The sequence below is a fragment of the Haliotis cracherodii genome, unplaced genomic scaffold, assembly GCF_022045235.1.
Source record: "Haliotis cracherodii isolate W230 unplaced genomic scaffold, xgHalCrac1.p SCAF_8, whole genome shotgun sequence".
In the NCBI taxonomy this organism is placed as follows: domain Eukaryota; kingdom Metazoa; phylum Mollusca; class Gastropoda; order Lepetellida; family Haliotidae; genus Haliotis; species Haliotis cracherodii.
In genome coordinates, this window is record NW_027266341.1 from 45,820,378 (window position 1) to 45,964,556 (window position 144,179).

At 41.1% G+C, this 144,179-nt stretch overlaps 10 protein-coding genes and 2 pseudogenes across 11 annotated transcripts; 5 read left to right on the forward strand and 7 right to left on the reverse strand.

Annotated features, from left to right (window-relative positions):
* Positions 1-2,382, forward strand: part of LOC139449855 (uncharacterized) — a 10,328-nt pseudogene extending 7,946 nt beyond the window's left edge.
* LOC139449853 (polyunsaturated fatty acid 5-lipoxygenase-like) lies at positions 286-14,468 on the reverse strand. Its single transcript, XM_071231417.1, has 16 exons — positions 14,424-14,468; positions 13,286-13,999; positions 12,288-12,332; positions 11,842-11,970; positions 11,617-11,714; positions 11,118-11,253; positions 10,731-10,826; positions 10,151-10,247; positions 8,901-9,018; positions 8,256-8,342; positions 7,789-7,849; positions 6,781-6,886; positions 6,266-6,357; positions 4,940-5,113; positions 3,509-3,672; positions 286-3,160 (listed from the first exon to the last, which is right to left on the reverse strand). The coding sequence occupies exons 2-16, from the start codon at positions 13,766-13,768 to the stop codon at positions 3,046-3,048; spliced, it is 2,001 nt and encodes a 666-aa protein (XP_071087518.1). The 5' UTR covers positions 13,769-13,999; positions 14,424-14,468; the 3' UTR covers positions 286-3,045.
* A 6,799-nt stretch (positions 14,469-21,267) lies between these two features.
* LOC139449852 (polyunsaturated fatty acid 5-lipoxygenase-like) lies at positions 21,268-37,726 on the reverse strand. The gene is made up of 16 exons (XM_071231415.1): positions 37,641-37,726; positions 35,285-35,768; positions 34,653-34,697; positions 34,091-34,219; positions 33,807-33,904; positions 33,360-33,495; positions 32,279-32,374; positions 30,969-31,065; positions 30,300-30,417; positions 30,045-30,137; positions 29,358-29,418; positions 28,290-28,395; positions 27,735-27,826; positions 26,275-26,448; positions 24,133-24,296; positions 21,268-23,251 (listed from the first exon to the last, which is right to left on the reverse strand). The coding sequence occupies exons 1-16, from the start codon at positions 37,643-37,645 to the stop codon at positions 23,137-23,139; spliced, it is 2,013 nt and encodes a 670-aa protein (XP_071087516.1). The 5' UTR covers positions 37,646-37,726; the 3' UTR covers positions 21,268-23,136.
* A 4,815-nt stretch (positions 37,727-42,541) lies between these two features.
* Positions 42,542-45,882, forward strand: LOC139449864 (uncharacterized; annotated as a pseudogene).
* A 4,001-nt stretch (positions 45,883-49,883) lies between these two features.
* LOC139449859 (multiple epidermal growth factor-like domains protein 10) lies at positions 49,884-53,177 on the reverse strand. Its single transcript, XM_071231425.1, has 3 exons — positions 52,948-53,177; positions 50,591-51,847; positions 49,884-50,340 (listed from the first exon to the last, which is right to left on the reverse strand). Exons 1-3 carry the CDS (start codon positions 52,988-52,990, stop codon positions 50,270-50,272), a joined length of 1,371 nt encoding a protein of 456 aa, XP_071087526.1. The 5' UTR covers positions 52,991-53,177; the 3' UTR covers positions 49,884-50,269.
* Positions 53,178-56,220: 3,043 nt separating this feature from the next.
* LOC139449860 (multiple epidermal growth factor-like domains protein 11) lies at positions 56,221-59,225 on the reverse strand. The gene is made up of 3 exons (XM_071231426.1): positions 59,161-59,225; positions 58,172-58,254; positions 56,221-57,847 (listed from the first exon to the last, which is right to left on the reverse strand). Exons 2-3 carry the CDS (start codon positions 58,239-58,241, stop codon positions 56,547-56,549), a joined length of 1,371 nt encoding a protein of 456 aa, XP_071087527.1. The 5' UTR covers positions 58,242-58,254; positions 59,161-59,225; the 3' UTR covers positions 56,221-56,546.
* Positions 59,226-64,110: 4,885 nt separating this feature from the next.
* LOC139449865 (carbonyl reductase [NADPH] 1-like) lies at positions 64,111-79,072 on the forward strand. The gene is made up of 7 exons (XM_071231431.1): positions 64,111-64,137; positions 66,816-66,897; positions 72,241-72,419; positions 73,060-73,172; positions 74,281-74,409; positions 77,090-77,235; positions 78,864-79,072. Exons 1-7 carry the CDS (start codon positions 64,111-64,113, stop codon positions 79,070-79,072), a joined length of 885 nt encoding a protein of 294 aa, XP_071087532.1.
* A 5,487-nt stretch (positions 79,073-84,559) lies between these two features.
* LOC139451009 (multiple epidermal growth factor-like domains protein 11) lies at positions 84,560-94,343 on the reverse strand. Its single transcript, XM_071232828.1, has 9 exons — positions 94,263-94,343; positions 93,946-94,019; positions 92,692-93,821; positions 88,777-88,943; positions 88,173-88,198; positions 87,085-87,216; positions 86,278-86,867; positions 85,730-85,795; positions 84,560-85,287 (listed from the first exon to the last, which is right to left on the reverse strand). The coding sequence occupies exons 2-9, from the start codon at positions 93,995-93,997 to the stop codon at positions 85,243-85,245; spliced, it is 2,208 nt and encodes a 735-aa protein (XP_071088929.1). The 5' UTR covers positions 93,998-94,019; positions 94,263-94,343; the 3' UTR covers positions 84,560-85,242.
* A 15,443-nt stretch (positions 94,344-109,786) lies between these two features.
* On the reverse strand, positions 109,787-112,601 carry LOC139449856 (multiple epidermal growth factor-like domains protein 11). Its single transcript, XM_071231420.1, has 3 exons — positions 112,457-112,601; positions 110,836-112,224; positions 109,787-110,270 (listed from the first exon to the last, which is right to left on the reverse strand). The coding sequence occupies exons 1-3, from the start codon at positions 112,515-112,517 to the stop codon at positions 110,197-110,199; spliced, it is 1,524 nt and encodes a 507-aa protein (XP_071087521.1). The 5' UTR covers positions 112,518-112,601; the 3' UTR covers positions 109,787-110,196.
* A 3,958-nt stretch (positions 112,602-116,559) lies between these two features.
* LOC139449858 (scavenger receptor class F member 1-like) lies at positions 116,560-119,455 on the reverse strand. Its single transcript, XM_071231422.1, has 3 exons — positions 119,252-119,455; positions 117,488-118,690; positions 116,560-117,218 (listed from the first exon to the last, which is right to left on the reverse strand). Exons 1-3 carry the CDS (start codon positions 119,289-119,291, stop codon positions 117,058-117,060), a joined length of 1,404 nt encoding a protein of 467 aa, XP_071087523.1. The 5' UTR covers positions 119,292-119,455; the 3' UTR covers positions 116,560-117,057.
* A 10,837-nt stretch (positions 119,456-130,292) lies between these two features.
* Positions 130,293-134,979, forward strand: LOC139449857 (protein draper-like). Its single transcript, XM_071231421.1, has 6 exons — positions 130,293-130,325; positions 131,008-131,066; positions 131,877-132,770; positions 133,053-133,100; positions 133,486-133,642; positions 133,874-134,979. The coding sequence occupies exons 2-6, from the start codon at positions 131,015-131,017 to the stop codon at positions 134,187-134,189; spliced, it is 1,467 nt and encodes a 488-aa protein (XP_071087522.1). The 5' UTR covers positions 130,293-130,325; positions 131,008-131,014; the 3' UTR covers positions 134,190-134,979.
* A 4,167-nt stretch (positions 134,980-139,146) lies between these two features.
* On the forward strand, positions 139,147-143,517 carry LOC139449854 (multiple epidermal growth factor-like domains protein 10). Of its 2 annotated transcripts, XM_071231419.1 has the most exons (5): positions 139,147-139,164; positions 140,160-140,218; positions 140,869-141,768; positions 142,043-142,274; positions 142,538-143,517. In XM_071231419.1, exons 2-5 carry the CDS (start codon positions 140,167-140,169, stop codon positions 142,872-142,874), a joined length of 1,521 nt encoding a protein of 506 aa, XP_071087520.1. In that variant the 5' UTR covers positions 139,147-139,164; positions 140,160-140,166; the 3' UTR covers positions 142,875-143,517. The 2 variants fall into 2 exon arrangements, with proteins under 2 accessions (XP_071087520.1, XP_071087519.1); XM_071231418.1 differs by lacking the exon at positions 139,147-139,164 and having other exon boundaries at positions 139,917-140,218.
* The last annotated feature ends 662 nt before the right edge of the window (positions 143,518-144,179 follow it).

A 144,179-nucleotide genomic window follows, 5' to 3' on the forward strand; every position in this document is an offset into this window, starting at 1 on the left:
AGCATTACGTCGGTACATCGCAACCTCGTAGCCTAACAGCAGAGCAACGCGTGACGTAATCAATGGAATGTGAGTGCTCGCTACACATGCAGGGGAATGTATACACATACGCAGGTGATCATGGAGTCGCTAAAACATAAGCGCTCACATTGAAAGTATGAGGTTTCTTTTAAATGAACGTTTTATCATGCGTTATGCGGTTAAAATAACTGATGCGTAACGATTGTTTTATGCTGTTATCAATTTTATTATTATTGCTTAACAAATGAGCAATAAAATGAACAGCGACCACTTTTTTCATTTTGACGGACGAATTCAATCATTTAAATTTTCAAATAGTACAATAATGTATCTTGGAGTGAAAAACCATAACTACAGACAAATGGAGATCGATTGTTGTTTGTTGGGCCAGATTGCACAATACCCCATGTCATATGGCGCTTCATTCCTTTCACAGGGCGTCGAAACATGTGGCACGCTGGAGGTCTCCACAGCTACAATTCTCTCCTGTGGCTCTTCCCTGACAGTGATATGGGACTGCACATAAGCATGAATGGACCAACATCTTCAAGTTCTAAATCTCCCCAAAACATGCTGGTGTCAGCATTGTATTACGTCACAGATATCCTGCTCGGGGAAACACCATGGCTGGACAGAGAAACAGTCTGCACTTTCCCTAAACCCTGGTTGGACATGACAATGTTTATGCCTCCGCCTGACAAAGATGACACACCTATCAAGCCTGAGTACCCCCTGTCTGAGTATGCTGGTAGTTATTTCAACCCCTTGGTTGGCGAGTTCTCTGTAACCTTTGACAAGTCAACAGATCAACTGCAAGTAAAATTGAATAAATTAGATGGTGTACTGGTGCCGAAAAGGGATGGATCTTTTGGATTAGAGTGTAAAGGCGTGTATGAGTTCTTAACATGGCCCGAGAAAGATAATCCTATGTATATGTACAACGCTGTGTTCATTAGAGGAGCGGATTCCTTTGATGGTGTTGATTTGGTAATGGCTATACCCATAGATTCACCCATTAGGTTTCAGGTTTAGCGTGTTGATGACGTGAAAACTGAACTTTGAATTTGTTTTTTTACTCACTGTTCGGGATAAACATAAATTGCTTATTACATACACTGGATTTTTGTTTGTTTGTTGTTTAACGCCGTACTCATCAATATTCCTGCTATATGACGGCGGTCTGTAAATAATCGAATCTTGACCAGACAATCCAGTGATTGACAACATGAGCATCGATCCACGCAACAGGGATACGATGACCGGCATCAACCAAGTCGGAGAGCCTGACCACCCGATCCCGTTAGTCGCATCTTACGACAAGCATAGTCACAAGCATAGTCGCCTTTTACAGCAAGCATGGGTTGCTGAAGACCTATTCTACCACGGATCTTTAGAGGTCTACACTTGAATGATAAATGTTTGTCCTTTGACAACATATATTTGCGCTACGACAGCATCTAACGGTGATCATTTCATGCGTTTGCCAATTGTAGATATACCTGCGATAGTTTTGGGCTTTTACAAATCGATAACGACGTAATTCAGTTAAATTACTGTGAAGATATAAATATTAATGAGTGTTAGGATTTGCTTTTTATCATTGTGCAACGTTGACATGATAGTTACACACTATCGTGTTACAGTAGACATTTTTGTACTTTTTGTACTTAAACGGCAGATCATAATTATATTAATATTTTACACAGAAATTGAATTATATAATAGCTATAAAACACTTTCAATTTCGTTATATTTATTTCATGTTCTAATAATGAAATCATGATCAATAACAGTGACAAAGCATACATGACCAAGTTAAATCATGGTTCAACGACTTGATTTCAATTCCCCCCTCATTAAATTCCACCTGATATCGATTGCTGTACTTGATACCCACGGCACTGAAAGGCAGTTTCCCGTTCACACGGTTACAATGGAACCTGGTCATCAACTATTAATTTTACAAGATAAACGATGGTATATTTGTGTTGAGGGAACGGCACCAGACGCCAAGTTGTTGTAGTTGCTACCATCAGTCGAGACTGAATCCGCTGATCGTGAGTTCAATCCCAGATTAAACTTAATAATATATGTTCCCTGGTTTTCACTGTATCCTGCATTTTGAATTTCCAAATGATAAATCGATGTAGCGTTTGACAATTGCTTAACCCCCAGCTTACCCCAAAAGGACTATCATTGACTTAATATGTGTATTTTGAGTTGACAACAAACACTGCCTTGTATGGAAAATAATAACAGAAATATTGTCGATAAAGTATATTTGGTCAAAGGAGATTCAAATTTCCTTATATTTAAGTGGCATTTAGAAGCTGTAGTAACAAGGAAGATGTGTTTGCCTTGCGTCGCATGATCAGAATAATAAAAGGTTGGAATCCATTCGTTAATCCTGACTTCATTCAACTTTCCTAGATTGAAAACTGACCAAAATAAAGCATCTCAAAAGCAAATACTCCAATATCGTCACGTCGTAAGACATCAGGAATGGGCTTCAGGCTTTGCAAGTGTTCGGACATGAGCCCTGTGGTTGGCGTGGCTATAGCAAACACGCTCAGCAATAGGCTGGTCCACCAACTGTACACGGTAGGAAGCCACGACGATACTGAACAAACAGACCGCGTGAGGTATTATGTAGGAGCTCAAGGACACTGGCCCATGTAGCCATCTCTGTTATCGCCAGTACATGTTTAGTTTATTATTAAAACAAGCTATAAGGTTTACGAAAAGGTAAACAAAACAAGCAATAAAAGATAAGACCAAATAAATGTAAAGATATTAGAGGTACAAACAAAAAAAGGTAATTGTTTTTTTAAAAATCTTCTAGAACTATTTCACACAGACACAGCTACATCTCTAAATGGCAAAGTACTCGTATATATTTTCTCTATCCTCATACGTTATGAAATATACAAAATGCTTTGAAATAGCTGACAAGAAGATCTGCAAGTGTTGGTCCGTCTAGGTGCAGAATGCACAGGAATCGTCCCTCCTATCCTCATCCCTGTCCTACGCACTGATGGAGTTGGGTATGGAATCAGGATGTAGATAGTCATACGGAGTATCCAGCGATCTGTTTCGTTCACTGATGATCACTCCAATCTTCTTCAGGCCCTCCCGGAAGCTGCAAACGAATACATGTGTAAGCACTTTCATGGTTTCATAATAATAAAAATATATGTCCTACAGCTTTTGATAAGATGTAATATACACACCATACAGTACTGTTCGTTCAGTAAAGTTAGAACTGAGGAGGGTGAATAGTAAGGTTTTCTATTTGAATACTGAAACTATTTCGAAGCATGTTTGGATATTGGAGATGACTATTTGTTACCGACCCATTTGTCTCCCGACAATAGAATAATATTTAAACATCGGTAATATGAATGGTGTTTGTTTAGAAAGTGTTTGTATCACGCAACTATCACACATGACGGGCAATATATATCAATAAACAATTGTAAATACGCACTTTTCAACTATTTTCTCTGCGTCTGGATCACATATGTAGTTAACCTCAAAGTCTCCCAGACTTTTGACTCCCTTCTGGCTGAGTATTTTGGTGACGATCATTGCGTCCATGGTCTGTTTCTTGTCCGGCAGGGCATTGAGGATATCAGCTTCTGTTCTGGGAGACTGAAATGAGCTTCTTGATCAGAAATGTGATCAGAAAAGCTATGTGTCACACTTTGTGTCAACCTTCTACTTATATCAGTTCTCCTGTACACAACACTATTCTACAAATAATTCGTGAAATATATATTATGTCAGTGATGTTAGTGTATTGAAACAGTCTCTCAAACAAGCACCGCCACTGAAGTAGTAGTGATAGTTTCCAAAGAGTACACCCTATGTATAATTTTCCAAAGACGACGCTTCAAACGTTTGTCTAGCTGAGTAAATAGAATGTCCAGTCAAGTCACGGGTTACCTCCCTTTGTTCATTCATGTCAGCTAAAACTGAAAGAACCACCAGCTGGGTTAATAACGTTCACTTAGTACAACAACCAGAAAAATCAAGCGATGAAATAGCAGAAGGAAAAGCGCCTTGGTTATCACCATTCCTTTATAGCAGTATACAGTTGTGCCACCATACCAAGCTGATTAAATATAGTGTCAAATCAAATAGTCCATCACGAGTGTCCTCCCTTTGATCAAGCATAGTAAACTAAGCATGAAAGCAACACACATCTTTATTATTCATATTGGGCATTTCAGAGGATCTCTTTCAGGCAGCGAGTATAAATTGAAAAATGTTCACTGGAACTCTTGAAAAATTCGGAAACTGATATAATTACCTGTCCATAAAAATGTATTTAAAATACCTTGTACCACTCTCGACTCCGTCCCAATTACCTGGACACCAATGTGTGATCTAACTGATAGACGCTGGACTGGATTTGTAAGGCAACCAACAAAAACCCGAACAACTTGAAGAATCAGTCAGTGTAATAGCGGTAAAAAATGTGACTTGGGTATCACCATTCTTTTATATTATCACAACCACATGATGTACTTGTCGCAGGATACATTTACAGGCGAGAACAAAAGCGGCTGTTACCTTGCTCATGTCAAATACATACAAAACCAGAAGGGGCAGCTATCCCCAGCCAAATACTCGTGATCCGGGTTAGTTTGGGTCTCGAGCAACCCATGCTTGTCGTAAGATACAACTAACGGGATCGGGTGGTCAGGCTGTCTGACATGTTGCATTCCATCGTATCCCAATTTCGTAGATCGATGCTCATGATGTCAGCCAGTGGACTGTCTGGCCCAGACTCGATTATTATTACAGAACACTGTCACATTTCCGGAGTATATCTGAGTGCGGCTTTAAACAAAAACAAAACACAAAAAACAACAACAATAAAAGAAAAACAAACCACAAACAAACACCGGCTTACCTTGTCTGCTGGTGGTCTCCCAACAAGGCTGAGGGGGTAGACTGGCGGGAAGCCGTAGTAGTCGTACTGGGGGAAGTTGACGGCGGCGTGCTGGACGCTGCACGTGAAGATGAACGACGTCAGCGTCAGGATCAACTGCTCCAACTCACGAAATTCGCCATCGCCAGGAACCCCCTAGAGAAATGAATGTCCACAGTCAGACACAAACGTTGCATGTGCTACCATGTGACATCACTCGACTAGGGACTACAAGGGCACACGGATCCGGAAGGGACCTCTTTCTTTAAAAAAGATTTCATGTCAAATGTCAGTACATATGTCTTGTCTATGAGTGATTATGGTTGAAAGGAGCTATTAGACACATGCTGTTTACCAGCATGGAAGATCGAACCCGGGGCGTCCGCGAGACGTGTGGTCGCTCTAACCACTAATAAAGGGGCAGCGGTCTATTGTTGCAGAGGTATTCTAATTCAGTCTATCGTGAATGCGCTGTCTCCTTTCAACCACAAAATAACTGAATAAAACTAAGTATTTACTTCACGTCAGGGGAATGCATGTCGTGGCTTCACAATGAAGGGAAATGGTAAACGAAATTCCCAGAATATATGGTTGTCAACAAAACCGATAAAAGTTGAATGATGAAGTGATGAATGAGCCATAGCATCTTATGCAAAAGTGGTGTTATGGTCGGGGGTGCTTACTTCTGCATGCATGCATCCACGAACCAATGCAACATGGTGGAGTGTGCAGACCATGTACATGACAATGTTCCGTCCTTAGCTCTGAAAACATTTGATGCACACTGTAAGCAACTGAAAATCTCCAAGCGTCATGCAAGCAAATATCTGACACCCCACAAGATATGTAACATGAGACAGAATCTATGTCCTTACGGTTAAATATTAGTCAATAATTGATCCACCGGAATATTATTCTTATTCCCTGTCTGTAGACCTATTGTGCTATGTTCCCTGTCTGTAGACCTATTGTGCCATGTTCCCTCGTCTGTAGACCTATTGTGCTATGTTCCCTGTCTGTAGACCTATTGTGCTATGTTCCCTCGTCTGTAGACCTATTGTGCTATGTTCCCAGTCTGTAGACCTATTGTGCTATGTTCCCTGTCTGTAGACCTATTGTGCTATGTTCCCTGTCTGTAGACCTATTGTGCCGTGTTCCCTCGTCTGTAGACCTATTGTGCTATGTTCCCTGTCTGTAGACCTATTGTGCTATGTTCCCTGTCTGTAGACCTATTGTGCTATGTAACCTGTCTGTAGACATGTTGTGCTATGTTCCCTATCTGTAGACATATTGTGCTGTGTACCCTACCTCTAGACCTATCCCGCCGTTCTCCCGACTCTGCACCATCTCACCGGCCCAATCCTGCAGTTCTTTGTCGTCAAGGAGACGCTGGGGTGTATCTGAAGACAAACAGCAAACGTTACAATGAGCGGAACTGCTTGTTGGGCTCACCTTGTACCATATTAATGTGAATACGGAAACGCTTTTCAAATGAACCACTTGGAAACAACCAAATGAGGCGCACCGAGAAGAACGGAGTGAGGCTAATGCGGCGTACACAGTCACTGAGATGTACCAGAAGATCTCGTCAGTATTCGAGAACACGCTTCATCTGCGCATATTGGTAGCTCGGTGTCAATTAATACATATATACATGCAGAACTGTGTCAGAAACCACAGAGCAAGGTCTTACTGTGAGCCCAAATTTCCACGTATTACGCATGTTGTATAATGCTATAATTGCTGAATATACGACATAAATGATTCGATCTTGTAACCAAAGGATAAGAAATAGGAAATACATATATACAAACTGTACTTACCGTAATATAGGTCAACGTAACTTGTGATATACGTTTTTATTGCGTTGTACAGTAGTAAAGAGTCGTCACGGTAGTAGTACCCAGGAAGAACATTCTCTTCGGACACCTAGAAGACACATTACCCGGGAAGCTGAGGAATTACACAGGGAGTGGATGTCCTTCTATCGATCAGAAGCAAAAGAATTGAAGCATTGTGTGAAATCATTCACCTGACATACACACGCAACAGGTGCTGTAGTAAACATTACTTATTACTCCGTGGGTGCCAGGGGTTGAATGTGTCTCCATTACTACTGCAGATACCCGCGGGGATTCCGAGTTACATCTGGTTCCTGCAACCGACACTGGGACTTGGTTGACTGCGTGTCATCGTACTCCATTGGTGTGATCAATCACTGAGTTGTCTGGTCCAGATTCGATTACCGCGAATAGCTGCAAGTTTTCTAATGCGGTGTTAGGTACAATGTACCATTCACTCACACATGTTGCTGTAATTGTGCGAAGGGGAAGTTAAACAACAACAACAACAACAACAACAACAACAACAACAACAACAACAACACACACAAGTTTATATTCACTCCGGTTCCTGAGTCACCGCCTCCTTGGTGTAGTGGATAGTGTGTTTGCCTGGAGAATAGAAGATTCGGTGGTTCATCAGACGCTAAAACATGTAATTGTTGTTACCCTGTTTGGCGCTCGGTACTAACTGGATTAAAACTAGGACGTCCGGCTCGGTGTCAGTACAATGTGCCCGAGTGGGGTATCCATGTTAACCTTGTGCAGGTGCATGGACCACCAACATTAAATAAAACCCGGCATACCTCAGGAGTAGTACAATCAAACACACACATACGTGTACATACAAGTCACTATGTGAGTGAAATATTTCACATCACCTCACTTACGCCTGTAAGTGCACACAGCCATAACATTTTTCTGTTCAAATATTAATAATATAATACAATTCAACTAGTAACAGAGCTTCTACGCCCACCGAGTACGTACCCCTCGTGTCCTCAGGTCTTCTGGCAATATTCCTTGAACGTTCATCCGCCATCCTTTCCTCCTATAAAGAGGAAGATACTTTACATAACATCAACCAACATTTTACTGTCAGTGATAATAATTGATGGCTGTGTGCTCCTCGGTAATGAATTCATGTCCTTAATGTGATAAGGGTTTTAACGAAGATGAATTCATGTACTTTTTGTTTTCTGCAAAGTACAACATCCTTAAGGAGGTAAATATATATTAGGCAATTGAAATTTGAACTATTTTGAACCTTTCATTGTCAGAAATCTTTAACGCAAAATGATCGCGTTATCTTGCTCACGGATGTGTTTATCAAAATATATTTCGTACTCGAACACGAAACTAAAGCGAACAAAATGTATTCAAATGTTTGCATGTTTCACATAGATAAAATGTCGCTTGGGGCGACTACTCGGCCGATGGACAACGTTGCATGGTACCTATTTAAGTTGAGCACACCATTCCTCCCTGATGACATCGTCTTGTCGATCCATCCATCAACAGCCAGAAGTTTGTCCACTGCAAGTCTGGTCGAGGCAATTGTTTATATTTAATTACTTCGATTAATATTGGAATTTGTTCATGCGTAAATCAGCTCGTATATGCATCATACAAAATAAATGTAATGTTGAATATTCTAGATCAAAGTCAGCTTTTGAAACACATTTGAAAGGAGAACAAAAGTATCCGAAGAATGCAGTGTAATTTAACTACCGATTGAACCGTAAGGAAGAACATATTTATTGGTTTGTATCTATAGTTAATTACAAAGACAGTTATACAATATCACTTTTACAAATTGGTCCACTCATATAGTACCAGGGTCTACGCACGCGTACAGAAAGTCCTGCTCTAATAATGCGCCAGTTATCCTATAAGAGATATTGAAATTGCACTCTCAGGCACCCGAGGAGTAATCAGTACATAATGCCTGGTAGACATCCATGTACTTTTACCACAATCGGTGTTCACATATCAACTATGGTACAACAAACAACTGTGTGCACTGTGAAGTCTTAGTTTAAAGAAAATCATACAAATGAATAATGTTTCTACACAAATAACACCCAAAGTCATTGACGTACTTGTTTATCGAAAGCAGGAATAGGAGATGCGGTGCCAGGAGCTTGAAGACTGGGTGGGAGATGGACACTTGTCTGTGAAGTGCCACAATGACTCCTTCCATCAACAGATGGGTATATCCTGCAACAACCAGACCGAACAATGAGAAATCTTGAAATATACAGTAGTTATCATGAAAATACTCATACATGAATAAATTATACAGTTTGAGAAAATGTTGCTTAACGTGAAAAGCTGGTCCGATTGAAACGCTGCAGTTAAAGTTATTGTGAGTGAAACATAACAAACAGGGGAACAGTTCGAGGCTTACCAGTGGTAACCAATGCGTTACAATACTCTATAGATTTCAAATACTCTTATCTTGAAGGTAATTTGTATTTAAAGTTCAGCATTCCTTACTTGTTATGTTGTTAATTCCATACCGTAAAGATACTACGTACTTGGATGTACGAGTGAGTGAGTGAGTTGGGTTTAACGCCGCTTTTAACAGTATTCCAGTTATATTACGGCGTGTCAGCTTAATGTGGGAGGAAAGCCCGAAGTGATGCAGGTCTCAGACGTTTACCACTTCGGTGTAACCCACGAGCACGGGGATGGTGCTGACAAACCTAGAAACATAATCGAGGCGAACCGGGATTCGAACCCACAATCATGGGTTTCTGGCGTGCCCAAGGGACGCAACTCTGCACAGCGAATCGCGGCGCATAAGACGACTGGGCCACCCATGCCCCCTGGATGTACGAGATGTGGGGGAGAGTAAGCCTGAAAGGCTAGACATCGCGGTGTCATCTACGCGGGAAAGCTACCCATCAGTGAGTGATATTTGTTTTGCGTCGTTGAACAATATTTATCTGTTATATGAACGGCGTGTAGCTTGAAGTAATACAGGACGGTCACCACGAGGGAAACAAGATCTAAGTGAACCAGTGACCATAGGTTTCTGGGATGCAGTTCTGCACAGGCCGACTGCCCCAACCCCTTCAGCTACACAAACGTCAAATGCATGATGCCATCGTCACGTCGCGTTAGTTTTTAAGCCAACATATAAATAAATACATACGGGGTCAAACCAATTATCTCATTCATATTCCTAGCCTCGTTGTAGCTTAAGCGTTCGCTTGACATGCCGAACACCCAGGTTCCCCCACATAGACGTGATGTCTCACTCACTCACTCCCAGATGAAAGGACTTAAATATTGATCCTAGATTAGACATGCAAGTTCTAAACGATGACAGCAGAGGTACACTGACCAAGATGGGTGAGCGACTGGTGGTAGGTGGCCTCTGCCTGGTTGTACCACATCTTCACCAGAAGCCACGTGTTCGGGTCGTCGGATGGGAGAAACACCTGTGACAGATTTAGTTCAGAAGATTATTCAACGAACATATACAGCACATGCAATAATGAAAATGACGGACGAAAATGAAGTACTTAGGTTTATCAAAGCCTGAAGACAAACATAATTATGTCAAATATTAACTGATAATCTACTGAAAGACTGGGTGCAGTCAATATATATATCACAACACAGCTTGAGCGCGTAAGATTGCAGGGAGTTGACCGTATGTGTTAATATCACCTAATTAACCCATCAACAAGAAAATAGCTGCAATTTAGATGTCAAGAATTGTGTATGCGTCACATGTGACATTGCGGTATGCAACTGTTTCACCATCTTACTAGACTATGAATAAACCTTGGCAATAAATGCTGAGCTATTGCTAACTACAAACTGCCACCGCTCTCATTACCTGCAGCAGCAAATCATATTTCTTAATCAAAATCGTTTATTGCACAAGCGGACTGACAGTTAAACAAGATGATAGTTACGGGGTTGTCTGATCCGGGGTCCTGGAACAACTGGATGGCGACCGGAACAAGCTGGTCTTTATTGTTTCGATACAGTAGAGCAATAGGGGCACACACCTGTAGACAATGTAACGTTCCGTTGAACATCAGCCGGTCTGATACACAATGCTATCATTTACATTACCAATAAGTCGCTACAGGTCGTAAGTATTAGTGGGAGAGATCTTTGTAAACTATTTGCATTTGCATTTGTGTCATTTATCATAGAGTGGCACGCTAATACTAGTGTATAATATTAAGCTTTCGTTACCAAAGTAATCATCTAGCAAATAAGCTATCACAAGAGTGTGCCTTTACAATTATGTCAACGTTGTCTCCGCGTTATAAGGGTAAGAAACATTCACCAACCACGTAGTCTTCGCCTTTGCAGACTAAGTTGTGGAGAATGTTCAGGTCACATTCAAACAAACTCTTATTAGACAAGGCTTCCGCCACAGATTTCCCTTCCAAGATTGGTTCAAGATTGTCCGTTGTGACTGCGAGTCTAAAATTAAACATGTGCGAACACAGGGAATGCACGATGGCAAACTATTGTACGACTAGATAGCATCTATTATGTTATGAATCCTCCTTACTTATTATGAATGATATGGGTAACTCTATACAAATTACACTGACACTATTCATCAACGGGAAACTGAAGTGTTAACGAACATGAGATGAATATAAGGTTGCCTCAGGGTATGACATGACAAACGAGGGCAATACTGCTGACACTTCATGAAAGGAAGTACTAAGCGTCTGGGGCGGATATGAACTATTTGAATGTGAATTTGTTGACTTTACATATATGTGCAATATCATCATGCACTGCATTGGAAGTTCAAAAAGGAAAAAAACGACTCACTTATGAGGAATATGAGAACAAAGTCGAATGATACAGGGACAGGGTCCGTTGAGCCTCTGGTAACCGAAGAACGAGTCTTCCCTCCACAAGTGACTAGCCTGTCAACCACAGTGTAAAACTCGGAGTACATGCAGTCACACTTAAAATTAATTAATGCAATTTACAATTTTCACACATCGTGATGTTTTGTCTGATATTGATATTGTAGCAAACAATTGTTATTACCCAGGGTTCGTTGAAGATTTTTCTGACGTACACGTTTCTGATGTCATCCAGGCTTTTCCATCTTCCAGTTGTTAACATCGTGATGCTGCTCTGTGCTATCAGATTCAGTTTTAACTTCTGTAAGTCCCACTAAAAGATTTTATCAAGTTCAAAGAATTAATAAATTATGAACATCTTAAGATATCTTGGAACAGTTTGCGTTTTGAATATCAAACACAAAACGTGTACATTGGGTCATAGGTCTATTCTCGATAATATTTTGTTTGGGAACAAAATGTGAAATCAATATTTTCTTCTTAGTTATGTTCAAAGAACTTCAGTGTTCCTCATCATAATCCCAACATAATTGTGTAATCGATGACCGAATGCATGACTCCTGAACACGTATAATTCTGATACGTTTACCTTGTTAGGAGGTAAAATCCGCCAAAAAGAAAATCACTTACACGGTGTTGACTTGGAATCTGCTCTTCAAGAGGCAGTTCCTTGATCTGAATAAATATAATTAGGATGGGAAATGAAGGAAACTAATACATCATTCCAAACGTAGTAGAAAACACACGCATATCAATTATATGACAGTGAGTGAGTGAGTTTGGTTTTACGCCGCTTTTAGCAATATTCCAGCAATATAACGGCGGGGGACACCAGAAATTGGCTTCACACATTGTATCCTTGTCGGGAATAGAACCCGGGTCTTCGGCGTGACGAGCAAACGCTTTAACCACTAGGCTACCCGACCGCCCGTAATTACATTACAAAATACAAACGCGTTGTTGTTGTCCCATGCCCAAGTACATCTGCCATATGATTTGGGGAATAAAACAAATGTTGAAGTGTAAACTACCACACCATCTCACCATTTCAACACATGGACGTTATTTCATGATATCGACTCAAATTCTACCGACATGACATGGTGAGAACGTTAACAGTCACGCCCAGAGGCAAAGCAAAGGAGTCTCTTCTGAATAGGTCTTCGTAAACATGTGATTAATTTCGTGATTTGTAATTATTGATATTTTTATCGCAACGATCGTAGTATAACAAAACATTGAATGTTCACCCGGCCCCGTTAGTCGCCTCCTACGACAAGCACAGTCGCCTTTGTCGGCCAGCATGGGATGCTGAAGACCTATTCTACCCCAGATCTTCACGGGTCGGAAAAGCAAGGAGTTAAGAATGCCTATTATGGAGACAAACGTTTGGCACATGCAACATTTTAAGAACATGGATGACTTATATGAATTATCGATGAGTATGTCTCCCTGATAAATGTATAATGAATAGAAGATACCCATACTTTCTTATCAAACGCATGAACCGTGTTTATAACACTGAGTAGATGCGAGAAATCAACCGTGAAGGAAATGCTTCCGCCAATATTAAAGAGTGTTTAACGCGCAATGTTACCCTGGTCAGAGATTCAGTGACGGTGACTCACCGAGGCCGGGAGAGTGACATCGCTGGTGTCCACTACGTAAATTCTGCGCTTGTCCTCCAAGTCCAGCCTCCTCTGCTCCTGTTGGGCATCATCCTGTGGAAGGAAGGTGTCATTTTCCCGGAACACGTAGTGGTAGTGAGGTCGCAGCCACCTGAACACGGGGAAGATGTACACGTCTCCGTTAGATTTGTTCTCCACTGTGATCCTTTCAACGTACCAGGAACTTCCAAAGCCAGAGTCGTCACGGAATATTTCAAGCTTGCCTAGCTTATCTATAAATGCAGTCTTATCCTTTGGCAACTGAAACACATCCAGATTCCCTCTTTCAAAGTCATTCTTGAAGACATGGTTGAGTTGGAGTTGATCCGTGAATGATCCTTGCTCATCGTGAAGTATAACAGACACATTTGCATCTGTACCTGCACCTTGGACGTCCCCAGTTCGTACATGAATAACAAACTCATGATTGGCGCTGGATGACATGCTGAAACAGCGAGTATGGTGGCAGTCACACAGTTCTAATGACTCACTGTGTTGTGAGAGACACAAGTACGTGGTTTGGTAAAGGCTGTTAGTCTTCACTCAGTAAATAAGAAATGTCTTTAATGTCTCCATGTATATTCCCTATAGAGACCACTGCATGATCCTCGGCATCTGAACCGTTGGCTGCTCTTGAATGAGGTCTAGATATTGTGTTTCAGTTGAGCGTACATCCTGTAATATGACAGTGAATAGCACTTGAATGAATTAAACATGACACAACAGACGGCGTCTCAGATTGACGGAATAAATGCCAATCCACTATGACGATAAACGTTGCAAAATTAGTAGCCTTACGTATATATATTGTGAGTGAGAAATAGGCTTCACAAATTGCACCCATTTTGGGAACGAACCCAGATATACATGATTGTTTTCTTAATCACCTACCTGGTATGTTGCTCAAACTACAACATACATGATATATCATTATAAGTTAGTGTTTGAAGTTGAAACGGCATCCTCAGGGGATGAAATATGTTTATGCCAGAACATGGGTTACATGTAGGTATTTGTGTAATCATTTTGACTGGCACGTGTGTTCTGTCGATTGTCAGCGATATTTAATCACTTGTTAAATGAACTGACAGACATTTACAAGATGACAAGTTGTCCACCAAGCACACTTGCATTCCCTCTGTTGAATCGAGGCCACACTGGCTAAATAATATTTTGCTTACAAACCCCACTTACAAATTACGACTTTCCTTCGATTGTCACTATAAGAGGGAAGAGGAAGACCATTGTGAAATCACTTCACATAACAGGGAAGTATATATTTCAACAATCAGGGAAGTATATATTGCAACAAGCATCTACAATACTTAGCCTATCTGTTTCCTGGTTCGGTTACTCAAATCTCAGTCGTGAAATATTCCGCGTGTGTGTATGTTTCCTGTGCACTGATTCATTCCGACACTAGGGAACATGGAAGAGCGTAGCTAGAAATCCTTTATATGACCCCGTGGGTGTAGAAGAGGAAATTTGTTTCAACGTTGGGACTCGAGGTCAGAATAAGGCAAATAGCTATAGGTTCTCAGGGTGCCGTTGTGCAAAACAACCGTAGCGCTACGACTGTCGTAAGTCTATGTTAAGGTATGGGAGTTACGATCACCTTACCGCTAAGATCGCTTTGTACAACAGTACCCTGTACAACAGCATTGTCTCACCGTGGGGATTCGCTGACGTAATAGATCCCCAAACCTCACGTCTGTCACTCTGTGGAGCTTCCGAAGCAAAGGAGGCCTCAAGAACCTTATGACGTTTTCTCTTTGCGCAGAATGTGTCCCCTTGCCTGCCTGTCTATATCACTGAAGGGGCTTCGGATCATAATAGGACATCAGATGCCTCGTGTTTGTCACTCTGTTGCAAAGCAGAAGCCCCAAACCCCATGGCTGTTTCTCCCTCTTCTTTGGCTTCCCTTGGGGCACCGGGTGAAATAGGTACCCTCATGTCTGTTTTACACTATACCCGCTGTCGTGAATCGTCACTTGACGTGAAACTACTTGTTTGCCTGGTGCAGACTAGATTATTAGATTATTTACAGATCGCCGACAAAGCTGACAAAGCGCAAATGAACATGTTGATATCGCTAGTTTCGAACAGATGACAATTAAGCCTAATTTCGTCCACACATGTGTTGTAATTGAAGTTGTTATCACAAAGGAACCGGTGGTGTAGTACAACACGTACATGCACATTAGCGTGAGTCTGGTACCAACTTGACCATACAAAAGGAATCGACCTACATGAACAAACCTATATCATTGGAAAGTACTGGACGAGATGAATGTGCCAATTAACTTATGTCCTACAGATGGGCTACTTTTCCACAAATCTCACTTTACTTGTATACTATTTTTCAGAAAACCACACAGGCACTCATTTGTAAAAAAAGAAATCTGCATTTGTGTTGCAGCATTAGGCTCTGTGGTAAATACGTCCATTTAGCAGTGAGAGAACAACCCTTTGATTGACGGACGACAGGCAGGGGGTATGGATGAGGAGGGATTAGGGTATGATATTCAGATTGACAAAAAAATCATTTCACGCTCTCACATGGCTTGAAAGGCCTGATAAGCTACAAATGAAAACCAATTAGCTGAATTTTCATACACTTGAATGAATTAAACATGACACAACAGACGGCGTCTCAGATTGACGGAATAAATGCCAATCCACTCTGACGATAAACGTTGCAAAATCAGTAGCCTTACGTATATATATTGTGAGTGAGAAATAGGCTTCACAAATTGCACCCATTTTGGGAACGAACCCAGATATACATGATTGTTTTCTTAAACACCTACCTGGTATGTTGCTCAAACTACAACATACATGATATATCATTATAAGTTAGTGTTTGAAGTTGAAACGGCATCCTCAGGGGATGAAATATCATGTTTATGCCAGAACATGGGTTACAATTAGCTGAATTTTCATACATGTGTTATACATTATATACCGTAAAACCATAGTTCATGAAAAGCACCCTCACAAATGTAATAATGTATGCATATTAAAAGTACATTAGAGGAAATTATACAAACAGCCAGGACAGATATGAGACTCGAAAATATACAAACCCATAGGGCTGATGTAAATTGCTCCTCTGGATCCCATTGATGCCTATTATTGAGCAAAACATCTTGCAATGTTGCCACAGGTCACCTGAAAGTAACTAATTTTCTCACTCTGCAACAATTAATGTAATTTGGAAAATTGTTCATCAATGTTGCGTGGCGGTCGGGTAGCCTGGTGGTTAAAGCGTTCGCTCGTTATGCCGAAGACCCGGGTTCGATTCCCGTAATGGGTACAATGTGTGAAGCCCATTTCTGGTGTCCCCCGGCGTAAAACCATACTCACTCATTATCAATGTTGCAAAACAGAATAGTTATTTTTTAAACTCCTTTACACAAATGTTTAACTCTCTCAATGCCTTATTGCCTGCGGGGGAAATTGATAATTATTCCAATCTTGAACACTTTTTTGAGTTATGATAAACCAAATAAAACTTTAAAATCATGTTAATGGTGAAATGCATCCGCATAAAGTATTAGAAACAATAAAAGTAATTGCCACAACAGATGTAGTTTCTATCAGTCTTGTTCTAATGACCTTACCGACTATCTTAAGTTGATGAAAATATCCATTCATTTTGAGAAAATGAAACACCATCTTCCTTGTGCGTTTTGAGAGTGGTCAGATGTCAAATCATGGTCTAAATTCAAATTGGAACATTGAATTAAATATGTCTTTAATTGGGTAATACAAATTATATGTTTTACACACAGGATACATCACAACATGTACCCCTACTTAGGATCACACACAGGATACATCACACCATGTGTTCCATCTTAAGATCACACACAGGATACATCACAACATGTACCCCTACTTGGGACCACACACAGGATACATCACACCATGTGCCCCTACTTAGGACCACACACAGGATACATCACACCATGTGCCCCTACTTAGGACCACACACAGGATACATCACACCATGTGCCCCTACTTAGGATCTCACACAGAATACATCACACCATGTGTCCCAACTTAGGATCACACTAGGGATACATAGCACCATGTGTCCCAACTTAGGATCACACACAGGATACATCACATCATGTGTCCCAACTTAGGATCACACACAGAATACATCACACCATGTGTCCCAACTTAGGATCACACACAGAATACATCACACCATGTGTCCCAACTTAGGATCACACTAGGGATACATAGCATCAGGTGTCCCAACTTAGGATCACACACAGAATACATCACACCATGTGTCCCAACTTAGGATCACACACAGGATACATCACATCATGTGTCCCAACTTAGGATCACACACAGAATACATCACACCATGTGTCCCAACTTAGGATCACACACAGAATACATCACACCATGTGTCCCAACTTAGGATCACACTAGGGATACATAGCATCATGTGTCCCAACTTAGGATCACACACAGAATACATCACACCATGTGTCCCTACTTAGGATCACACACAGAATACATCACATCATGTGTCCCTACTTAGGATCACACTCAGAATACATCACATCATGTGTCCCTACTTAGGATCACACACAGAATACATCACACCATGTGTCCCAACTTAGGAACACGTACCCCTACTTAGGATCACATACAGGATATATCAAACCATGTGTCCATACCTAGGATCACACATAGGATGCATCACACCACGTGTCCCTACTTAGGATCAAACACAGTACAAATCACATCCTGTGTCCCTACTTAGTATCACACAAAGGCAACATAACACCATGTATCCTTTACACACAGGAAACAACTTGCGAATTCACATATACCAGTTCCAAAACTTAGACAAAACCTGTTTTAATATTCACAACGCCGTAGAAACCTGTTTTATCGTTGATGTATTTACTTTAAACGTACATGATGTGCAGTCAATTGAAGCTAGGGTCGAAGGTGGTGTGTTGCATAGTGCTGCCATTGAAGTCGGGGTCATACACAGTGTGTTGCATAGTGTAGCCATTGAAGCTAGGGTACCAGGCAGTGTGTTGCATAGTGTAGCCTTTGAAGCTAGGGTACCAGGCAGTGTGTTGCATAGTGTAGCCATTGAAGCTAGGTTCCCGGGCAGTATGTTGCATAGTGCAGCCATTGAAGCTAGGGTCCCGGGTAGTATGTTGCATAGTGTAGCCATTGAAGCTAGTGTCGCAGGCAGTTTGTTGCATAGTGTAGCCATTGAAGCTAGGGTCCCGGGCAGTATGTTGCATAGTGCAGCCAATGAAGCTAGTGTCCCGGGCAGTATGTTGCATAGTGTAGCCATTGAAGCTAGTGTCCCGGACAGTGTGTTGCATAGTGTAGTCATTGAAGCTAGGTTCCCGGGCAGTATGTTGCATAGTGTAGCCATTGAAGTGAGGTTCCCGGGCAGTGTGTTGCATAGTGCAGCCATTGAAGCTAGGCATTTGTCTGTGGGAGATTTGCATCAGATACTGCCTGGCGAACCTATCGAATACCTGGGGTGAATTTAGGGCCTCTTTTATTTGAGTAACAATGGTACTCGCCATTCTCTGAGAGAGAGAGAGAGAGAGAGAGAGAGAGAGAGAGAGAGAGAGAGAGAGAGAGAGAGAGAGAGAGAGAGAGAGAGAGAGAGAGAGAGAGAGAGAGAGGTGCTATTTTGAATGTCTTTGTCGCTTCGACTGTTTTGGTTACTCCCAAATTCCTCATCCGATTGATAATGGCGTCCCAAGTCAACACTGAATACATGACTTTAGCACGATTTCTTATCAACCAGTTGTCCTTCATACTATCCCGTTCCGACAAATAACTGCTGCCATTTTCATATGAAATGACTGAGAGTCACGTGTGAATGAATTGCCCAACCCGTCAATCACATTTTGTCGCAACAGGAGAATCCAAAAGTGTAGCCACGACATCTGAAGCCAGTCGACGCCATGGTGTAAACACATTGTGTCAGGTAGCTCGGCCCCCGTTTCTGTCGATGGTCCACGCGATACAAACATAATACAGCTACTGAAAACATCAACATAAAACATAACATCTAAAATAATGAAAGCAATAACCTTTTCTTATGGGTTAATCGCTTCCAGATACCATGTGCTGTAAAGTTCGATTTCGATTTGTTTTCCCTTTCATTGAAAAAGTGATAATGGCGCTATGGTTGGTTTGTCTAATGTACATGGTACATGCTGTGAATGTCCAAGATAACTGATAAACAATTGTGTATGTATATATATCATCAAATACACATTATAAATCTCTGGAGAAAATGAAATATATTGTAATATCACGACAGCTCGTATTTCCAACATTCTGCCATGGGTATTTGATCTAATTAATATTAGAATTACAAATTATTGATGTAGATATAGACTGTACTCTCGATTAACGTATGATTATCTTCAACTCTTATTTGATATGTTATCTGAAATCTCAGTAATTAGTAATCGCTTTATTTGTTTTCGTTCATTGACGTTATAATCTCTAATTTCATTTGTGTAGGCTAATAGACGTTCGGTGATTTCCCGCCGCTATGAATTTGTCGTCTGGACAGGTTGTGACGTGGATGACGTCACGTCAATAGAGGTTATCACGCGAGTGTGTTTGTGGATGGTAATAATATTTGGAAAAAACATTGTATTTAGCGAGCCTTGGCACACACAGCGGCAAAACGAAACAAGGTAACAATTCGTACATATTTCGGGCAAATCCAACTGTTTTAATTTAGGGGAAAGGTTCCAAACCGCATAGGTCTACACTCTTACAAGCACAGCTATCGAAACTGATCCTGCTACGTAATAGTGTCCTAGGCTAATGTCCTCGGTGAATTGTTTCGTAATCTATATCTCCAAAGTTGCCAAACTTGTAGACTATTCTTAAAAATGGTAGCAATTATCCCAGTAGTTTATCCAGATTCCCAATGGTTAATTGAAACTTAATTCTGACTCGTTCGCCGTACGACGCCATGTTTGTTTGTAAACGCTGAAAGTTGTCCCTACTTGACCCTTGGTATTTGCAAGGGAATGGGACGTTTTACAGTGAGAAAGCTGTCAAAATGGATCCAATGTTAAACAACCTTTTCAATTTTCGCATCATATATTATAATTTCGCATGGTTCAATATATAACATATACAGTAAACGTAATTAGATCTACGCACAATATATATTGATTATCGATTTCTGGATGACAAAATATTTTTCTGTGTAAAGGTGATTTCGTTTTGATGCTTTATATGGTTTTCTTTATGTTTGTTTTCACTGTGCCTCGTCTAAATTATACTTATATACCTATAGATGTAAATACACTTCTAAAGTCGTATTTATAAAACAAAATGAAAGAAATGGTTGTATTTCATGGACTGTCCATATAAGTATAATTTGGGCAAAGGTCGAAGTAAGGCAACCAAGTGCGAGATACAAGGTGATACAAAGATATATGTTTTCTGGTGGTCATAGTGAAACAAATGTGTTCAGAGTTTTGAGCACATGAACTGTATATACATGGAACACTACTTTAACGGAAGTAATTCATATTTTCGTAATTTTTCTTTCACTTAATCTAGGTACGGTATTACTTAATATTGCCTCCTTTCACCTGTGCAAGTTATCGTTTCTTTGTATTGAATATAGCCTACTCTTGAGCTTTCAAATTCAAGTATCAAAATTGACCAATTACATCTCGTTTCAAGCTTTGCTTAAGTTAGATGAAAACCATTAACACATCATAACACCCAAAGTATACACTCTTCAAAAAAGGAAACGCACAGGTAGTATGTAGTTCATTGAACCTGACTACACAAAAACTCAGGCATATAAATTGGATATATGTAATTGGAAAATGTTGGTGGGGTGATATTCGACTAACGGTGTGTCACAAATTGTCACATGAAAACATTCTGAAGACCTTAATCGATTTATTTCAGATGGAGAAATCAATTGAACACAAAAACAATACAATAAGACAGTTTGACATAAAATGGAAAACAATTGGCAAATGAATTGACTAGTTAATATGTCTCTATCTTTAACATGAACAATTTCCACTAATGTGCTGTAAGGATTTAGCTTCACACTTAGTTAATAAGCATGGAAAATGTAGCCTGCCCGTTTCACCATTTGTAAACATTGTTGGACACCTGTAGCCAACTAAAATGTGCTGTCTTGTGTATAGGTATGTAACCTACACCTAATAAGTATACTACATAACATGCTACTCTATGTATAACAATGTAACATCATATACTGAACTGAATAAAAAACAATAAGAAAATACACAAACAAATTACAATACCAGCACTTTTATCGATGGCTAAGCAGTGCATACATCTTTTGGATTTGTTGACTTTAGATACTGTTGGAATGACAATCAACTCGAGATGGTTGTGATACAATTTGGTTACACTGTGCGAAGAAATTAGAACGCTGTAACACTTTGATAACAATGTATACATTTTTGAAACCGCGACGTCATCACAGTGCGACACTGAGCGTTAAACAAAGCCAGCTGACGGCCAGGCACAATGAGGGTTAAGAGTAGTGTGTTGAACCCACCAGTGACTCGGAATAGTTACTTTGTGTATTGATAGTTCTGTACAAGCTCATTTCCATCGGAGGTTTCGTAGGTGACAAGCTAAACCCTAGTTGTAGGGGAACTATTATACACGATTCTCAAAATTCACACTTTGAATTTTGGTTATCGTAAACCAATGATTCAGTTTTTACGATGCAGTCTGTTGTTGGGGCGTACGAACAGATAGAGACACAGTACAGTTTTATAAATGAATAAAGATTTTATAGGCGCTTACATTTCCGATTTCTCAACGATGATTGTCGCACAAGTCAACGCACTTTCAAGACCCACAAGCTGTGTCCACTCTATCGAAATATAAAGAAATTAATTATTCTCTTTCAGTTAGTATAATCTGTTTCAGGAACGAACGTATGATTGTCATATGACGTCATAACAGTTCCTGTGAATTCTATGACGTGAATCCGATAAATTATCCAGCCTTGTCATACAGTGGCACACCTGTGTCAACCTCGATATCTAGGTCCAAAGAAATAGTTCGACAGACTCGAAGTTCAACATAACACTATTGTGGCTCATGTGATGATGCAGGTTTAAAGGTGACAGTATCTCGATGTTATAACGACCGCACACGAAAACCATTAAATACCCCCCCGCTCTTTTGATACAATAACGTGAGTATAGCAGAGACATCAATTTTAGCATTATATATGCATTTTACGTTTAATTTATTGTTTAACTTCGATTTACAGATTTGCAGTACCAGGTTCGGTCGTGTCTTATCAAAATGATCCCTGTTGTGGCTTTGTTCTGTGAATTTCATACATACTCTACCTGCGCACAAGACAATATCATATTATTGATCAAGAATATAAATAACAATGACGATGCATGGATAGAGTAAGTTCCAAGTTAATGCCGTTGTGCAACTGTAAACAGTGTACAGATGTATTCGGGGGTCAGCGATTTGCATTATGTCGTTATTAAAGAGTGAGTGAGTGAGTTTGTTTCAACGCAGTTTTGACCAGTATTTCAGTTTCATCACGACCTGTGAGCTTAGTAATGAAGTAAGTCCGCATTAAAGCATATCTACGAGAACGGGTACGGTGTTGACAAATCACGACCCACCATCGGCGAATCTGTGATGCAAAACCACGATCCAAGGATTCTGACACACACAAGGAAGGCAACTCTGTACAGCGAATTGCGGTGACTTATACGACTGGGTTGTTTTGGTCTCATGATCTGTCTCTATATACTTATAGAGTTCGGTATGGAGTCAGGATGGAGATATTCATAGGGCATGTCCAGTGACCTGTTTCTGATACTGATTGACGTTCCAATACTCGCAAGGTCTTTCCGGAATCTGAAACACATGCAAGGTGTTAAAGAAACTCATTACTCAAAATTTTATTGATAATAGCTCATGGATTGTCATTTCTGAGAGTTTCTCAGGGGACATTGTGAGTTGGGATTAAGGTAGCTTTGAACAGTGATTCAGTGATATAAAACGTACTTTGGTGAATCCAACCTGGAGAGCTAAGGTTCTCATCAAGCCTCCATAATCTAGTGGTAAAGCGCCCGCCCGGAGAACGGAAGGTCCGGGGTTCGATCCCCAGCCGCGTCATACCAAAAAGACGTTAAAAGATGGTGCTTATTGTTTTCCTGTCTGACGCTCGGCATTAAGGGGCTAAAAAAAGGACTGGTCGGCTTGGAGTCAGTATACTGTGTCGGAGTGGGGTATTCATATTAAACTGCGGCATGGTATCACCGTGGGCTAGCACTATAAATCGGCATCAGTCCTGACTAGTACAAGCAGCCACACACACACATGTGCATGCACGTCGCTATATAAGTGCAAAACTTGGACAAGACGTTAAACCCCATTTCACCTCACCTCTGACAAGCCAAGGATCATAATCATTCGATGGCATGCAACTCTGCACGGCATTTTGCGAGGCCTTTGACCGCAGGGCGTAATTTTTAGACGTTTGTCCTGTAGTTACAGCCCCGTATACGCTGTTCATGTAGTTGAAGCAAACATTCCACATATCACTAATCGTAATCCATTTCATATGACGTCATTAGCACTGGACTAACGTCATTTTGAGATAATTGGATAACGTTATTTTATTTTACAGATGGGTCCTCTCCCCGATGCTATAAACATAGTGAAGGCAAATATACACGTAACAGTAATACGGGTTAAATAACAAATTGCATGCTGTAACACTGGAAGGTACTCACTTTTCAACAATTTCCGTTGCTTTAGGGTCAAACACATACTGAACTTCAAAGTCACCGAGACTGTTCACTCCCTTCTGGCTGAGTATTTTGGTGACGATCATTGCATCAAAGGTCCTTTCCTTGTCGGGTAGCACATTTATGATATCCGCTTCTGTTCTAGGGGCCTGAAATAAGCGTCCTAGAATGTATGTCAGGATTGAATGGACCCTACACTAGTTTTGCTGTTGATGATATTCTATGAGTGAAAACAACAAATGCAACGGGAAGTATACCCTACTCAAAACAAGTCAAGGAACACCCGATTGTTTTCATATGACTACAGTTAATGCCATAAGTAGTGGGTGTTGCAACACACAGCTTCCCAATTGTGTAGCGTAGCATACAGACATGAGACGCTAGGCAGCCAAAATAACATTAAATTTACACCTGTCAGTCCTCTACCATCCACTCATATCTACTATCTGTCAACAATATCAAGCATAATTGGAGTTTTCAAGAAGGGACATTGTTTCAAAGAAAACTACACGCCATCCCACATCGTCTGCAGGAGGTAATACACACTAGAAACTATTTATGCTGATCCTACCTTGTCTGACGGAGGTTGTCTATAATAGAAACATCGCATGCTGATCCTAACTTGTCTGCTGGAGGTTGTCTATACTAGAAACTAAGCATGCTGATCCTACCTTGTCCGCTGGAGGTTGTATATACTAGAAACTAAGCATGCTGATCCTACCTTGTCTGCTGGAGGTTGTATATACTAGAAACTAAGCATGCTGATCCTACCTTGTCTGCTGGAGGTTGTACACAGTAGAAACTATGCATGCTTATCCCACCATGTCTGATGAAGGTTGTACACACTAGAAACTATGAATTGCTGATCTTACCTTGTCTGCTGGAGGTTGTACACACTAGAAACAACGCATGCTGATCCTACCCTGTCTGATGGAGGTAATACACACTAGAAACTATGCATACTGATCATGAACCCACCTTGTCTGATGGAGGTAATACACACCAGAAACTAATCATACTGATTCTACCCTGTCTGACGGAGGTAATACACACTAGAAACTATGCATGCTGATCCTACCCTGTCTGATGGAGGTAATACACACAAGAAACTATGCATGCTGACTGACGGTGGTTATACACATTAGAAACTATGCATGCTGATCCTACCTTGTCTGACGGAGGTTGTCTATACTAGAAAAAAACCACGCCATCCCACATCGTCTGCTGGAGGTAATACACACTCGGAAACTATTCATGCTGATCCTACCTTGTCTGACGGAGGTAATACACACTAGAAACTAATCATACTGATCCTACCCTGTCTGACGGAGGTAATACACACTAGAAACTATGCATGCTGATCCTACCATGCTGATGGAGGTAATACACACTAGAAACTAAGCATGCTGATCCTACCCTGTCTGACGGAGGTTATACACACTAGAAACTATGCATGCTGATGCTACCCTGTCTGACGGAGGTAATACACACTAGAAACTAAGCATGCTGACCATGAACCCACCCCATCTGACGGAGGTAATACACACTAGAAACTAAGAATGCTGATCCTACCCCGTCTGACGGAGGTAATACACACTAGAAACTATGCATGCTGATCCCACCTTATCTGATGGTGGTTATACACAAAAAAACTATGCATGTTGAACCCACCTTGTCTGATGGAGGTAATACACACTAGAAACTAAGCATACTGATACTACCTTGTCTGATGGAGGTAACACACACTAGAAACTAAGCATGCTGATCATGAACCCACCTTGTCTGACGGAGGTAATACACACTAGAAACTAATCATACTGATCCTACCCTGTCTGACGAAGGTAATACACACTAGAAACTATGCATGCTGGTGCTACCCTGTCTGACGGAGGTAATACACACTAGAAACTATGCATGCTGATCCTACCCTGTCTGACGGAGGTAATACACACTAGAAACTATGCATGCTGATCCTACCCTGTCTGACTGAGGTAATACATACTAGAAACTGAGCATGCTGATCTTACCTTGTCTGATGGAGGTAATACACACTAGAAACTATGCCTGCTGATCCCACCCTGTCTGATGGAGGTAACACACACTAGAAACTATGCATGCTGATCCTACCTTGTCTGATGGAGGTTGACCTTCAAGTGTCAGAGCGTATAATGGCGGGAAGCCGTAGTAGTCGTACTGGGGGAAGTTGACGGCAGCGTGCTGCACGCTGCAGGTGAAGATGAATGACGTCAACGTCAGGATAAGGTCATCTGAGTCCCGGAACTTCCCATTGCCAGGTACTCCCTGGCAAAAACAAAAGTCTCTCGATATAACAAACTCGGTTTGTGACGTATACCGTGCTCGTTGGTTTCACCGACTGGCTAACCTCTGGGCCCTCAACTGTTGGGGCTTTCTTTACACATTAATTGAGAACCGTGTGAGTGAATTTCATTTCTAAACTTATTGCAGTAATATCATGGTGGGGGAACAGAATCCGATCCTTCGGTGTGACGTGCAAACACTTAAAAGACTAGGCTACCCCGTTGCCCTTAACACAGTGATAAAACCCAAATACCAATTAATGAAAGCGGCGTTAAAACCAACTCACTCACAAATTCATGGCATTAGGTTAATAACGTCATTCACCAAATGTCACGAGAACACCCGTGAATTCTTTAGCTTGCATAAAGTGGAAATTTCTTCCATTTCAGTGCAAGACTAAACATATTATTTCTGTTTGGTGTATGAGTATTCTTTTCATGTGACATTAATGTCAGTAATATCGAAGCTATATCGCGTGTGCCGGTAATTGATGAGACGGGACAAAGTAAACTAGTATCTGAACTGGTTTTGAAGTACGGTGACAAATAATCAAGTCACAGAGCCTGACCACCGGATCCAAATTTTAATTAGTTGTCCTGACAAACATGAGATAGTGGGTACCTATTATCTCCCGGAATCCGTACCGAATTTATTAGATATTACGTATACAGTAACTATATATACTATGTTATGGGTTCCTACAGTTCCTGTTTTCGGCAACACGATCACCGTCACTGAAGCCCCTGTGCACAACCGACGGCAGATACAAATATAAGCATTGATGTCTGCACAGCACTGGACAGGTGTCGTTGCACGAATGTATGTTCTCTCCTTAACATCTTTGCAATGGGAAGACATCATGTTGCAAACGTAATTAGTAGGCCCAAGTCACATGAGTCGATTGAGATTTGTTTATTATTATATCACTTTATGTGCGATCTGTAAGTAAACATTACTTTCCCTTGTTCAGTTATATAACCTCGTGGGTACAAACAACATGCTCTATGTCTGCAGGTTATACATCACTACACTGTCCATACACAGGATTTGTTTGTTTGTTGTTCAACTCCGCAATCAGCAACATTCCAGCTATTCCAGTCTGTAAAAAATGGAATCTGGACCAGATAACCGAGTGATTGACATCATGAGCATCGGTCTAACATGAGTCAACCAGATCCCGTCAATCACTTCCTACGACAAGCAATGGTTGCTGAAGACCAATTCTAACCCGGCTCTCCACAGGTCCCATACACAGGAAGACGTTCTACCTGAATGTCCATCCCGCCGTTCTCCCGACTCTGAACCATTTCTCTGGCCCAGGCCTGCATTTCTGTGTCGTCAGCGAGACGCTGGGGTGTATCTGATGAGAAAAAAAACAATATTTGCATATTTGTATAATTAACAATTGCGGCTTAACTGTTTCTAACTTGATTCCTAATGACTTGTTTGCTTCAGTAAAACAATGAAAATATATAAGTGTTCTTTGGCTTCGCTTCCTTAATACACTCCCATATAGGTTTAAAAGAAATTCTAAATGAGAATGTTCAATCGTTGCTTCAGAGCTTTATATATAGCGGTACATGTACACAACATTTCAAAAGTAACGCTCTGATGTACTCTCGAAAGGTCGCGGCATTAGCTGAAAATTCTTGTACGGCGATATATGTGAATAGTACCGTTTGGCCACCTTTACTGGATACTTATATGGATCTCACTTGAATGATTGATTAATCCTACAGACAGACTATATAACCTGCCACGTTGATACAATTAAATCACGTTGTTGGGGGGGTGTTCATTATTAAATAGAAAATATTACTTACCGTAATATAGGTCAACGTAACTTGTGACGTACGTCTTTATTGCGTTGTACAGTAGTAAAGAGTCGTCACGGTAGTAGTACCCAGGAAGAACATTCTCCTCGGACACCTGGGCAGAGGCATGTATACATATATTTCTCAGTGACCATGGACAGCGATACACCTTTATTGATATGACATGGGAAGGATAGATTTTCACAAATGGATAGATTCTCACATATAAATATTGTTTGAACTGCTGTGTAATGACCAGTCACAGTTCACATCGTCATCTTTGGATTCAAAGAAACACGAAATGATGATCTAAACTTTACTTTCAAAGCAAGTACAGCCGAACCTCGTTGTCTCGAACTCAGATGTGTCGAATTCCCGGTTGTGACGAACAGTCAGGGCCAGGCTAGATCAGATAGAATAAGGTCGAATCGGATTTGTCGAACCCCAAATAAGTAAAAGACATTTTCTAGTCCCCCGGGAATTCGAGACAACAGGGTTCGACTGAAGGTAATATATCTATACAAACAAATGTGTGACAGCTTCATGTCACAGCCTCTTCACGTTACTATTTGTTACAGTGTGTGATGTAAAATGAAGTATATGCTACTACTATAGAATTATGAAAGAATCAGGTGTTATTTTACTTATTCTGAGTAGTATGTGTATATGAAAGCTTCCATACACCTCATTCTCCAGTCTGGTGTAAAGAATGTTGGTATCTGCACAGAAACGAATACTTATTTCTCCGAAGACACTGACTTTGTATTGTAGCCACTGTAAGGCCCTCAACAGTTCAGCGTTTCCTGTCACTGTGACAGTAAGGGAATATTTGGAACATGACAGTTGACGCGAGTCACAGCTAAGCCAAACAAGTTTTTCAGGACGCTCGCATGCGAGGCATTCGTCCCTGGCTTGTAATAACGTAGGTAGCATCACAAACACAAATGACATAAAATCGTTTGTGTATTCTGGTCGCGTTCCGAATAGTGTAATGATTCCAAACACTGTAAATGATAATTGCTACACAAATCTTGTGAATTATCAACCGACTGTATCATGTACCATTCCATGACTTACCCCTCTCCGTCTGAGGTCTTCGGGTAGTGTTCCCTGAATGTCCATCCTCCAGTCTTTTCTTCTGGAAACAGAAAGTGTTATAGTGAGTGAGTATGGTTTTACCCTGTTTTCGACAATATTCAGGCAATATCGCGGCAGGGAACACAATAAATGGGCGTCACATATTGTAGTTGTGTTGGGATTCCTACCCGGGCCTTCGTCGTGACGTGCGAATGCTTTTACCACCAGTCTCTCAAACCGGAAAGACAAGGACACATCAACACAAATTACTGTTAAAATTCTCCATTAGCCACATACAATTCATACCCATGCTTTGTACGTGTAGACTTCCGATCTTCACTGGTGAAGAATATTCGTACACCACAGTGTTTTGTGTCCAACTGTCTTTTATTTGGGTATTTCTTCTTAAACCGGATTTTATATGTAGGTGCATGTGTGTACATTGTGATAATTAACGCATTTACGTCAGTTTGGCAATAATGTGAACAGGGTGCAGAATGAGGTAATATGTGGACATACGCATTGTATAACACAGCTCTATATATGTGTTCTCTTATCGAACTGGACTATGTTATTGATGTGACGTGTCAAGAGCGTATCTATTAAGACATGTCGCAAACCGTGATGTTACCAACATTACAACAGAGGCGATTAGAGTGTGGAATAATGAACCGTAAACTGTCCTACCCTTTCCGATTCAATTCCAGCACACCGTTCCTCCCGGCTGCCATGGTGCTGTCGATCCATCCATCAACAGATAGTAACCTCTCCACTGCAAACCTATATACACACAACTCGCAATCAGTTTGTCATAGGCACTAAGCATGGTTGTCCCTAGAATTCAAAGTCAAGAGTGGAAATTATGAGATGCTGTTGCACTTTGTCACACAATTCCGAGGCTCAATTTATACAACGAGATCCATTTCTTATATTGTAACGTACTTGTTGATGGGGAAAATATACAGGAGATGCGGTGCCAGGAGCTTGAAGATTGGGTGGGAGATGGATACATGTCTATGGAGGGCCAAAGTGACTCCTTCCATCAACAGATGGGTATATCCTGCAAGAAACAGCTTTTTCAGTTAGTGCACATCATATATTATTAAAATTATCCTTTCACCAACAACATGTATTGACTTCCATTTCCATGTATATTTCTCTCAGACACTTTTGCAACACTATCACCGATATTGCTTTTGTGTAGACTAGCAGTGCGAAATTACAACAATGCTTAAAGGATTGCACATGACCGACACCATGTATTCGGACCCAGACATCAATGATCCAAACAATAGCAAGTACACCTCTCATGAACGCTCACGCATCACTTGAAGAGGCTAGGTACAAGCATATCTGGTAATTAAGTTCTTAAAAAGTCCACATCATTGATGTGCTGCAGATCAATCCATAAGTTAATATTGACTCTAATGATAGAGGCACTGTCTAAACCTCACACATGACACGTCTAGACCTTGACTTGAAACTGACAGCAAAGCGAGGAACATAGACCCTACTTAATAAACGAAAACATAATGAACCATTGCTTTCTACAGCAGAGCGTGGTGTGTGACCGTCAATTCTGTGTATGGAAGTGTTATTAGGTACACTGACCAAGATGGGTGAGCGACTGGTGGTAGGTGGCCTCTGCCTGGTTGTACCACATCTTCGCCAGAAGCCACGTGTTCGGGTCGTCGGATGGTAAAAACACCTGCAATATCGCAAGGTGTTCTGATGCAATTTTTAGAGCAAACAAACACTGTCCGTAGTGTTCTATAAGAACAACATTCAACGAGAAGTAGTCGACCATATAGTGTCATTAAACATTGTCTTCATAATATGCCGAGAATGGTTAAAAGCTTATCAAAAATATACAAAACACTTTGTACGTATACGTAATTTCTAAGAAACAATGTTGAATATGCATTATAAGCTATGTCTTCATTGGGAATGTTCCACAAACTGGAAAATAGGTGATCCCGAAGCTCTCTTGAAAGTATATTTTGGACTATATAATTTGAAAGTGTGCTACACTTTCAGTTATTTCCCCCAGATTCACACAGTATAAGCACAAGGTATTTACAGTTGTTATTTAAACAAGACTCATAAACGGCCATCAACTAACCCCAGGCAATCATTGCGGGATACCATGAGGGCTTAAAGCCTGACTGAGAGAGACAGGATCATAAATCACCTTCCATGACACCACTCCCGCTATCAAGTACACATCATCTAGCTACATGATAATACCTGTCCAAAGGAATATTCATTGTCGGCTCTTGCTTTCGACTTAAAAATACCATATGTTTTCCTTCACAATGATTTACAAGGGATACAAAACACACAAAATATTTAATGCTATTTCTTGTGTAATGTATCCCTTGTAATTTGTGCCTGTTAATTCTGCATCCTGCATCCTGTCAACATGTGTACATGATACATCTGACAGAAATATCGCAGCTCACATACACATGTTACTGATAATTAATTAATCCAATTATTTTTATCACTATTAAACAATTGAACGAATTATTTTTTTTAAGGTTAAAACCTCTGGCAGGTGTGGTATACAATGCGTAAATAAGTCGTGTACTTGTGAAATATAACAGATAGTGGATCCTATTTCAGAAGGGGTTTGGTTTGAACGCCGCTTCGAACAGTATTTCAAATCATATCACGACGTGTGGGAGGCACGTTTGAAGTGATGCAGAACTTCGAACTTTACCACTTTGGTGAAACCATTAAGCAAGGGTATTGAGCTGACAAACCTGGATGCATAATCAGTGCAAATCAAAATTCGAACCATAGGGTTCTGGCACGGTGTAAGCCAGCAACTCTGAACAGCGAATTGCGGTGAAACAGACGAATAGGCCTCCAGGGCTTGGCAATGACACTTGAGACGTATACAGTGATGTGATAATTACCGGGTTGTTAGGTCCAGGCTCCTGGAACAACTGTATGACAACTGGGAGGAGTCGATCTTGGTTGTCCCTGTACAAGAGAACGATGGGGGCGCATACCTGCAACACGTTGTGTTCATAATATTTCAGAAATGATACTTCGCGTGACACTGCGTAGTGACAAGACAAAATCTAACAAGGTGAACCCTAACAAGGTAAAGCCTAACAAGAGAGAACAAAATAGGGTAAAATCTAACAAGGTAAAACCTAATAAGGTAAACCAAACTAGGTAACCAAACTAGGTAAAACCTAACAAGTTCAAACCTAATAGTAAAACCTTTCAAGGTAAAACCTGACAATGTAAGCCTGACAAGGTAAAACTTAATAGGGTAAAAAACATAACAAGTTAAACCTGACAAGGTAAAACCAAACAGGGTAAAATCGAACAAGGTAAAACCTAATAAGGTTAACCTAACAAGGTAACACAATTTAAAACCTGACAATCAGAACAAAAGGTTCACTAGAAAAGGTAAAACTAACAAGGTAAAACCTGACATGATAAAACCTGGGAAGGTAAACCCTAACAAGGAAAAACCTAAAAGGTAAAGCTGACAAAGTAAAATCAAACTGGGTATAACAAGGTAAAACCTTACAAGGAAACCTAACAAGGTAAATCCGGACAATGTAAAACCTGACAAGTTAAACCTAATAAAGTAAACCCCGCAAAGTCAAACCTAATAAAGTAAACCAAGCAAAGTAAAACCTGACAAAGTTTAACCTGACAAAGTAAAACTCACAATGTAAACCTGACTAACTAAAATTCACAATGTAAAACTAACAAGGTAAAACATAACAAGGTAAAACCTTAAGGAACAATCCTAACTCGGTAAAACCTGAAAAGTGTTTAAATTGACGCTAAACTAACGGCAAGTTTGTAATTTCAACACGCCACGGCTTCTTGTTTTAGAATGTTTGATGCTTCATGGTGTCATTTCTTATCACTGCAGTGATTTGAAAAGGTCAGGTTTAAACCTACTTAATGGTTCGTTATTTGTTAAACATCATGACGTTTCTACGCCCACAATAATCTTAAATCTTCACCAACCACATAGTTTTCACTTTTGCATTGGAAGTTGTGGAGAATTTTCAGATCACAAACGAAGAGTCTTTTATCGGACAACGCTTCTTCAACGGATTTCCCTTCCAGGACTGGCTCGAGGTCTGCTTCTGTGACAGCCAGTCTGTGAATATCAGTACGTACGTGAAGTTATACTTCATACATTGTAATAGAAGTAACTGTACGATGACCAAGAACTAAATTAAACATTGCATTATGGAGTCTGTGTTGACATGTCAATATTGCAACATAACATACTTGTCATAATAGAGAGGGCGAGGGAGAAGCTTCCTTGTAGGAAATAATATGCGAGGGCAACGGAAGTAATGGTCTTAACAGAGGAGGAAATGAGCTCCTACAAAGTCCACACGATTGCATTTACGCGTGAGGAATCACATTTGTGAAGGTATAAGAATATCTGAGGAGAAAACTCACTTTTGTGGAATATGAGAACACAGTTGAATAAGTGCAGGGCAAACCCCGTTGAGCCTCTGATAGCCGAAGAACGAGTCATCTCTCCAGGAATGGCTAGTCTGTAAAGAGTAGACACATCACGTCTTTTGCGAGAAACAAAATAATCAAAAACAAATTCACAAGTTGTTATGAAATATAAATGAAACATCAACATATATATTATCATATGAATACGAGTGAGTGCTTAAGCATTGTGCACCTATGTTACATTTGTTTATTGAGCTAATGACAAAGGAGATAATTACCCACGGTTGGTTGAATATTTCCCTGACGTACACGTTGCTAATGTCATCAAGACTGTTCCACCTGCCTGTTGTGAACATCGTGATGCGGCTCTGAACTATGAGATTCATTTTCAACTTCTGTATATCCCACTGAAAATGTGACGAAGTTGCAAGTAAAGTTAAATTGAATAATTAGTTGATTAAAACATCTGAAATATATTCTTGTAAACATACAATAACAACTCTCACGCGACAGACTAATACTGTCATCAAGCAGGTTCGAAGTTCTACATGTATGGCTATCAAATACTTAAACAGTCTTACGATAACCGTAGGGCTCCCTTTCTAGAGGGACCCATGTTGCCTCAGATCACGTCATTATGAAACGACTTCATGAACTAGAGATGGATGATATATAACAGTGAGTATATCTAAATTCCGATTCAAATGGGATATGTTATTAAAGGTTAAACAACATATTGTAAGGTTGCATTTGCAGTCAGTTTGCTTCTGTCTCAATGAAATAGACGATTGCGAAACAGAACGCAACCCTTTTGACATCGCCAAATTAGACACAACTTACCCGGTATTGCCTTGAAAACAGCTCATCAGCAGGTAATTCCTTGATCTGAACACACAAAATACAATGGAAAAGCAAGATATGTTTGGTTGGTTCGTTTGTTCCTTAACGACGCACTCCGCAATATTCCAGCTATATGACGGCGGTCTGTAAACAATCGAGTCTGGACCAGACAATCCAGTGATTGATATCATGAGCATCGATCCACGCAATTGGGATCGATGACATGCATCAACCAAATCAGCGAGCCTGATCACCCGGCCCCGTTTGTCGCCTCCTACGACAAGCACAGTCGCCTTTGTCGGCCAGCATGGGATGCTGAAGACCTATTCTACCCCAGATCTTCACGGGTCGGAAAAGCAAGGAGTTAAGAATGCCTATTATGGAGACAAACGTTTGGCACATGCAACATTTTAAGAACATGGATGACTTATATGAATTATCGATGAGTATGTCTCCCTGATAAATGTATAATGAATAGAAGATACCCATACTTTCTTATCAAACGCATGAACCGTGTTTATAACACTGAGTAGATGCGAGAAATCAACCGTGAAGGAAATGCTTCCGCCAATATTAAAGAGTGTTTAACGCGCAATGTTACCCTGGTCAGAGATTCAGTGACGGTGACTCACCGAGGCCGGGAGAGTGACATCGCTGGTGTCCACTACGTAAATTCTGCGCTTGTCCTCCAAGTCCAGCCTCCTCTGCTCCTGTTGGGCATCATCCTGTGGAAGGAAGGTGTCATTTTCCCGGAGCACGTAGTGGTAGTGAGGTCGCAGCCACCTGAACACGGGGAAGATGTACACGTCTCCGTTAGATTTGTTCTCCACTGTGATCCTTTCAACGTACCAGGAACTTCCAAAGCCAGAGTCGTCACGGAATATTTCAAGCTTGCTAAGTTTGTTTAAGAATGCAGTCTTATCCTTTGGCAACTGAAACACATCTAGATTTCCTTTTTCAAAGTCATTCCTGAAGAAATAGTCAAGACTGAATTTGTCTGTTGATGATCCTTGCTCATCGTGAAGTATAACAGACACATTTGCATCTGTACCTGCTCCTTGGACGTCCCCAGTTCGTACATGAATAACAAACTCATGATTGACGCTGGATGACATGCTGAAATAGAGAAATGGGTATTGTGGAGAAACACCGCTCGTTCAACCGGCTGTGACTGAGTCACACAACCTTGTGTCACCACTGCGCAGACTAATCCCTGCATATATGGCTAGGAATGGGAAATATTCAAGCGTATCCGTCACCGTGTGCTCATCTGTCACTATATCATAGCCTCATTGTAACGCACATCCAGTTGTCGTGTTACACCAGGATACATTATCTCACGTATATCTCGTACACACTTGCTAACATTCTAAGGCTAGCAGTTGTATTCGTATTGAACCCAGCGGTGTGTATAGGATAGTACAGTGGGTCCTGGTGTCTTGTCGTTCTAATTGTTATTTTGAATCTTAGGCAATTTCAACGATTAGATAGCATGATCCTAGTAGACTAATCTACTGAAAGCATGGCAAACTTTGGAAGATCTTTTGCACCTGACAACATCGTTTTGATAACCGAACACTGTGTGAGTCACGAGAAATGTGTTCCCCGAGCCTTTCTCACGTCGCTATTTGGAGAATTGCATTTTGGATAGTTGAAAGTTATTTTCAGAAACAAAAGAGCCTATATATCTTAATACAATTTCAAAGGTACTTACCAACTTCACTGTCCCTCTTATAAATCATTCTTTTGAGATATACTATTTTAAAATCTCTATATATGGTGATGTATCAACAGTGTTGCAAATCTCAAACGATATACATTTCACGGTCTTACAGTGTCGATATTTAGTTTGATTTGACATTGATAAGATAATTACAATAGATGATCTCATTTTGAAATGCACTAGACCTTAGCCTTATATATATTTTTCTGTATTCTAAAATGATGATTTTACACATTCACACAAAAAATATCAATAATGTTATTCCTTATTCTTTTAATCCAATAGACATCTGTTTTGCACAATGTCATGTTATTAATTAAATGTTGTGTTTCATGTCTTTGTATACATTGCATTACACATGCACGACTTTCGAGCAGTCATTATGAGTATTATCTACTACACAGATATAGAAACTTAGACACAGTCACAAGGAATGTTCTTGGTTTGCATTTGCATTTATGTCATAAGAGAATGAACTATTTTTGAAAACAGATTTGTTATATCATATCTGAGAAATGCTTCACACATTGTATTCATTTGGGATATCGGACCCCTGGTCTTCGGCATGACGAGCGAACGCTTTAACCACTAAGGCTACTGACCGGCCAGGATAAACTAATTCACATCTGTGATAACTCATGGCACAAAATGATGGCCACATTTTACAAGGGGCAGAACAATATGAGCAGATCCTAGTTTCCAAACGATACTGACTGGTACGTATATTACAACTAACTGACTGGTTGATAGATGCATAGTAGATTAGCATTGGGTATATTTATAAGAATTTTCAGAATAAAACAATGAAATCAGAGGTCAGAGGAAATGTTGATATTACAGTAACATGTAAAACAAGTTCCTTTATTTGCACGTTATATCTGCACGGATGAATAACAATAATGATCCGCGGTAAAGGCCTGTCAAGCCAACCAGTGAGAAGGGAACCAGCGCGGAAAACGACAGGTTGGGCCTTCACAATTGATGTCATGCAAACATAAGAGGTCGTGACACTTATATTTTATTGATTTATAATCAAAACAATTCAAAGGCACGCTTCCAATCCCATATATATTCCATATAGGTATGTTTTCTTAATATTTCTTTTTATCGTGTAAAATGTCACTGGATGTTGTTGCATATACGCGTACCACCAGGGCATACCGTGGAATGAATTACATTGTTCGGGAGCCAATAAAATATAAACAGCAGATACTGCAAAAATAATGTAATGTACTGTAAAGTAGCTGAAAGAAAGTACAACTTGCCTCATTCACAAAAGTAAAATCCTATGAGCCGCTGACTCTAGTTCTGACCGAGAAGGTGGATAAGATGTTATCGGCGTGGCGTGTATTCATGCATTTGGAGACCTGCGCTTTTGAAAAATCCTTCCTGAACGTTTGTCATGCACCAAATAGCAAATTGAAAGGAGACATTCATTCGTCCTCGAAGTCACCTACTACTCTGGGCGACCCTGTCTAGCTCTTTTTTATGATGTAAAGCGGTGAGACGAAAATAAAATATCTTCCTGTCTGTCTAGTAGACAGATACCCTTCTCTCCACGGGTGTCGCTAGCAATCTCCCAGGCAGAATAGTAAATTCGCTGTATATCAACCGCCTGGCCGCTTTAACTAATTAAGTTAGTAGATCTCATTAGGTTTTTCCCTCAGGTCGCGGATACGCGTCAGCCGCCTGGTGGAGTCATTCGGGATTCTCCGCAATTTTACCCAGAAGGTGGAGTAGTTCAGGTGATCCCCAAGTGTTCAATTGGAACATCCGCTCACAAGTCGTGATGTGTCATCCACGTACAAATGGTAATGCAACTGGTTGGGGAGCTTGATTTCTATCTCAATGAGCGTGATAACTCGGCGCGTTTTCTGGTCATCGAAAATGCATTCCTTCGCCATACCATAACACCAACTCGTCGAAATGGGTGGGCGTCCTGGGTGTACACACGTGCAAGGCGTGCCCTCTGCGTCTATACACACGGACTCTCCCATAAACTGTCTTGAAAATAGTTTTTTTTTTCTATTAAAGTCATTTTGAGTCTCTCAAACACAATCGGCGGCACGGGTGGCCCAGTTGTCTGAGGTGCCGCAGTTGGCTGTTAAGAGTTGCGTCCCTTGGACACGCCAGAAACGTATGATAGTGGGTTGGAATACCAGTTCGCTTTTTGGCTGCATCAATCATGAAATAGTGTTTAAATATTCTTAAACCTGGTGTTAAATGTACATTCTTCAAGTTTGTTGTGAACGTGTGTTCATCACGTAGGGCTTGTGTTAGAACTGATTCTGGCTTATCACCATCCTTCAAATGTAGCATTGCACTCGTCAAGAGTCCCCAAATCTTCATAATTTCATCAACTAGGTTGCCACAATCTAATTCTAGTTTCAATTGGCTTTTGCTATGCCTGGATTATGCAAGATGATGGTAATGTTTATCCTTTAAACGATGGCATTCATCAATATCATCAAATGCAAAGCTGATAGCATGTTCGACCTACAAATCAGTTTTACAGACGTATATCTTACACAAGTCAACTCTACACTATTGAAACAAGCGCTGTCAAGATTTAGATGCAGCTGTCATCAGTTGATGATCCACCCATCAGCAAAGGTTGGTATCCTCAGCATATACTTCCCCATCAAGCAGATAAAATTATAAAAACTCTTGAGGATAATGGTAAAAATCAAGTGGCCATCTGATAGAAAAAATATTTTTATTTAGATATGGTTTTGGATTTACATGGCTATCTCAGGACATGGGTTGCATCTCATCATTGATGGCAATCTCTGAACCGAGATTTTATAACTGCTGCTTTCAATATTGGCATCACTCCCTCGACGCATTATCTAAATGTAACTCTTATTCTCAGTTTAAAACTTTACTAAAGGTAGGAACCTATTTAACTTGTGACCTTCTCTCTTTTCCGACGGAACATATAAATCATGTTTCTTCAGACGTGCTGTTAAATGCAGCCGCCATAACAGACAATATACATATTATTACATGTTTGATTGAATTCCTTTGGCATTACTAAAGATAAGAAGCACATCACCTATCCCTGTAATATGAAGCGCATTTTCCTCCAGCCGTTTATTTAGCATGTACATTTAATCCCCCCCCTCCCTATCTTGCTTGTGTTAAGGATCTAGGGGCCAAAATTACTGAGTAAAGTCTGTCTGTATATCTGTCTGTCCGTCGGCGAACGACTGAGACCTGCATCAAATTGACACGCCGTGATATAATTGAAATACTGTTCAAAGCGGCCTTAAACAAAACCAACAAAATCACTAACTTTATAAGGTCGCCTTGAAGTCCAACATTTATATCAGACATTTCGACAAACAAATACAAGGGAGACACTTGTACTTTCAGCCACGTTTTGCAAGACAGTCGCAATTTACGTACACTTCCGTGACTTGTTAATTTCTGAAATATTGTGTGTATATATTTGTGCAACAGTGTATGTTTGGCATAATCAACATATGTGCTTGCTATGTTGTTTCGTGAATAATGTTGACATTTATTGTTACATAGTGAGTAGGCTGGCACTCACTTTTCACAGTTTGAATGTATCTTGTATTGTTGTCATGTAAATGACGTGATAAATCAATGATACTCAATATTAGTTTTAGTCTTCATTCTGAGTTGACCTAATTTTATGCTCAAAAAGAGGTGTTCACACGCGTTAGTGGTCACCCGGCAACCCCATTAACTGGAACAATTTCAGTTTTTTCGTCTTTTCCCATATCTGGTTGTAAACTGTCTTTTTGATCCCCATGTGTGCTCAGGGCACCATTACTTTTATTTCTTAAAGGGGATATTATCAGATGACGACCTTATTGATTACGTTCATGTTAACAACGTCATTCGTCTTAGTTTTCCATTTAGTGACATTCAAACTATCAGTATAGAGAAACATGTGTATGACTTCCTATTGGTATACATCGTATCAGGTAAATATTGTAATAATCCGTTTTCGGTAAATATACTGCTTGGACATGATAATCGGTAGATTAAACATTTATCTGTTTTGAAACGATCACATATATTGAAGTCAAAATTCACCCACCGAGTACATTTGCTTTTATTCAACATATTACAGCTTTTAGTAGCATGGTGTTTAAATATTCAAAAGTCCTCAAAAGTCCGCTTGGCCATGAAGATTAATGTAGTGAATACTTGGTAAGACTTCCGCCCGTAAACCCCTAAAACATATATAAAAAGTAAATGGATTGAACGGCAATGCATACATATATAACTTTTGGGCGGGGATACGGGTGGTAGTCTTCCTAAGAACATATTCATTAGTTATGTTTAATACTTAAGCATTATGTACCTTAAATCATTTATTGATATCAGAAATAGGATGTATTTTGTAGTGCATTTCTGATTGGATATATTAGAACTATCATGTACCGTTGATATTTATAGTGTGTAGATGAATTCATCATGACTTTAGTATCAAACTGTAAATGTAAATAAATAACCAACTAAAAAGCAAATGGTATAAACTGTATGTGCAGTAACGGGAAGTGAATGTAAGTTTATATGTTTGATATGAGTGATTGATGTATCTCGGTCAGTAGAGGCGTATGGATGTTGTATGTTTCATATGAGTCATTGACGTACATGTATCTGTGTAAGTGGAGATGTATGGACGTTATATGTTTGATATGAGTGATTGATGTACATGTATCTGGGTAAGTGGAGGTGTATGGACGTTGTATGTTTGATAAGAGTGATCGATGTATCTGGGTAAGTGGAGGTGTATGGACGTTATATGTTTGATATGAGTGATCGATGTATCTGTGTAAGTGGAGGTGTATGGACGTTATATGTTTGATATGAGTGATCGATGTTTCTGGGTAAGTGGAGGTGTATGGACGTTATATGTTTGATAAGAGTGATTGATGTACATGTATCTGTGTAAGTGGAGGTGTATGGACGTTATATGTTTGATATGAGTGATCGATGTATCTGTGTAAGTGGAGGTGTATGGACGTTATATGTTTGATATGAGTGATCGATGTATCTGGGTAAGTGGAGGTGTATGGACGTTGTATGTTTGATATGAGTGATCGATGTATCTGTGTAAATGGAGGTGTATGGACGTTATATGTTTGATATGAGTGAGTGATGTATCTGGATAAGTGGAGGTGTATGGACGTTATATGTTTGATATGAGTGATTGATGTATCTCGGTCAGTGGAGGCGTATGGATGTTGTATGTTTGATATGAGTGATTGATGTACATGTATCTGGGTAAGTGGAGGTGTATGGACGTTATATGTTTGATATGAGTGATCGATGTTTCTGGGTAAGTGGAGGTGTATGGACGTTATATGTTTGATATGAGTGATCGATGTATCTGTGTAAGTGGAGGTGTATGGACGTTGTATGTTTGATATGAGTGATCGATGTATCTGTGTAAGTGGAGGTGTATGGACGTTGTATGTTTGATTTGAGTGATCGATGATCTGGGCAATTTTTTTTAATAGCCACTAAAGCTTACGTATACGAAGTTGCTGAAAGAAATTAAAAACAATTTAAAAAAAAAAATGTCTTCTCTTATTATTGTGGCGAAATGTCTTATATAAATGCATGAATTCAAGAATATATTTTTCGTAAACAGATGTACAACACCGTTCGCATAAAAGCACATTTTGAACATATGGACAATGCATGTAGTTCCCAATGCATGTAAGTCCAACATTATCATCACCAAAGAATGATCTACTTATAATTATCAGACATTACCCCAAATCTTAACGTTATAATCATGGCATTTGACCTGCAGATAATGTATGAAGCTAACTTTATGTAAGTTTTCGTCTTCAAGATTGCGATGATTACGTCGTTAAATATACACAAAGTTTAACAATGTTTTCGTTTATTCTTACTATGATTAAATCTTAACATGTTGGAACTACCTGAAAAAAAGTAGGTTATTATCATAATTAGTTTTTGCTCCCGTGTAAACATTGAAATATTTCTAATTGAGGCGTAAAACCCACCTCACTTGTGTACTTAAACTTAATGTTTAAAGGTCATTTGTCATGATGTCATTTCCATACAGACATATGTGTAACAACAGGAAGTTTTCAAGCAACAGGTTTCTGTGAATACATACTCCGTAGATCCATGTAGGAAACGACAACCAAGCATGAATGGCAATGAACTGTACGTTTCGTCTTTCACAAACGCACGAGAGTCAATTTACTAGTAAGTAGTCATTTCTTTGATCCAGAAGAATTCGATATGATAATATATACATTCTCCTAAGCTTGTATCCGGAAGTTTTAGAAGTGACGCATATTACAGTTGTTACTGGGGTGTCCGTTATTCAGTTATTGCCTGATGAGACTCGTACGTGGTACGAGTTGAAAGCGCTAGCCAATTAAAACTGTGTTTAATCTTACTCCACTTATTTAATTATTACTATATATATATCTATATACATTTATATTTATGCAAAATGTATGAAAACATATTAATATTCATTGTGTTTCAGATAAACATGGTGATATCCATCCTGGTTGTCTTTTTTCTGAGATTCCTGTCTTCAGAGGGTGAAAACGGTAATATTTTAAAGAAAAATCTATTGCCATATTCTCAGTGTATATCCTAAGGCGTATTCTTTTGGTATGCATGAATATCTGTGCTGGTTTGTTACAGTTTATATCTCTTAACAAATGCTGTGAGTCATCTGAGGGAATTGAGCCCGAGTAGGTAAACAAGTAAGATATAACCAAATAACAATCACATACACATGTATATATGATTGCTGATGAATATGTCCGTAGTGTAATATACAGGCATGTATGCTTCCTGATGAATGTGTCTGCAGTGTGATATACAGGTATATATGTTTGCTGATGAATGTGTCTGCAGTGTACTATACAGATATATATGATTGTTGATGAATGTGTCTGCAGTTTGATGTACAGGTATATATGATTGCTGATGAATGTGTCAGCAGTGTGATATACATGTACATATGATTGCTGATAAAGGAGTCTGCAGTGTGATGTACAGATATATATGAATGTTGATGAATGTGTCTGCAGTGTGATGTACAGATATATATGATTGTTGATGAATGTGTCTGCAGTGTGATGTACAGATATATATGATTGTTGATGAATGTATCTGCAGTGTGATGTACAGGTATATATGATTGTTGGTGAATGTATCTGCAGTGTGATGTACAGGTATATATGATTGCTGATAAATGTGTCTGCAGTGTGATATACAGATATATATGATTGTTGATGAATGTATCTGCAGCGTGATATACAGGTACATGTATATATGATCGCTGATGAATGTGTCAGCAGTGTGAAAGTCAGTCTGAAAAGTAATTGTGCGTGACTAATCAACAGGTTCGAATAACTGTCCAGCCGGATTAACAGGACCTGGTTGTAAGACGACCTGCAGCCAGTACTGTGTAGACAGTAAATGCCATTTACTTACCAGTGGGGGTACCAACTGTACACTTGGTTGTATTGCGGGTCGTCATGGAACGCCATGTACACTGGAATGTTCTCGCAACTGCCAACATTGCGAGAGATATAATGGAGATATATGCAGACATCCAAAGACAACTGACGATGCCAAAGGTAAGACCCACTGACACCAACCCTTTTAACAAGCTGATACAATTGTCTATGAATACCATTAGGTTAGAATTTGTGTATTATTTTCTCCATTATTTGTGCATGCATATTTCACAGTACTTAGCGTTTCCATGATTAAAGCAATCAAATATCAATGAGCATAAAATATTACCTATTCCAATATGGTCGTTCAAATTTTGCTTCCTTATATTATACACAACTGTGTTTTTACCTGCGTACTATCTTAAATACTCAGTGAGGTTGCTGTTACGGAAATGAGTACTGAACCAATTTCATTGCACGAGCCGGAGTCTTTCATCAAACATCTATATGGCATATAACATGGATCAGACATAAGATTAAATTTGAAAGCACATTGTCAATTTGTTTATGTCGAGCCCACCTTCAACATAGGGACCTGAATCAATGTACACTGAATTAGTCACTTGAGTTCAGGCTTTGCTAAATGACCTCATCATTTTTATTAATAATTGTTTTATTTGTTGCATTCATATTGTTTTTACAAAACAGGAAAAAGTGACTTCCATGGTACAAAAAAAGTGTATGGCATGATGACCAATATTTATAGAGTCTGTCTAAATTCCCACGCATAAGTGCTGTACATTTGGAGATGAGGTAATACTGCTTCGTGTTGACCTCATCGTTCACTGTTTCAGACACTGGTCAGGGTGGTGCCGTCAACTTGAGGACGCTGGTCATCATCATAATATCTTTGGTTGTGTTTGCTGGGATGTGTATTGTTGTCATCTCTCTGCTTGTATACCGGTACGTGTCTTATGAAGTCACGCGCACTTACACGTAAGGTGTTCATGCACTACTGTCGTTACTTAACACAACTACCAAGCTGGTTAAGTTAACGTCTATGAGAACAGTTTCAAATTATTTACATAATGGACATGTCAATATGCATATCGGAAGGGATCAAAAATATAATATGAACTCTATTGCCGTTTTGGCCAATCATAGTAATTCACCTTATTGGTTTAATATACAGAATAAATTAAAATAGCAATGCATTGTTTCATTTCACATACACGTACATGTAATAAATACTTTCTGTGTTACTTTAGCGCTGCACACTATATTACCCTTCTTTATAAACAACTCTTCCCTCATTACATTGAGCTTAATAAACAAAATTAAAGACTAGTGGTAAATGCATAACAAGGAAAAATAATAAACTCTTATGTATTTTGTAACACCCTACAAGGGTAAATGTCAAAATATCATTATAATATTGCTATTCATTTCACACAAGACACTGTAGAGCAAGAGCATCCCTTCCTACAGACGGTGGAAAGGAAGAACGGAGAAAACGGTTTCGAAGAAAACTTCCTCCGCTACCACCCTCTCGATGTGGAAAAGGTGACATTTCATCTACCCATACTGCTCCACACGACTACTGCGAGGTGAAGGAAGCACACGGAGACACGTCGAGCACAGATAATCAAAGGGACCATGTTTATGATCTGGATTTCCCAGAACAACCCCCCGCGGGCAGCCCTTTTTCCTTGACTCACATAGAAATGAAGGTTCTTGTTTCTCCACAGAGGAACACATGTACAGATACACAAAGCAACACGGACTGTGACGATTTACATAAAAGGAGCATGGCTGGTGTAATGGATGACCACTTATCAGTCGGGGAATGTCCCGGTCAGGAGAAATATGAAATTGAACATTGAAATGTAAACATTTGCTCTTGTTTAAAACCAGCTCTACACTTTATGGGATATTCATTGATTTAATAATATTGGAAGCTGTTTGTTTCTATTCCACTGAAATCAACGAAATGAAAAATAGGACGTTCACCACTTTGGTGAAACCCCTGAGCATGGGTATGGTGTTAACAAACCTGGATACATAATCGGGGCCAACATTGATTCGAACCGATCATGGGTTTCTAGCGTGCCCAAGGGGCGCAACTCTTCACAGCCAATCTGTCTTTACATGTTATCAGGCTGAACTCCTAGTGGTGAACGCGTCATGTGTAGAGAACGTCGTGATTCAACCAGCAGCAAGTGCAACGAAAGGACTAACACTACGCACTTCCTAGTGTAGCTATTTACACATTTTAGATTTATATAATAACTACAGTTACCTTGTGACCGGATGTCCGAACCAGCTGAGAGACTCATGTTGTGGGTACGGTACTACACAGATGTCAATATGATGGGGAGACATGATATCGTGGTATATTTTGCATTTTTAATGCTGTTTATGAGATGATCATTATAAGTACATTGAGTACGACGTTATGAGATGGAAATTTTCGATTAACAGAAGATTACTGTAAATACACTTTAATCGTCCGTTCCTAATGACATGTTCTGGCTTCGTATACCTAGTTACAGCAACAAATCTAAAACACATGCTGCTTAGATAATGCCGATTTTCTGCAGCCCTCTAGATCTCTTTGTATTTGCACTCAAACAGCCGTAAACCAGTTACAACGCCACTGTGCATGTAAGCTTTGTTCGGTCTCGTCATATCATCAAGTTACCGCAGCGTTATAAGTGTAATAACGCCACCAAACAATGAGTGATGTCATTTGCTTCCATGACGAGGACACTATAAAACTGAACTTAAAATGAAGGTTATATTCATGTCGCCATGTCCAACACCTCGATTGTCACCTTTCAGGAAATGAAGTAATGAAGGTAGTTAATGCGTACAGATGAACATATATATAAACAACTTATGTAAATAGCACTCTTACGTATGCAAAGCTTGAATTTGTTTTTATAGATAGCATTCTATTCATTGGTGGTTAAAATATTTTAGAAAGTTAAATACTATGCTTTTATGCTAAACTTTTAAGACGGTGAGTGATTTCCCTGTATGACCCTGTATCTAGAGTGTGAATTTGGCGCGGGAGCTAATATGATTGCCCTTTATAATAGGATGAACACCAGCTGCCGTCCTTTTCATTGGAAAGTTAGTAAGATTTTTATTTTTATTTAAAAATTTAAATCATCCGACTACAAACCAGAGACATCCCGAAGAGCTCTAGTTGCAGACATACCAGTTTGGGGGAACTGTACAAGTCCTTAGTGTATGTGTGCTCATCCGCTAATGTCAAGGTGTTCTTGCGTCGGGTGCACGGGTGTACTTTCTTATCAGCAATGTTAGCAAGCAAGTCACGTTTGACCTACATATTGTCCAATAAACCCCCGACTGCAAGCCCTGGTATAACTCAGCACACATGCACAAACATTTCCTTGTGAATACACGAGCAGTTTGTTTCGGTTTTTCCATGTGTCTGTATACAGTTACATTGACCTAGTGTTGCATAGCAACGTACAAACACCTATGACAATTTTAATGAAAGTTACTATTTGCAAAGTATTTAAAGTATGATTGATAGCTTCATAAATGGCATTATATTTAACTCACCTGAGTACAAGTTAATGTAAATGTTTACATAATGAATCTTAACTTAACTATTTCAAATCCAACTGTTGTAATGATCAAAACGAGTGAGTTAGATTTAACGCCGTTTTGAAGAGCATTTGACTCCGGTATGTCAGCGTAATGTGGCGGGCACTTGTGCTTCGGGATGATGGCGAAAAGTAAGCGTTGTCATTTTCCTAAAATTGAAAACATCGACGATGGATAAGGAAGTGATGGTCGGAGGTCGTATTCTGGGTGGATCTGGACCCTGGGCTCAGCACCCTCTAGCACTGTGTCCCGGCATGTCTAGGAACAAACCTCTGCGCAGTATTCGACCAGTTGGCCACCCGCGTCCCTCTTTAGCATGCAGGTATCAGGCATAACATGCACTACCGCCACGGAGGTATTACCTCACCCCCGGTAACTGTATATTATGCAGGTGTTTGTTTGGATCATAAGGGGATTACTAGTTAGTGTACTACCTGCTTGCTATCGCGAATCTGGTCGTAAGGATTGAATTATAGTTCTTTTCGAAATGACTTTATGCTGGGACATTTGCCAAGAAACTTTCTTTAATTTATGTCATTTCGAAAATCTAGTTTTAATTTCATTTTAAAGGAGAGTGAATAATAATAATAAAATAAAATAGAAATTAATAAAGCGTAATATAAATGGTTGTATCTATTAGCACATCCATCCATGCACGACTGTCGAATGCTGTTACATTTCTACTTAGAGGCTCACTGTGAATACAAGTAAATGGTGACAGTGAATAATAAAATCTGATATTTATTATTGTCATTTGTTAACAATACAGACAGGCGGATTAATATCGTTTGTATAGCACAGCATCGGCCTGCATAGTTAAAACATGTCACGTTCAAATGAAGTATAGTAACGTCCGTAAATACTAGACTAAGTTTTAATTATTGACCATGCTGCAATCACTTCCAAAGCTTGTAAAAAGATGGTCAATTTTATTTTAATGCAAATGTTAATGTTTTGTTTATTTGAACGAATAACATAATCATAACGGTTTTACGATCAGTTGAAACAGTACATCTGAACAGGTGTTGAGTAGAGTCACAGTGCAAACAAGAACACAGTGGACGCCTGTCCAATATAAAGACATTACAGGCAAAACGACAAAGGTCAAGGTAGTGAGAACTCAGTATTTCGTGTGTGCCCACTCCTTGTACCTTCTACCCATGGACGAAATGAGATTACGGATCGTTACTGCGTTTCGTTGATTCCGACAATGACATGCTTAATCTGGTACCAAATAACACGATGTTCTACACATGTATGGATATCAATATCACCGGTACGGTTCATTCTTGATCGGTAATATAAACTGCCTCCGTGGTCATGTAGGATAATACGTCCGCCCTGGGACCAGAAGGTCGGCGGTTCAAATATGGTACTTGTTGTTACCCGGCCTGACGCACGGGATAAAGAGGATGAAACAAGGCCTGGTCGGCACGGAGTCAGTATACTCTGTCTGAGTGGGGTGTTCATGGTACACACACACACACACACACACACACACACACACACACACACACACACACACACACACACACACACACACACACACACACACACACACACACACACACACACACACACACACGCACGCACGCACGCACGCACGCGCACACACACACACACACACACACACACAAAACACACGCACAAAACACACTGGCTATATATATCAACTTGAACGCGATGCTAAATCATTTTTCACCTCACCTTTTTGATTTTTTTTTTACCAATTTGTTAGTGACTAGAGAGTGTCGTGTTTAACCTCCATACGACTGTTCGTGATTGTGCAATAAATATGTCGCACATACACCTGTAAATAGTTATGACTTGGAGTTGGTGGGTAAATACATTGGCGCTTATCACAGGTCAGTATAAAGATCTGATTCAATGTCTGGCCAGTTGCCAAAATGTGTGAAACATGCAGAAGCATGTATATATGAGTGATATGTAGATAGTGGGATTATTTATATTTTATTGAGCATTCATTTCTTGTATGACATGTAACGTCGGAACCTCGTCTTTCCCTACCCTGTACATGCACCAGCATCGCACAAAAACCCTCACACTGACCGCTAACATGCATCACCAAACATTGACGCTGACAGTGCAATTAGGAAACTGTGGCGAATGTTCTATCTAATAATTCCTAATTTAATCCATGAATTAATTACTAAAAATGATTAGTTTTCCAATCAGATTACAGTTATGTTGTGTTTGCCACAACAACTTTTATCTTTTGTGTCCTACAATTTCTTAAATTGAACGTTTTTAGTTTGATTTTGTTTGTTTGTTTGTTTGTTGTTTTACGCCGCACTCAGCAATATTCCAGCCATATGACGGCGGTCTGTAAATAATCGAGTCAGAACCAGACAATCCAGTGATTGATATCATGAGCATCGATCCATGCAATGAAAGTTCAAGAAGGTTCAAGTCAGCGATTCTGACCACCGGATACTGTTAGTCGCCTCTTACGACAAACATGGATTACTAAATATTCTAATCCATGATCTTCGCGGGATTTTTAGTTTAAGATATATCCTTGTTATAACAGAAATCAGCACGATAATTGTCCGTCTGGATTAAGCGCTTTCCTGTATGTTTTGTTTCATTAATGACACAACAGGATATATACACAGTTATAACTTTATAGATATACAGGTTTTAACATGAGCATTCGTCTGTTACACGAACTGTTCTCAACTACCGACACAAAAATAGTAGGTTCGAGCTGCGACAGTCTCTCCTGGGACTCTTGTAGATACACACATGAAGTAACCACTCGCCACACCTGCTTTAAGTGCAGCTGTGGTGATCTACTGTGGGTTGTAGAGTGATGCCAGGACACCAGAAAACAATACCATCGCATCTACTTGTAAAATATTGCCTGTAACAAAAACAGTGTATTAGTGTTGTAAACAAGGACATGGTGCATTTGTAAAATAGCAGTGAAATAAGAATATAACAAATACCATGTAGATGAGTATGTTTGCATTATAATATCATTATGTACCCTATGATGATTTGCCATTCCTTAATTCACGGGTCCTTTTTGATGACGTAGAAATAGGATGTTCTTGATGACGACACGACCAATCATTCCCATTTGCATTTTACATGTATGAAACGACATCTACCTGGACTATGTGACAGAGCTGATGAAGCAGCCCCCGGTGATGACATGGTCCGATGAACAGTGTCTATGCATTGTCTTCCCATCAACCTGTACCCTGGGAGGCATGCTGTGCATTTCCCACGCTGGGTACAGGAAGAACACGGCCACCGACATGTGTTCTGGCACCGGGTACCGGACATCCCGTCTATACACCCATGTGTGCAGGCGCCATCCATATCACATGTCAGGTTGGTACAGGATATGCTGCATTCATAGGCACATGCGGCACCAAAATATCCTGGTGAACACTGGAGGCATTGCCCCGTCTCTGCATCACAAGTCTCGCAATAGAAAGGACACTTGACGTGACATGTTCGTCCTGTCCAACCCTGTAAACAACCCAGGAGGCATTCTCCGGCTCTATCACGCATGCCTCGAAGACAATTTGATTCCTGATCACAGTGTATTCCGCTCCAACCTTCTTCACAGCCATCAACGCAGGAACCATCATCACTGAAGCATCTGGAGTCTTTACAATTGCTGCTGCAGCGTTTGTTACATAAGCCCCCATGCCACCCTTCCCTACATCCCTCCAGACATCGACCCGTTCCCCGGTGACAACGACGGACGTGGTCCAGCCCTGTGTAACAGTTTCCATTACACCGCAGTTTACACCGACTCCCGTAGAACCCCGGAGAACATGCGTTACATCTGCCCGAATTCTTGTCACATCCAGTTGTGTGACAGTTTAAGCATTTCCTGTCACAGTATTGCCCATACAAGCCTGGTATACACCTAGTGCTGCACTTCCCGCCCAGTCCACATCGTCCATGTACACAGTTGGGGCAGTCGGGAGTAGAGTCGGTGCAGAATGTGCCCCTCCATCCTTCTCTGCAGCCGTATGAACAACTGCCTGTTTCTTTTCGACAGGTTGAATGCTTACAATGTTGTGGACACTGTCGGTCACATCTCCTGCCGTGATACCCAACTCTGCAGCCTTGTAAACAAACTCCTGTCTCGCGGTCACAGTCTTCATACCCATTGGACGTGCATCCTCGGGGACATTGGTTATCACAGCTTCCACCATAATAGCCTGGTTTGCACCTGTAGCAGATTCCTGTCATTCTGTCGCACCCGCTAATGTCACACCGTCTGCAGTGGTGTGTACAGTTGTCCCCATAGCAACCATATTTGCATTGTTGACAGGGGTGTCCGTTCAGTAAACTCCGACATCCAGACTTGCAGTACTTTCTATGATAGCCATCCCTCGATTCTGCCTCTGAAGCAAAAACAACTAATGATAACTATTTGTCATTAGCATCAAAAATGAATGAATGAATGGGGTATTACGTCGCTGTTAGCTGTATCCTGGCGTAGGACACCAGAAAAGGGGTTCACAAATTGTATTTTACATAAACCATTACTTGAGCGTTGTATAGTACATATACCATTACTTGAGCGTTGTATAATACATATGCCATTACTTGAGCGTTGTATATATCCTATACCATTACTTGAGCGTTGTATGGTACATATACCATTACTTGAGCGTTGTATAGTGCATACACCATTACTTGAGCATTGTATAGTACATATACCATTACTTGAGCGTTGAATAGTACATATACCATTACTTGTGCGTTGTATAGTACATATACCATTACTTGAGCGTTGTATAGTACATATACCATTACTTGAGGGTTGTATAGTACATACACCATTACTTGAGCGTTGTATAGTACATACACCATTACTTGAGCGCTGTATGGTACATACACCATTACTTGAGCGTTGTATAGTACATATACCATTACTTGAGCGTTGTATGGTACATATACCATTACTTTAGCCTTGTATAATACATAAACCATTACTTGAGCGTTGTATAATACATATACCATTACTTGAGCGTTGTATGGTACATACACCATTACTTGAGCGCTGTATGGTACATACACCATTACTTGAGCGTTGTATAGTACATAAACCATTACTTGAGCGCTGTATGGTACATACACAATTACTTGAGCGTTGTATAGTACATACCACATTACTTGAGCGTAGTATAATACATGCACCATTACTTGAGCGTTGTATGGTACGTATACCATTACTTGAGCGTTGTATAATACATAAACCATTACTTGAGCGTTGTATGGTACATATACCATTACTTGAGGGTTGTATAATACATATACCATAACTTGAGCGTTGTTTAGTGCATACATCATTACTTGAGCGTTGTACAGTGCATATACCATTACTAGAGAGTTGTAAGGTACATACACCATTACCAAACGTATATAAGATAGATTTACGTGCAGCCTCTGATGCTTATCAGACACATGTCCCCCTGACTACAATATGTAAAAAACTTACCTGTAGCAAAGACAATAACGAGGATAATGACAGCACGAATCATTTTCCTCCGTCTGAACGGCTATCAGCCAACTTTGGCATTAATATTTATCCACAGACTTCATACACCGTCGTCCATTGCAAACAAGTTGGTCACTTGTTTACACAAAAACAGTCGTTTGTGTCCCCTGTGATATACGCCTTCTAGTCATGCGCATGTAAGGACAGGCCTGGTGTGCATATCTCCTGTACAGTTAACGCAGCTGCGGGACTACACTGACATCAGCGACAAAAGAAATACATGCTATGTTTAGCCATGAACATAAGACTCAGATAAACATGTTATCTGAAGGGTTCATCTTGACACATCCCATATCAGGGTCAGTTCTGTGTATTTCTGTATGTTTGCGATGACATGTTTTCAAATTCAACTTACAATCCACAGTTATCCCGAAAACTTATTTTTTCCGTGTCCTACTTTACAGAAATGTACGTTCGTCTTGTACTGTTCACGTTACGTGTATTATCACCGAAATCGCTTATCTGAACACAAATGGAAAAATTCAAGTCTAATAATGTCATATAAATTAAATCTGGGAATTTTTTGACAACACTGTGACATTTTCAGCCCAAACTGAATAGTCCTAACAACCAAAAACCCATGTGTAAGTGTACACTTGCATGGACAGGTGAAAACCTGGACACAGATGCCCCTTTTTATTTCCACTGTATGGACGCAAGTATTTCAGGAAACTCTTTGTACAGCAACAACAACACGTACGTCAAATTGCAAAGTTATATTTCTTATATAATATGTGTTTCTTATCGGTCTGTGTGACCTTATAATGTTCGTATCGCGTGATCAGTACAAACGCAATAATGGTTGACCCCGGAGGCCGTGTCGCCTGACTAGTGGAGGGGAACTTGAGATATGTTTTCCCGGGGAGCAGCTTAGTCACAGCAGGTAGCCTACAACTCCGCCCACTGTCGTCAAAGTAGAACACAATAACATCGTATGCACGTCCTTGTACTTTGTCACTACCGAAGTTGCCTTATCAATAGCATTCCCATATATGGCATTTCAGAAAGTAACATTCTCTAACATTCGAATGTACAAATGTGAAGCGACTGACAGAAAAACGAGTGAAGATTGTCTCATCGCCACAAGCCAGGGAGGTATCAAGTCTCAGTTACCTTATACGCTGCTCAGTCGCATACTGTCGACCCAGACGTATAGACGTATAGATAGCTATATAGGCACACGTCCAAACAGTGAGCAGTCCTGTAACTCAGGGTCATTGTTCAGCTTGGCAACAAGAAGATCTAGTCACAGTTACCTCACCGAGCTGGCTTTGTTTGTTACTACTACCATGAAATACAGGGGAGACAGGGGACCACCATTTGGGTAGCCTAGTGGTTACAGCGTTTGCTCGTCACGCCGAAGACCCGGGTTCGATTCCCGACATGGGTACAATGTGTGAAGCCCAGTTCTGGTGTCCCCCGCAAAGATATTGGTGGAGTCTTGCTAAAAGTGGCGTAAAACCATACTCACTCACTCACCATCATTTGACAAAGACAAAATGCCTTATCGGTATTGTGTATACATTACTTGGTGTTGTGTCACTTCAGTTAACTTGAATCATCAAAATATGGAAATGGATCTTTTAAAAAAAATGACACTCACTATGTGTCAACTCGTTATACTTAAGTAATCGTACGAAAACTAAATAATATGTAGATGACCGCCAATCAATTGTCCACAGTCTGACACCCCCTGTTTCAAATAGCGAATATTGAACTTCCATGTCAGTATTGTTTTAAGCAACATAACGATTGTTTACTTACATGTAACTAGTGACATCGGAAGTTATAAACGTAAAGGAATAGGACACAGGCACCCACGTTTTCGTTAAAGAGATACCAATGATACATAACGTATATCATTTTAGTCCCCATCCTGTTGTCAGATGTAACATATTCTTCACAAAATGTTTTTTTCAGTGTAATGGAAGCACAATGGAATAACAGTAACATTGCCTGCAGTTTACATATACACTTTCCACAAAACGTAGTGGATATTCGACAATAACGGATGATTACTGAAATACAAAAGGGTATGGAGTGATTGATGGATAAGAACATGGAAGGACTAAGTTTAACATGACAATCAACTGATCATGAAGGTGGTGTATTGTAAGGGTGAAAGCAATCATGAAAGACAACAGGGGTGTGGCCTTTGACGTCGGTGTACACGTCGGCCGATCATGTCCCAGGCCTGCCCTATGAAGGAAAAGGTAGGAACTAATGGCTGGCCTATGCATTCTAGGGACGTATAGCTCCTGGATGTAGCCAGCTACGATACATGCGTGGTGGGGATGTCATCGCCCCGACAGACAATACGTGGACCAATACAGCGCACAAACGGGACAACTAATGTCGCCAGTTCGTTGCCGAGGTAGTACAGTCCAGTGTCCGTGGACAATATGTAGTCGCGTTCTAGCAGTCATAGTGATCCTGCCCCATTACATACCCACGCCCAAATCTTTCATGTTCGCTGTGCTCTAAGCTCCTTTTGCGTCTGGCAAGAGCGAGCTACTTTGTTGACGCTGGTACAACACGTGGTCGCCAAGCAAGCAGGCGTTTTCTAATTTTCTGGTCAGTAACTTGAACCCAGTGGCCTGGCGAAGTGAACAACCATTTTACTGTCTGTTTGGGATCACTTTTGGAAAACAGGTTTCTGTTTTCTCGATTCTGGACTTGTGTTGTTGACCTCGGGCGCCCTGTGACATTTTGTGCCAGCAGACACCTGTTCCAAAATCACAGACTAAGACACATGCAAAATATCGGTTACCTCTCGCCGGGACATCCCATGTCCCTTACATTGTGATTATTCGATTTTGTCTCTTGAAATATTTTTGGATTCAATTGTAGGATCAGCCCATTGAGTAACATAGGGAAAGCAACCGGCTGCCGTTACTACTGTCTCAAGACTTAACATTTAGGCTCGAACACGTTCCTCTTCAGGAATGCTTATATAAAATGAGAATGCTAAGCAAACCTCAGTCATGTGCAGCGTATTTGATACGTTGATGCCGCCTTTACTAGACGATTAATGAAACAATATTGCCCGTTTCGTTCTGGCTGTAATGTGATTACAAGACTATGCAAAAAGAACGAAACGATAAAACGGTTAAGAATAGTGACACAAATATTTATTTTATATAACATATAACAGAATTAACAAAAACAATTATGTAACATTAACACTATATACATGTATAATATCATCATTAACTTACATCACGCAACGAATACAAAATACAAACTAAGGCACATTTTGTAACAAAATCATATGCAGAACATTTTTGCAATATACCAAATGCTTAATGACATATAGAAGAAGTCAATATAGAATGCACATTACATAAACTGTATCGTTTGAAAATCTTTTCTGAAATCATACATAATAATCTGCTTTAAGTCGTACATGTTGTGCGAAGTCAAAAAGGAAAATGCCAGAGTTTAAAGCGTTTTAGGATGCATGAAAGACATACTGGGCCCACTACGTACTCAAATGTGACACACACTGAATACTAGGAACTAAGATAGGAACTTATCTTCTAGATACGCCATGTCATAGCGCAAACACAGATAAGAAATTCTAAAGAAAAGGGAAACACATGTTTCATTTTATGTAGCGTTTGCTTCACAGAATCTGCCCCAGATGTTGAGGGGACCGTGGGGGTACATTTGCTGTCTTCAAGGGAATGTCCTTCTCTACACCTTGTACACCCCGTTGTCTGGTCGCATGTCTCACAGTTCTCGCTGCATGGGTATTGGCATTGAGTCCCGTATTTCCTATCTTTACACCCAATACAGTTGCCGTCCCTGTCACATGCGTTTTTTAAACAGGTTTCACTACAACGTTCAGCACAGCCAGGGCCATGGAAACCCCCGGAACATCGTGAACATTGTCCAGTGTCTCGAAGACATGACTCACACAGTGCTGGGCAAAGCTGCTCACAGTCTTCTCCAAACCAGCCATCTTCACATTCCGTGCAGTGACCATTGTGGTCACACGTGTTGTTTTTACAGTTTTCATGAATGCATCTCCTGTGACACTGTTTCCCATAGTAACCTGCTACACAGCCATCTACACAGGAGCCATCGTGGCTGTAACACCGTGAGGACATGCAGGAGGCACTGCACGGGGTACGGCAATGAGAACCGTGCCATCCAGTTTCACAGCCCTCCAGGCACGCCTTGGTGTCGCGGTGACAGTTTCTATGACCCTCCCGACCTTTATAACATGTCTCAGCACACCTTTTGTCACAACGGTCTCCATGGTAACCAGGCTGACACTGTTCACATACACCAGTCTGTCTGTCACAGCCAGTAGTCCAGCAGTGTTGACATCTCTTCTCACACCCGAGCCCAAAGAAACCCGCTTTACACCCCAGCAGACAATAGCCGTTGTCGTTGCATCTCTCCCTCAGACAGTTGTCACATGTTGAATTACAGTAGCCTCCTGTCCAGCCTGTCTCACAACCAAGGATACATTGTTTTGTTTGCTTGTTACAGGTTTGACCCTTGCAGTTGGGCGGACATCGTTCACCGCAGTGCGTACCAGTCCATCCTCGTGTACATGCTTCAGCACACGCGCCTGTGTGTCGGTCACAGTAGACAGTCCCGCCTATCATACTGTTGGCGCATTGTTGCGGACATGTTTTGGCGCAGTTTTCTCCGAAGATCCCAGGTCGACATCTAAAACACTGACCAGTGTCTCTGGCACATCCGTCTGTATGGCAGCTTCCATGGCATGAGGAACTGCAGTTGGAGCCGTAACACCCAGGCCAACATGACTGGCACCGGAGACCACCGTTACCATGGAGACAACCATTAGTATGGCATGGAAGTTGACCTGCATGTACGGAACATGTCACATAAAGATAATGTAGCAGGTTTAAAAGCCAGTTTAGTGTATTGTCATATGGAAATCGCTCAGTGTTTAAAAGTGAAGAATAATGTTATGCTCATAAGTGACCACTATTCATCACTATATTAATCTACTCGTACATATACATCTGAGTAGGAGCATTCGGTTTACAAGACATAGTCTGTAACTTATATTACATGATTCATACTGAACATCTTTTCAAGTAAATCAAGTGTCCGAAATCAATTTTCTATTATAATTTACTGTTCTGTTATTCATCTACACTGAATTCGATGAATGTTTACATACCGTTGACGTGTGTACTAACGACTGCCAGGGTTGCCAAAGTCCAAAGAGCCGCCCACTCTCCTGTAGTCATGATTTTGAACCTTCTGCAAACGAACAGATGGAACTATGTGACATTTCAACAAAATGAAAATAACTGTACGATGTTGACGTTCAAATTAACGAAAAAAGATTGAGAACAAACGTCAATAAACGATCAATGTCTGGTACAGCTCTGGCTGCCTCCGTGGTCTAGTGGGAGAGCGTCCGCCCGGAGAGCGGGAGTTCGGGAGGTCGGAAGGTCGGGGGTTCAATTCCGCTTCATACCCAAAGAATTTAACAGATGGTATTTTTTGTTACCCTGCCTGGCGCTCGGCATTAAGAGGCCAAAACAAAGGACTGGTCAGCCCGGAGTCAGTATACTGTGTCTGAGTGTAGTATTCATGTTAATAGCGGCATGGTATCTCAGTAGGCTATAAAATCGGCATAACTCCCGACTAATACGAGAAAACACAGCCACACACATCGCTATATAAGTGCAATAATCCTGAACGCGACGTTAAACCCCATTTCACCTCTGGTACAGCTGTAAACTGATGATTGAAAATTAAACACCATAGAAAGTGTGCTCGACACCATTCGAAATGGTATACATATTTATTTTCCACAATAAAAAAAACATTGTTTAGTTATAATTAGAAGCACACAACTTCAATTATCTCTTTTCTTTGAAGATTAAACGTGTTATTATGTTTTACTTGGCTGATGGTGTATCAAAATAATTTTGACTAATTGCTAAGTTAATGAAGCAATGGTTGTGTTCAGTCTGATTGACCACAGGGCACCACGTTACGTTGGTCCGCCATTGCAGTCTGATTACAGACATACAGTTTTCTGGTTGTTATTAACGGTCAGATGTCAATACATCAACATGCCCAGTTAGCTTACATTTGGGCATACCATTTCTCTTACATAAACTTACTAATATGTATTCAATAAATCTAGAAACCTACCTTAAAGATGATCGCAGATATCACACGGCTGTATACTAAAAAGTTCGACCCATTCTGTGTGACAGTTTGACGTGCGCACGGACCATGCATCTATTCATATAACTTACGTGATTAGCTAAGTATATTGACTGTCGTAATATCTAACTGCATTTGGTTACATTATCACGTGGTGTATACCTGGCACATCTCCAGTTTCGCCCACCCCTCACGTATACAGCAGACTCTGTGGCTGTTCTGTGGCCACTGCTTAATCAGGCAGTCACACACTATGTCCCATGTCGGATGTTTGTGTAAGATGCGACGTCCCTGTACACATCTCTGTGAATCTTCTGATGTTTTCTGTCCGTATACCATTATCTTTTATTGGGTCGGACTTTTGCTAAATTACCAGCTCAACAGTGATAATTGTATGTCAGTATGTATCAGAATTGTAATAAATGTTTGGGTTTAACTTTAAAATAAGAGGGATATAAAAAAAGAAACATTGTTCAAGAAAAGGGGGAAGACATTATTTTGCACAGCGAATGTCGGAACCTTAGACGCGTCGGCCAGCTGTACTCCCCAGAGCGACAGTAGGGTGTATTACCTGTTTTACATGCACGAAGTGTTGCAACGTCACCCTCCTTGAAATGTGTCATGGAAAAACCCAGCCAGGTCCTTCGTCAGATAAACAATATCTCCCGGGAGCTGTCTCGTCAGTAACGTGCTCCTGCAAACAACAAAAAGTAGGTTATATATTTATATATATGTTTCAATCCTTGGCAACATGCCAGCTTATATTTTTATAGGTACCCCTTTCTAAGAATTTCAAACCTAGCGTAGCATGTCTTATGCATAATGCATATCCTTGTGTGCAGTGGGTTTAATTCACGTGAGAAGTGAATGAATGCACAATGTACTTATATATATGTTAAAATCTTTGGCAACATGCCCGACGTCCGTTATTAAGGTACCCCTTTCTGAGATACATATCATGATTAGGTCCATTTGACATCGTATGTCCAGGGTATATAAAGTTATTGGCTTATCAAAAATGCACCTGCTCCAAAATTCCTTTCTATATATAATTAATTTAACAACATCATAACCTGATTTTATTATTTGAATCATTAAAATTAATGCGCACACATTGCACATGTAGTATTCGTTCAACTAACCGTGCATTACACACTGGGATGACGGAATCGTTCATTTTGTTTTTTGGTAATACCAAGGAGCTATTAAATGTGTTTTTGTCCGTCAACGTACCACATGGGTCAAAACATCCATTGCATAAAAGCGTGAACAAATGTAGATACATGTATCTAGCGTTAGTAGCTGTGTATATCTTAAACCTGAAGAGGGTTATAATGTGCTTAACCCCCCGGATGCCACAGGGACATATATGTCCCTCCTTTACAACCCTCACTTCAAGTCGAATAAAATTCAAAATACACCACCAACACAGATACACTTCACAGCTTTGAATAAGGTGGGAAATTGCCTGTTCTGTGATATCATCCACTGGCATTTTCGGCCAAGCAAACGTACTGAAAATGACCTCTGAAAATAAGGTACATCATAAATTTTGCCATTTTTTACACATTACTAAATCACCACTCACGGAGTTATTTACAGCATGTTTTGAAATCTAAACATCGGATATTTACTCGGAGAAATGAATTTCAAAATTAGCATATTAGTGATCACGGGTATCTGTCTTTAATCAATCACCAATGATCATTCCAAAACGTCTCCGATAACCCTAGAATGGTTTCGAATGTTTTGGAAAATACGCAAACACGATACGATATTTCTGTCCCTTGGACAAGTGTTACAAGATGAAGTGTAAATGTAACCGCAGCATGTACGTAGTTCTTGGGATGTGTAATAGATTTTATTCGACTTCAAAGTGAGGGTTGTAGAGGAGGGACATATATGTTCCTGTGGCATCCAGGGGGTTTCTAGCCATCTAAAACACCAGTTTAATACTGAGTCGGTGTGCGTTTCGGATGGTCAGATTCTATGGCTGATAGCGTGTCATCGTACCCAGATTGTGTGTCATCTTACCAAGGTAGCGCCGCACCTGTAACTAGATAGGGTGTCATCGTATCCAGACAGTGAGTCATCGTACCAGATAGCGCCTCTTCGTACCTAGATATAGTGTCATGGTACCCAGATAGCGTGTCACCGTTCTCAGATAGCGTGCCATCGTACTTATATAGCATGTCATCGTACACAGACATCATGTCATCGCACCCAAATAGCGTATCATCGTACCCAGATAGCGTGTATTCGTACCAAGATGGTGTGTCATCGTACCCAGACAGTATGTCATGGGACCCAGATAGCATGTCATCGTACCCAGATAGCGTGTCATCGTACCCAGATAGCGTTTCATCGTACCCAGATAGCGTTTCATCGTACTCAGATAGCGTATCATGGTTCCCAGATAATGTGTCATCGTACCAAGATTGCGTGTAATCGTACCCAGAGAGTGTGTCATCGTACCCAGATTGTGTGTCATCGTACCCAGAGAGTGTGTCATCGTACCCAGATAGCGTGTCATCGTACCCAGAGAGTGTGTTATCTGGGTACGATGACAGGCGCTCCGGGTACGATTAGTCCGGTCTAGTACAAGGAGCCACACACATGCATGCATGCACGTCGCTTTATAAGTGCAATAATCTTGAACGCAACGTTATTTAGAAAAATTGGACACTATACACCATCAAGGCCTAAGACTCTGTCTTGGAGCTTTTAGGACCTCTCCCGTGGACAGTTTGTATGTGGAGGCCGACGAACCTTCACTCGAACTGCGCCGCATTAAACTTTCACTGCAATATATCACTAAATTGCACTCAAATAACTCTAATCCAGCGTTCAATTGTGTTTTCCACCCTCAATATGAAAACCTGTTTCGAAATCTATCAAACTTGGTTCCACCACTTGGGATCAGAATTCAACCACACATCACTGCAGCTGAAATAGATTGAAATATTGTATCACTCCACCGTCTTCTGTCTTCTCCTCCCTGGCAGATGGTGAAGCCAGAGGTAGACCTCACTCTAACCAATCTAAAAAAGACGGATACCAATCCTTTGATATATCAACAATCCTATAACCAATTACCCTCCAAATATAATTCTCACAGGTCCATTTTTACAGACGGGTCCAAGGATGGTGGCAAAGTTGCAAGTGCCACCATCGTTGGATCCAGAACTGTCTCCTCAAGAATCCCAGATTTTAGTTCAATTTTTACTGCTGAGGCCAAAGCTATCCTAACAGCTTTGACCTATATTAAACAACAAAACCAATAAAAAATTCATCATCTTCTCTGATTCGTTATCTTGCCTTCAGGCACTTAAAAGTGTCTCACCATATCACCCTATTATCCTTGACATTTTAGAACTCTATAATGATCTTTCCACTGGCCAATGTGACATCGTCTTTTGCTGGTTACCAAGTCATGTAGGCATAACATGTAACTCAAAAGCCGATGCTGCAGCTAAAGCAGCTCTTGACAAACCGTTATCTCCACTTCGTATCCCGTACAGTGATTTCAAACCTACCATCAAATCTTATACTCGGGATCTTATGCAAAAGAGGTGGGACACCCAAATGGGAAGCAATAAACTCCACGAATTGAAACCAACAATCGGTCATACCTACTTGGGTTGTCAGTCAAGACATGACGAGGTCGTTTTACGACGGTGTCGTATTGGCCACAGTCGGTTTACACACGAATATCTGCTTAAGACAGATGAGGACGAACCTCCTAAGTGTATCCCTTGTGATGAAAGGTTCACCGTCAAGCATATATTGCTTAACTGTGTGGACTTTGCAATCGCAAGGGATTCACATTATCAAAGTGTAAATCTAATAGATCTATTTTCCCGTATCAGCGGGCATCTCATCATAAATTACTTGAAAGAAATTGGTCTGTATAATAAATTTTAAATATGTATGTGAATAATTAAATGCTTGTTTTTAAATTTGGTGTGATGCTATTAGCAACTGACATTATTAAAGGCTCTGTCCAGGAGGTTAACGTAGCGTAAAAATATTGTCCCCCTGTGTGACACGTAATCCTAAAGTTATTGATGTAACTATCATCAACCATTGTTTTAAGCCAACTCATTGATGAGTATTTTTTGATATTGGCTAGTATTGTGCACAACCACCAGTGGCTAAAGTGATGACGGCAGGAAGCAGAAGTACTGTAAGTCCCCATGATCCCCAGCGAGGTGGCCTAGCTTTGGTTACTGGTGGCCTATAGCCTGTTTTTTAAACTGTATTATTGATATTGTAATGCTCATATGTTTCATCAATTGTTTTTAAATATAGTATGCTCCAATATGTTTCATAAATTGATTTTAAATATGTCATTGCATAAATAACTTAATTGTATAATATTAGCTTGGTCTCGTCGATATATGGCTGAAATAATGCCGATGCGACGTTAAATTTTAACTCACACCCTCACATACACACTGTTTCATCTCAGTACTTAATTTATCAGTAAGTCAGACGTATTTACATGGCTACAGTGTATCGGGTTTGAGCAAGCGTGCCCCTACTGCTATTTTATTGTATCTATATAAAAAGTGTACCACGAACAAGACTATATCTGGGAATAAATAAAGATGCATCAGCGCATGAATATTGACTAAGGAGAAGCTACAATTAAAATGTTCATTGTGGTGCGTAATGGTGAAGTAAACGTAGTTCGATGATTTGAACTAAAGTGAAACATGTTAAAGTCTGACAAACTGTCCACACGTAGTTTCTACATTACTCACTCACAGCATTTTATATTCACATTGACTTTGACCTTCACACCAAAACGACCTGTGATAAATCTTAGCTCGTATTGTTGGACACTGACCCCACATTCCATTTTTTCAACTTTGACCTGGACATATTTCGTCGGCGTGGCTGTTTTCCTTCAGTGTCTTCACCGCATCGACCATGACCAGTATGAAAAGGGTTGCTGTGGTAAGATCAGCTAACTTTAATACCTTAGGTTACATAATGAACTATTCAAGTAAACTGGAGTATATTTTGTCCGTATGGCAACTGAGGGGTCTACCAGGCTCCGCGCAGCGATGTCCTACTTATTGCGCTCGGGATAAACAGCAACACGCCCAGACGAGGGCGCTTGCAGTAGATGACATGTAGCTCTAAAGCCCATATCGTTCATTGGAGCTTTCTGTAAGTCGTTTTAATCCATATCGCATTTAACTATGGGAACATTCTTAGCAAAGACATGGGTACATGAACTCATTTGTGAGTGGGTATTTCCCCAATGACGTCATTACCATTCATGGGAATTCCTTGGCCCAATTAAATACTTTTTTTGCAGGTTTCTACAAAACATATGTCACTGAAAAATTAAAGTGATCTGCACTTCATGTATACTTCATAATGAAGAATTCATTAAGGAATCTAAGTTTTACTGGTATCCTTCAAAATATATAAACTTATATTACTATGTTCATACTCTATGTAATCTTGTAATAAATTAATATTAAAAACATATATGTAACGATGAAACTGCTCATTATTCATTTCAAGTACCTTGTGTGGATATGGCAAGTGTGTATCAAATTGGTCAGTCTTAGTTCAATGTTCACTGAATTTTATTTAATATATGTCATTATATGGATTGATGCTCATGACGTCAATCATTGGATTGTCTGGTCCAGACTCCAGACTTTTGTTTAAGACCACCGTCACATAGCTGGAATATTGATGTGTGCTGTGTTAAACAAGAAACAACACATAAAATAACATTTGATCACATTTGATTTGGCATCTTCTAATGACTCTTGTTATCTATAGAGCCCACTCCAGATTGACCAGATCGAGTAGGAAATGTTAATGTAATTGTTGGCTTTCCTCATCCAGACATTAGACTGACACACTGTGTCATATCTAGCTGAAGTACACTTGACAACTCACTCGCTTTAAAGCTCAGAAAGTATAGGAAAGTGGAGCCTGTGTTGTACTAACATAGCCAACTGTCTAGTTCCATGTGTCATGAGTTAGGCTTTGTGTGATTCAGCTGTCAATCTGGATGTAAAAGTACAACCGAGGAATGGTCAAAACATTGTAAATAGATTGTTCAAAACTGCGAAAATGTTGTTTTGCAGGGTGTGGATTCATCTCAAAGATGCCGGGTTTATTCGACGCATTAATGTAGAGAATAAACCTTTGATCATCTCCTGTTTGTTTGAACATTGTTTACATGACAATTGATAGGTTTATAGTGTCGAATACGATATTTCTGTCCCTTGGATAAGTGTTACAAGATGAAGTGTAAATGTAACTGCAGCATGTACGTAGTTCTTGGGATGTGTAATAGATTTATTCGACTTCAAAGTGAGGGTTGTAGAGGAGGGACATATATTTTCCAGTGTCATCCAGGGGGTTAAATTTGGTTTCTAGCTATCTAAAACACCAGTTTAATATTGAGTCGGTGTGCATTTCGGATGGTCAGATTCTATGGCTGATAGCGTGTCATCGTACCCAGATTGTGTGTCATCTTACCAAGGTAGCTCCTCGTCGTACCTAGATAGGGTGTCATCGTACCCAGATTGTGTGTCATCTTACCAAGATAGCGTGTCATCGTACCCAGATTGTGTGTCATCTTACGAAGAAAGCGTGTCATCGTACCCAGATTGTGTGTCATCTTACCAAGATAGCGTGTTATCGTACCCAGATTGTGTGTCATCTTACGAAGATAGCGTGTCATCGTACCCAGATTGTGTGTCATCTTACCAAGATAGCGTGTTATCGTACCCAGATTGTGTGTCATCTTACCAAGATAGCGTGTCATCGTACCCAGATAGCATGTCATCGTAGATAGATATCGTGTCATCGCACCCAAATAGCGTATCATCGTACCCAGATAGCGTCTGAAATGAACGGGTTTATTCGATGCATTAATGTAGAGAATAGACACAGAGAAGAAAATACTGCAGCCCAAGGGACGCACTTTAATATTGTTTGTGTCGACAGCGGTTATCAAGAGCAGTTATGGGTGTTTGTTTTTCATCCATCAATCATGACCACTGTCCACATAATCATTGATACATTCCAGGCTCAAATGTGCCTACTGCTGACGAGGGGATATGTAGCTGGGAATCATTCCTCAATTATGGAATACTCTAAGGGACATTCTCGCGATCTCGACCTTTGAAAACAAGGTAAGCATGCCCAAAACACGAGAATACGTTCTCGCGATCTTGCATTCTCGTGTTTTGGGCATATTTACCTCGTTTCCAAAAGTCGAGATCGCGAGAATGCGAGATCGCGATAATGTCCCTTACAGTATTCCATACTCAATTCTGTGTTTCTTACTCCTGTGCTGTGGACCTATTCTAAACCAGGGTGCTGTAGACCTATTCTAACCAAGGGTGCTGTAGGCCTATTCTAACCCAGGGTGCTATAGACCTATTCTAACCCAGGGTGCTGTAGACCTATTCTAACACGGGGTGTTGTGGATCCTTTCTCACCCAGGGTGCTGTGGATCTATTCTAACCCGGGGTGCTGTGGACCTATTCTAACCCGGGGTGCTGTGGACCTATTCTAACCTGGTTGTTGAGATGGATGATTTCCCGGTACATAACCTTCTTACCTGGATGTGTTTCAGGGTGTGTTTTCTCTTCTAGGTGACGGGGTCCAACAAGGGTATTGGGTTTGCTGTCGTCCGAGGGTTGTGTAAACGCTATGATGGTGATGTCTTCCTGACAGGTAAATACACTGTTTCAAATGCCATCATGCAAATTTGTCCACCAGATCCTTTTGCCTCCTTGGGTGCCTTCTCCTGCGAAGAGTTTCATATAAGGTCATCAGTGCCATGATGGAAGGCTGGTGCCAAGACATGTTGTATGTCTCACACCAATGTGTTGATAGTCAAGGATCGTGATGACAGATCCAATTTAATTGAGTCATATCACTGTTCCCACATGATGTGTGATCTAAATTGAAATCCAAAAATGTGGCTTTTTCAACTGATACATGTGAAGATTACACAGCATGATCTTTCATAAATATACAACTGTAGAAGATGAAGTTATCTTATGTTATATTTACTGTACTGGATATGTTCATTATGGTTAGAAGACCAGCGTTTGGCCTTTGGCCACATTTGCAAGGAGGAAAGATGCTGCCATACACAGTTGGCGACTGTTTGGTCAACTTGTGTAAACGTGGGGATACAATCTAGATCTAAATCACGGTGTTTGTCAGCTCCTTCAAGATTCTTGTCATTGTTTGTGGAATATGCTTTGAACCTCACAATGAACTCCAGATATGCATGATATCATTGCAAGGAGGGGAGTTCTAGTTGTCAGTCTTCAATCCTTAACAACCAGGGCTGTAGATGCTAACATAATGCCTAACAATATATCCAATATTAAGGAAGTGCAACAGTATTGGGTTGTTTAATTTCAGATTCAGACTTGTTAAAAGAAATATTCAGACAGTATTTGAAACTGAGAAGGACTTCGACTTTTCACATATTTGATGAGCAAGTCGGAGCTGTCGGGGCCTCCTGGACTTCCGCTACCAGAGATCCTGCACTGGTATATGGTGTCTGCTGCTACATGTAGCAATCCCTCTTAGTTTGTGAATCCTGGAAACTGGGTCAGGTAACCACTGATGGTTGTGACAGTGAATACCTTGTCAACATGGACCTTGTTACACAAGCTGTCTTGCACACAACAATGCACCACAAGCTGATGTATCAGGTGTTCAAGGTCGTTCAACTGTTGATAATATTATCTCTGTATTGATTGATATTAGATTGAATCATGATAAATAAAACTAATGTGCAAACATCAATCAACTTCCTGGCAAAAGATCAGCAGATGAATGCGTGACGATGTGAACATGTTTACCTCAGTTATAAACACTGTTTGTAGCCCGTCCGTGTCCTACCGGTGTGGGGGGCACGGGTGGCCCAGTCGTCTAGGGCGCCGCGATTCGCTGTGCAGAGTTGCGCCCCTTGGACACGCCAGAAACCTATGATTGTGGGTTCGAATCCCGGTTCGCCCCGATTATGGATCTAGGTTTGTCAGCACCATACACGTGCTCATGGGTTTCACCAAAGTGGTAAACGTCTGAGACCTGCATCACTTCGGGCTTTCCTCCCACATTAAGCTGACACGCTGTGATATAACTGGAATACTGTTAAAAGCGGTGTCAAACTCAACTCACTCACTCACTCACCCTACCTGTGTAAGGAACCCTTTTTCAAAGCATGTAGGCAAGTTGACAAGAAAAGAACAGAGAGGAGTGTTGACATGAGACGCGACTGCTTATAGTTTACAACTGACTACCTTCAATTGATGTTGATAATATACTCACAATGCGGCCATTGCAAAGATGTGAAATATACGGAAATTATAAAGTTAATAAACACTTGCCCGAGTCCAGTTAATTTAAAAAAACAACTGACCTTAAGTTTGGAAAAGATAAGTTTTTTCTTGGATACTTACTAACTGTCACTGGACTGTGGTGCAGCCATCTGTAGGTCTGTGTTCAAGAGAAAACTGTCAGTGTGGTGCACCCATCTGTAGGTCTGTGTTCAAGAGATAACTGTCACTGGACTGTCGTGCACCCATCAGTAGGTCTGTGTCCAAGAGATAGCTGTAACTGGACTGTGGTGCACCCAGCTGTAGGTCTGTGTCCAAGAGATAACTGTCACTGGACTGTGGTGATATTATGTAGGTCTATGTTCAAGAGATAAATGTCACTGGATTGTGGTGCACCCAGCCGTAGGTCTATGTTCAAGAGATAACTACCATTGGACTGTGGTGCATATTAGGTCTATGTTCAAGAAAAAAACTGTCACTGGACTGTGGTGCACCCATCTTTAGGTCTGTGTTCGAGAGATAACTGTCACTGGACTGTGGTGCACCCAGCTGTAGGTCTGTGTACAGGAGAAAACTGTCACTGGACTGTCGTGCACCCATCAGTAGGTCTGTCTTCAAGAGATAGCTGTAACTGGACTGTGGTGCACCCAGCTGTAGGTCTGTGTTCGAGAGATAACTGTCACTGGACTGTGGTGCACCCAGCTGTAGGTCTGTGTTCAAAAGATAAGTGTCACTGGACTGTGGTGCAGCCATCTGTAGGTCTGTGTTCAAGAGATAACTGTCACTGGACTGTGGTGCACCCATCAGTAGGTCTGTGTTCAAGAGATAACTGTCACTGGACTGTGGTGCAGCCATCTGTAGGTGTGTGTTCAAGAGATAACTGTCACTGGACTGAGTGCACCCATCAGTAGGTCTGTGTTCAAGAGATAACTGTCACTGGACTGTGGTGCACCCAGCTGTAGGTCTGTGTTCAAGAGATAAGTATCACTGGACTGTGGTGCAGCCATCTGTAGGTGTGTGTTCGAGAGATAACTGTCACTGGACTGTGGTGCACCCATCAGTAGGTCTGTGTTCAAGAGATAACTGTCACTGGACTGTGGTGCAGCCATCTGTAGGTCTATGTTCAAGAGATAACTGTCACTGGACTGTGGTGCACCCATCTGTAGGTTTATGTTCGAGAGATAACTGTCACTGGACTGTGGTGCAGCCATCTGTAGGTCTGTGTTCGAGAGATAACTGTCACTGGACTGTGGTGCAGCCATCTGTAGGTCTGTGTTCAAGAGATAACTGTCACTGGACTGTGGTGCACCCATCTTTAGGTCTGTGTTCAAGAGATAACTGTCACTGGACTGTGGCGCAGCCGTCTGTAGCTCTGTGTTGAAGAGATGATTGTCACTGGACTGTGGTGCAGCCATCTGTATGTCTATGTTGAAGAGAAAACTGTCGCTGAACTAAGGTGCATATTATGTAGGTCTATGTTGAAGAGATAACTACCACTGGAATGTGGTGCATATTATGTAGGTCTATGTTCAAAAGAAAACTGTCGCTGGACTGTGGTGCAGCCATCTGTAGGTCTGTGTTCAAGAGATGACTGTCACTGGACTGTGGTGCACCCATTTGTAGGTCTATGTTCAAGAGAAAACTGTCACTGGACTGTGGTGCAGCCACCTGTAGGTCTGTGTTCAATAGATAACTGTCACTGGACTGTTGTGCATATTATGTAGGTCTATGTTCAAGAGATAACTGTCACTGGACTGTTGTGCATATTATGTAGGTCTGTGTTCAAGAGATAACTGTCACTGGACTGTGGTGCATATTATTTAGGTCTGTGTTCATTAGACAACTGGCACTGGACTGTGGTGCGGCCATTTGTAGGTCTGTGTTCAAGAGATACCTGTCACTGGACTGTGGTGCATATTATTTAGGTCTGTGTTCAAGAGACAACTGGCACTGGACTGTGTAGCGGCCATTTGTAGGTCTGTGTTCAAGAGATAAGTGTCACTGGACTGTGGTGCATATTATGTAGGTCTGTGTTCAAGAGACAACTATCACTGGACTGTGGTACGGCCATTTGTAGGTCTGTGTTCAAGAGATGACTGTCACTGGACTGTGGTGCATTTTATGTAGGTCTGTGTTCAAGAGACAACTGTCACTGGACTGTGTTGCGGCCATTTGTAGGTCTGTGTTCAAGAGATTACTGTCACTGGACTGTGGTGCATATTTTGTAGGTCTGTGTTCAAGAGACAACTGTCACTGGACTGTGGTGCGGCCATTTGTAGGTCTGTGTTCAAGAGATAACTGTCACTGGACTGTGGTGCAGCCATCTGTAGGTCTGTGTTCAAGAGATTACTGTCACTGGACAGTGGTGCACCCATCTGTAGGTTTATGTCTAAGAGATAACTCTCCCTGGACTGTGGTGCATATTATGTAGGTCCATGTCCAAGAGACAACTGTCACTGGACTGTGGTGCGGCCATTTGTAGGTCTGAGTTCAAGAGATGACTGTCACTGGACTGTGAGGCACCCTACCTTAGGTCTGTGTCCAAGAGATAAGTGTCACTGGACTGTGGTGCACCCATCTGTAGGTCTGTGTTCAAGAGATAACTATCACTGGACTGTGGTGCAGCCATCTGCAGGTCTTTGTTCAAGAGATAAGTGTCACTGTACTGTGGTGCACCCATCTGTAGGTCTATGTTCAAGAGATAACTGTCACTGTACTGTGGTGCACCCATCTGTAGGTCTATGTTCAAGAGATAACTGTCACCGGACTGTGGTGTACCCATTTGCAGGTCTGTGTTCAAGAGATAACTGTCACTGGACTGTGGTGCACCCATCTCTAGGTCTGTGTTCAATAGACAACTGTCACTGGACTGTGGTGTACCCATTTGCAGGTCTATGTTCAATAGATAACTTTCACTGGACTGTGGTGCACCCATTTGCAGGTCTGTGTTCAAGAGATAAGTGTCACTGGACTGTGGTGCACCCAGCTGTAGGTCTGTGTCCAACAGATAAGTGTCACTGGACTGTTTTGCACCCTTCTGTAGGTCTGTGTTCAAGAGATAACTGTCACTGGACTGTGGTGCACCCAACTGTAGGTTTATGTTCATTAGATAACTGTCACTGGACTGTGGTGCACCCATTTGCAGGTCTGTGTTCAAGAGATAAGTGTCACTGGACTGTGGTGCACCCATCTGTGTATTTATGTCCAAGAGATAACTTTCACTGGACTGTGGTGCACCCATCTCTAGGTCTGTGTCCAAGAGATAACTGTCACTGGACTGTGGTGCAGCCATCTGTAGGTCTATGTTCAAGAGATAACTGTCACTGGACTGTGGTGCACCCATCTGCAGGTCTGTGTTCAAAAGATAAGTATCACTGGACTGTGGTGCACCCATCTGTAGGTCTGTGTTCAAGAGAAATATTCCGTTATAGCCACTGGTGGCGCTACAATTGAGCCTGACAATTCCATCTTAGTTCGTCAAGGGTGTAAACTGGACTTTCCAGATAACCCCCTTGCCTCGGGAAGATGGCATCTCCAAGGTCAACTAGAATCCTTTGAACATGGAGTCAAGACCCAGATTTGTCCCAGTGCTGTACCCGTGCGGATGGACCTGCATCATCGTGGGCTTTTCACCCAAATTAAGCTCAAACAAAGCGATGGAAAGGAAGTACTGTTGACAGAAGTATTACGCCCATCCCATCATTGTTCTACCTTCCAGCACGAGATGAAGGTCGTGGCCAGGCAGCTGTTGCTGACCTCAACAAGGAAGGCTTGCAGCCCAAGTTCCATCAGCTGGACATCAACGACCAGTCAAGCGTAGAGCGACTGAAGTCATTCCTACAGACCACCTACGGAGGATTGGATGTCCTGGTCAACAATGCTGGAATATCATACAGGGTAAAAAATCTTTTACTGATGTGGATAGTTTTTGCTAAAATGCTATTTGCGAAATGAGAAAAAGGTATTGTCCTATTGTGACCATAAAAAATTTTATACGCAAGGCTTATCTCTAAATGAAAAATAATCGAACAAATTGATCTGCCTCACAGTACGTCAAACTTCCAGAGTTTTTTAACCTTCCAAGGATTGACACGCTAGATAGAAGGAATTGCATAATAGTGAAATCTTTTGTTGTGTACATTACATGATGTCAATTGAACAAACTGTTGGGGATATCGACCTCTAACCTCCCACCCACCAAAAATACCTTCCAAGGGTAGGTGATCAATACCCTCTACTGGGGATATCATCTATCGCTGTGTGTGACACTACCTTTAACCTCCCCCTCTCCAGAGCTACCTATAATGGTTGGTGATCAATGCCCTCTAATGGGAATATCGTCTACCAGTGTCATTAGGTGTGGAGTTTATCGGACATGTTTTATTTCCAGAGGAGAATTTGTGTCATTAGGTGGGGAGTTCATCTTGCATGTGTTATTTCTTGATCATAATTAATGTCTTCCTGTGTTTTGCAACTCTTTGCAAACATCTCTTGTGTTTTAATGTCTCAGATTTGCTCTAATTCTTTGCTGTTTCAGAATGCGGACCCAGCACCGTTTGCTGAGCAGGCTGAATTTACCTGTAAAACCAACTTCTGGGCCACCCTGGAGTCTTCACGTATACTGTTCCCACTCCTCCGACCTCACGCCAGGTACTGGGTCACACCACATACAGGGTAGATCCTTACAGTAGACAACATACAGGGTAGATCCTTACAGTAGACAACATACAGGGTAGATCCTTACAGTAGACAACATACCAGGTCACACCACATACAGGGTAGATCCTTACAGTAGACAACATACAGGGTAGATCCTTACAGTAGACAACATACCAGGTCACACCACATACAGGGTAGATCCTTACAGTAGACAACATACAGGGTAGATCCTTACAGTAGACAACATACCAGGTCACACCACATACAGGGTAGATCCTTACAGTAGACAACATACAGGGTAGATCCTTACAGTAGACAACAAACCAGGTTACACCACATACAGGGTAGCTTCTTACAGTAGACAACATACAGGGTAGATCCTTACAGTAGACAACATACAGGGTAGATCCTTCCAGTAGATGACATTCAGGGTAGATCCTTACAGTAGACATACAGGGTAGATCCTTACAGTAGACAACATACAGGGTAGCTCCTTACAATAGACAACATACCAGGTCACACCACATACAGGGTAGATCCTTAAAGTAGACAACATACCAGGCGACAACATACAGGGTAAATCCTCACAGTAGACAACATACAAGGTCACACCACTTACAGGGAAAATGCTTTTGCATCTGTAATATTTGATTTCAAGCACGAGGAATATCAGTTGTTTACCATTGCAACCATCTGTCAGGGACTCTTTACAATGTTCAGAAGAGCGTAAAGTCAGCGCAAAGTCATATGTAGACTTGTTCCACCATGGTTGGCCACAGAAACTTTAGTCCACTTTTCCGATAGGTGTGAAACTCTTGAAGGACTGGTTATTTGCTCTCAACATCCACCCCAGTGTAGAAATGACTGGGTATCCCTCTGTGATTGATGATATTGATCACTGGGTTGTTTGATCCAGACTCAGTTATTTATAGGCCACCATCATATAGCGGGAAAAAATACATAGTCCAATCTTGCAATCTCCCATGACAAGGCTGAAGGAGAAAGAAAGATGAAACTTGGTGCTTTGGTATGTTTACTTTTAAAATTCCATATTCATTGAGATGCATAAAGCTGCTGTTAACGTGATTGTGTTTGCCAGGGTTGTGAACGTGTCAAGCGTACTAGCTCACAGAGCCATCAGTCAGTGTTCCCCCGCTGTTCAAGGTCGCTTCAGGGACCCTGCCCTTACAATGGATGGCCTGGAGAAAATCATGCAAGAGTTTGTTGAGTAAGTCAGAGACATATACACACACACACACACACACACACAGAGGATATGTATATATATATGTATGTACAAGGGGTGTTCATTAAAGATTTCCCCGAAACCACTTAGGGTTATCATATGTGGTTGAAATTTCACATGTGTAATGTTACATGTATCTATGGGTTATGTCTGAATTTGCAGCACCGAACTACTAATCTTACCACTTTTACATGTGTTATGATCGAGTAGGATGTGACAATGGAGCCAGTAGAATACCGAGCAGTGATTAGGTGTTTATATTTGAAAGGTCGCACACCAAAAGAAACTTTTGATGAAATGAAAGCAACTTATGGGGAAGATGCCCCATATGACGATGTTAAACACTGGCATCACCAGTTGAAGTGTGGTCGGACATCTGTGGAAACAGCTGCCATTCCTGGTCGCCCACTTTTTTGACAGACTTATCACACAGGATGAAACATGGGTCCATCACTATGATCCTGAGACTAAAGTTCAGTCGATGCAATGGAAGCATGTTGAGTCACCTACCCCAAAGAAGGCACGTGTCCAACCCTCTGCAGGCAAGGTCATGCTCACGGTGTTTTGGGACCAGCACGTGATGATTAGTGATGATTGATTTCTTGGGAAAGGGTACTACAATTACAGGAGCTTATTATGCTTCACTGCTGCGGAAATTGCGGGACGCTATCAAGCTTAAGAGTGGTGGCATGCTGACCAAGGGTGTCCATCTCCTGCAAGACAATGCTCCAGTACACAACTCTCATGTTGCCCATACAGAAGCGCGGTCCTGTGGCTATGAAATCCTTCCACATCCTCCTTACTCTCCTGACCTTACACCATCTGACTTCCACCTCTTTCCAACCATGAAGTCATTTTTGAAGGGAAACGTTTCACAGATGATGAAACACTGATTTCTGAAGTCAAGTCCTGGTTTGAGACGCAAAATGAGGGCTTTTACAAGCGAGGTCTCCATAGTTGCATAAAACGATGGGAGAAGTGTGTAACTCTTGGTGGTTCCTATGTGTAGAAAGACTAATACCTATGCCAAGTTTCATTCCACTAGGTCCATCGGAAGTAGGTCAGGGGAAATCTTTAATGAACACCCCTCGTATATACTCAATGGCAGCAGTGACCCATGAAGGTCAGGCTTAGAATACGTCTTCAGCAATCCTTATGTGTCCCTTGTGAAAGATGGGGTTAAAGTTGGTCTTCAGCAACCCTTATGTGTCCCCTGTGAAAGATGGTTAAAGTTGGTCTTCAGCAACCCTTATGTGTCGCCTATCAAGATCCGGGTAAGAATAGGTCTTCAGCAAACCTTGCGTGTTCCCTGTGAAAGATGGGGTGAAAGTTGGTATTCAGCAACCCTTATGTGTCCCTTGTGAAGATCCGGATTAATAGCTGAGAGGTTTTACATTTGAATTGTAAATAAAAATGACAAAACCCTTTCCAAATGCATCAGTAATCACTGCCAATAACAGAGTCGCTTGTACGATTCCGACTATACCATGAGCATATGTTTATGAATCACTATCAAATAGTGATGATACCGTGTGTTGGTGAAAATGTGAGCGTATGTTGCCCCTCCAGTGGCACCCGTCACAAACACATACAAAGGCAAGTCAATTGTTCACCTCAACAAACACAGAAACATAATTATGATACAAGTCGAAATTGGAAATTTCATCTGACATAATTTTTGTCAAACAACTTCTGAGAAAGAATTGTATGATGCTCTTTGAAATCTCAGTAGAAAGAGCATGCCCCATTGTACCTCGAAAGTTGTGGAGTATTAGAAATATTGCCCGACATAAAGGGAAAGTTGAGACTTGGAAAGTTGTAGTCATGAAAGTGTGTTCAGTCTTGCATGTCATAACTTCAGTTGTTTGGATACTGACTTGGCTTTCTTTTCCCCTACTGTCATTTTATACTATAACTACTGCATTGTTTCACTATAAGGCATTCTTATTCTTTCTAGCATGTAGACGGTTCATAAGTTAGTTTAAACACCCCTCCGAGGTATGGGTTTAAAATGTAGAACGTCAAGCTGGGGAGAAGCCATCGCTTTTCCCTCGCTAGAGATTTTTCATATTCAACCAAACCCTCGGATCAGTGTTTTAACTATCATAATAATCGCTGGATTATCTGGGCCACATTCAATAATTTACAAGATGCCAAGATATATCTGAAATATTGCTAAGTGCAGGGTTAAACAACAAATAAACTTAATCTGACACCATGTGACATTGCTTATTGGTAGCTTTCTTATGTGGTATATGTCTATGTTTTCTGAGATGACAACACACTTCATGTGTAGATAATAATGCATCACTGTATCAGTGTGAGCATTCACATTTTTTGTAGAAAGTCATTTTTTAGAAAGTAAATAATGAAAAACTCATGAAACATCACATCAAATATACTTCAGTAAATTCAGTGGCATGACGTTATCAGTTTGTAGCGTCATGAACATGAACGATGTCATTGTGGTCTCAGTAACGTGGCGTAACTTTATTCAGCTAATCAGCCAGCTTTGCGAGACGTTAAAATGGACATGTACTAATATGGGAATGATATGACATTTTATTAAATTTAATGTGTCTTCCTGGTATGGCCTTATTGATGTAGTGTGAAGACTAGTTCAGGTTTACTACATGTACACTGATGTTTGATATATTGCCAGTGCTGCTAAGGCAGGTAAACATCGGGAACAGGGATTTCCGAGCTCAGCGTATGGTGCATCCAAAATAGGGAAGAACATCATGACCACTATACAGGATAGGGACATGAGGAACGACCCAAGAGAGGACATTGTCATCAATGCGGTAAGTGAGTGAGCAATCTCACTGAACTCCGTATCTTGAACTTTCTGTATCCTCAAAATTAAAGTGATCAGGGAACTGCACTGGTATATCGTTTTGGAGTTTTTCATGCTTCTGGTTGTTTCTGAGCACATGGCATCTTCGCCCAAACCTAAAGGGTTCACCAGCACGGGTATATTTATGTTTAGGCTAACCAATACATCCTTCATTTAGTGTGGACATTCAAAGTTTACACAGGGTTTGACGGACCTCATGTGTAGGTGTCCTCAGATTGTCACGCAGTGAGGTATTGTATTTGAAGTAAAGATATGATTTTGATTATATTGAGAGTAAAGATATGATTTTAATTATATTGGTGAGTTAGTGATTTGAGTTTAATGCCAATTGAAGCAGTATTCCAGCTGTGCAACACCGTGTCATCTTAGTCAGCGAGGAAGCCCAAATGATGTTATCTTTGATACTTTCTACTTTGGTGAAGCTTAGGAGCATGAGTATGGTGCTGACTAAACAAGGAAAATACACAGAGTGCATCTTGGAGTCAAACCCACAATCATGGGATCCTTGCTGACCTAAGGGATACAACTCGGTCTGAACTGCAAATTCGGTGCCTTAGATGCCTGGGCAACACACTCATGTCTGTTGTATGCACTGCCTGCCTAGTTCCACAAGTGATCTTAGGTTTTTATTTACACATTGTTTTATGACAGCTACTAATTACTTTGTATCTATACAGGATTCATATTTTCATAGCTATATATTGTATTTGTGGTAACAATTTTGAATATTTTTAATGATCATGTAACTTGAGTTGGAGGTTTCATGTTTTAGTCTCTTGTGTGAGAAGCTTTAAGAAGTTTTGATAACAAGAATCATCAGAGAATAGATAGAGGATCACTCGTGTTTTTCAGTATGGGAAAGATCAACCGAGTCTTAGTTCAACGGTATTTGCCGAGCCCATAGCGCGACAAATACCGATTAATGGGACGAGTGATGAATTCTATTTATCATTTTCACATCATTGTTTCGCTTTTAAGGAATAAATGCATTAACATTGACATCAGTAACTTGCTGAGATGTTACATATGGATCATACGTAGTGGTACATGTTTTCCATTGCTGTGTGAAATTACTGTGGACCAAAATAAACAACCTTGTAACTCCTTCATGGCATATTCATTCGCTGAGAAAAAATATTCCTCGGATTATGTTTAACTAAATACTTCAACAGAGTTTCACAGAATAATTAAAACTTTAATAATGGTAACAACAACGATTCTGTGTAATTCTATCCCTGGTGTAATTTCACTTATATATAGCTTTCGAATCAAACCGCTCACCCACTTGAAGAATATCTCGCCGAGGAGAGGTCAGAGTATGCTTTAGTCGGTGCCACTATCACTTTCAATGTCAATCCGGCGTCTTTTGACTGGAACCCGGCTTGGAGGTTAACAAGATTAATCGTTATGTTTCCACCAGTAATGTTGCCAGAAAACATAGTATTAACACCACCAGAAACATTTATAATTTGAGACCGCTGACTGTGTTGTCTACTGGCGATTTGGACATTATGCAAGGGGCCGTTCTGCATGATTGGAGTTTCATCAACAAGCTGGGATGTCACAGTGTGGGATGGAGTGTTTCATGAAATTACTGATTCCAATGGATTCGGACTGTCACAGGGACCTGTCTCTTTATCACCAATCGGGTCAGCTCACCTTGGTAAGTTGCCACGGCCTTCTTTCTTTAGTTCAAGTTTCCTCCCCTTTAATATTTCCCGTGATCGTGAAAATTGTAAAGATGATGTGAGTGAACAGCCATACCCCTTCGTTTTGGTGATCTCTTGATGCTGCTCTGAAAAACCGTGAGACTGTTTGGTTAATAATTTTCCCCACTTGTATGTCTAGTTCGTTTTGTGGTATTTTATTCATTTGGCGTATTTCATTTTGGACTTTAAAAAAAGTTATCAAACAGTTTCAAATCGTAGAAAGTTTTCTTGGCTGTCTTTTTCTTTTGATTGTCTAGGATCACACCATCGACCATGCCGACCTCAATAACCACAAATCTACCTTGGGCATCGTTAGGGTTTGTGTTCGTTGTCTTTTTCGCCGTGCTCGACGATGGTGTTTTGGATAATCTGCCTTCATCACAGTCAAATTCAAATTCGGTACCATCAACCTGTAACCTGTAATATCCATTTGTCTGCACGGATATTACTGAAGCACTTCCTCTTTGATCTATTAAAACATTGTCTCCAACATCAAAGGTATCCATGTTGTTTGTAAACACCTACTCACTGGCGAAAAAGTACTACTTCCGGTGTTCTAATTTGCATACTTATGTCATTGGGGTATGACATACATGTTTCTATGTCATAAGCTTATGTCATGGATAAATGCTTTCGTTAAATGATAAAGATTGTTACGCAATGATTCATCAATATGTTTATCAACTTACCAAAAATATCTTGTTCAACCATACAACAATTTGACAGATCTTTGTATCATAGAGGCCTGCAACATGGTTTGACAAAACAGCCGGTTCAGGGCATCTTCTTTATTGACAAATAAAGGTGAACCTTCTGATACTCTGACAGCATATTGCTTTAATTACTCCTCTTTTCCTCTTTTCAGTGCCGCCGTGATATTGCTGGAATATTACTAAAAGTGGCGTAAAACCATACTCACTCACTCACTCACTCTTTTCAGTGCTGCCCTGGTCGTGTGCAAACTGACATGTCAAGACAGACAGGGTCAAAGAACATTGATGAAGGTGAGCTATGAAGAGTTGCTCATGGAATATTCAGTAACAGTTCATGAAATACTATTGTTCAGGTTCCCAGTAAGAATTGCTTATCTCCCTGTGTGAATTCACACTAGAATTATTCTGTGGACTATTACTCCTTGTGGATCCAGGGCAGAATTGGTCTGGATACCAAATGCTTGTCGACCCATGTAGGGCAGAATTGATGTGGGGCACCCACTGCTTGCTATCTCTATATAGTTCTAGGGCAGAATTGATGTGGGGCACCCACTGCTTGCTATCTCTATATAGTTCTAGGGCAGAATTGATTTTGGGCACTCTCCGCTTGCCATCCCTATATAGTTCTAGGGCACAATTGATGTGGGGCACCCACTGCTTGCTATCTCTATATAGTTCTAGGGCAGAATTGATGTGGGGCTCTCACTGCTTGCTATCTCTATATAGTTCTAGGGCAGAATTGATGTGGGTCTCTCACTGCTTGCCATTTCTATATAGTTCTAGGGCAGAATTGATGTGGGGCACCCACTGCTTGCTATCTCTATATAGTTTTAGGGAAGAATTGATGTGGGGCACTCTCTGCTTGCCATCTCTATATACTTCTAGGGCAGAATTGATGTGGGGCACCCACTGCTTACCATCTTTATATATTTCCAACACAGAATTTATGAGGGGCACCCACTGCTTGTCATCTGTATATAGTTTTAAGGCACAGTTGATACAGGGCGCCCACTGCTTGCCATCTCTACATATTTCTAGGGCAGAATTGATGTGGGAGCGCCATATGCTTGTCAGCCCTACATAGTTCTAAGGCAGAAGTGAGATATGTCACATATTTATTCCAGGTGCTGACTCCATAGTATACCTTGCACTCCTGGCCAGGAACACTACAACCCCCAAAGGCAACTTTGTCGCTGACAGAACCATTTTGCAATGGTAATAACTATATCATTTTACACATAGAACACTAGTATGGTTCAACACAGTCACTGCCCTGCTTGACCAGTGAAATGTTTTAAAGATTTGTAGATTTCTTTTGAGTCACCTAATCGTCTAATTTTGCATAAACTAGTCTGAAGTGAACTGTGGACAATTTGGTTGCTTTTCTGCCTTTATCAGCAGGTACATGTACCTTACTCAGTCTAGTAGTTGTGTATAAGTGCATTTCAGACTTAAACATCCTCTAGTATCCAGTCATTGATAGAAATTAGAAGTTGGAAGAACATGAACTTATGACACATTTATGGATGATGATGGCACAAGAGGTAGCTCTGAATAATTGTGACAAAGAATAAAAGAAGTTGCTGTCTATAAACGTGTCATGTATTCATGCTCTAGTATGCAGTGTCTAGGCTCTCCATTCTGATTGAATACCACCTCTGGACCCTCTGGACTGGCGCGTCGACTGTTGGTTGACTGGTGCCTCGACTAGTGTGTTGACTGGTGTGTACACTCGTGTGTTGACTGGTGTGTAGACTAGTGTGCTGACTGGTGTGTAGTTTAGTGTGTTGACTGGTGTCTCGACTAGTGTGTTGACAGGTGTGTAGATTCATGTGTTGACTGGTGTGTAAACTAGTGTGTTGACAGGTGTGTAGTCTAGTGTGTTGACTGGTGTCTCGACTAGTGCATTGACAGGTGTGTAGATTCGTGTGTTGGCTGTTGTCTCGAGTAGTGTGGTGACAGGTGTGTAGCCCCGTGTGCTGTCTGGTGTCCCGACAAGTGTGTTGACTTGTGTGTAGATTCGTGTGTTGACTGGTGTCCTGACTGGTGTGTTGACAGGTGTGTAGACTCCTGTGTTGACTGGTTCCTCGACTAGTGTGTTGACAGATGTGTAGATGCGTGTGTTGACTGGTGCCTCAACTAGTGTGTTGACAGATGTGTAGATTCGTGTGTTGACTGGTGCCTCAACTAGTGTGTTGACAGGTGTGTAGATTCGTGTGTTGACTGGTGTCTCGACTAGTGTGTTGACAGGTGTGTAGCCTCGTGTGTTGACTGGTTCCCCGACTAGTGTGTTGACAGGTGTGTAGCCTCGTGTGTTGACTGGTTCCCCAACTAGTGTGTTGAGAGGTGTGTAGCCTCGTGTGTTGACTGGTTCCCCGACTAGTGTGTTGAGAGGTGTGTAGCCTCGTGTGTTGACTGGTTCCCCGACTAGTGTGTTGACAGGTGTGTAGCCTCGTGTGTTGACTGGTTCCCAGACTAGTGTGTTGACAGATGTGTAGCCTCGTGTGTTGACAGGTGTGTAGATTCGTGTGTTGACTCGTGTCTTGACTGGTATGTTGACAGCTGTGTTACATGTAAGATGAAAAACATGATGTGACCATTGTTGATGAAAGAAAGGTTTATATTTATGTGAACAGCAATATACCCTTAGAGATTGTTTTGCTCAAATGGATTAAGCAGAGTACAGAACAGTCTTTTGTGACCAGGAGGTCACAGTATTCAAGTATCCAGAGGATCAAATTTATTTTTGATATTTTCTTTTGTCAGCAAACAAGGATTAAGTAATTCTCTTTCTACATGATGTATTTATACTTATTGTACTTAAACATATACCACAGAACAAACGTATACAGAATACACAGAATGTGCCAACATTTACAGAGCATAATGTAATATGTGATTGCAGTATTTTTATACAAACTATTGGCTAATTTGACACTTTATTGTTCTAATCACTCGTTTGTTTCGAGAATCAAACATTAGTATATAAAATTCTTCATAGAGATTTCTTCATCAGAAGTTGAAGTTTGTCCATTGCAACATTTCATGATCAATATCATGATTGATTGGGGCATTGAAGGACGTAATGAACAGTATTGTCAAAATGGTAAGGCACACCAGCAAGAAATTGTTTGTATGATGTTGATTGTAAATATACCTGCATACTGACTTCGCCATATTATACCTCAGTCAGCCTGTAATGTAATGCATTCATGTTTAGTTTTCCACAATAAAAGAAATGACATAAGTGATGTTATATTGATACCCTGACTGTGTCGTTGTTTGCAAGAAGTGTACTGGCATTACGCTATTCACTGAAGCAGTTAATTAATCACCTCACCTTGAATGACCTTTCTCTGTACACTGATTGCACCACACACTATACTGATTGCACCACACACTATAAAGATTACACCACACACTACTCTGATTGCACTCACACTATACTGATTACACCACACACTATACTGATTGCACCACACACTATAATGATTGCACTCACACTATACTGATTACACCACACACTTTACTGATTGTACCACACACTACACTGATTGCACTCACACTATACTGATTGCACCACACAGTTTAGTGATTGCACCACACACTATACTGATTGCCCCACACACTATAGTGATTACACCACACACTATACTGATTACACCACACACTATAGTGATTACACCACTCGCTATACTGATTACACCACACACTATACTGATTGCACCACACACTATAGTGATTACATCACACACTATACTGATTACACCACACACTATAAAGATAATACCACATCCTACACTGATTGCACTCACACTATACTGATTACACCACACTATACAGATTGCACCACACACTACACTGATTGCACTCACACTATACTGATAACACCACACACTATACTGATTGCCCCCCACACTACAGTGATTTGAACACACAACAGTATACTGGTTGCACCACAAACTACACTATATTGATTGCACCACAAACACACTATACTGATTGCACCACACACATTACTGATTACACAACACACTATATATACTGATTGCCCCACACACTACAGTGATTTGAACACACTACAGTATACTAGTTGCACCACAAACTACACTATATTGATTGCACTATACACTATACTGTTTGCACCACAAACTACACTATACTGATTGCACCACAAACACATTATACTGATTGTACCACACACAATACTCATTACCTCATTACACCTCACACTACACTGATTGCACTCACACTATACTGATTACACCACACACTAGAAGCATTATCTTTTCGATTGTGTGATTGGAACCAAGATATTAGGTTTCTGGCACGCCTAAGGGACGCAACTCTGTACTGTGAGTTGCCTTTCTTTAGACAACTGAGACAACCATGCTGTCTGATCAAAACAAAGCAACCAAGGAATATATATTTGCTTTCAGTACAGCTGACATGAGGTCATAATTGGCTCCCAGCAACCTATGCAGGTCGTAAGCGGCGACTAAATGGATCCGGTTTGCATATCATCGGACCGCGAGGGCTTGGGTCTTTCACAATATCAGTCACTAGATTGTCTGGTCCAGACTCGATTGTTTACAGGCCACTGTCATATTGTTGAATGTGGTGTTAAGCTATTATGTAATAGAAGGGGTATTCATTGAATTACACCCAATCATAACAATTGTTTGATGTCAAGAAAATGTCAATGTCACAGAGCTGTGCCCCAGAGACCAGGGTGTCGTTAAACAAGAATGAAGTAATAATGAACACGTGGTAATAAGCTCACAGGTATATTATTATCAGCTGTTTGTAAGTACAGATGACAATACATAGGATAAAATACCCAATTTACCCTGACAACGATCACTGATTAATTAAACCAGAACAATTATAAAGCTATGATTAGCTATGCAAATGTAAACAGTAATAAAAAGAGTAGCTAAATTAACATTTTGACAAGATAATTGACAAGATACATGGACAGTTAATTGAGTTGGCTGCGACCAGTTAACAACTAAGAGTTAATTAACTCAACACTCTAAGGAGTGCATAACCTCGGCTGGGTTAAATAGTGGGAAATAAACACAGAAGAATAATGTAATCTGCTTATACCTGGAACCACGACATTGCGATGTATTCATGCGCGAACTATACATCATCTTTACAAATCGTACCACTGTTAAAAAGCTGAATCTGCCTTAGATATCAAAGTGGGTGTGACAACCTGAACACACTTCCATGTGTAACCACGCGCTATAATTTTTATAATTCATACAAACGATGTTTCTGTATCACACCGCTGAGTGGATGTTGACACGTGACATTTACAAGTTCAAACATTGAGTACACTATCGCTATTTAATAACGGTACTTGTAATTGAAAAACTTATAAAAGTTCTTGAGCTGTATTTCAGATGGGAATTGTAGAAGACATGTCGAGGGTGAACACTTGTTTGACTCGGGGATGATCGGTCATTTGCCAACCAAGAAAATCTTCCTCATTGGCTTAGAAACGTCGACATGAACAACATGAAAACTTCTACGTCCTGGGTGCAGAGGCCGTCTGTGATGGGTTCGTTTCTTTCTGCGACAACAAAAGGGAAAGAAACATGATTATGATCTGTTTTCAACCATACATATATGATCCATTAATTTATAACAGTAAGACACAATCTTAAATATATATATGTATAAATTCTATCATTAATTTTGACTATAATTAGTTTTTTCACAACATATTCCCGCAACATCCGCTGTGCTCATATGGATCCTGCACTTAATGATCAGCTTCATCCTCCCAAGGAGACAAAAGACAGAACACAAAACCACATACTGATTTCTTGACGAAAGCAAAAAGGTTCAAAAGAATAATAATAATTCAAACTGATCAATGATGACACTTGGTTTCCTTCAGGCTTACACAAATACTTGTATTCTAAATATATCAACCATCTTTAATGTTAGGGGGCAGCAATAGAAGAAGCCACTAAATGTCTGTGTACTATATGTGACATATTGATACTCACAGTCAGATGTATCAGGAGACAAATGAGCCATGTGAGAAGCAATAGGGTTATGCTCACATGAACAGTCTGAAATTTTGAAATGTGTTTTCATTAAGTATTATTACCATTCTTGTCTGACTTGCATAAAATTAGTTATTTTCAAATGTGACAAGGAATACATCAGTCGACCCCATAATTGAAACGATCTTCTGTTGTATTCGGCTGTTAACTTTAAGTTTGTGTATTTGTTTGTTGTTTAACGCCGCACTCAGCAGTATTTCATCTGTATGACGGCTGTCTGTAAGTAATCGAGTCTGGGCCAGACAATCCAGTGATTGACATGAGCATCGATCTACGCAAATGGGAAACGATGACATGCATCAACGAAATCAGCGAGCTTGGTCAAGCGATCCCGTTCATCGCCTCTTACGACAAACATAGTCACTTCTTATGACAAGCACGGGTTGCTGAAAAACTATTCTAACCCGGATCGTCACGGGGCTGACCTCAAGTACGAGTATATGTAACCAGAAACGAAACCTAATATATCCTAGACATCAGGTACTCACCGATGAACCACCAGTAGCATGGACCATACAGCTGACTGAACATCCTCGGTCTCCTCGAACGTCTGTACAACTTCCTAATTCCACGCTGTACTGCATAGATGATGAATATTTAGGTCTGCATGTGCGATCACATAACGTACCATTTTCACAAACAAAATTACACTGTAGCTTTGTAGCACATAGACTTTGCAAACAGTGTTGACATGTTATGTTACAATAGTTACCGGACCATAACGCTGAACATCCGTCATCGCATTTCCCATGTTGCATATTACATGCTCCGTGCTTGCAGTGGCCAGGACAGCTTCTGTTGCAGTGGATTCCATACCAACCTTCGATGCAATGGTGAGAACATGCCCCGTTGTTTCTCTGGCACTCACTATTTGCACAGTTCACTGGGCACTTTGTGTCGCAGTTATTAGTGTAATAACCATCTATACAGGACAAACACACTCCATTTGCTTTCTCACATCCGCTGGATTTACAAAGGTCGCTACATGGTTTTGTGCAGTTCATTCCAAAACAGCCCGGGTTGCAGGAAGAACAAGCCCAGTTATAACATCCATCGTCGCATGTAGATAAGGCGATCACTGCAAAACAACCATTGTATACATTATTGTGATTGGACATTTATTTGCTGAGTGACAACTTCCAAGTCGGGAAGTGATGTAGTTTTCTTAAACGTTTTTGATTTTATACAAGACATGGTAAACTAACAATACATCTTAATATTTTGAAAGAGGTTCAACATGTAAATAGGTATATGTATAAATAATGATTTCATCCAGTTGTATGTCAGATACTTGCCTTCGGGTAAAATAAACGAAAATGTTGATACAAATACATAAAAGAGTTTCGGGTCATGAATTGAACTCTCTGCCAGTTCCATCTTCTTGATTACTGTAGAGAAACTCTGAGATGGATATCGATGACTGAGATCTGCAATCGAGGAACAACACAGACTTGATCATGTACATATGTCTTTAGAAATATGATTTTCCTAACTGTAGCATTTGAGTAAGGCTATCATGATCATATCTTGTGGTAATAACACTTCTATAACAAAATGTTGACGACATTATTTTCACCAGTTGAATGTTTTCCTTTTTATCATTGTTAGTTTTGTAACCGACTAACCGTCTGGTGATCTGATCTAATACACACTCAATACCTACAGGGCAGCTGCCATATTCAGATACGTGTACAGTGTAGAAGGTAGGATGTATGTAGTGATATTAAGCTATACAATGCAGTATGTACTAATGGTCATGTACTTCCTTTTATCAAAGCATAACTTGAAGGATACTATGCAAACACCCATTCGTCCCATGAGTTCTGCAGCCTTTCAGAAAGTACCAAACGTATAGCATCGTATGAATGTTAAGTGTTTCTTTACATGAATATAACACACTTGCACGTTCTGATAGCCTGAAGGCTAAATTTAAAAACAACAACAATCGGTTTTCAAATACTAGTAGTTGAAATTGAGCATGTCTTTTAGGAGATATTACAGGTTAAGACAATACAAACACATCTAGAGACATTCCGGGGACCTTATCAGTTTGCTTCGTCACATAGACAAGAATGTGATCATGACTTCCGAATGCCTTTTGCACAAGAACACCTAATTGTGTCTGTGCACGGATACACATACTATCATTTCATCACACGTGCACTGTTTCATATATGCATATTTGAGATGAGAGACTGAAGGTTGTAGATTACCTGTATGTTAGTGGTGATTGCCCCTTAATCACGATGCACAAGGAACTGATACAACGATGTAAAAGCAGAACCCCTTATCACCGCCATTTTGTAGGCTATTTATTTATAGACATGTCTAAGCCTTTGGCTACCCGCCAGCGTTCCCCTAACATGTTAACAATACAGTGTACTGGAGATGTCATCACTAGTCCTACAACTGCATTTCAGTATTGTCCCATGTCACGGAGGGAAGGTTAGAGTATACACTAAGTGCCATATACAATACATATCTTAGATTCACTTGCTGTAGATATATACACGTACGCAAGCATTAAGCACCACCTTATTACAACTATGAAAATGTATCAGGATAACGCTTGTACTTTCTTTGTAAGGTTACTCGTATGTTGTCCGGGCGCAAGGTGCTTCATTGATTTAATGCTTCCAAGCGTTTGTGATGACACCTCACTTTGGGTGTAGACCTGAAGACCAGGTAATGCCCTGACAGAGAAGATGTTGGGAAACGTCGATCCCTGCGATGTTTGTTTCCTCCTAATTATATACCTGTGACAGAAAGCTCATGATTGTCATTTGAACTTGTAAATGATTAAGATAGATATAGATATGTAAATGTTTACTGAAATAGTTTATGATTGGTCCTAACGCATAGAGAACAGTTGGCAACAGTCGATGTGCGAATGAAGAACTTCAGACAGATGCGGACACTTATATATTATACAATGTCGTGTCTGGTGAGATTAAGCTGGATACAGAACAAGCAACACGATTTGGAACTAGTTATCCTCCTCCTCCTCCTCCTTCTCCTCCTTCTCCTCCTCCTCCTCCTCCTCCTCCTCCTCGTCATTTGTGGAGTAGTTAGCTCGGGAAAGTTTTTTAAAAGTTGAGATACCAACATTACCAGATTCTTGAGAAATAAGTACACGTAATGTCACGACGTCCAACTGTTGGTCAACATGTAGCGAATGTTTGTTTGGTGATCCAGAACCAGATAATCAAATCTGCCTGAATACCAGGTGAGGTGAAATTGGGTTTAACGGCGCGTCCAAGATATACTTATATAGTGTGTTTGTGGCTACTTGTACTAGTCCGGACTGATGCCGATTTATAGTGGTAGCTCACTGAGATACCATGCCGCAGTTTAACTTGAAAACCCCACTCAGACACAGTATACTGACTCCGAGCCGACCAGTCCTTGTTTTAGCCCCTTAATGCCGAGCGCCAGACAGGGTAACAACAAGTACCATTTGTTAATGGCCGGGGATCGAACCCCGGGCCTTCCGCTCTCCGGGCGGACGCACTACCACTAGACCACGGAGGAGGTCTGTCTGAATACCGCACGAACACGATCACACACGCTTTAGGCGCCGCTAATATATCTGGACATGACACGGTGTGTTCAAGTGTCTATGATTCAGCTCAGCACGAGGCTACAAAGCGATCTTCAACCCCAATATCTGTCATAATGACTATGTAATCAGGTAAGCTATATATAGGCATGTTTAAAGATTTGGCTACGTGCCAGCTTTTCTTTATTGCAGACCATCTCATACAGTGTGATATATTACGTAATCTTGCACGTGATTGGGGAGTAAATTGCTTTTCGCGAACACCTGGTATCATCACTATCTGATGGTGATATAGAAAAACTGCTTATGATACAGTCGGAATTGTAAATCAACTCTGCTTTAGCAGGGATTTGTTATGAAAATGGAAATGTTTTTATCGCTTTTATTTATTTGAATGCATCACTCAACCCACATGTGACAACGCCAACGCTGGGGTCGGCGGGGGGGGGGGTGCGTGCGTGTGTCTGTGTGGTATTATGTACGTATGGTGTGTGTGTGTGTGTGTGTGCGTGTGCCTGCGCGTGTGTGTGCGTGTGCGTGTGCGTGTGTGTGCGTGTGCGTGCGTGTGCGTGTGCGTGTGCGTGTGCGTGTGTGTGTGTGTGTGTGTGTGTGTGTGTGTATGGTATAATGTACGTACATGTATGGTATGTGTGTGTGCGTGCGTGTACTTGTGCGTGTGTTTGTGTGTGTGTATGTGTGTATGTGTGCGTGTGTGCGTGGTATGCTGTGGTGTGTGTGTGTGTGTGTACCTACGTGTTTGTGTATGATTGTGTGCGTGACTTTATAAGTAATTTGGCGTGTGTGTGTACGTGTACGTGTGCGTGTGCGTGTTCATACCCCAAGCTTAATTTTGAACATTGTGTTAGTATATGTCTTATTTTACCTTACCCAGATCATGACGTTATAATTTGCTTTTATGTCTAAGTGTCTCGTACGCCATACCTGGTCGGCTGTTTTATATTACTGTTCGTGTACGTGTTTTAGTATGAAGTGTATATAACATGTGACACTATAATTAACAATATTTTCTCTCTTTCTCTGAAATGTCATCTCGGTATGACTAATATTCTATATAATATTATTTTAAATGGGTCAAGCGTCTTAAACGACACATATCCTATACTAAACACATCATAGAATACACATCTCTTAAACTACTCATCTCTTAAGATATACATCGCCTTAACTACCCGTCATTAACTACACATCCCGAACGAACATCGCCTTAACTACCCGCCATTAACTACACATCCTGAACGAACATCGCCTAAACTACCCGTCATTAACGACACATCCTGAACGAACATCGCCTAAACTACCCGTCATTAACGACACATCCTGAACGAACATCTCCTAAACTACCCGTCATTAACGACACATCCTGAACGAACATCGCCTAAACTACCCGTCATTAACGACACATCCTGAACGAACATCTCCTTAACTACCCGTCATTAACTACACATCCTGAACGAACATCGCCTAAACTACCCGCCATTAACGACACATGTCCTCAACTATACACGTCCCGAACTACACATAATTCAAATATTTTTAGGAGATTCAATGAATCACAAGAAGAACACAATATGATAATGTGTTGAGTGAGTGAGTGAGTTTGATTTTACGCCGCCTTTAGCAATATTCCAGCAATATCACGGCGGGGGACACCAGAAATGGGCTTCACACATTGTACCCATGTCGGGAATCGAACCCGGGTCTTCGGCGTGACGAGCGAACGCTTTAACCACTAGGCTACCCGACCGCCCTGATAATGTGTTGTGTTATATCAGGTGAGGAGACGTCATGTTTATACAAGTGTATACATTTGTTTATCACCTTCCCACCAGATGTAATTGTGTGCGGACAGTAGAGTGAGTGAGTTAGTTGGGTGTACAGACTGCCGTGATGTAGGGACATCGCTGACTGCACACTTCGCTCACTCACTCGCTCGCTCACTCACTCACTCACTCACTCACTCACTCACTCACTCACTCACTCACTCACTCACTCACTCACTCACTCACTCACTCACTCACTCACTCACTCACTCACTCACTCACTCACTCACTCACTCACTCACTCACTCACTCACTCACTCACTCACTCACTCACTCACTCACTCACTCACTCACTCACTCACTCACTCACTCACTCACTCACTCACTCACTCACTCACTCACTCATAGTGTTGCTTACATGTGTTTCATTGTACTACTTTTAATTGTTTCATTGTAAACAAGATTCCCGTCAATATAAGAGACATCACAGTAAAATACAGAATCTGATCTAGATTAGGGTAGTGTTTCAACAGGACTGTGACAGGTTGCGTTTGTTCTGAAACGCCACACTCAGCAATATTCCAGCTATGTGACAGCAGGCTGTAAGCTATCGAACCTGGAGCAGACAATCCGGTGACTGTTATCATGAGTTACGTTCCACGGGTAACACAACAGGCTAACAAAAGTCTCCAAGCCTGGCCACCCGATCCATAAAATAGCCTCTTCGGAACAGCCGCTTTTTATGTACTTGCGGGGGATGATTTATTTCAGTCAGCAGTTATTTCCTTATGATGGGGAGATAAAAAATATATTGGGACCCACAACATAATACTGTCTAGAACATCCACCAAATCCACACTAAAGTGTTTGAAATTATATTTGTATCAGCACGTGTTTACGTGCGTGCGTGTGTGTGTCTGTGTGTTTGTACTAGTCCGGTCTAATGCAAACCATGCCGCAGTTAAACGTGGATACCCAACTCAAGCAGGTTATACTCCGAGCCGGCCTGTCATAGTTTTATCCCCTTAATGCCAAACACCAGGCAGGGTAGCAACAAGTACTATCTTTTAACACCTTTTGATATGACGCAGACAGGAATCGAACCACTGACATTCCTCACTCCGGGAAAACTCTCTATTTACTAGACCACGGAGTCGATCTTAAGTTGAAAGAAACAACAATATAAAAAGACAAAGATGATGTATAAATGTTTATTAAAAATTCAGAGAAATAAAACCGATTAATGTACACAATTTAATATATACAAACGTTTTGATATGAATATATAACAAATGTCTTGCTGCATTAATTTCATATCCTAAATATCCAAATGTACAAAGTTTTTACATTTTAACTGTGAGAGATCTGCCCAGATGAAAAATATCACATGTAACAAACTGTCAAATATTTTTGTTAAGCTGTTAGCGTCAGACTTGAAATGAACCATTGTACAGTTGAGCCCTTACCAGACTTGAAATCTAGAGACACCCGATCAAAGTGCCTCACAATCAAGAGGTAAGGACCTTTCCGTAACGAATGTTTCATAACCGTCAGTCCTAAACGACAATGGTGATAATGTACAGAACACCACCGAGGGTTAAGACTGTGTCAGTATACATGGTGGCACCAGAACTACTAGGATCTGCACCTCGTGCAGATGCACACGTTCCCTCACGATCACATAAAACACAACCCCCAGGACAGGGCTGGTCACAGCTTTTGCCATATTTGCCATCTTTACACTGGCTACACCGACCCTTGCGATCACATGTTTCACAGCCCCCAGGACAAGGCTGGTCACAGCTGTGTCCATAAAAACCATCTGGACACTGGCTACAGCGGCCATGGTGGTCACATTCATCGTATTTACAATGTATGCATTTCTTTTGGCAATGTTTGCCGTAATGACCTTTTACACAGCCCCCTATACAGATGCCATTCTCACTGTAACACTGGGACTTGCAATATTCACTACACTGCGTCTTACAGTGGGAACCATGCCACCCAGTCTTACAGCCTTGCGTACATTTACCATCCTCCCTATCACAGTTCCTGTCACCACCCCGGTCCATATGACATTTGTCGGAACAGTTCCTGTTACAGTGGTTTCCATGGTAACCAGGATGACACTGTTCACATATCCCAGTCTGTCTGTCACAACCAGTGGTCCAACAATGAGGACAAGTTCGTTCACACATCTGGCCATAGAAACCTGCTGTGCACCCATCCAGGCAGTAGCCGTTGCTGCTACATCTTCCACAAAGACAGTTGCCACAGGATGTGTCACAGAAGTCTCCTTTCCAACCCGACTGACACCCAACCAGACATTTCCCTGTAAGTTTATCACATGTGTTATCCTTGCAGTTGGAAGGACAGCGACTATTACAGTTAGTGCCAGTCGAGCCTTGACACGTCTCATAACACTCACCAGTGTCTCGATCGCAGTGAGGTAAATGGTCCAGTTGGTTGCCTGAGCATCTCGGTGAACACTGACTGTCACAACGTGGCCCGTGGAACCCTGGTGTACACAGGAAGCATTTCCCTGTGTTTCTGTCACATCCGTCCCTGTGACAGTGTTTCCAGCATGAAGAACTGCAGTTGGACCCCCAACAACCAATCCTGCACGATTGGCACTTTAAGAGGCCGTTTCCATGTACACATCCGTCTATTTCACATGAATGTCTGGATTCGACTGCAACGTAAATGCATTGACCATCAGTTAAAATTACGTGACATAAAAACAAATGACTGAGAAACAAAATGTAAGACTATATTTAAAACATTTTCTTATTAAGAATCATGGCATGTGTACGTACCTAAACATAGTGACACCGCCAACAGGGATGCCGTCAACCATCGCAGCAACATATCTTCGTTCTTGGTGCTTGGCCTGGAGATAATTAACGTTATTGTAAAAAACATAACCAATGGATCAAAATACCAAATGCTTCTACTCATTTTAAGTAGCACTTACGACTGCTTTAGTTATTTGGGAAATTAATAATTACAAACACTCTGGTATGTAATTTCTTTTTCCTTTGGTCTTTTTATGGTCAGGTACATTGTTCGTGAATAGCTGATCAGATGGTACAACACACGTTATCGTCTCGTATACATAAACAAATCCCCTCACCTCTGCCGATGACAGACACGAAATAAGCAAGCGTCACATCAAGAGACTTCGGCAGTGGCTGTCTACTTCGGTTCGCTGACTGCAACTGAGCGTTTGTCGTGGGTAAGACGGAGATATCATTTAGTATGACGCCACTCACTGCTGTATGCGCATGTCCCCAGGACAGTTAAGTATAGCTTACACGTCATGTTACCTTTGAACGGACAAAGAATAGAAGGCGTTACACAACCCGTCCCTGCTTACGTCACGACATACACTCATGTGCACACGGGTCAAATAATATTCTGGTGGCAAACCTTTTTCAAAAATGTTTTCAAGTGCTTTGAAAATTCAATTGTGAAATCTGTCGTCTCGAATCCATGGTTACAGACAAGTGTTTTATAAGCTTACTCTTTATCACAATAAACACAATGTACAGGATATGTCTCATGGATGACTACACTATTGTGTAGACTGGTTTCTGGGTGTGGAACGATTACAGCACAATCTCGGGAAATGGCGGGGACTATAAACATGAAACAGAATTCAGTATGTCATTGTGGTGTCACTTCTTTGTCCCTTAAATCACATACAACGTCTAGCAATCCGGCTTGTTTACAGAATGTAGTAATGCGAACAGTTTAGGATTTTAATGACAGATATGAGCTCAGTAAACGCACCCTAAACTCCTCTTCCCAAGTGGGAGACCCCCCACTCCACCCTACTCTTGTCCTGTTATTAGGACAGTCTTATCATTGATATATAGGGGTAATAACAGACAATACATCTTCAAATAATGAACTACTTTATAAACAAATATTGCCAGCAACTTATACTGACTTGTTCGTTAGGCATTTCGTAGAAGTTGACGGATGATACAATGAAAGTAGACATAATTTGTGGATAACAACTTCTTCATGATCATTTTAATGTAGTGGCGACATTTCGGTATAGATCCTTATACCGTCGTCAAGCACGGCCGAATAATGTTTGCCTCTTACTTTGTAGTGTAGCAAGGTAACAACCAAACATTATTCAGCCTTGCTTGACAACAGTATAAGGATCTATGGTCATGGTACAGAATGTATATGGTAGGTGGAGGAGCAACAGTAACAACAACTGCATACACGAGAGAGATTACCATATGTATGTTAAGTAATAACAACAGCAGAATGATTCTGTAACAACATGATGGACAGAGAACACATGATGACGTCAACAGTAGTCTAACTCTGGTTGTGAGTGACGCAACATGTACCCTGCATGATGTCAGCCAGACTCACTACTCTCACACATGTACCATGCATGATGCCAGCCAGACTCGCTACTCTCACCTGTACCCTGCATGATGTCAGCCAGACTCGCTACTCTCACCTGTACCCTGCATGATGTCACACAGACTTGCTAATCTCACATGTACCATGCATGATGTCAGCCAGACTCGCTACTCTCACCTGTACCCTGCATGATGTCACACAGACTTGCTAATCTCACATGCACCATGCATGATGTCAGCCAGACTCGCTACTCTCACCTGTACCCATCATGATGTCACACAGACTTGCTAATCTCACATGTACCATGCATGATGTCACACAGACTCGCTACTCACATATGTACCCTGCATGATGTCAGCCAGACTCGCTACTCTCACCTGTACCCTGCATGATGTCACAGACTCGCTACTTTCACCTGTACCCTGCATGATGTCACACAGACTCGCTACTCTCACCTGTACCCTGCATGATGTCACACAGACTTGCTAATCTCACATGTACCCTGCATGATGTCACACAGACTCGCTACTCTCACCTGTACCCTGCATGATGTCACACAGACTCGCTACTCACATATGTACCCTGCATGATGTCAGCCAGACTCGCTACTCTCACCTGTACCCTGCATGATGTCACACAGACTCGCAACTTTCACCTGTACCCTGCATGATGTCACACAGACTCGCTACTCTCACCTGTACCCTGCATGATGTCACACAGACTCGCTACTCTCACATGTACCATGCATGATGTCACACAGACTCGCTACTCACACATGTACCCTGCATGATGTCACACAGACTCGCTACTCTCACCTGTACCCTGCATGATGTCACACAGACTCGCTACTTTCACCTGTACCCTGCATGATGTCACACAGACTCGCTACTCTCACCTGTACCCTGCATGATTTCACACAGACTCGCTACTCACACATGTACCATGCAAGATGTCACACAGACTCGCTCCTCACACGTGTACCCTGCATGATGTCACACAGACTCGCTACTCACACATGTACCCTGCATGATGTCACACAGACTCGCTACTCTCACATGTACCATGCATGATGTCACACAGACTCGCTACTCACACATGTACCATGCATGATGTCAGCCAGATTCGCTACTCACACATGTACCCTGCATGATGTCACACAGACTCGCTACTCACACATGTACCATGCATGATGTCACACAGACTCGCTACTCACACATGTACCATGCATTATGTCAGCCAGACTCGCTACTCTCACATGTACCATGCATGATGTCAGCCAGACTCTCTACTCACACATGTACCCTGCATGATGTCACACAGACTCGCTACTCACACATGTACCATGCAAGATGTCACACAGACTCGCTACTCTCACCTGTACCCTGCATGATGTCACACAGATTCGCTACTCTCACCTGTACCCTGCATGATGTCACACAGATTTTCTACTCTCACATGTACCCTGCATGATGTCAGCCAGACTCGCTACTCACACATGTACCCTGCATGATGTCAGCCAGACTCGCTACTCACACATGTACCCTGCATGATGTCAGCCAGACTCGCTACTCACACATGTACCATGCATGATGTCAGCCAGACTCGCTACTCTCACATGTACCATGCATGATGTCACACAGACTCGCTACTCACACATGTACCCTGCATGATGTCAGCCAGACTCGCTACTCACACATGTACCATGCATGATGTCAGCCAGACTCGCTACTCTCACATGTACCATGCATGATGTCAGCCAGACTCGCTACTCACACATGTACCATGCATGATGTCAGCCAGACTCGCTACTCACACATGTACCATGCATGATGTCACACAGACTCGCTACTCACACATGTACCCTGCATGATGTCAGCCAGACTCGCTACTCACACATGTACCATGCATGATGTCACACAGACTCGCTACTCACACATGAACCCTGCATGATGTCACACAGACTCGCTACTCACACATGTACCATGCATGATGTCACACAGACTCGCTACTCACACATGAACTCTGCATGATGTCAGCCAGACTCGCTACTCACACATGTATCACAAATTACGCAATCATGTTCGGTATCTGTCCTGCAGTGAGATATGCCGAATATATATTTCACTTCCAAAGCACCTCTGAATGTTCTGTTCGGTGTTCGGTATACAAACTAAGAGATATGTGACTGCACTGGTCAAATCATGAACTCCCGCGCATCGGGAATGACAGTTTCGACAAGTACATGTATGTCTTGCCAAATTTACCTTTCCTTTAACAATGTGATAATTACCTTTTGCGATGCTATTGAACCTGTATGCAATTAGTACAATGCTTCAACATATATCGAAGTGAGACATGTGCCTTTGTAACCGATGCACATAAAACAACTTCTCTAGTGATGACGCTGTGGCTCATCACACGGATGAAAGGTGTAAGCGGCAGTTGAATAGAACACCTCACATTGACAGTGAAGGGAGACAACTTCTACACAACTACATGCACACGGCGTATTGTGTCAGTGTGAACCTGATCGTTGTTTGTGTCGCCTGTTTGTGCGTGTTCATTTCAGTGTTCAGTGAATATTTGATGACATGCTTAAGACCGCTTCATCTGTGTCCTATTTAGATAGATATCCACTGTGAAAACCAAGTATCCACATCACTGTATGACAAGAGGGATGATTTGCTCCTCTCCTTGTTTATTTGTTCCTTTGAGCATACGCGGCAGAATTTCTTCATGATTGCCAAAATCGAAACAAGCGAATTTGGCAAAGGGGTTTAACTTTATCTTCACGTATAGTGATGTTCTGATAGCGTTTAATAATGTCAGATATTCCCTTCCACTGAGCTAACATTATAAGAGGCCAGTGACACCGTATCATCTATTTCATATTCAGGTCTATGCGTACAGAGTGGCAAACACCATCCAGAGTGTATGACAAGGGGGATGACTTCCACTTTCCAATAATAAACCTTCCCTTTAATTATGTCGATCAATATTCAAGCATCTCCAGTCCTTGGTGTCAACATTTCCACTATCTTGTGGTACAATCAAGCATGCTCTTTCTACAAAGATATCAAAGAGCATCATGTGACTCTTGCTCAAAAGTTGTTTGATCAGGGTTACAATATGCAATGCCCTGTAGGTAAAATGTTTTGTGTAGACATGTGGATGATGTCCGAAGCAATTTCCTTTTGTGACGAGTATCATATGCTCAGGTGAACAATTGACCTGCCTTTGCGTGTGTTTGTGACGGGTTTCACCTGTGGGACAGACTGCGCTCTCCTTTCCGCGAACACTAAATGATAGTAATGCACGAACGCCCGTTATGATATAGTCGAAATCGTAGAACAAACTCATTGCAGATATATCTTACAGTTACGGAAATGGATTTGTCATTTTTATTTGTGGAAGTCACGTGAAAATGAAAATGGTCTCTTAACATCGCTTAAATTCTAATATTAAACTCTTTTGCATTATTTGATGTCACTGAAAAATTTTAAATTCGGTTATGTCTGGAAACACGTTTAACGAGAAAATCTTCTTCAGTAAAAGTTTTGTTTTGTTTGTTGTTTAGCGCGACACGCCAATACTCTATCTCTGTGTAGGCGTCCGACTCACCAAGCATGACATTCCGATCCACGAAGTCGACAGTTAAAACTAGCATGGGCTAGGGGGCTATTCTAGCTCAGCGAAGGCTTCCTTAACAATGCTTTACCCGTAACAGTAATCATTATATAAATCCTGCCCTAATTATAAGAGTATTAAAAACTCAATTGCGTGTTACACTCCTTGTTGTGGGAGGTCGAACCGCCCGAACAGCAATACTGACCCTACACCCTGGGCAACGTGAGCGTTATATCCCAGTATGGTTCCTTGTAAATACATGACGATGTAACAGTTGAGTCGTTGGTCATGATGGATAATAAATGGCAAGTTGAAGCATACCAGGACTATCAACTAGACGTGTGAAAAGATTATAATTATTTCCCCGTCACCTACTGGTCGACTTAAATAACTTCCTCGTTCTATCTGTACTCATCTGTTCTGAGGACGACAGTGACAACATGTCAGGTACAGTAAGTGATCTGACAGACTCTGTGTTCATACTCTCTAGCCAGATGTACAAAGCCTTTAAAACTTACATTCAATTCGGTTAAGAAACAAAATGACCGAACAATTTTCTATTGTTTTCGTTTGTTTCGGTTCGCGATAATAGAAGGATTTTAATGTTTTATGCTACTTACATTGGAATGATCATACTATAGTATTGACTTGTAAAGTATGTATCTTATATATCACTTGGATATGGGGGGGTTCACGAGCCGCTAAATAACTTCTTATTGTGTAATAATAAGTAAGTTTATATGTGTGAAGGGGAGAGAGCGAGAGAGAGAGAGAGAGAGAGAGAGAGACGGAGAGAAAGATGGAGAGAGAGTGAGGGAGAGGGAGAGGAGAGAGACGGAGAGAAAGATCGAGAGAGAGTGAGGGAGAGGGAGAGGAGAGAGACGGAGAGAAAGATGGAGAGAGAGTGAGGGAGAGAGGGAGAGGAGAGAGACGGACAGAAAGATGGAGAAAGAGAGTGAGGGAGAGAGAGACGGAGAGAAAGATGGAGAGAGAGAGAGTGAGGGAGAGAGAGACGGAGAGAAAGATGGAGAGAGAGAGTGAGGGAGAGGGAGAGGAGAGAGACGGAGAGAAAGATGAAGAGAGAGAGAGAGACGTGTTTATATATGTCATAAAGCAATATGGACGCTTGTCTAAAGCTGTTATATAAATATCCTCAGCACGTGCTACTGCGCAGAGGTTGTGGATCTGACGAAAGGACAAGTAGTAGAAACATTGTAAATATTTCCTGTTGTTATATTTCCCCCATCTTTAAAAGTGCGACTGTCAATCCCAGGACAATATTGCGTATTAGGAGTGCTCTCGGTGTTTCAAATGCTGTGGCGTGCATGAAGATGTACACTCTGATATGTTACTGAGTTCAATGTGAGACTTACTGTCCACTAAGCACTCTGTCAATAGCAGGCAGCCCACACAAAGACACGCTTTGACACAAGACTCATTACATCGCGTAGATGTACACTAGGTATAGATCAAGGCCATAGTCCACCTTTAAGATGGACAGCTGTATGATAGTCACTTTAATCTACACATTTTAACTTGTTTATTTATGCGATGAGGATGACTGGGCTAATGTATTATCTATGCCATGCATATTCAACAATTCAACACTCTATTTTCCAATAGTCCAGTTATTTCCATGAACACAACTACCAATCATATATTATTGGATATGTAATTGTAAACCGTATAGTGACTAATATTTGAGAAATCATATATTCTTTCTACATACACTGTGTTTGTACGAACAATTATCAATGGTTAATGCCATCGCTGTAGCTATCCATCAAAACGGCTATTACGTTTTATGTTCCATTTCATGTACCCGTGAAGATGCGGGGTAGAATAGGTCTACAGCAACCCATGCTTGTTAGAGGCGACTGTGCTTGTCGTAAGAGGCGTCTAACGGGATCGGGTGGCCAGGCTCGCTGACATGTCTGATGCATGTCATCGTATCCCAATTGCGTATATCGATGCTCATGAGCTCACTGGTATGTCTGGTCCAGACTCAATTATATGCAAACCACCGTCATACAGCTGGAATAATTTTGAATGCGGCGTTAAAAACAAAGAAAATATGCGCTGTTACTCGGCAATGGAAAGTTAAAATGTTTAATATACGATGTAATATTATGTATTTTCAGCTAATTTGCCAAGTTGCCAGTGTGGGGTGTCGGCACGATTTGTTAAAGGTGGTTGTCCTGACTCGTTCAGCACGATATACACGGCTCTCCTTGTGTATATAGCACTGTGTGTTGCGGCAGCTGTGGTTCTCGGAGGGTGGGTGATCAGGTATGCTGACGCGGTTTCCATTGCCAAATCTGTACTCCACCTTGATGAAAACTGGACTACATTGTGTGACCATTATATCACGAATTATTCATAAAATATACAAGATAACTGTAGGCAGTTCCTTCTATTCACGTGTACATAGGCAATAACAACACACCGTGGTTTGTTTATGTCATGATGAACCCGGATAACACTGACACTAGTATATCCTAATCCGGACTGATGCCGATTTATAGTGCTAGCCAAGTGAGATACCATGCCGCAATTACAACATGAATACCCCACTCAGACACAGTATACTACTCCGAGTCGACCAGTCCTTGTTTTATTCCCTTAATGCCGACCGCCAGGCAGGGAAACAACACAAACCATATTTTAACGTCTTTTGGTATGACGCGGCCGGGAATCGAACCCCGGACCTTCTGCTCTACGGTGGAAACTCAATCACTAGACCACGGAGGCGGTCCTCTTAGGCTGCAGTAACAGCAGTGTGAACATGTAACAGCGCAGAGGGTCGAACTTGGTTGATATGCAGGAAAAGCGAACACAGTAACCGACTTGCTTCATCAAGTTAACCGAGGATAACTGATTCATATAGATGTCCATCGGTGAATATCATATAGCTGTACATGAGAAACCCCGAATAGATTGAATTTATTTTTCAGAGACTCCAGTTTAGGCAAGAGAATTCCATGCCTCTATCGGAAAAGTGCCCGAGCAGCCGATGAGTTCGAAGTAACGGAGGACGGTCCATGTACAAGCGAAGACAATGTGTCAGAGGCAGGAATGGTTGTCTCGAATGACGCAGTATGTGAGGGAGGAAGAGCGAACAATGCATTGTAATGGCTATCACATTCATGCATTGCGGGTAGCTATTGATTAGCAGCATATCCCTCACGTAGATGTTCCGTTCTAGTCACACTTGAATAGTGTTACTGACGAATGTATGTTTTAAGGAACCATAAGAAAATATTTTTTTCAACTAAGAAAATATGTCATCATAGGCAAAGCAGGTATTATTGGTGAAAAAGCTACAAATTCGTAGTCTCCTTTTGATTTGTATACATTTGATCTCATGTATACTGTGGCTTTAAGGAAATAAAATGTTTTGACATGAGAGTGTAACACTTGGGTTGTTGGGAAGATGTCCTCTTGATTAGTTTCATCAACATCAACTGTTCGTGATGATTACATGGTTGCTTCCCTTAGTCATGCCAGGCTCCGATGTTTGTGAGTTCGAAAGTCATTATAGTATATATGGGAGAATCGGGTACATATTGGTTCTTCATACATAGTGCTACAGGACAAGCTTACATGCACACACATCAAGTATTAATATATAAGGAAAACGAGACTTAAAATAATCGTGTTATGTTCGATCCAGTATGTTAATGTGAAGCTGATACAGCTAGGAGAGCAGCTATAGATTTATTTTTAAACAATGTTAAGTCTGGGTTGCATCTGAGTCTGAGACATGCATAGGGAAGTATTATTACTTGACGTGTCACTGTCTACATGTATCGATGACAGCTAAACGTGGAATGTTTTAATATTCAACATGCAAGTCACTAGAAACTTATTCTCATGGGACACCATCTGCAAAGACATAAATACATAATACATCAACACATAAATACATAACACATCAACACATAGATAAAGTATGCATCAATACATCAATACACCATACACCTACAGATACATAAAGTATACATCAACACGTGCAATCAGTATCCAGCAATACGTGCATCCCGTATACAACAACACGTGCAATCAGTATCCAGCAATACGTGCATTCCGTATACATCAACACGTGCATCCCGTATACATCAACACGTGCATTCAGTATCCAGCAATACGTGCATTCCGTATACAACAACACGAGCATCCCGTATACATCAACACGTGCAATCAGTATCCAGCAATACGTGCATCCCGTATACAACAACACGTGCAATCAATATCCAGCAATACGTGCATTCCGTATACATCAACACGTGCATCCCGTATACATCAACACGTGCATTCAGTATCCAGCAATACGTGCATTCAGTATACAACAACACGTGCATCCCGTATACATCAACACGTGCAATCAGTATCCAGCAATACGTGCATTCCGTATACAACAACACGTGCATCCCGTATACAGCAACACGTGCATTCAGTAAACAGCAATACGTGCATTCAGTATCCAGCAATACGTGCATTCCGTATACAACAACACGTGCATTCCGTATACAACAACGCGTGCATTCCGTATACAGCAATACGTGCATTTCGTTTACAGCAATACGTGCATTCCGTATACAACAACGCGTGCATTCCGTATACAGCAATACGTGCATTTCGTTTACAGCAATACGTGCATTCCGTATACAACAACACGTGCATTCCGTATACAGCAATACGTGCATTCCGTTTACAGCAATACGTGCATTCCGTATACAACAACACGTGCATCCCGTATACATCAACACGTGCAATCAGTATCCAGCAATACGTGCATTCCGTATACAACAACACGTGCATCCCGTATACATCAACACGTGCAATCAGTATCCAGCAATACGTGCATTCCGTATACAACAACACGTGCATCCCGTATACAGCAACACGTGCATTCAGTATCCAGCAACACGTGCATTCAGTATACATCACACGTGCATCCCGTATACATCAACACGTGCATTCAGTATCCAGCAATACGTGCATTCCGTATACAACAACACGTGCATCCCGTATACAGCAACACGTGCATTCAGTAAACAGCAATACGTGCATTCAGTATCCAGCAATACGTGCATTCCGTATACAACAACACGTGCATTCCGTATACAACAACGCGTGCATTCCGTATACAGCAATACGTGCATTTCGTTTACAGCAATACGTGCATTCCGTATACAACAACGCGTGCATTCCGTATACAGCAATACGTGCATTTCGTTTACAGCAATATGTGCATTCCGTATACAACAACACGTGCATTCCGTATACAGCAATACGTGCATTCCGTTTACAGCAATACGTGCATTCCGTATACAACAACACGTGCATCCCGTATACAGCAACACGTGCAATCAGTATCCAGCAATACGTGCATTCCGTATACAACAACACGTGCATCCCGTATACATCAACACGTGCAATCAGTATCCAGCAATACGTGCATTCCGTATACAACAACACGTGCATCCCGTATACAGCAACACGTGCATTCAGTATCCAGCAACACGTGCATTCAGTATACATCACACGTGCATCCCGTATACATCAACACGTGCATTCAGTATCCAGCAATACGTGCATTCCGTATACAACAACACGTGCATCCCGTATACATCAACACGTGCAATCAGTATCCAGCAATACGTGCATTCCGTATACAACAACACGTGCATCCCGTATACAGCAACACGTGCATTCAGTAAACAGCAATACGTGCATTCAGTATCCAGCAATACGTGCATTCCGTATACAACAACACGTGCATTCCGTATACAACAACGCGTGCATTCCGTATACAGCAATACGTGCATTCCGTTTACAGCAATACGTGCATTCCGTATACAACAACACGTGCATTCCGTATACAGCAATACATGCATTCCGTTTACAGCAATACGTGCATTCCGTATACAACAACACGTGCATCCCGTATACATCAACACGTGCAATCAGTATCCAGCAATACGTGCATTCAGTATACAACAACACGTGCATCCCGTATACATCAACACGTGCAATCAGTATCCAGCAATACGTGCATTCCGTATACAACAACACGTGCATCCCGTATACATCAACACGTGCATTCAGTAAACAGCAATACGTGCATTCAGTATCCAGCAATACGTGCATTCCGTATACAACAACACGTGCATTCCGTATACAACAACGCGTGCATTCCGTATACAGCAATACGTGCATTCCGTATACAGCAATACGTGCATTCCGTTTACAGCAATACGTGCATTCCGTATACAGCAACACATGCATTCAGTAAACAGCAATACGTGCATTCAGTATTCATTCATCATACAGCAACACGTGCATTCAGTATCCAGCAACAACGTGAATTTATTATATAGCAACAGGTGCATTCAGTTAACAGCGTTCTGTATATAACATAACGTACATTGACGCAACATATCCTCAGTTGACTTAATACTATATAACCTGAGGCAATCGGCCAATACGTTTGTTAATAAACATGTCATTATACCCGTGTTGCACGAGAAACTGTGTCTGATGTTTGAGGACCAGATACAAGTATTGTATCAAGAGCTGCCTCCCTCTTCTGGACCCAATATCATCTGATCCACATATTTCTATCAGCCATTCGAACATACTGTGAACGTAGACGTACATCATGGATGCCACATTGCTTACATGAAACACACGATCCACGCGTGTCCTGGTGTGTGATCCACTGGAACTGTTAGACACAACTTTGGGGATGAACCTGGCGACCTGTACGTTATTCTGTCTGTGTTTTAAGGTGAGGTCAAATGGGGTTTTTACGTCGCGCCCAAGATAATTTCACAATATATCATGCAGTTGCAGACGCAGCATGTGACACCGAGTCTAGCTTTATGCTTAATTACCAGCTAGTTCGTGATGTTGTCTTCATTAATATAGTTATATATCCATATGCAACATGTTTTACGGCAAGTAACTGTTTAGTTACTTTTAATCGGATTGATTCAAGTGAACCTGACATCATTATTAATTTAAAACAATTACAAAATGACGTTTTCATAAACGATACTCCCTTTTATTTAACTTGAACTGTTATGATCGGTATAATACAAAAGTCTTATTTCTAACAATAATAGTATCATGTGTATTATGCAATGCAGCTATATATTATGTATCTGTTCCAACAGGAAGGTTTTTCTTTAAAAAAAAAGGTTTCTGGGTCAAACATTGACCCTTTTTTCCTGCACTATGTATCCCATACAAGTACATGTGGACATTGATATATCATGATATTATGGAAAAGAAAACTAGATACACACACACTCTGCAATATTTGAGTGCACAATGCATGAATGTTATAATTGCATCTATACATACATGCATTTAAGATTTTGTTTATTGAAAAACAAGATGCTTTCTCTCCTTGTTTCTTCTCTAACATGTTTATGCACGGTGGAAAAAACTATAGGTATGCATGCATTATTGTAATGCGCATTAAGACATGCTGACCTACATATCTTGTAAAAGAAGCAAAACCCTTCAAACTCTGAGGGAAGATGAAACCAAGCGAAGGTCGTGTTCCAGTGATGTTAATATTTAATATGCTTCTGCAACTGTGTTTGAGGTTAACGTGTTTATATCGTGGCTATTTGCAACATACATATATGTACTGTTTGACACCAAATCTTGATGTCAACATGTAAAGGCAAAGCTAGAGCTCACTGCAGGGGGTTATCGATGCTCATGTTTGCACGTAGGGGTTACTTTCATGGCTACTCCAGTTGAGCACTTTGTCATTTCGACAGTATCCGTCATCCCTGGTGACTCACGGGTTAAGCACTCTCTATGCACACAAATATTTCCTTGTGATTTGGGAAGGGGTGCGTTCAGCTACTTGTGTCTCATATACAGTTGACCTTGCATAACACCATGCCCTAGTTCTCGTGATATATGTTTTTTTGTGTCAACCAAAAGCAAATTCTAGATTCTGGTTATAGGTTATCTAACATATATTTAAAATTACACAGTGAACAACACGTATTTACTTCCTTCAAACAATTTCCTTATAACTTTCACCCAAACGTACTCCTTGATACACACTGCTCAGAAATACCACACATGCATACCCCTTGTTATTGTTTTTGTTTAAATGGCCCTCTACACTTAGTTCAACTGCAGCATTCGTAAGTTTTCCACATCATTACCAAACAGACGTCATGTGATGAAAACATCGGAGAGAGAATGGGACTACAGCAAATCTAAATTATATTGAATATTCCTTTGTCTAAGATCAGTAATATCACCACCCATTACCTATGCAGGAAACTGTGAAACCATATACCCAGGATGCCCTGCTGGAGTTACTGTTAGTATAATTAAATAATGATATGGCAAAAACATGTTTCTTAATCAATAACTATTCAACACATATTAGGAATAGTTAAAATAGAATTACATTGTAGATTTTAGTTAATATTGGATAAGTATACACGTCGTGTTACCTTTGACCAAGCAACGATCACAGGCCGATGTAACAGATACAATACAATATGACAGTCTAGATTGATTTCAGTCCAGGGCAACACGTGGACAATATGACAGTCTAGAATGATTTCAGTCCCGGGCAACACGTGGACTTTGAATCGCAATACTCGTAAACAACTTAGGTACTTTGATTGCTGAAAATAGGCATGTGTGAAGATATGGGTACGTGCCAGGCTTTCTTTATGGCAATCCCCAATACATGACATAATATAACACTGGTATCTGCCCTCCTTAGATGTGAAATCACGAGTGAGTGTAGTGAATGCACCGATTGATCTGCGTTTGGCAATCGCCGCCGTCATGTCTGTATTAGGTGTAACTCAGGTAACCAGATCATAATTCTATTCCCGTTAATTTTCTGCAGTCCATATTGACTAGAAGGTCACATGTCCTAAACTACATATGCTCTAAACTATACATGTCCTTAACTACATATGCCCTAAACTATACATGTCCTAAACTACACATGCCCTAAACTACACATGCCCTAAACTATACATGCCCTAAACTATACATGTCCTAAACTACACATGCCCTAAACTACACATGCCCTAAACTACACATGTCCTAAACTACACATGCCCTAAACTACACATGCCCTAAACTATACATGTCCTAAACTATACATGTCCTAAACTATACATGTCCTAAACTACACATGTCCTAAACTATACATGTCCTAAACTACACATGCCCTAAACTACAGATGTCCTAAACTACACATATTCTAAACTCCACATGCCCTAAACTACAGATGTCCTAAACTACACATATTCTAAACTCCACATGCCCTAAACTACAGATGTCCTAAACTACACATATTCTAAACTCCACATGCCCTAAACTACAGATGTCCTAAACTACACATATTCTAAACTCCACATGCCTTACACTACACGTCCTGAACTGCACATGCCCTAAAACTACACATGCTCTAAACTACACATACCTTAAACTACACATGTTCTGAACTACACATGAATTACACTACAGATGTCCTGAACTACAGATTGATTGATTGATTGAGTGAGTGCATGAGTGAGTGAGTGAGTGAGTGAGTGCGTGCGTGCGTGCGTGCGTACGTGCGTGCGTGCGTGAGTGAGTGAGTGAGTTAGTGAGTGAGTGAGTGAGTGAGGGAGTGAGTGAGTGAGTGAGTTTAATGCTGTATTGAATAGTATTCCAGTCATATCACGGCGTGTCAGCTTGATGTTGGAGGAAAGTCCGAAGTGATGCAGGACTTAGATGTTTACCGCTTTAGTGTAACCCACAACCACGGGAATGGTGCTGACAAACCTAGAAACATAATGACGGTGAACCGGGACTCAAACCCAAGATCCTAGGTTTCTTGTGTGTTCAAAGAACGCACGGCGAATTGCGGTGCCTTAGGCGACTGGGCCACCCGTTACCTCTTGGAATATCAGTAAAGAAACAGTTAAAGTATTATTTGACACTGCAGTCATTTTCAAATAACCGATCAGAGTGTTGTCAACAGGCCAGACAACTCCGAATTATCAGGTGCCATATTTTACCAACATCAAGGGATCTCTTCGAGCCACGACTTGGCAGTGCGGCTTCGGCAACGCTTTCCTTGTTGCTACAAGTGGCCTTGAACTTTTACCAGTGTCCATTATGATATCACCACTATCGAGAGTGACGACGTCAGTTTATCAGTCGTACCACACACTCGTGAGGCAGGGTTTTGTTTCACTCATAGACTTTACTATTTCCCTGGCAATAATGCAATATAATTTACCTGGTTGCAGCTCTTTACCTGATTTTAGAGTAACATCATGACGAATTACACCGATTGCAAGGTTGGATGTATGATGTTGAGATTGCTAGAGGGATGTCCACTCTACCTTACTGATGCCTTATTTGCCCGTTCTGACTTCTTACTATCGACTCGGGACCAGACAAGGCAGTGGATGATAGCATGGACCATGATTCACTCCGCTGGAGAGCAGATGACAAAACACAGTCCACATCACACATTGTTACAAACTATTTCATTAATTGATTACCTGGCATGCATTTGGGGCCTCATGTTTCACCCAGAACCTCAAAGAGGCTTCATCGCTTAAGTAAATATATAACAGAATGTTTTCATAAACGAGATTTATTGTCGTTTTTCATATTCAAGGAGGGACAGTAGTAACATTGTACGCCCTTACTTTCAAATGTCTTCCCACAAACAAATTGTTTACAACGATTGTACACTCATGAAAATTTACAAATGCAACTAAATTCATAAATAGGATATACAATCACTTATGTACATAAACAATCCGTTATGTATATAATCATGACAATGTACTGGCAAATTGATTTACATATTTATTGTATGCATGAACATGCAACTTCTTCGGCGTTTGGTTGTATTTGTTCTATATCTTCTGATGGTGATGGCTGTAGAGGTGATGTCAGTCACGTATACACGCGAGTAGGTTGGTTTGACGTATCAGCTTACAATGCACTGCCAGGACTCTTCTAACTACCCCCGACGAGATTGCAGTTCAGATGTCCTGGCAGCTCATTGTACAACGGTGACACGCCCACACTATGGCCACAGCCACTTGGATCCAAAACCCTGCAACATGGATACACATTTAAAAACGATGAAACTTAGAGATTTACGATTTATATGTTTATTTATATCAATATTATATAATTAAGGTCAGTGATAACCTATCACATATTGTTGTTTTCAAACAAATGCAATGAAAACATGACTTACAATATATGTTTAGTTATGTCATTATGGTATAGCAGGTCACATTATATGAACTGTAATAACACGTTCTTTTAATGAGACGTATTTTCTTTTATTGACGTATTAGTCGACAGGGACCCGTGAAGATCTGATAAAAATAGGTCTTGGGCAACCCATGCTTGCCGTAAAAGGCGACTGTGCTTGTCGCGAGAGAAGTCTGGCGGGATCGGGTGGTCAAACTCGCAGACTTGGTTGATGCATGTCATTGTATCCCAATCGCGTGGATCGATGCTTATGATGTCAATCACCGGATTGTCTGGTCCTGACTCGATAATTTACAGACCACCGTCATATAGTAGGAATATTGCCGAATGCGGCGTTAAACAACAAATAAACAAACAAAAATTAGTCGAAAGGACTGTGTGATGAATGAAACTCTCACCTGACATGGACGCTTGGCGAGATGCCCCATTACTAGTGTATGCCGCAGATTTAGGAACGTTTCTACAGGTCGAACATTTCTCGTAACAGGACCGACCAGTGAACCCATCGCGGCAACCCTGCTTACACCTTCCATCAGTGAGACAGTCATTATTCAAACAGTTTTCAGGGCACTTGCTGTCGCAGTGGGTTCCTCTCCATCCTCCGACACAGCCATTGATACAGGAGCCATCTGTATAGGAGCACGAGTGTCTGCACGTTTTGCTGCAATGATCACTACATGTTGGTCCATACCGACCTTCCCTGCATCCCTCCTGGCACGTGCCGGTGTCGCGATCACAAAGACTCAAGCCATCTCGACCTGCATAACAATTGCTGCATTTCAGATGGCATCCATTGCCATATCGCCCTGGGGAGCATTCCTCGCACCTGCCCGATTTTCTGTCACATCCAGTGGTATGGCAATGCGGACATTGCCTATCACAAAACAGGCCATAAAATCCTGGTTCGCAACCATATTTACATTTTCCATCGGTGTAACAGGCGCCAGTTCGACAACTTTCCGAGCATTTTTCGTTACAGAATGATCCTTTCCACCCGTGTGTACAGCCGTTGACACAAGACCCATCTTTTGGATAGCATACTGAGTTTTTACAGTTGCTACTACAACTGCTACCACAATGAGGTCCATGTCTCCCATCTATACACCCTTGCACACAGGTTCCGTCTGCACGCGCACAATGCCTGTAGCCATCACGTTCTGTGTAGCAGTAGTGACTACATGTCATGGTGCAGTTGTCGCCATGGAAACCAGGTGAGCATTGATCACATCTGCCTGAAAATCTGTCACATCCAGTTGTGTAACAGTTAGAGCACCTCTTGTCACAGAACTGGCCATAGTAACCAGATTCGCAGCCCTCTTGGCACTTGCCGTCACTGTGGCAGATACCTCGCAAGCAGTTAGCAGAGCACTTCTCATTACAGAAGGACCCTCTCCATCCATGCGCACATCCAGCAAGACAATACCCATTGGTCTTGGCGCACAACGAGTGTTTGCAATGGTGTGGACAGCGTTTCTGACATGTGCTCCCGAAATGTCCCTTGTTACAGGTTTCCAGGCAGTTCCCCGAGCTTCTGTTGCAGTGAACATCCCCCTTGTAATCTGCAGGACAGTTGTCTGGACAAATAGTGTTACACTCGTCACGGTGGTAACCTGGTTTACACCTGTAACACCTGCCTGTATCTCTGTCACACCCATCACTGCTACAGTGGCTGCAGTGGTCAGTACATCTGTCTCCATAACAACCGTGAAGGCAGGCTTGACAAGTTAATCCCCCATATGGAAGGGTGCACCCATCTTTACATTTGCCGACATGAGAACCGATGTTTTCTGTGGAATAACAGAACTACTGTTAAGTAATTCATATTAATGAGTGAGTGAGTTACTTGGGTTTAACGCAGCTTTTAACAGTATCATATTATTGAAATACGTCATGTTTGGTTACCATAAGGTAATGTCAAAACTATACTTGTTTTACTATACTACATAAGAAAAATGTTAATTTAACGTGATTCATCTGTTTCATGACTGCCCAATTTCAAACTGACAAACATTTTCTTACCGTGGACACATATATATATCAAGGCGACGATTGTCACAATGCGACTGAGAATTTTTTCCATCTTCTTAAACGCTAATATGCGGTATGCAGTACAGTATCGGAGAAAGCATATCACCAGCACTCTACGTCGGGGGACACATTGGACCGCGACCAGCACACCCAGTGTCGCCTCGTAGATGTGCAGGATATGTACAAGGGACTGTACACCCAGATAAGTCCACAAGGTTTGATCTATCTATTTATAATTCTGACTTGGCGTTTCAGCCATAAACAGTGTTAGATTATATAGACCTGACTCCGTGTCTGGCAGGCTGCCAGCAGTGCATGACGAAACCTGTCTTTATAGTTTCTTTTTCAATTCAGTGTCTGTGTCTAAGGTAATATTATACATGTATGTTTTCTGAGTTATTTTTTTTTCATTCAGTACAAACGTTTCAAACAAACATTTTTATCTTTCTTTAAGTTCCAATTTATAATCTCCTATGGAAGATGGAGGGTTGGTATGACACCGTCAAGGAATAATATAAAACAGAGTTTGTTTGAATGGTTGACAAAACTTAGACATCTGCATGATGTGCTCAACAATACTTATTTGAACTTTGATTTGTAGTCACCTATCTTACTATAAAGAAGCAAATATGGTTCTATATATTGAAGAATAATTCATTCCTAATAGGTAAATGTATTTATAAATGGAGTTTAACAAGTAGATACGTGTTACAATTACTAGTATACCAGCATACTAGTAATCAATGACATTATGTTGCATGTCGTAATGTCGTAATGTGATCTAATCTGTGAGCTGAGGAGTACAAGATGTAGCGGGTGTACTGGACAGTATTCATATACTGCGCAGGTCCGCTGTGCATGTGAGTCTATCATATCTATGTGTATTTTATCAACAACTTAAGTGTGTACTTTGTACCAAGTGATCACTCACTGCCACTGGCAAGTCGATAGGATTCAGTAGGAATGAAAATGTAAAGTTCTCAATAAGTTTAACGGTTATATTCACATCCATTCCTACTATGTAGGTATTCCAGAACAGAAAGGTCCGAATACCCATGCTTATCGTAATACTCTGAAAGGCAAAATAAATGTCACTTCTGAAAATACTGATAAAACTTAACAGACACTGGCATTTACATGTTCTGTGGTCAATAAACTCATTTATCGTTCTACTGCTGCTTTTTGTTGCCTTAAAATACATTTAACAATTGAGTTTAAAATGGAGTGCTTTGCCCATTTTCTTAAAAAATACAGTAACAGAGCTTGACCTTAACGGCCCGGTTTTCTTTAAACGCGATATACTGTGACATTATAAAGTGGTGTATAGGTGGATATATCATTAATCTATAGATGTAAACACATTTGAAAATACATCTGTGTGTTTAAAGTTGAGTTTGACCGCCCGGGCCAAGTCGGACCCAACACAAGCCAAACGCTTCTGATAGAGACTATGTTGAAAATGTAGAGGGAAAAGGGCTTCATTTTGATCACCTTGTTTTCTATAAATACAGCAATCTGTGACATTATAAAGTGGTATATAGGTAGATATAACACTAATCTATAAATGTGAATCCATTTTATGATACATCTGTGAGGTTTAAGTTGATTTTGACCACCCGGGCCAAGTCGGACCAAACACTTGTGTGACTATTGAGAGTATGGGGAGAAGAGGTCTACTTTAACCAACGTGTCTGCTTTAAATACGATGAACAGTGATAAAGAAGGTATGTACTTAGATATAGTACTATCCTATAAATATAAACGCTATGCCGACAGATGGAATTTCGTATCACGATAGCTAGAAGTATTTAATACGTGTCAAATCTTATTTCGGTTAACGATTGCTCTTTTACATGTTACCCAGATCAGCGACGCTAACACATAGCTCCACTTTCTGGTTTTTAAGTCATTTACTCCGAATTAATTAATTATGGTGCACGTTTTTTAGTTGGTGATTGTTCAGTAATGTCATGTGTGTATGTTGCATCAATAATATGTAGGTATGATCGCCGATAATGAAGTAATTAGCCAATAACACTTTTAGGCAATGCCCCATTGGCAACCACCAGCGTGCCATCAGCGATCGTACAGTCCGACGTCGCCTAACTGCCAACAACATCTCGTGCCACCGTCCTTCTCGTGTACCTATCCTGATAGATCGTCACCGACAGGCCCGACAGGCAAGCATCATGGTTTGGGGTGAACCAGAGAGTGGGACCTGTGGTCTTTCAGAATATTGGTCCAGGCAGAGGTAATGGCATCACAGCTCTCCGCTACATTGACCAAGTCCTCAGACCCCATATCGTGCCTTTTTTGCCCGTCATCAAAACCACACATTTCAGCAAGACAACGCCCATCCCCACACTGCCCTCCAGCAGCACAACATCCACATCACGCCATTGAACACTTGTGGGATGAGATCAAACGCCGACTCAACGACGTACGCTCTAGGCCGACAACTGCAGCAGAACCGCGTGTAGCGTTCCAGAGGATATTGGCCCGTATCCCAATGGCCTTCATCAACAGGCTAGTATTCCACTCCATGTACAGGAGATGTGTGGCTGTAGTCAACGCCCGTGGTTGCCACACCAGGTACTGATTTTGAACCCCCCAGCTGTGATGTCTTCTGGTGCCTCCCCAAATTCACAATTCCCCAGACTGTTAATTTCATGTGGGTCAAACACTGATTTACTTACATATATAAGCATTAAAAATAAAGATATTTATATGATACATCCACATGACGTTTCTTTCACATGACTTTCAGTGTATAGTGTTGATGTTGATTGTTGTTTAACGCCGCACTCAAAAATACCCTAACTATATGTAAATAATCGAATCTGGACCAGACAATCCAGTGAAATCATGAGCATGGATCCACTCAATTGGGATATGATGACATGCATCAGCCAAGTCTGCAAGCCTGACCACCCAAACCCGTCAGACGCCTCTCACGACAAGAATAGTCGCCTTTTACGACAAGCATAGTCGCCCCTTACGGCAAGCATGGGTTGCTAAAGATTATTATAGCCCGGACCTTTTGCGGGTTCTTACTGTAACAGATAACTGATGGGGAACCCATGAGGTTAAACCGTGTGATCTGAAGGACTATATGTGATTGTAAATCGACAGCACGGATGTTGTTCATGGCATCAACCACTGTTTCTTTTCCAGGTTAATTTTTAATGAAAGGTTTTAGATACTGTAGACATATAGCGGGAATATTGCTGACTGCGGTGTAAAATTATAATCACTCACCTCTCACCGCAAAGACAAAAAAAACCCGTTAAAAGGCAAAATAAATGACTATAACTTATTTGCATGTGGAATATGCTTTATCAAGATTTGGACAAAGACAAATGGTACGCTGGCCTTCTATGTGTGGTACATACATTCTGCCCCTACCCCTTGCACAACAGTGCAAACATATCGGAATGCACGGAGGTACATTTAACGATGAGGTCAATTGTGACGTCTGATCACGATGGAAGTGTGTGCGTGCGTGCGTGCGTGCGTGCCTGCGTGCGTGCGTGCGAAGCAAGAACGGCTTCATCTGCCCTGTCACAGTCAAACATGGAATCTGTTGTGATACACAAAAAGACAAGGCAGCAATATGATAATAATAGAATTTACTAAAACATATTTAATCCTAAAAGGTAAAATGTTTATTCTATTTGAATGGGAATGTCCACAGCTCCATTTCAGGAATACATACACCTTCGTGTTGATAGGTCCAAGTACAACTCAGATGTCAATACATGTATGTTTATAATAAGCCCCGTGGCTCCACACAGCTACGATTATGTCATGTTTGTTTGTTTGTTTGTTTAACGCCGCACTCTGCAATAATACAGCTATATGAAGGCGGTCTTTAAATAATCGAGTCTAGACCAGAAATTCCAGTGATTAACATCATGCCCATACGGAAACGTCAAAGTATTCTGAACACACAGGATGTAAGTATGTGTATAAAGTCATATCACTACGTCCAATATCCAATAAGATAAAGATCACAATGATCACAAAAGTACAGTTATTTCACAAACTTTTATTGTTCATAGTCAATACTAAATAGCTAACACAGAGTATACTAACATTCGCTAATGAAATCATCATTACCATAATACTGAACAAACAAAAGCTAAATACATGAATATCTTTAAGGTGTTACATTTTCTATATAGATGTTATCATATGTATACCACATGAGTGAGTGAGTGAGTGATCCAGGTGTTGGACGTTTACACCTTTGGTACCATTCATGGCTATTCCCACGATCATAGGATCCAGGCACGGCCAAGGGACGATACTATGCATAGCGAAATGCGACGCCTCATGCGACTGGGCCACTCGTGTCCAATATCCCTCCTGAGCATTGTTCACATTGGGTAAGTGATCAAGATGATCAACACGATAAAACTGCATCCCATGATCAGTTTGTACATGTAATTAAGAAATCGGTTTAAGGAACATTGGATGGTGATAAGATCCAAAACTGTTACGCTGATCACGAAGGCGAGGCAAAATAATGAAATTAGTTAATAGGATCAAGGGTTGTGAAGATACTTGAAGTGGAACGTCCATCAGTGTTCTCAAGACCATCGTCTAACCACACCCTTCCAAGTGCGGTTTAGATGTCTCGATACAACTGCATGACCAAAGACGTTACCCCCGTCAGCAGGCTGACACGGTAGGAATGTCATCCACAACACCATCGATAGGAGAACCACAGCCACTGTCTTGTGATCACCAGCTGCAATGTGAAACATAATAAAACAAATAAATTTTATCATTTTTATTGAAGCAAATTATTTTGATAAAATATGTTGCTTAGTATGTTTGTGTTGCCTTTGTAACAACAAGGTTTATGTGTAACATGGATTTGACAACGCTTTTCAATATCCTAGAACATCATGAAGGTTAATTACATCATACAAACCTACTCAACAAAATAATGAAAACGAAAAAGCCTTGTTTTATCACTGTAAACAAATCATTTCAAATGAAAAGTGGAAACCTGACCTCTAATAGACACTTGTCCTGAGCATAAATGTGTTTCTTCTTTGTCCGCCACCAAACTTCTCTTTTGTCTGCTACAGCTGATACCACAGTGATCCCCATGCCAGCCAGCTCGACAACCGTCCATACAGCTGCCAGTGTCTTTGTGGCAACGTCTCAAGTTGTCTTCCCCAGCTTTGCAGTTGGTATGGCATGTCAAATTACAGATTTCACCGTAAAAGCCCGGCTCACAACCACTCTGATTGACTTGGTAGCAGCCTGGGGTAAAACAACCCGTCTTGTCACACATGTCACCATGGAAACCGGGTCTGCATCCACGAGTACATCTTCCATCGCTGTGACAAGCACCGTGTAGGCAGTTTACAGAGCACAATTTTGTTTTGCAGAATGTCCCTTTCCAACCATGTTTGCAGCCTTTATAACAGGAGCCGTCACTTGGAAAGCACATGTCTTCTTTGCATGTAGTACATGCGCGATCACAGTCTGCTCCATACCGACCATTCTTACATCCACCTAAGCATGCTCCTGTACTGCGATTACAGTTTGTAGAGCCGTCCCGTTCTGTGTAACAACCAGAGTCACATGTTGTGTTACATGTGTCACCCCAGAAGCCCGGAGAACACTGGTCACATCTTCCCGACAGCCTGTCGCACCCAGAAGAGTAACAGTTGGAACACGTCTCGTTACACATCAGACCATAGAAGCCAGGGTTGCATCCATGCTTGCATGTGCCATCACTGTTACAGTCGCCTCTCAGGCAGTTGGTAGGGCATGGCGTATTGCATCGGGAACCTCTCCAGCCACGGTGACAACCTCGGTTACAATGTCCTGTGTGTTTGTCACATATAGAATGAAAACAGTGTCCGAGGCACTGCTTGTCACACGAAACACCGTAATAACCTTCCTTGCATGTTTCTAAGCATTTACCTGTATGTCGGTCACAGAAGACATGTTTTTTCGTAGTAGTGTGCCTGCAGTGTTCAGGGCATTTAGTATCACATGTTTTACCGTAGTGGCCCGGTCTGCATCTGTAACATCGGCCTGTTTCTCTGTGACACTCATCCCTGTCACAGTGGCCGCAGTGTTGCGTACACCTTTCTCCATAACATCCACCAATACATGCTTGACAAGTCAACCCACCATATTTAGGTTGACATCCATAGGAACAGATAGTGTTGTTTGAGTCAGGAGTCACTGCAGCGGCCCCTGTGGAGAAAGGTTACACATGATAGAATCATAACTCAGCACAACAAGATTGAGCATTTCTATTTGATTGTAGATGACGGGGATGTCGAGCTGTACCCCTGTACACCTAATGTTCCTTACCACACGTCTGGAATGTTGGATCTAACACATGAAAACCATACAAGGGATAAATACCGTAACGTTATGAACATGTTTGTATGGACATGAATACTGTAAGGTTTATAGTTGAGTTCATACAGTCAGACAATAAGCTCACGGCATATATAGGAAAACTATGGTGTTATCTCATCTTGAAACAATACACAGTGGGACACACACACACACACACACACACACACACACACACACACACACACACACACACACACACACACACACACACACACACACACACACACACACACACACACACACACACACACACACACACACACACACACACACACACACACACACACACACACACACACACACACACACACACACACACACACACACACAAAATAAATTCCATGCTACTATTTCTATATTTGTTCAAGATTACAAATAATAATTCCTTACCTCTTACAGCCAGGAGAGTAAGGGTGAGCAGACAGAACATGTCAGGCGTTATCCTTCATTTAAAGTTCACGCTCGTGTATTAATCAGTGCGTGTTAAATCCTCTTCTACCCGCCGACATGTAAGTAAACTTTGTAAGTAAAGTTACAGTGAGTCAGAATATATTTTTAGCTGTGACTTGGCACGTATCGGAAGAACAGTTCAAGGTGTACATGCATGATAATAAACTATACCGGTATTCTTTAGCAGATGATGATATGTTTGGCTTTCTGCCAATGTTGTCCGTATATGGTTGTTTTAGTAACCATTGCACTTCGTCTCTGTTAGGTTATCGCTGAACTGATTGTATCGGTACGTTATAGCAAACAATTCAAATCATATGAACGTTACCGTTTAATGCATGGAATATATATGACCCTTAAAATCATATGCATGTATGTTCTAAATGTGTGCATAATATTATAGCTCAACAGATGTTAAAGATTAAGATGAAAGAAACTATGAATGTATATGTAATGTATATGTTCTCAAACTTATAAGGTGTATATCTGTTTTAGAAAAGCGTTTCTAAACTTCCTGTTTTCAGGATGGAAAATATGGCACCCCGAAATCAGATGCACATGGTGCTAGTATCACAACATGGGCGTGTTCTTCCAAGTGAGCTGCTGGGTTACTGCAACATGGAGAGAACACTTTCCCAAATATCAAGTGACATATCAAATGACTAAAGCATAGCCAGTCGGTGATGTGCCAGTGACATTGATTTCATTCTATGCAACCACAGTCATTGCGATTCTTTATTTATGAGAATGAACAATGTTGGGGGATGATTTCAAGCTTCAATTTCCTCTAGATCTGATGACATGTCATGATACTGTTACATGTCACCGCGAATAGATGAAACATCTGACGGTTTATAAACCACAAAAGATAGACACATGAACTCCAAATCTCAACGGAATCAACATTTACAATGACTGTCATACAGAATCCGACATTTGCATGACAGCTTCCCGAATTGGGGTAGGGTAGGGCTCAAGTTCAACGACACGTCACATTGATAGCCTGTATGACCACCACCTGCCACAAGACACGCACAAAATGTCTGATGACATCAAATGGGATACTTTGCCATTCTTTTGGGATTGCTTGGATCAGTTCTTGTCGCTTGGCTGTAGGATGTGGTCGCTATCGAACACGATGATCCATGACATCCCAGGTGTTCTATGGGGAACATGTCTGGGGAGCATACAGGCCACGGCAACACGTTGACGTTGTTGGTTGGAAGGAAGGTATGTACGACTCGGGCGGCATGGGGTCAGGCGTTATCATGCTGAAAAAGGACACCTCGAGGCAGCTGGACAAAGAATATCATCCATGTAACACTGAGCAGTCAAAGTTCGTTAACGATGAAAATGGTGTTCTCTCCTGCCCACAAAGTCCTCCCCACACCATAACACCCCTCCACCATACGGCACGACCTCTTGAACGCAACATGCCGCCGTACGTTATCCCTTCGGCGTTAAACACGCTGTCTTCCATCAGCTCTTAATTTACCGTCTTGATAGAGTTTTAAAAGTGACCAAAGCAGGGTGAAGCAATACTCGCTCAAACAGTAACTACTGATCTATTGAAGAGAACAACTCGTGTCATTATTGAACTTATATAGTTTGTATCTAATCGTTTGTTGTTTAACGCTGCACTCAACAATGTTCCAGCTGTATGACATCGGCAAATAATTGAGTCTGGACCTGAAAATCCAGTGACATCATGCACATCGACTTATTAAGATATCCTGACATGCATCGTCACCTGGCTTGCTGTAGACTAACCAATTAGAGTGTAGTGGGTGCATATGCACTGAAACATTAACTTATTTCATTCAACTGGGAAATGACGTGTGGTACCGTAAAATAACCCGATAAATCATGTATGATCCTAAAACAGTTTGTATTGACCAACCCACATCTGTCTCCCAACATTGTGTGAAAGACATGGTGAAGGTTGACTAGGGCATGACAGTGAAAGACATGGTGAAGGTTGACTAGGGCATGACAGTGAAAGACATGGTGAAGGTTGACTAGGGCATGACAGTGAAAGACATGGTGAAGGTTGACTAGGGCATGACAGTGAAAGACATGGTGAAGGTTGACTAGGGCATGACAGTGAAAGACATGGTGGAGGTTGACTAGGGCATGACAGTGAAAGACATGGTGAAGGTTGACTAGGGCATGACAGTGAAAGACATGTCGAAGGTTGACTAGGGCATGACAGTGAAAGACATGGTGAAGGTTGATTAGGGCATGACAATGTTAATACTTGTTTCACAGTGTACTAGGACTGGGTGCAGGAGAAACAGGTAATCAGCGTCAGTGAAACATCCCCTCCCGAGTTACAGTTTCTGTCTCCATGCCATCCCTCTGTACATACTTTCGGGCACTTCTTTGTATCGCGTTCTGCTGTGGTCGAAGGTCACTAACCCCGAAAATACAACCCACAGCAGACTAGGAATTACACGTTGATCAAGCTCATGTGGCATCATAAATGCATATAAAACAATCTATTAGTGAAACCTATATGCGTATTAATGTGGATGTTGACAATATGGTGGTCACAAGAACACCAAAATAGGTCACTCCATGTGATAAAAATGTTATCTTAAATGGCATACATATCCTACTGTATAGATCGGCGTATTAGACTAGGACAACGCAATGTGACATTTGATACCCTTAATAAACGGTTGTTCTGTAACACACATATTGGAATGCCAGCCATTTCGGCTTGAATGGACGAAAACTGAAAGGGACTGGGTCAATATTATCCTGAAAATTACAACGGAATATATACAACCAACCAGTTTCCACCCTTACCGAACTACGCTGGAAATTAGTGACTGGACTTATACAGTCAGTTAACTCCCTTGTCTATGTCGTTACGAAACAATACGACAAAAGTGTATACAAATCTTGTTAAATTCCCAATCAAATACTCCTGGAAATAATATTTTGAATGTCCGATATGCTTGCGACAGTGTTGTACTAGGTATCGTACAGCAGATCACGTTTTATCAAGTGAAACATGTCTCGTTCAGGGATATCCTTTTACTGTTTCAAAAGTTGAATTTAATGTCTGGCCGTAATATGTTGGCTTCTATCTTCCTTCAAGGACTGCTCATCCGTTTTAGCTACAGACAACTTGCAGTAACATGAAATTACCTTGTCTTTTACTGCTAAAAGTTTGATTGACGACGGTTGAATGCCATGTCACTAGCCGGTGCAACTGTAGAACACAAGGTCCCAGGCCACATTTACACACGGGTTCACTTGTCTAAAATTAATCAAAATTTGCCTGATGTTTGATGTCGATAAGTTAGAGCATGGCGTGTTCGATAGTAGTATTTCTGCGAACGGTATACTTGTGTTCAAAGGTAGACGTGCTAGGCCTTTCCCCAGTATGACCTAGACTCCTGCTCAAAGTGGCGTTACCCGAACCAACTTATCATAAAAAGTTCTTATCTCAATAGAAACTTAATATGAGCCGACAAGGAAGCTTGTACATCGCGCCCTGTGGAGCAGTACTACTTAGAAACAACTATCATTTCCCGAGAAAAGTTACACAGGGGCGTATAGGGTGACTAGCAAATATAGCCCAATAACATCACGTGATCGGCCTTGGCCTTTGACACTGTTTACCGCGCTTTCGTTACACGCAACGTTTTGCAATCTGCTTGCGTGATAATGAAAGTCAACGATCAATAAACATACAGTCGTATTTCATGCATCGGCAATAATAGATTTTGTGATTCCAGTGTTTCATAGAATTATTGCACAATTAGACAAGGCTGTACTGTGTGTTTATTATTACAGCTATAGGCTTGAGTATATTATTATTCGGAATCAACTAACAACATGATAATCAACTTTCTGTTACCGTAATGAAACAAGGACGGAGTGGCAGAGCTTACTTTCGCTTGCAAGCAAACGTCGTGCACAGATATAGCGACCCCTGGTGCCTGGGGATGACATCTCACATTGTTGTTTTTATATGTCAATTCGCTGTCCAGTTATAAATGAGTGTGTTAATGTTGCATTACGCTGCAATTATCAAGAAACCCTATATACACCATGGTAGGTCGTTAAAAAGTTAGTCTGGGCCCGACAAACAGTGACTTATTGCCTGAGCCACGCTCCATACAACAGAACACGCGACACACATGCAGCCAAGTTACATTGTGCATATTGTAATCTGTACCGGCATTCAAACGGGGATATTCATACTTTAAAAAGCAAAATGATTTTGTCAGTCTTCATTTAAGCAGTGGCACACCGTGCTGATGTTTGTGCTGCATTACGTCCAAACACCTTCACCTAAAACCTCCACACACCTTCAGCTAATACCTCCACACAACTTCACCTAAAACCTCCACACACCTTCAGCTAATGCTTCCACACACCTTCACTAATACCTCCACACACCTTCACCTAATGCTTCCACACACCTTCAGCTAATCCCTCCACACAACTTCAACTAATGCCTCCACACAACGTCACCTAATGCTTCCACACACCTTCAGCTAATGCCTCCCCACACCTTCACCTAATACTTCCTCACACCTTCACCTGATACCTCCACACACCTTCACCTAATACCTCCACACACCTTCAGCTAATGCCTCCACACACCTTCACCTAATACCTCCACACACATCAGCTAATGCCTCCACACACTTTCACCTAATACCTCCACACACCTTCATCTAATGCCTCCACACAACTTCACCTAATGCCTCCACACAACTTCACCTAATACCTCCATACACCTTCAGCTAATGCCTCCACACAACTTCACCTAATACCTCGACACACCTTCAGCTAATGCTTCCACACACCTTCATCTAATTCCTCCACACACCTTCACCTAATGCTTCCAAACACCTTCACCTAATACTTCCACACACTTTCACCTAATACCTCCACACACCTTCACCTAAAACCTTCACACACCTTCACCTAATGCCTCAACACACCTTCACCTAATACCTCCACACACCTTCACTAATACCTCCACACACCTTCAGCTAATGCTTCCACACACCTTCATCTAATACCTCCACACATCTTCACCTAATGCTTCCACACACCTTAAGCTAAAACTTCCACACACCTTCACCTAATACAACCACACACCTTCAGCTAATGCCTCCACACACCTTCACCTAATACATCCACACACCTTCACCTAATACCTCCACACACCTTCACCTAATGCCTCCACACACCTTCACCTAATACCTCCACACACAATCTAAATAGATTCAAGTGAGTTGCTATTGTCAAACTAGTCTAGTCTCCAACTAACTCTTCAGCTGGTCCAAACACAGAGATGGTGGTTTTGTGACTACTTGGTATCATCACTAGTTGGTGGTGCTCATAAACATGGTCATGATGTAGTCGGAATCGTACAGTGGACTCAGCTTTCAGAGATTTCTCATGATTGTGCAACTAGTTTTGTCGTTTTTATATACTGAACAACAAAAGTTTCTGTGACATTGAATAAGATTTAAAGCAAAGTTGTGCTTTTTACCAAATCTGAAACAATTTCGGTTTGCAACAGATAAAAGACTCCTGTAAGTGTTCAAATGGTTTAATTTGCCATACTGACTTCAGAAAATGCGTAATTTCATAACAAAACATGAACATGCCAAAATATTAATTTACAAATCAATAGCGTGTGTGTCCACCTCTGGTTGCGATGCAAGCAACACATCTTCGTCTCACGGAATGGACCAGGCGTCGCACAAAGTCCTGTGGGATATCTGTCCATATCTGCTAGAGCATGTTTCGAAGTTGCCGGAGTATCTCTGGGACACGTGGTTGACGTCGAAGGCGCCGATCCATCTCATCCCACATGTGCTCGATTGGTGAGAGATCAGGGGAGCGAGCCGGCCAGGGGATGACATTCACGTTGTTTGGATGAAGAGAATCCTGAACAAGTCGAGCAATATGAGGCCGGGCGTTGTCATGTTGAAAGGTAATGCCTGGGCCGTGACAATGCAAAAACGGTAGAAGAACAGGGCCGATGATCTCGTCGCGGTAGCGCTGTTCATTGAGATTTCCCTCTACCACTATCAAACGGGTCGTCTGTCTTGCTGTAATCCCATCCCATACCATAACGCTGCCGCCCCCGAACCGATCTTCTTCCATAACACAATGATTGACGTTACGTTCACCTCCAAGTCGGTACACTCGAATCCGTCCATCGTTGTGGCTGAGGTGAAAACGAGACTCGTCAGTGAATAGAACTTGTCCCCACTACATGGCCGTCCAGCGTAGACACTGTCTGCATCACTGTAGACGTGCTTGACGGTGGTTTCCTGTCAAAATGGGACGCCTGGTGGGTCTTCTGGCGACAGTCCCTGCACATCCGAGGCGACGACGTACGGTTTGTGAAGATATTCGTCGAAGGCCAGAAATGCTTATTGCAGTCACTGTTGCGGGCTGGAATCGATTTCGTAGGTATGTTGTTCGAATCCAGTTGTCTGGTCGATTATTGGTTAAGCGTGGCCTGCCATTCCGAGGATGGTCTCTGACTGCATTCGTCTGTTGCCAACGTTGCCATAAACACCAAATGGTGTTTCTGTGGACGTTAAATTGTCTTGCAACATCACGTTGACTCGATCCTGCTTCAAGCATACCATGGCTCGCAGACGCTCATTTTCGGACAGGCGTGGCATTTAGTAATGTTGAATAGTTTCGTATTTTTGTTGTTTTTCTGGGTGGTTTCGTTGTCAGCTCGATGCTAAACAATGCATATGGAATCCCGTTAAGGCACATGTTTTTATACCCATTCGTGGGTTGTGAAATGCATTGGGCTTGCATAAATGTCAACTTTTGCATGGAATGCATGCTTTTCTGTAGCAGTTGCATTTTTGTGACTTGATTCCATACATGTACTACAATATTGAAAACCAAACTTTATTTGTTTGAAAAATACACTGAAATGTTGGTCTCACAGGAACTTTTGTTGTTGAGTATATATCTTAATTAAGATGACCCAGGTGCACATTCATGAAGTAGTTAGATTCGTTCAGGCACCTCGCTGACATTTCTTTGATGTCCTATGTCCAGTTGTATTGTGTATATTTACTCATTAAGGACATATGTTAATAACGAGTTCCAGGTACAGTGTGGAGGGACCCACGATACGCTTGTATCGCAAGTGTCAAACCTCTTCAATAGGTGACACCATGACTAAACCTAAGGCTCTCGTAGTACACTACTTTTATATGTACACGAGCAATGGTATTTCGATTAACTTTGGATAGAGAAACAATGGAAGAATTGAACTTGCATTGTGGTTGGAATATCATAGAAATCATCTTCTATGTAACTAGTGCGTCACATTGCGTGATCATAGACAACTTTGGTGACCATGCAGAACGAAAATAAGCGAGTATCCTCAAAACGGAAGTAAACAACGCGCACTATGTACAGTGTATACATAATCAATATGTTTCGTAGCTGGATTGTGCTAACAAGCACACTTTTTGCGATTACGCTGTATAATGTTACAGGAGCAAGTTGGCAAACACAGAAACAAGGATTGTGCAATGTGCATATATGTGCATAGAACAAAATGCATGTGTTTTCATCTCTAAACATTCAATTGATGTTTTCAAGGTTACCATATTTGGTCTGCCTGGTTTGCCAAAAGTTTCAAGAAGAGGATAGCGATTTTTATGCACATTCAGTTGTTAATACTTTTGGGCTTAAATGTTATGGCTTCTCTTTCTAATTAGATTAGGTTGTAAAGCTATCAGGTCTCATAAAACATGTTTTACAATAAATAACGATAATGCAATATCGAGGTTAGCTGAAAATCAACGTGCCACGTGTGGCACGTGTTGTAACCGACTTTTTGGGGCAGCATGATATTGCTGTACTGCCATGACCGGCTCATAGAACATGTCTGGGATGTGACGGTATGACGCCTACGGCAGGACCAGAACTACCTGGTAACGCTAGCTCAGTTGAGCCAAATCTTGATTTACATTTGGAACACAATCCCCATAGACTGTTTTACAATCATCTAATGTCTTTCATGCTCTACCGCTGCCTCGCCTGTATCAACGCAAATGGTGGTCATGCTCGATATTGACTTTGCTAGTTGGGTTGTTACACAACCCGTCTTTCTCGGCGTGTCGCTCTAGCCAGTGTTATGATTAAACATTGATCAGTCGAATGACGAAATATGATATTGATATTTTCATTAACATGTCATATATACCATTTAATGATTGCACACTTACTGTTTTCCGTTATTATATAACAAAACAAATTTATTGCCATAAACTGTCTGCAGTTTAACACATCATGGTAATGTTGGATAAATGATAACTTCTTAACGGGTTGATATAAAGTACACTTAGTGTTTTGTTTGGACATGCTAGTATGTATATATTATCAACTTTATCCGGGTACATTATGCAGGTACTCCATTCAAACATATATTAATGAAGATGCAGTATACTTTGTGTAGCTTTAGTAGGGGAAACGTTTTCCCCAGTTACTTTAATATGATTTCTGTGTTTGTTGTTCGGCACTTCAGCCAGCAATATTCTTCATATATCGCCCCAGCATGTAAATAATCGAGTCACGACCAAACAACCCAGTGATTGATACTGTAGCTATGAGTAATGCCCCAAGCAGACGGGCCACGTTTACACGCAGGATACATGTACCAACTCATCGAGTGATCACCCGATCCACTTAGTCGCTTCGTCAGACATGTATAGGCTACTGAATCCCCACCGAGGCACTATTACATATGAAGCACCCACCTATTTCATGTCCGTCTCTGTGGTAGAGCGTCCGTCCGGTAATCGGAAGGTTGAGGGTTCGATCCCCGCCCGCGTCATACCAAATGACGGTAAAATATGGTACTTGTTGTCACCCTGCCTGGCGCTCGGCATTAAGGGGCTAAAACAATGACTGAAAAGCTCGGAGTCAGTATACTGTGTCTGCCTGGGGTATTCTTGTTAAAGTGAGGCATGGTATCTCAGTGTGCTAGCACTATAAAATCGGCATTAGTCCGGACTAGTACGAGCAGCTACAAACATACGTGCATGCACGTCGCTTTATCAAGGCAATAATTTTAAACGCTACGTTAAACCCCATTTCACCTCACCACAACATATTTCCTAAAAATAAAGTAGGTATAGTGCTTATTAGCAACACGAAGAAGCAGTAAAACCGAGTTATATCAGGTTTATGTGTCTCACATGGTCGATTTGCCTTCAACGTGCTACATTGCGCACACAGACGGGTGACCATGAACTAGTCGAAACAGAAAGACGTTTTGCATATAACCTCGTTAGTAACTCAAGAAACTCAAGAAGGCAGCTGAAATAACGAACGTCCTTGACATGGGCTTGCATTGGGAGCAATCTCGCGTGGTAATTGCTTTGCTGAAAGTATAGGACTGATATGCTTGCTTTTTACCATGTTAAAGTCTTAACTTATTGCTATTTACAATACATGTACAAACTAAATATCTAGCGCATATCATTTAGTTAGAAACGTAAATCATACCAAATGAAGATCATACCATTTATTTTACGTGAGGTGAGGTGAAATCGCGTTCAAGAAAAATGCACTTATATGGCGACGTACAAACACATGTGTATGTGTGTGTGTGTGTGTGTGTGTGTGTGTGTGTGTGTGTGTGTGTGTGTGTGTCTGCTTGTACCAAGACGTATGGCGATGTTTTAGTGCTATCCCACTGACATACCATGCTGCAGTTTAAGATGAATACCCCATGCAGACACAGACGCAGGGTAACAACAAGTACCATCCTTTAACGTCTTTTGACCCAGCCAGGGGATCCAACCACCGACATTCCACCCTCCGCTCCATCCACAAGACTACGGAGGCGGTCCCACTTGTTATGATATTATTGGTATGATTATGATGATATGGAAAAGCATGCAGACCAACTATGCGTTAAAGAATACGTTATTTGGTTGTGTCAAATTGTTTTTCTGACAGCGTATTTATGTACTTTAAAGTATCGATCGTCCATGTGACGCGTCACAGAATCATAACTTGCTCTTGTATATATAGATAATTAACAAAAACGTCATTATATCTCACAACGAGATATCGAATTTACACATACAAAATGTAACGAACGTGAAAATATGCAGATCTAGATACAGCAATACATGCTTCGTCAGGATAACTAGACTTATGTTGTGTATGTAGATATTACAAATGAAAGCAATATTTAGTCCCAGCTGACGTACTCTTGCACGTGCCTACCATCTCCCCTTAAACAACATGTTCGCATTTACATTGTTAGTCTTGATAATTAGTTGTAGATTGCGGCATTATATATACTAAAACCAGGCAAGGCAAATGATGCTTTCTCAGTATTGTTCCCGTACATGATGACAGCCTCCGTGGTCTAGTTAAAGGGTGACGTTAAAAGATGGTACTTGTTGTTACCCTTCCTGGCGCTCGGCATTAAGGGGCTAAAACAAGTAGTGGTCGGCTCGGCGTCAGTATACTATGTCTGAACATGCTGTTCTCCTTATCTCAGTGGGATAGCACTATAAAATAGGCACTATTCCCGACTAGTACAAGCAGCCACTCATAAATACACATACATGCACATACATACATGTTATATAAGTGCTATAATCGTTCCCCATTCCACATCACTCACCTCCTGTACATGATAAGGGTTATTTCAAATCATATATAAGTGTAATATATTATTTGTTTCGGCTAGGTATTGCAGGCTGATCGCAACCTTCTATGCAAAATTAGATAATTATGCAATAATATTGATATTTAATATAGATTTCTGACCAGTGAAAGCACTAGATATTCATAAGGTACAGCGACAGGGGCCTGGGAAATTGAGAGAAGATTTACTATTCGTTGAAGCGATCGTGTGATTTGTTTACCTTAACCAGTATAGTTTCCTTCACGATATTTGGAGGCTAATCTCTTTTCTATTTCCTCAGATCCCTGGGCAGTTCTTATCAGTGTCTTGTGAACTTCCATAGAGGTAAGTTGTGTTCAACGTCTTTCGGGGTTTCATCATCAAACAGAAGGTGCGATGTTCAATGTCGCAACAAATATTGATATTGTTAGATCATTGATAAATCCGTTTTACACATTGCTGTTGCTCACTTTACAGCTTGTGGAAATCTGTTTGTTGCTGACTAGATACATGTACATTATGATGACTGCACTTACAGTCCGGGGAGAATTTTAAAGTACAAATACTAGAAATATAAATAGCATGCACAGTAGGAGTCGAGTACTTATTGAAATCCCGATTGAAATGATTATCTTTTAAATCGTAATGCAATATTACGAATTATTCCCTGGTGTGGTGTGTAACGGGAAACATTTTCTTACACTCAAGGTGTACCTGATCATATAGACTTGATGATGGTGTTTGTTGTAGTATTGTAATCGATGACGTTTGAGAAACGTCTTTACCCCTGTGTTGGTATTTGATGTTTCGGTAATTGCTATGAAATAAAGCTTCTTATAAACCTAGCCAGTTGCAGAACCTTTGCAATTATCTATTCTTTGATATACCCCCATCACCGTCGTGATGTATTGATTAAAATCGGCGTAAAACCAAACTGTTTCCCGCATGCAAGCTCAGAAATACATTTAGTGATTGCATAAACTATTATTAGCATTTGTTTCTGAAGCTCTTTACATTTTATTTTCAGCCGCACCATGTTGATCTACTTGTCCTTGTTTTGTGTCGTCACGACGACCGTGCAAGCAGGTAATTATTACGTTCAGTTTCCACTTTCATGTAAGATATGTACGAACAGGACGAAAATACACCGTTTGCCCCTTTGAAATATTTGCTTTAGATGTTTCCGTGAGCGGTTTTGTCGTGCGCTTTATGCTCCGGTCTACCCATACCCCAAATCTCCGTCCAAATTATGGATATCTTAAATGACATTGCTTATTTTAGTATTTTAATGAACATGTACCAAAACAGAGTTTGACTTAAAAACACTTAGTGGATTGTTTATTGCATCAAATTGGTGTTGTATCTTATTAATACCTAACCTGAAATGTGGATATACAGCATGTCGTCCCTCTCTTGTACCCCAAATCAACAGGTATGAAAGGAAGTATAGTTCAGCAAGATCTGCTCATGCATTACATGATTACTTACATATTTACTTGGTACGGGTGGCCCAGTTCGCTTTGCAAAGTTGCGTCCCTTCGGCGTTACAGAAACCTATGATCGGTGGTTCGAATCCTGGTTTGCCCTGTCTATGTTTCTTTGTTGGTCGGCATTTTGGCCAGCATTAGTTGGGCTTTCCAACATGAAACTGACACGCAGTGACATAAATGAAATACCATTGAAAGCGGCGTCAAAGCTAACTCACTCACTCAACCCTTCACAATCAATAAATGTAAATTGTAATTCTACAATCGATTTCCTTGTAAATTTGTATTGTAGTGGTTTTCGAGTAGGATCATTTTACATGGATTAATTTTAATAGGATTTATATTTTCTAAATCTGTTTCATCTAGGAATAATTGAAAAAAATATTAAATTCATATTTTTATGTTTTAGAATGTGGTCCTGGTTTCACGGGGCCTTGGTGTGAAACCAAGTGCAGTGACGGGTGTGCCGATGGAAAATGTACACTACACAACCACGGTGGCATAGTGTGCTCCCAAGGTTGTAAGCAGGGGTGGGCTGGGGAGTCTTGTCGCACGCCCTGCGCAGAGCATTGTAAACGTTGCAACCGAACTCGGAGCAAGGACTGCGAGGAATGCCAGCATTCCTATTATGGTGATACTTGCGATCGTAAATGTGAGACGTGCGGACCGATGGGTTGCAACAAAGATGGCATGTGTAAAGAGCGACCGGTTAATTGTGATGGTGGAGTAATCTGTGGTGGGACATGCATCAAGAAATGCCGTTTCTGCAACACAGATGGAACATGCAGCAAATGCCAGTCGAACTACGCGGGCGGGACTTGTGAGACACCTTGTCCGAACTGCCGTGGAATATGCACACAAGCTGGCTGTCTCGATGGTTGCCGATGTGGGTATTATGGACCATTCTGTCAGAAGCCATGTAGCAGCAAGTGCTCTGAATCTTGTGACAATATTAGAAGCTCATCCAATGACATATGCGACAAGCATAATGGAACTTGTCTTAAAGGTTGCAAAGATGGACATTTTGGAGAACGATGCCAGCACAGGTGTAATACCAATTGTAAAGCCTGCAAACAAATAGGTGGACAGTGCATCCAAGGCTGTCACGATGGGTACTATGGGGAGAGCTGCGAAAATGCTTGCGTCAACTGTAAACACGACAGATGTGCAAGGAATGGACTCTGCCCTTTATGTAAAAATGGTTACTACGGCCCTGCCTGCAACAGCAAATGTGAATCCATATGCACGTTTGCATGTGAGAGGTACTCTGGAGTCTGCCAGGGCACAGCTACAAAAGTCCATGGTAAGGGGCTATTACCGAGCTTCAGCTAATAAATCAATATTGTCATCTCATATTCCCCGTTGACTAATGGTGTGAAACTTAATCTTTATGATGAAAACTCTGAGGCATTGCTTGAATTAGTTATGGTCAAGTACTCGACATGGAAGGCGTTCCTTACTTCGTTTCCTTTAACTGTGGAATATGATGTGTTATGTAGAAGGTCATACATATTTCTGAATGATGCTTTATAATTGTGTTGTGAGAACGTGTATTTCAATTCTAAATATTTATTCATTGTTTCAGAGAGCGTCGCTGTTCCCTTGAGCCCGAGCGGGAACACAGCAATCAGTGGTACTTATCTAATCATATATGTTGTCTGTTAATGTACATTTGAAACTTACATTTAATCAGTTAAACGAATTCATCAAAGTTATCAAATGATGTGAGTACCATGCAATGTACTTAGTAGAATATGTATGGGAATTTGGAATCAGAGGTGTATATAGCATGAAAAAGTAAACTAATAATGTCACTTATAGGACAACCCACTTAATGCAAAAGTCAAGTATTAAGGTAGCCGGCAGTACTTCCGACGTGTTAAGATCCGTTTCATACTTAACATTATCAACACTAATCAATGTGTAGATTGAATCATTGCTACTGGTTGTCAGCCCTTATTGATCTGATCTCTTGTACATCTCAGGACATTTTGTTGAGTGTTTCCTAATTGTTGCAGATTCTGAAAACATGGCAGCAGAAACGAAATCGAAAGAGGAAGAGGGTCTACCATCCTTCGTGATCTGGCTGTGCGTTGCTCTTGGCGTCCTTGCAGTCATCTCCCTGGCCTCCGTCGGCTTCTGCCACTACAGATACAAGACCAGGCGTTATCGAAGGCATAATACTACTACTCACCTTTTTGGCACCAAACTATACTAAATTGTATCAAATCACGTATCCATTACGAATAAGATCTACAACTAATTGAAATCCAAAGAAACATTTTCTTTGAGATGCAATTATATCGTTTAGTTGCGATCATAGCTTGCCAATAATGACAAATGTCACTTAGCCCATTATTTCAATATATTTGTAAAGGCTTATCCTCTCATGTTCTGTTTCCCCAGGAAGAAAGACACCGCTCTCCTGACACGTAGTATAAGTCAAGGGACTGACCCCGCCTCGGAGGTGCCTTCTGCAGTAACACCCAATAATGACTATGATGAAATACCGGAAATATCTGATGCAATCACTGGTATGACCCAAGTTAATATCGATGAAGGGCAAAGCGTTTTGAAAGTAGGAGTGGCCCACTTTGCTGAGGACACTGCGGTGTTAGGCGGGGTATGCATGGGAGACAATATGGGAAAAGGGAAAGTTGTGAAATATCTGTCTGTTTCTGATACTGTCATCCCCGGGGTATACCTTGACATCATAGGGTGATTGAGTTGTAACTCTATTGTAACAGTGGTTACGTGTGTACATATGATTTCGGCTTGGCTTAATATTTGATGTCAGTGTTCCGCTTCAAAATTGTTTTGGTCTTATATGCTGTTTAACGCCGAACTCAGCAATATTCAAGTTGTATGACAACGGTCTGTAAAATGCGAGTCTAGATCAGACAAAACCGATGACTGACATCATGAGCATCGATCCACGGAATCGGGATACCATGACAAGCAATCAGCTCTGACAGCGAGCCTTACCACCTGGCTTAAATAGTCGTATATTTAAGCACAGGTTGCTGGTACCCTTTATTCCTAGCGGAATCTCAATTGACATACCTTTATAAGAACAATGCTGGATGTCCTTCCTGAGTTCAATCGATACTGAATGATGAGAAATGAAAGTACGAGTCCCTAATTCTGTGAATAGTTTACATGGAATAGGAAACTAATGTATGTAAGTGCACATAGATATTTGTCTTATGTCAAATTGAGAGACAGTGTTGGCACGCTGTTACGATATGCAATAAAAGTTTGTTGTACAGATGCGATATGTATTATAAGATGTCCATATGCCGTAGTCAAACTGCAGGTCTGTAGAGGAGGTATCCGTGTGATACTGCCTGTGTGGAAACACATAACACCATATTCTAATGGTGTGCTTTCCTTGACGTTTTTACCTTATGTGCAACGTCATTTTGTAAATTTTTGCTGTTTTATTGATTTAACTGAGAACCTAGCATATGCATTTGATAATATTTCAATATCGATGTGCTTAATTTTAATAACACGTGAATATGTACTTTCATATTATCATGCTTTTAAGAAATAAAATAGAATAGCTTGTAAACACTTGTACTATTTTCTATTCCATATTAGAAAATGGCACTACGCCCACATGACGTTCTTGAACGGTGAATTATGTCCGCAGAGTAACTGTATAACATAGAAAACGTGGTTCACGAATAAAACGCACACAAATTGCCGACTTTAAGGAATCCAGGAAATCGATATCGTAACATAAACTATTGAACTGTTTGAATTTCTCAAACAAAATATTTAGTGAAATAATTGATGTACCCCTAGTTATGCAAATTTAAAACGCCTGACATGTTTGTAAATCTCAAAAGAAAAAAGATAACGGGTAAAACATATTGCTTTTTCGTCAGGCTAGAATCAATGTTCCCAGCGGCGCAGCGGTGACTTATTGTATAAAGCTATGCCAGGATTAATTCCAATCCCGAGATTCCATCGATTCTGTTTCTTGGTACAACAACACCGCACCCTGCTCATGGGTTTCACAAACATTGTTTCGATGTGCTATAACTGGAGTACATATTCACAAGTCGGCCTCAATGCCAACACATTAGCACACACTCAACAGGTCGTCAAAATACAGCGTCACCGGCGTAATTAGACACATCAACAGTTCCGAAGATTTATGCCATGATGAATTCGTACATTACGACGTAAATACAATGACTTTTCCCGGATGTAAAGAATGCGAGGCGTAACCTTTTATCTGAATTTTGTGTTGTAACCACAGAAGAAACTGAGCCTTTATCTGTTATCTGAATATGCACACCACTGTTGCGGACATCTAACAGCAGGGCAAATGGTAGTGTGGCTGACCGTGCCGTTATCAGATGTATGCAAATAATAATGTAGTGTGCTAATAATTTAAAAAATATATATATAAAACTCAAAACAAGACCCGTGACGATCCGGAGTAGAATAGGTCTTCAGCAACCCATGCTTGCCGTAAAAGGCGACTATGCTTGTCGTAAGAGGCGACTAACGGGATCGGGTGTTCTGGCTCGCTGACTTGGTTGATGCATGTCATTGATCCCAATTGCGTGGATCGATGTTCATAATGTCAATCACTGGATTGTCTGGTCAAGATGGTAAAATATGCATTCTCTTGTTATTTAAACGTGCTTGAGTTCTGAAATGGTCAGCACATTGAAACCGGGTGCCGTGCCAAGAATGAGTAACATGTTAGTTTTCAAATCCAATATTCTTCTTCTATCTCATGAACATCACATTGCATTAAGTATTTTACGTAACTGGTTGTATGATTTGAGATAAGTAAAGTGAGAGCTTCATCTGAAAGCTGACATGAAAATGTACACGTACGTGTAAATGAGATGCAGATCCGTACAAGCCGCGTGCCTACTTAGAAATAACAGTGAATACAGACTTCCGATTAGAAAGAAGGCTGGCAAAATGTAAATAAATTAGAGCCTTTTACAAAAATACAGATTCTCCAGAAAACATTTCACCACCGAGTCGCGCAGAACGAATCCGTCTTTGTTCGATATTTATGCATCTGAATAAACACACATGAATAAGACTGAAAGGTTACCTTGACTATGTGTGAACAAATCCATCGCGAAGTCACTGTTTCATCGAACAAGCTAGATAATATGTACATGTGACCTGTGAGTGAATTGCTGATATGTAGAAACCTCCATGAACGTCATACACAATACTGCCATTTATCATTATAAACTGATTGCATGTCTGCTTCCTCCGAGATTTGTAAATAGAATGCGGATGACGGCCTATCGTGTGTATCATGTACATGATTCTTATGTAGACATTTTGGTGGTGAGGCGAAGTGAGGTGAAATGGGGTTTAACGTCGCGTTCAATATTATTGCACTTATTAAGCGTGTGTGTACGTGTGTGTGGCTGCTTGTACTAGTCTGGACTAATGCCGATTTTATAGTGGTAGCTCACTGAGATACCATGCAGCATGCCCTCTCAGACACTGACTCAGAGCCGACCAGTCCTTGTTTTTGGCCACAACAAGTATAATCTTTTAACGTCAGTTGGAACATGACGCGGCCGAGGATCTAAACCGCGACCTTCCGCTCGCTCTCTGAGTGGCCGCTCGGATATATATATATATATATATATATATATATACATATATATGTGTGTGTGTGTGTGTGTGTGTGTGTGTGTGTGTGTGCGTGTGCGTGTGTATTAACATGTTAACGACATATTCTGCCTTAAATTTTGAAAACACACGATTCTGATTGTCATTCAGAGGTTTCAAATCACAATAACCTCCACTGATTGAAACAGCTGATTTGACGACCGCATCACCATTGAAGCTAATACTTACAGAAAAGAACTTCATTCTCATCCATTGTTGGTAGGTATTTTGAAGTAATGATGTGTTAATGCACAATTATAGATTACAAAGTGCAGAATTTCTGTTTCTGTAATTGTCAAAGTATATGTCTCAATAGATGACTATATGACTATATTTCAAGTTTTGGGGACAACAGTGAACTTAAAATTTAGTTCCTTCTTACACTCGACGGTGTCGTCATATCACGTGCGTCACAGTGAGTGGTATGACGGGGTGGTGGCGACGTGCGGTGTAGGCCAACAACCTTCTATGGGTTTCTCCATCTTCTTAGAGGTACATGTATGTTATTTAGTATTTCAGGCCATAGTGCAGTTTGTCTGCCATATATGAGTTAGTCAAGTCAAGCCAACTTTAAGCTTTAAGCTATGCTACACAACTTCCAGTGACTGAAAAATATGTAATCGTATTGTTAAGATATATAAAATCAATGTTTGTCTCATACAGCGCCTTACTTCTATATGGGCTAGTATCGGTGTTTCTTTAATTTATATCGAAAGTCCACTCAAAACACTAGAATCAAACACTGACGTTTCACTAAATATTTTCGCTAACCACAAAGAGTTTGCGTTTAATTTGTCATGTCGGTAAGTGTTCCGGTTTCGAATTCAGTTACAGGTAACCTAGCTCCACATTGAATGCATATTATGTTGATCTCCTTGAAATTAATAAGAATAGCTCCACTAAGACACGTGTATAATAACTGTGTGTTGATGTCATATTTCACAGAATCTATACTCATAAAGTGAGAACGAGCATAAGTGTGGTGCTGAAAAACCTACTAACATACTCGGGGCGAACCGGGATTCGAGCTCACATTCAAAGGTTTCTGGCATGCCTAAGAGACGCATCTCTGCATAGCGATTAGCGCCGCCTAATTACCCCCCCCCCCCCCCCCCCCACACACACACACACACACACACACACGTGCACCCATCCCCACCCCTGACTCCCCAAAGTCTGAGAAGACCCGGCATGGACTAGTGGTTCAAGATACATCAAGCTTAACAGAGACCCACTGTCTTAGACGACTGGGCCACCCATGCCCCCCCCCCCCCCCCCCCCCCCCCCCACACACACACACAATGTCAGTGGTTGGATCCCCTGGCTGTTAAAGGATGGTACTTGTTGTTACCCTGCGTCTGTGTCTGTGTCTGCATGGGGTATTCATCTTAAACTGCAGCATGGTATGTCAGTGGGATAGCACTAAAACATCGCCATACGTCTTGGTACAAGCAGACACACACACACACACACACACACACACACACACACACACACACACACACACACACACACACACACACACACACACACGTGTTTGTACGTCGCCATATTAGTGCATTTTTCTTGAACGCGACCGCATTTCACCTCACCTCACGTAAAATAAATGGTATGATCTTCATTTGGTATGATTTACGTTTCTGTCGTATACATGCCAATCACAACTTGGAGTAAACGAATCCTTTTCAAGATCGAGTGAAGCCTTTACTTGTTGCACCCTGTTGCATTTAAGAGCAACTGCCTGAACCATAAAATAAGCACTAACGAAGTTAATATATTTTTTTTTGAACTTTATTGTGTATTTGTAGACGATCATAGCACACTGACGATCATGTTGAAAGCCTTTTTAGTCTCATCCCAGTCTTCCGTTCATCGGTCATGTCAGTGGGTCACCCTGGAGGGCAAAGGATGCGCGTTTATGACAAAGGTGAGTAGTAATTGTTTCCTTGATTGGGTCAAGGCTTGTATGTTTCTGTTTCCTTCGGCAAGCTTGGTTATTTGCCATCATCGTGTTGGGAGCTGCAAGAGGGGTAAGTCATGTGTGCCGTTTCTGCTGCCGATCAGATTAATTTTTTTCATCTTGAGTTCACAAATAGTAGAGGAAAATAAAACCAAAAGATCACTTTTGATATGCTTTTCATCTAACATGTTTTAATTGCTGCAGATTCAAGATAAGTAATGGCAATTTTTTTTAAAAGTCAGAGAGTGTAACTTATGTTGTTGCACCCTGCTCAGGAGTCATTGTATAGGTAATGCCAGCAACTTCATTTTGACTTTTTTTAAGCAACTGTTTTAATTGTGTGCACAGTATATTACAATTTAGTACTTAAGCGAAGTATTAATCGAAAATTATTTTGAAGATTTTGACAGAACAGAACATGACTATTATTTTTACGTTTTGGTTTAATAAATTACGAAATTGCATGAAATATCTAACAAAATTGACAACCGCTGCCTTGTAAGGACCATGTGTACTATAACTATATTATATTTAATAATTATATTTTCTTACCGAAAAGTGCCATTGTCATTTCCATGTGCAAAAGCCCCCTGAATGAAGAAAGATTTACTTGAATAATCTTAATATGGGTGTGCACATCAATGCGCATAACCATACTGAGGCTACATGTAGTTGCACTGAATAATTTGCAGATACACTTGCAGATAACTTTGGTTTTTTTAACTTTGAAGGTCTCTTTAGGTTTGTTTGTTTGTTTGTTGTTTAACGCCGCACTCAGCAATATTCCAGCTATATGACGGCGGTCTGTAAATAATCGAGTCTTGACCAGACAATCCAGTGATTGACATCATGAGCATCGATCCACGCAATTGGGATCGATGACATGCATCAACCAAGTCAGCGAGCCTGACCACCCGATCCCGTTAGTCGCCTCTTACGACAAGCATAGTCGCCTTTTACGGCAAGCATGGGTACCGGAAGACATATTCTACCCCGGATCTTCATGGAGGGTGCACATGATTTTAAAGCATTTTTAGTTTTAGGTTGTTTAAATTATATTTTCAGCTGCAAAATGTTAACCTACTTGGCCGTAGTCTGTCTCCTGTTCGCGCCTGTGCAAGGAGGTAACTATGACTTTCAGTTTCGACATCCCACATCATGTAGCGGGACTGTTGGCCATAATCGCAGTTTCCAAACACAATCTCCCAAAATTAGGAATGTGTAACCGAGATATGAAACAACAGTCTTTGTTCCCATCTGAGGCATTAACGGGCGACTTGTATATCGAATAAAGTGAGTGACTGAATGTTGCTAAACATCGTAATATATTTGACCATGGTGTGGTCTGCTTGATTTCATGAAATGGATTAAAATGTTATGAAAATTGCGTTTGCAATTTAAACTGACATTCTTCAGTCACGAACGTTGACATTTTAGAAACAAAATTTGTTTGGCCATCATGTGTGGCTAATAGATGCTGGATAGGCCCAGAATTGTAATGGTAAGATCACGAGACAAAAGCCCGCCTGATCTAATATTACAATGTTAGACTAAAGTTGTGACGCCGAAAATTGTGCAAGAGCCACAGACCCGTGGCTCTACACCCGTTGTATAGGTGAACTATGGCCCGGGGATCTATTTGGTGCTGGCCTTGCCGAATGTAACTACTCGGGTTGATGGAAGGCGCGTTCATGTAGTGAAAGATATGAGACATTTTGTGTCCATGGACGGAACTCCTATTGGTGTGACTCCGCATTCAATTGTTGCATTTCAGAATGTCTTCCTGGTTTCACGGGGTATAAATGTGCCACAAGGTGTGCCCAAGGGTGCCGCAACGGAAGCTGTACTGTACAACGCCATGGTGGAATAGCATGTGACGATGGTTGCAAAGATGGCTTTTCTGGGGAATCATGTCGTACACGCTGCTCTGGACAATGCAAACGCTGTGAGCGATATCAGAGTGAAACTTGTCTGCAATGCAACTCTGGGTATTATGGTGACTTTTGCCAACATAACTGCGAGTCTTGTGGGGCGGCCGGGTGTGATAAGGATGGAATGTGTTACGAGCGACCTCATAATTGTGATGGTGGAGTTATTTGCGGGAAGACATGTATCCAGAACTGCCGTCTGTGCACCCACACTGGAACGTGCAGTCACTGCCGGCAAAACTATGCGGGCGACAGTTGTCAAAAGCCTTGTAAGAACTGCCTTGGAACATGCACATCAGCTGGCTGTCTCGATGGCTGCAGATGTGGGTATACTGGTCCGTTTTGTCAGAAGCAGTGCAGCAGCAAGTGCTCGGAAACCTGTAGCAACAATGGAAGCTTGTCCAGGGACATGTGCGACAGTGTGGATGAAACCTGTCTTGAAGGTTGCAAAAATGGACATTTTGGAGAACGGTGCCAGCACGGGTGTAATAAGAATTGCAAATTAAACATCTGCGTCCAAGAAAGCGGGAAATGTCGCCATGGCTGTAACAGTGGGTACTATGGTGAAAGCTGTGAACATGCTTGCGACAACTGTCAGAAGGACAGGTGTTCCAGGAAAGGACGTTGCTATGAATGTAAAAATGGTTATTTCGGCTCGGACTGTGACCTGAAATGTGAATCCATATGCAGCTTCTCTTGTGAGAGGTACACTGGAGTCTGCGTGGCTAAAAACACAACAGTCGATGGTAAGCTATGTTTACCGTGCTTCATCTTATATAGCGATCATTCCATATTCACCCTCGATCGCACTTTTCATGCTTACCTTTAATAAGGAATGGGACATTACCCGAAATATCTAGAGCCAATACTTGATCAGTACGACATTATTGGATTTTCTTTCATTATCGCATCGTATTTATCAAGTCAAATGATTCAGTATTGAAGGGTGCTGTATCAGTGGTATATGATCCCATCTGTGAATTAAATATGTTAATACCAAATCCTTATTTATGGTTTCAGTCACCAAACAAACAAGCGGCGCTACACGAGTGGGTCAGTTGTCCGTCGTCAGTTCGTCGACCCAGAACATCTCCGAAATCAATCTGGCAGAAGCGAAATCAAAACTGACCGCTGGTTCGCGAGGCATCGTGTTCTGGTCATGCATTGCCGCCGGCCTCGCTGTGACTACAGTCCTCACCCTGACCTGCATTGGCTTATGCCGACACAGATCCAAGAAACGACGTTTGCAAAGGCATAATAACAGTCCTTACCTTCTTGGCATCATATAAGTCGCAAATGCATAAAAACATGTTATACAATGCGTAAGTTACAGTCATGTTATGAAAATCCAAAGTCATCTCTGTATTTTGAGAGGTAGGGTTGAATTCGTAGAGCCGTGGACATATTTGTTTTCCGAAATGAATAACTATCAATTGAATATGGATATAAATACCAACGAATGAAACAGTCAGCATCCTCGCATGGCAATTACAGCTTCATGTTCTGTTTCCCCAGGAAGATGGAGACGATTCCCCAGGCACCTAAAATAAGCCAAGAAGACCTTGCTCCGGAAGTGCCTTCTTCGGGCAGACCATATGCCTGCCAAAATGACTATGATGAAATACCTGACTTGTCTTATGAAATCCCTGTTTTGACCCGAGTTAATATGGATGAGCACCAGACCGCTGTAAGAGGAGGAGACGCCCGCCCTGCAGGAGACGGCAAGATGCCAAGGAAGGTTTACCTGAAGGACAACACGAGAAAGTGCAGATCTAAAGATGTCCATGTAAACAAGTACCTGTCCGTTGTGGACACTGCTTCTACGGATGGATACCTTGACATCATAGGCTGACTCTAGCCGTATGTTGTGGCTCCTGGTGCACATACTTTAATAATGGACGGATACAATTACTGTCTCTACTGCAGACAGTGTGTTTTTTCCTTACCATGTCAACATAATGACTATTCCCGGAATGTTTAAATAGGGGGATAACTTGTACATAAGCCGAAACATTTATTGGTTTTGTTGAGAAGTTTAAACGCACTTTCTGGTTGATTCACGGTTGAAAACCTAGACCTTGTGTTTCTAATAATGTTAGTGATAGTTGTAAATATATACCTCGGTGTGTCAGTTTGATGTGAAAGGACACTCCCGAAGCGATGAAGGTCATATTGAAACTCACGATCACACGTTCCTGTGCAGCCATCAAATGCTTGACGATTTGTCAATACCATTGTGAAAAAGAACAAAATTTTCACAAGTTTCACAAAGCAGGCAGAGTTTATGTAGCGGAAGTGGCCATTGACGATTGTTCCGTATGTAAAGTTATGTAAATATATTCTTACTTTTATTGTATATCTTTATTCATCATAAAAAAAATGTTTTACTTTACATTTTCGCTAATACTTGTATATATATGAGATATGGAATATTCTTTTCATACTCTGAAATTTGTACATTTTATTTTTTTATTATAATATTTTAAAGAACACTATGCCTCATGATTCTGTAAAAAAAGCAATGTTGATGTAATCGCTTTTTTAAATAAAATGGAATGAATTAAATTGGTACTCTGTGATGTTCTCAAGGGAGATAGAGGTTGACAGTTCGAGTCAACTCGCGCGTTAGGTTCATGACAGTGCACTCTGCATCAGGAAGTATTAAGTGGTGATTTTCCTGTCTGTGAACACGTATTGAGAGTGTGCCCTGAATTAGAAATATATCGACATGTAACATCATAAGGCGAATCACCCAAAAGCAGGTAGATGTAGATGTACATCGGTAACTATTCCTGCAGTGTTTAATATGCATCAGAATGGATAACAGACCAAGGAAGATCCGGGGAAGAATAGGTCTGCAGCAACCCATGCTTGTCGAAAGAGGCGACTAACGGGATCGTGTGGTTGACGCATGTCATCATACCCCAATTGCGTAGATCGATGCTCACGGTATCAATCACTTGATTGTCTGGTCCAGATTCAATTATTTACAGACAGCCGTCATTTATCAGGAATATTGCTGAGTGTGGCGTTAAACAACAAAGAAACAAACAAACAAACAGGGTGGATAACATAGGAAACTAAAAAAACAGATTTCTTCAAGACAACGTCTTTCTCACCACAATGGTTATCTCAAGGTATAAACCCACCTTTCAGC

Coding starts and splice junctions, on each gene's coding strand:
- LOC139449856 (XM_071231420.1), bottom strand. CDS start 112,517: ATGGAAAAAATTCTCAGTCGCATTGTGACAATCGTCGCCTTGATATAT. Junction 112,225..112,456: donor GATATATATATGTGTCCACG/GTAAGAAAATGT, acceptor GTTATTCCACAG/AAAACATCGGTTCTCATGTC. Junction 110,271..110,835: donor TCGCCAAGCGTCCATGTCAG/GTGAGAGTTTCA, acceptor TCCATGTTGCAG/GGTTTTGGATCCAAGTGGCT.
- LOC139449857 (XM_071231421.1), top strand. CDS start 131,015: ATGTTGATCTACTTGTCCTTGTTTTGTGTCGTCACGACGACCGTGCAA. Junction 131,067..131,876: donor CACGACGACCGTGCAAGCAG/GTAATTATTACG, acceptor TTTATGTTTTAG/AATGTGGTCCTGGTTTCACG. Junction 133,101..133,485: donor CGGGAACACAGCAATCAGTG/GTACTTATCTAA, acceptor TAATTGTTGCAG/ATTCTGAAAACATGGCAGCA.
- LOC139449860 (XM_071231426.1), bottom strand. CDS start 58,241: ATGACTACAGGAGAGTGGGCGGCTCTTTGGACTTTGGCAACCCTGGCA. Junction 57,848..58,171: donor CGTTAGTACACACGTCAACG/GTATGTAAACAT, acceptor CCGTACATGCAG/GTCAACTTCCATGCCATACT.
- LOC139449852 (XM_071231415.1), bottom strand. Junction 34,220..34,652: donor TGTTTTCAAGGCAATACCGG/GTAAGTTGTGTC, acceptor TCACATTTTCAG/TGGGATATACAGAAGTTGAA. Junction 31,066..32,278: donor AGCCTGGACCTAACAACCCG/GTAATTATCACA, acceptor GCGATATTGCAG/GTGTTTTTACCATCCGACGA.
- LOC139449858 (XM_071231422.1), bottom strand. CDS start 119,291: ATGTTCTGTCTGCTCACCCTTACTCTCCTGGCTGTAAGAG. Junction 118,691..119,251: donor TACTCTCCTGGCTGTAAGAG/GTAAGGAATTAT, acceptor CTTTCTCCACAG/GGGCCGCTGCAGTGACTCCT. Junction 117,219..117,487: donor AGGACAAGTGTCTATTAGAG/GTCAGGTTTCCA, acceptor TTCACATTGCAG/CTGGTGATCACAAGACAGTG.
- LOC139449853 (XM_071231417.1), bottom strand. CDS start 13,768: ATGTCATCCAGCGCCAATCATGAGTTTGTTATTCATGTACGAACTGGG. Junction 11,971..12,287: donor AGATTCCAAGTCAACACCGT/GTAAGTGATTTT, acceptor AAAATCTTTTAG/TGGGACTTACAGAAGTTAAA. Junction 3,673..4,939: donor GGAGACCACCAGCAGACAAG/GTAAGCCGGTGT, acceptor AGCTCATTTCAG/TCTCCCAGAACAGAAGCTGA.
- LOC139451009 (XM_071232828.1), bottom strand. CDS start 93,997: ATGTTGCTGCGATGGTTGACGGCATCCCTGTTGGCGGTGTCACTATGT. Junction 88,199..88,776: donor GAGGAGGAGGAGGATAACTA/GTTCCAAATCGT, acceptor ACTGAAATGCAG/TTGTAGGACTAGTGATGACA. Junction 87,217..88,172: donor GACTAGTGATGACATCTCCA/GTACACTGTATT, acceptor CCTCGATTGCAG/ATCTCAGTCATCGATATCCA.
- LOC139449859 (XM_071231425.1), bottom strand. CDS start 52,990: ATGATTCGTGCTGTCATTATCCTCGTTATTGTCTTTGCTACAG. Junction 51,848..52,947: donor CGTTATTGTCTTTGCTACAG/GTAAGTTTTTTA, acceptor TTTTTGCTTCAG/AGGCAGAATCGAGGGATGGC. Junction 50,341..50,590: donor AGCTCTGTCACATAGTCCAG/GTAGATGTCGTT, acceptor TTTTTGTTACAG/GCAATATTTTACAAGTAGAT.
- LOC139449865 (XM_071231431.1), top strand. CDS start 64,111: ATGACCAGTATGAAAAGGGTTGCTGTG. Junction 72,420..73,059: donor ATGCTGGAATATCATACAGG/GTAAAAAATCTT, acceptor TTGCTGTTTCAG/AATGCGGACCCAGCACCGTT. Junction 73,173..74,280: donor CTCCTCCGACCTCACGCCAG/GTACTGGGTCAC, acceptor TGTGTTTGCCAG/GGTTGTGAACGTGTCAAGCG.
- LOC139449854 (XM_071231418.1), top strand. CDS start 140,062: ATGGGTACCGGAAGACATATTCTACCCCGGATCTTCATGGAGGGTGCA. Junction 141,769..142,042: donor TAAAAACACAACAGTCGATG/GTAAGCTATGTT, acceptor TTATGGTTTCAG/TCACCAAACAAACAAGCGGC. Junction 142,275..142,537: donor AAGAAACGACGTTTGCAAAG/GCATAATAACAG, acceptor CTGTTTCCCCAG/GAAGATGGAGACGATTCCCC.